Source organism: Lutra lutra, chromosome Y (genome assembly GCF_902655055.1).
Source record: "Lutra lutra chromosome Y, mLutLut1.2, whole genome shotgun sequence".
NCBI lineage: Eukaryota > Metazoa > Chordata > Mammalia > Carnivora > Mustelidae > Lutra > Lutra lutra.
This window is the reverse complement of record NC_062297.1, coordinates 1467671-1611849: the sequence shown is the minus strand read 5'-3', so window position 1 is coordinate 1611849 and position 144179 is coordinate 1467671. Positions and strand designations below refer to the sequence as shown.

Here is a 144179-nt window from a genome sequence, read left to right as displayed (position 1 = left end):
CTGCAAAACTGGCTAATATAAATTAATCCTAGAAATTCCCAAATTTGAAACCAATCCTGAACCCCAATTTAAATTTCATAAAATTAAAATTTATACCTACTGATTTAAACACAACCAATCCTAGACTAGGAGACACATTAAAAAGGTCAAAATCCAGCTTTTATGTTATTTAAATAACTATCTGATCTCTCCTCTCCCTTCCTCTTAAGGATATCCTAGTGTTCTATATAGGATTGCAGCTTGACAGCAGTACAGAAACAAAGACATGAGACTAAAGCTAGTACCCTCACCAAAATGCATGTAACTTTATTTCTGTGAAACTAAGTTCTTCCTCATTTCTTTTCCAACCTAGCACAAACATTAAATCTGCTTTGCCCCTTATTTCCAGGTACTTACTGGTACACCATGGGACATAAGGGTGTTGGGATTCATGAGGGTGACAAGTTGGTGGAGCAGGTCAGGCTGGCTCTCAAATAGCTCAGGTGTCAGCTTCTTCATCACCTCCTCCAACTGCTCTGCTGCCAATGAGGGTACCCCATACCAGGTTTTCGGTTCACCCCTGCTCAGGTAAAGAGGAGATATATAAAGTCTGGGCATATCTTTGTACATGAAAGAAGTCTTAACATCCATCCCAGCCATTTGGATCCCACTCACCAGTGCAGATAGTTAATAGAGTAACTCCAGTGATCCTCAATATGCCAACAAAATGCTGAGAATACCATGCCTACATACAGCCAGGGAACCTTCATGCCTGAGATGTCTGCATTGATGTGGCAGAGAACAGACTGATCCAGCACTGGCATTACATTCAGATTCCATCCACTGGTTGCATATTCCTGTTAAGTTCAAGATTTGCCAGCGTAAGTAGGAAGCAGGATGGGGTAAAGACAAACTAAACCAGGCATATGTAGAAGACAGTAGTTCTCAGAGCATGCTCTTTGCTTTAAGAATACAGACTCAGTACTCATGGTATTTTCATATTCATGATACCTCATGATACCCCAGTCATGACAATTTCTATTATTTCTGAAAGCACATCTTTCTTTTGGAGAGAAAGAGAAAACACTATAGCTCAAAATATTGATCCACAATCCACAATTCATCTGTCCTAAAACTAACAAGCACTGTTCATAGGTTTTCTCTAAAGTCAATTTTCCCATTATCAGCTAAATGCTATGCACTAGGTACAGCAATTAGGTCTATAATTAATCCTGAAGTAATTTACATTTTCTAAACATCATAATCCTATTTTTCTCTTATGTGCCTCTGTATTACGGATCCAAACAAAACAAAACAAAAAAATATGTTATGCTCTAAATCTTGCCCAAACCTTAACTACACTGAGTATTTTCTATAGGATATTTCAGACTCTCTCTCTCCCAAACTCTAAACTTACTATACTACTTATATAATCTCATCCATTTCTTTCTTTGTTCTGCATTGAAACGTGTAAGTTATTGATTCATTTTTTGGGGAGTATCAAAAATTGTCAGTGAGGGACGCCTGGGTGGCTCAGTTGGTTAAGCAGCTGCCTTCGGCTCAGGTCATGATCCCAGCATCCTGGGATCGAGTCCCACATCGGGCTCCTTGCTCAGCGGGGAGCCTGCTTCTCCCTCTGCCTCTGCCTGCCATTCTGTCTGCCTGTGCTCACTCGCTCTCCCTCTCTGACAAATTAAAAAAAAAAAAAAAAAAAAAATCTTTAAAAAAAAAATTGTCAGTGAAAAACAACATCCATGAAATGTCAAAGTAGGAAACTCTAAAGGCTGATCTCTATACAACCATAAAGAAACTAGCAAAAATTATTAAATTCATTTTTTTAAAGATTACTTATTTATTTGACAGAGAGATCACAAGTAGGCAGAGAGGCAGGCAAAGTAAGGGGGAAGCAGGCTCCCTGCTGAGCAGAGAGCCCAATATGGGGCTTGATCATAGGACCCTGAGATCATGACCTGAGCCAAAGCCAGAGGCTTAACCCACTGAGTCACCCAGGCGCCCCCTAAATTCACCTTTATGAGAACTCTGAGTAACAGTCAAAGGTTACTGCTAACTAAAAGACAATAATGAAAAAATAATTAAATATAGTAAAGCTCCATGATATTTTAACCTACTGTTGCCCATCCCCCACTCCATGGCTGTGATAATCTTGAAGACAGCAACCTACATTGGTCATGTGGTTTCCTTTTTCCAGAAGAATCAAAATGTATGTTTTGAAAAGATTTTGTCTGCCCTGTCATAAGCACAGCAAAGAGCTAATATAAAAGGCTTATCTTTACTCAGAATTTACTCAGCCTAACTCAGAATTACCTCAGAGTTCAGAAGTAGCTATAAAGAAAATTTCTTGAAAATACTGATAGGCAAATAAATCAATCAATCCTTCAGAGCAAAGGAGAGCAGCTGCATCAAACAACAGACATGACAAAAACCCTATGTGGAAAAGCTAAGAGTGAGATGCTTCAGGGATTAAGGGTTTTGAAAAGTTTCTATGTACTCTAAGAACCCAGAAGGCCTAAGGTACCCAGGTTAGGAAATAAGCTCAGAAAAGGTATCAAGATTGTCATCTCTGCCTGATCATCAAGCTCTATGCAAACAGGAAATAAAGAGTTATAGAAAGAGTTATATATGGCCTATATAAGCACTGAAGAGTTACAAACAGAGCCAATCTGGAAAGAATGGAAGAGTATTCAGAGACAATGTTACAAAAATACTGTCTGTGCAAAAATAGTTATGAAAACTCACTTTAAACAAACAAATACAACTCTAAGGAGACCAGCAATAAGAAAATGAGGGACAAGAAAACTTAATTTCCAGACTCACTATATTAAAACATTCAAAATGTTAACATTCAAAATGCTAACAAAAACTATGAGACATGCAATATCTAGACATAATTATAGACATAATCTCAGTTAAAAATACTCACTTTGGGGGCCCCTGGGTTGCTCAGTACTTAAGCATCTACTTTCGGCTCAGGTCATGATCCCAGAGTCCTGGGAACAAATCCTATCTGAGGCTCTCTGCTCAGGGAGAAGCCTGCTTCTCCCTCTCCCTCTGCTTCTCTCCCCAGCCCCCCAGCCCACTCGTGTTCCTCTCTCGCTCACTCTTTCTCAAATAAATAAACAAATAATCTTTAATAATAATTAGCTACTGTGGGGGTGCCTGGTTGGCTCAGTGGGTTAAAGCCTCTGCCTTCGGCTCAAGTCATGATCTCTGGGTCCCGGGATCAGGCCCCGCATCCAGCTCTGCTCATCAGGGAGACCTTTTCCCCTCTCTCTTTGCCTGCCTCTGCCTACTTGTGATCTCTATCTGTCAAATAAATAAATAAAATTTTTTAAAAAAAAATTAGCTGCTGTGATTGTTTTAAATTATTTAAAACAAATTACAAGAAGGCCAACAAGAAGATAAAGAAAAAAGTATGAAAGGGAGGTAAGTAATGGTCAAATTAGGGCGCCTGGGTGGCTCAGTGGGTTAAGCCGCTGCCTTCGGCTCAGGTCATGATCTTGGAGTCCTGGGATCGAGCCCCACATCGGGCTCTCTGCTCTCTCGGGGAGCCTGCTTCCTCCTCTCTCTCTGCCTGCCTCTCTGCCTGCTTGTGATCTCTCTGTCAAAAAAAAAAAAAAAAAATAATGGTCAAATTAAAATAAGAAGATTCAAAATATGGGAGTTTATGATAGAAACAGAGAACTGATCATAGAACAAGAAGGTCTAACAATTATAAATATTTATGCCCCCAATATGGGACCAGACAACTACAAAAGACAACTATTAATCAAGATAAAGAATCATATTGATATGAATACATTAACAGTAAGGGATCTTAACACACTACTCTCAGTAACAAAGAGATCATCCAAGCAGAAAATCAATAAAGAAACAAAGAGGAGTGAATGACACTGGAACAGATGGACCTCATAAATATATATACAGAACATTCCAGCCTAAAACAACAGAATATTCATTCTTCTCGAGTGCACATGGAACCTTCTCCAGAACAGACCACATACTGTGACACAAGTCAGGTCTCCACCGATATCAAAAGATTGAGATTATTCCCTGCATATTCTCAGACCACAATGCTTTGAAACTGGAACTAAACCACAAGAAAGAGTTTGGAAGAAATTCAAACCCTTGGAAGCTAAAGACCATCTTGCTCAAGAATGTTTGAGTCAACCAGGAAATTAAAGAAGAACTTAAAACAATTCATGGAAACCAATGAGAATGAGGACACATCGATCCAAAACCTATGGGATACGGCAAAGGCAGTCCTTAGAGGGAAAAACACAGCCATCCAAGCCTCACTAAAAAAAAAAAAAAAAAAGAAAAATCCCAAATACACAAACTCTCTTTACACTTTAAAGAAGTGGAGAATCAACAAATTAAGCAAACCCCATGCACAAGAAGAGAACCAATTAAGACTAGAGCAGAGATCAATCAGACAGAAATTAGAGATACTACAGAACACATCAACAAAAGCTGGTTTTGAGAAGCTGGTTCTCAGAAAGAATTTATGATACCAATAAACCACTGGCCAAAATTATCCAAAAAAAAAGGAGAGAGAGAGAAAGGACCCAAATTAATAAAATTATGAATGAAAGGGGGAGAGATCACGACTAACACCGACAAAATAGAAACAATTATCAGAAATTATTATCAACAACAGCTATATGCCAATAAGTTTAACACTGTAGAAGAAATGGGTGCATTCCTGGAAACCTATAAACTTCCAAGACCGAAACGGGAAGAAACTGACAACCTGAATAGACCAATACCTAGTAACAAGACTGAAGCAGTGATCAAAAACATCCCCAAAAAACAAGAGCTCAGGGACGCCTGGGTGGCTCAGTGGGTTAAGCCTCTGCCTTCGGCTCAGGTCATGGTCTCAAGGTCCTGGGATCGAGCCCCGCATCGGGCTCTCTGCTTCCCTCTCAAGCCTGCTTCCCTCTCTCTCTCTGACTGCCTCTCTGCCTACTTGTGATCTCTATCAAATAAATAAATAAAATCTTTAAAAAAAAAAAAAAAAAAAGAACAAAACAAGAGCTCGGGACCTGGTGGATTCCCTGGAGAATTCTATCAGATATTTAAAGAAGAAATAATAGCTATTCTACTGAAGCTGTTTCAAAAAATACAAACAGAAGGAAAACTGCCAGACTCTTTTTATGAAGCCAGCACTACCCTGACCCAAGCAAAGACCCATCAAAAAGGAGAACTTCAGACCAATATCTCTGATGAATAAAGATGCCAAAATTCTCAACAAGATCCTAGCTAATAGGATCCAACAGTATGTTAAAAAGATTATCCAACATGACCAGGCGGGATTCATCCCTGTGTTGCAAGTGTGGTTCAACATTCACAAATCAATCAATGTGATAGAACTAACTAATCAATAGGGGGAGAGAGAAGAACCACATGGTCCTCTCAACTGATGCAGAAAAAGCATCTGACAAAATACAGCATCCTTTCCTGATTAAAACTCTTCAGAGTATAGGGATAGAGGGAACATTCCTCAACTTCATAAAATCCATCTATGAAGAACCCACAGCAAATATCATTCTCAATGGGGAAAATTGACAGCCTTCCCGTTGAGATCAGGAACACAACAAGGGTGCCCACTCTTGCCACCATTGTTCAACATAGTACTAGAAGTCCTAGCAACAGCAATCAGACAACAAAAAGCAATAAAAGGTATTCAAATTGGCAAAGAAGAAGTCAATCTCTCTCTCTGCAGATGACATACTTTAAATGGAAAACCCAAAAGACTCCACCCCCAAACTACTAGAACTCATACAGCATTTCAGTAATGTGGCAGGATACAAAATCAATGTACAGAAATCAGTTGCTTTCTTACACACTAACAATGAAAATACCAAAAGGGAAATTAGAGAATCGATTCCATTTACTACAGCACCAAGAACTATAAGATACCTGGGAATAAACCTAACCGAAGAGGTAAAGGCTCTGTACTTGAAGAACTACAGAACACTCACAAAAGAAGTGGAAGAAGACACAAAGTGATGGAAAAACATTCCATGCTCATGGATCAGAGAAAAAAAAAAATGTTAAAATGTCTATGCTGCCCAGAGCAATCTATACTTTCAAAGTCAACACTATCAAAATACCAGCAGAATTTTTCAAAGTCCTGGAACAAACAATCCTAAGATTTGTAGGGAACCCGAAAACCCCAAATCGCCAAGGAAATATTAAAAAAGAAAAAACAAAGCCAGGGGCATCATATTGACTGATTTCCAGCTTTACTACAAAGCTGTGACCACCAAGACAACATGATACAGACATAAAAAGATACACATAGACCAGTGGAACAGAGCAGAGAGTCCAGATATGGATCCTCAACTCTACGGTCAACTAATCTCCCACAAACCAGGAAAAAATATCCTTTGGAAAAAAGTCTTCAATAAATGGTGCTGAGAAACCTGGACAGCTATGTATAGAAGAAAAAAATTTGACCATTCTCTTACACCATACACAAAAATAAACTCAAAAAAGATGAAAGACCTCAACTTGAGACAGGAATCCATGAAAATTCTAGAGGAGGACATAGGCAATAACCTCTTTGACATCCGCCACAGCAACTTCTTTCAAGACACGTCTCCAAAGGCAAAGGAAAAAAAAAAGCAAAAATGAACTTTTGGGACTTCGTCAAGATCAAAATCTTCTGCACACCAAAAGAAACAGTCAACAAAACAAAGAGGCAACACACAGAATGGGAGAAGATATTCACAAATGACACTGCAAATAAAGTGCTGATATCCAAGATCTATAAAAAACTTCTTAAACTCAACACTGAAAAAAACAAGATAATCATTCAAAAAATGGGCAGAGGATATGAAGACACTTCTCCAGTGAAGACATACAAACTGATGAAAACTTTTCATCATTAGCCATCAGGGAAATTCAAATCAAAACCACATTGAGATACCACCCTGCACCAGTTAGAAAGGCAAAAATTAAGGCAAACAACAAATGTTGGAGAGATTGTGGAGAAAGGGGAACCCTCTTGGCAAAAATTAAGAAGGCAAACAACAAATGTTGGAGAGATTGTGAAGAAAGGGGAACCCTCTTACACTGTTGGTGGGAATGCAAATTGGTGCAGTCACTTTGGGAAATGGTGTGGAGATTCCTCAAAAAACTAATAATAGAGCTACCCTATGACTTGGCAATTGTATTTACCCCAAAGATACAAATGGAGTGAAAAGTAAGGCCACATGTACCCCAATGTTCATGGCAGCAATGTCCACAATAGCCAAACTGTAGAAAGAGCTAAGATGTCCTTCATGGATGAAGAAGATGTGGTATATGTATACTCCATATACAATGAAATATTACTCAGCCATCAGAAAGGATGAATACCCAACTTTTGCACCAACATGGATGGGACTGAAGGAGACTATGCTGACTAAAATAAGTCAAGTAGACAAAGTCAATTATAATATGGTTTTACTTACTTGTGGAACATTAGGAATAACATAGAGGCCATTAGGAAAAGGAAAGGAAAAGTGAATTGGGGGAAATCAGAGGAGGAGACAAACCATGAGACTATGGACTCCGAGAAATAAACTGAGGGTTTCAGAAAGGAGGAGGATGGGGGGACGGGTAAGCCTGGTAGTGGTTACTAAGGAGGGCATGTATTGCATGGAGCACTGGATTTTATACATAAACAACACATCATGGAACACTGCATCAAAAACTAATGATGTATTAACATAACACAATTTTTTAAAAAAAGCACCCGCCTTCTGCTCAGGTCATGACCCCCAGGGTCCTGGATTTGAGTTCCACCTCAGTCCCTGCTTAGGGAGGAGTGTACTTCTACCTCCCCCGACCCCCACCAACTGTGTTTCTCTGTTTCTCTCAAATAAATAACCTTTTAAAAAATTAGTAATTATGGGGGCACCTGAGTGGCTCATTGGGTTAAAACCTCTGCCTTCGGCTCAGGTCACGATCTCAGGGTCCTGGGATCGAGCCCCACATCAGGCTCTCTGCTCAGCAGGGAGCCTGCTTCCTCCTCTCTCCCTGCCTGCCTATCTGCCTACTTGTGATCTCTGTAAAATAAATAAAATCTTTAAAAAAAAAAAAGTTATTGTGAAAACTGATTCATTTTGAAATTATTTAAAACAAATTATGAGAAAGCAAGAAAATAAAGAAAGAAGTATGATAGGGAGGTAAAGAATGGTGAAGTTAAAATAAGAAAATTCAGGATATGGGATTTTACGATAGAAACAGTGAAGCAGTAGTTATGGTAGAAGGGTTCACAGCTAGAATTGATGAAAGGTGAATTCTCAGATCTGAGAAACAAAATGAACCCCTGGTATTTTATTTTTATTTTTTTAAGATTTTATTTGTCAGAGAGAGAGAGAGAGAGAAAGAGAGCACAAGCAGGCAGAGGGGCAGGCAGAAGCAGAGAGAGAAGCAGGCTCACCGCTGAGCAAGGAGCCCAATGTGGGACTCAATCCCAGAACCCTGGGATCATGACCCGAGCCAAAGGCAGTGGCTTAACCAGCTGAGTCACACAGGCGACCCAATCCCTGGTATTTTAAATTACAAAATCACATCTCCTACCAAGAAAAACTGCCATAATCCAAAACAAAGAGATCTTATGGCAGAGAAGAAAAATAAATTAGATTACTTATAAATGTTAAGATTCAGAGTTGCTGTCTCATAAATCAATAATCCAAGAATATTTTAATGTATGGTGAAGAAAATAACTCCTGTACCAGATTTACACATATTCAGAGAAATAACTTTTTAAGAATAGGGTAAAGAAACATTTCTTTTTGACAAATAAAACAAATTAATGATTAAATACTTCTACTTTAAAATTTTTAAAGATTTCATTTCAAACAAAAAGAAAGTCTTTGAAGATCAGAATTTCAAGAGAAATGGTAAACCAAAAAGAGAAAGTATACACATGAATAGGTGTATATTAAGCTTGAAAATATAAAAGAATAAACATATCTATTTTATAGAGCAAAAAAAAATGTTTAAGCATAAATAAAAAAAAATTTTTTTTTAAGATTTTATTTATTTATTTGACAGAGCGAGATCACAAGTAGGCAGAGAGGCAGGCAGAGAGAGAGGAGGAAGTAGGCTCCCTGCTGAGCAGAGAGCCTGATGTGGGGCTCGATCCCAGGACCCTGAGATCATGACCTGACCCGAAGGCATAGGCCCCACCCACTGAGCCACCCAGGCACCCCAGCGTAAATAAAAATTTTACAAATGTTAGAAGGGAGGTGAACAGAACAGTAGAAATCTTACCTCACTTTGGATGGGGCAAAATTCCAATAAATTTAAACATTAAGTTGCATTTATTATCTTTTTTAAAATTTTATTTATTTGAGAGGGACAGAGAGGGAACACGAGCCACTCAGGTCTCCCTAAGCTGTAATTAAAGTATTAAGAATAACATACATAGGGGCACCTGGGTGGCTCAGTGGGTTAAAGCCTCTGCCGAGCAGGGAGCTCGATGCGGGGCTTGATCCCAGGACCCTGGATTGTTAGGGCCAATTTAATGTTAAAACCTGTTTACCTATTAGGGCCTGCTTAGCCAGAGTGACTCCATATTGCCTAGGTAGCCATATTGTTGTTTACATCCACAGACTTCATTCCGCGAATAAAAGTCCCAGTAGTTCCTGGTATCAATTCTGGGAGTAAACGCCTTAACAATAGAAGCCACATACCTTGGATCTACGGTTATGCCCTATAAAACCAGCCTGTGAGATCGTGAGGGGGTTGCTCTCTTTGGAGGCGGTCCTGGCCAGTCAGTCTGACTTCTAATGCTTGGCATAGAATAAAGCTTTGCATAACTTTCACTTTGTCTCAGGCTCGTTCCTTTGATAACGGACCCCAACATTCTGGGGGCTCGTCTGCAATCAAATAACGAGAACTAGGCCAGCATCAGAATTTCTGGGAAAAGCCTCCAGAGGTTAAGACCTCGAGATTTTATTCTGCAGGATCTGGTCTATCTGGTTGCAGAGCTCCAGGGGTATAGCCCACCGGGGAGAAGCTGGACACAGCACTGCTCCCCAGGGCTGGAGTGGATGCAGGGACGCCCCATCCCTCCACTGGTAAATCACCAGGGGGTTCGAGTCACCTTAGGTGGTCAGGGGACCTGCCTGGGGTTCAAGTCCCCCTAGTGGTCACCAGGGGTTCAAGTCCCCCTAGGCGGTCAGGGGACCGAGAAAATCCCCACCAGCGGCAGGTTGTATTTTTGAGTTGGGATTATATCTTGCACACCCTTAGACTTGATATCTGGTTGAGGAGGGCTGCTGGGTCTGGTCTGTGGTTGCCTTTGTCTTGTCTTTTTGTTGTCTGTTGTGTAGTTTGTTGTGTTTGAAGAAATGGGACAAGCAGAGGGTAAGGGACCTATGACACCCCTAAGTCTTGTTCTCCAGCATTTCAAGGATTTTCAAGGTTAAAGCCACCCAGTTGGGTGACAAGGTTTACCCAGGAAAACTCTCTAAAACTGGGAATCCTTTCTCTGCCTTCTGGCAGCACTCCCCCTTCTGTTTCTGCACCGACTTGGGTACGGCCTGCATAACTGGCCTCTAGACCGTCCTCGGTGCTTCCTGCACCATAGCTCCTTCCCTCTTCACTGTCAAGGAGCAAGAAGAGCAGCGCCTGGACCTAACACCCCCCAACTCCAGATCTTCCCACCCGTGTCTCAGGTAAACATTAAAAATGGAGTGGGTCCAGATGAAACGTAAATCAGTATTTGAACTAAGTTAAGTTTGTTGGATTAATTAAGATAGACATGTCTTTAAAGTTACAGCAGTAAATGTCAAATTTCAATCAAAGTTCACCAAAGGTCAAATAAGCTCATGCTATTTGTTAAAATCTGTCAGCAAAGAAATAACTGAACTGATGTTAATTGTCTGTCTCAAAGTTTTAATGGGTAATTATTAAAGTAGCTTTCAAAGTCTTTGGTAACCTAAAAGTTTAAAGTTTTGTTGGATGACAAATGGAATTAAATTATGAACATCTAGGTCTTAACCAAATCTAGGATAAAATGCTAAAGCATTGAGTACTTGATGTAGGTTTGTGCTTTTGACTTCTTACTGCAAAGAAACTAAGAATATTTAAATCTGTTGGTTAACATGTTTTATGCTTAACTGATATATAAATTTGCCATCTACAGAATTCTGTTTTAACTGTTCATAATTGGTTAATACTTAGCCATCACTAGAGACTGAAGTGTTTCTAAGAATAGAAAATTCTGCTAACTGTAACTAAGACTGATGGAAGTAAGGGAAACAACCCTATATGTAAAAAAGTAGGAGATACATAAGAAAGGTAAGGAATGGGAATACATTTTGTTAAAGATAAAAGGTAATTTTGTCCTAAATGAGATGGTTGTTTGAAAGGAAATGGCTTGGGACAAAACCTGGATGCAAAAGAAAGTTATAAAAGGTTTGTGAAGGGAAACACACACATAAAAAAGAGGGCCTAAGAGAATAAGCAGTTTTGTCTTAAAGTAAAAATGTCTGGAACATGAACCTCGAACATGAAATGAGATAATAAAAACTAAACTTGAAGGTATACAGTAAGTCGTCAAAGGCTTGGGGAAAGTGACTTTTATTTGCCTTGGTTTATAGGTTTGAAAGGAAACAATGAAATATGTTGAAAATTTGACCATATTAGATCTGTTTTGATGGATTTATTCACAAGAAGGAAAAAAAGACTAATAAATCTCTTCCTGTAAAATGTTTCTGTTCATATAGGCACAGTATTTAAGGAAGGAAGACTAAAGCTCTGTGTCATGGCAAATCTATATTGGTGATCCACTCAAGTAAATTTTACTATTTACTATTTACTATCAAGGAAAGTTTACTATTATGTAAACTAAAAGGACACTGGTATAAAAAATCTGCTTTCTCTCTGTTCAAAAAGACAAAGTTTTCTTAAATTAAATGATATACTGTTAAGAAGAGAATGTAAATGGTTTTCTCTTTGCCTGACCAGAGAAACCAGTTTCTATGTTTTATCAGATCTTAAACATCCATAATCCTATTTAAGCATGTGCTTTAAAACTTAGATTTTAACAACTGTCAACAAGATTTTTTTTTTTAAAGATTTTATTTATTTATTTGACAGAGAGATCACAAGCAGGCAGAGAGGCAGGCAGAGAGAGAGGAGGAAGCAGGCTCCCTGCTGAGCAGAGAGCCCGATGCGGGGCTTGATCCCAGGACTCTGAGATCATGACCTGAGCCGAAGGCAGCAGCTTAACCCACTGAGCCACCCAGGCGCCCCATCTGTCAACAAGATTTAAATTGTAAATGAGATCTCTTTGACTCATAAAGCTTTTCCTTGGTATGCTAAGTTACTCAGGAACTGTTCCTAAACCAAGATAAACCTTGGATTACATTTGGGTAAATGCTGTAACTACTCCAGAGGTTCTATACATTTCCTAAAGTTTTAATATTTTGATAAGGGTCACCACTCGATATTTAACCACATTTATTCTGAGTTTTTTTTTCATTTGTAATTGTTTTAATTCTCTTGTAAAATGAATTCCGCCTTAAAGGAAATTCATATGGGAGACTTACAGGACAAATACAGGTCTCTGATATGTTGAAATCCTGGAATTGAAATGGGTTAAAAATTTCCAGAAGTAAGAGCTACATTCAAACTAAACCAGAATTAGTAACATGGGACTCGATGAACTGAAAGATTGTAATGTTATGTCTCTTAATGTTTTGTCTTATTTTAAACAATTACTGGTTCTGTAATATTTAATCTTCCAGACTAGGAAAACTTTTTCTTAAGTTATCTGTAACTTACAGAAATGTAAAAGTTTCATTTGTAAGCAAATCAAGGCATTCAACTTTTCTCTCTCTCTGAACCTTCTGAAATTCAAAAGGTCTCAGTAAGTATTCTTTCATCCATGGCAATCAGTCATTTGCATAAGTTCCATTAAGAATCTGTTCTGCTTGTAACAGGACACCACTGAAAACACTGGTTATTATACCAAGGCATTGACTAGAATGTCATATTTTAAAAAGACTCAGATATGACCAGACAGCTTAAAGGAACTAAGTTTGACTTTATAAAACCTGGAGACACAAAGCCCCCTAAACTGCTGGCCTGATACCTTGCTTACGGAGTTCCCAGCAGCCTCATCAGGTGAGTAAAGGATGTCACTTCCTGGCAGGTGCAGGAACCTCAGGATACACTTGGGACCTCCAGAAGAGGAATTCACCCAAATCGACAGGTATTGCAGGCATGTCTGATGGCAAGTACCTGGCTTGGCTTCTGGCCTGGGGAGGCTATTACAAGTTCAACCTACAGATTCCTTATAAGAAGCTCCAGCAAAGCAGATTCTAAAAGATCTATATAATCACTCACTGTTCTTGCTGACCTTATGTAAATAATTAGGCCAAGTTTGTTAAAACTGGACTTGTTTCTCAAATAAATTAGTCCTGATTTAGCTATCTCTGGAAATGAGGGTTATTTTAGAGAGAAAAATTATGTTTTAATAACACACCTTTACGGATGTTAACTTCTAGATTTGGTTGTCTTTAAATATTTATCTAAGCTACACAACTTATGGTAAACTTCAGAGAAGTTGCACAACAGCTTGTTTAGATGATCTTGCCTAATATTCTGTAGGGATAATAACAGAACCCATTGGTCACAAATATATGTTAGTTTTTACGAAAACATTTTCAGGCTGGGTAGAGGCTTTTTCTGCCAAACAAGCGATGGCAGGAACAGTAACCAAAATGCTACTAGAAAAAATAATTCCTAGGTTTGTGTTGCCTCTCGCAATCGGGTCATACAACAGCCCTGCATTTATGAGTTCAGTCTCACAGGCACTGGCCAAGGCCATGGGCACTAATTAAAAACTACACTGTGCCGACCAGCCCCAGAGCTCCAGACAAGTAGAAAAAATGAATCGGACTCTTAAAGAAACCTTAACAAAGTTAATTCTGGAAACTGGCGGTGGATGGGTGCATCTCCTTCCCTTCGCCCTTCTTAGGGTGCAATGTACACCCTACTTAAACAAGGTGACCCCATTTAAAATAATGTTCGGGAGACCCTCTCTACTCTGCCCATGGCTACAAGAGGTTGCCCTAGCAGAAATGACTGATCAGTCTGTACTCCAGTCACTGCAGGCATTACAGTCTGTCTTAAAAAGAGCTCACAGAGGGATCCAAGCTGCCTACACTGAGACAGAGATGGAAGTGGAACCACATCCTTGCCAACCCAGAGACTTGGTTTGGATACGCTGCAACCAAGTGGGAAACTCGGAACCTCTTTAGAAGGGACCATTCACTGTCATCCTGACCAACCCCATGAAAGTACGCATGTCATGTCAACGAGCCGAAAACAAGAACGCCTCCCAGAAATGGGAGCCACTGCTGGCAGACCCCACCAACTGTGGACTAAAACAAAGACTCAAAAGGTTTTCATAACTTGGTCACTTTTAACCCTGTTCCTACTCAGCAGCAGCCAGAGGACACCTCATCAGCCTAAAACAGCCCAATGAAAAATCAAGAAGACAGCAGATAAAACAACACTCAAGGTTAACTGCAAAATAGAAAAGAGCTTGACAAACTATTCCTAGAAAAGGGGGGCTCTGCATAGCCCTGGGAGAAAAATACTGCTTCTGGGTAAATTATATTGGAGTCATCAAAAACAGTCTGGTAGCCATTAAAAAGAGCGTAGATGAATGCAAGCAACAATGCAGGAACTCCCAGGGATGATATAAAAGTTTGCTCAACTGGTCTCCATGGATAACTTCCCTAATATCAGCAATTATAGGCCCCCTGGTTTTACTATTACTAATGCTACTCTTTGGCCGTGCATTATTAATACCCTAATGTCATTTGTACAAAAAATTGGGGCAATAAAAATGTTAGTCCTGCAAACTCAATATAACCCATTACAACAGAAGAGATAAAACTGGCTGAAAAGTCAAAGAACTGACTAACCTCCAAAGAAAAGAGGGGAATGTTAGGGCCAATTTAATGTTAAAACCTGTTTACCTATTAGGGCCTACTTACTCAGAGTGACTCCATATTGCCTAGGTAGCCATATTGTTGTTTACATCCACGGACTTCATTTCGGGAATAAATGCCCCAGTAGTTCCTGGTATCAGTTCCAGGTATCGATTCTGGGAGTAAACACCTTAACAATAGAAGCCACGTACCTTGAAGTCTGTGGTTATGCCCTCTAAAACGAGCCTGTGAGATCGGGAGGGGGTCGCTCTCTCCAGAGGCAGCCCTGGCCAGTCAGTCTGACTTCTAATGCTTGGCATAGAATAAAGCTCTACATAACTTTCACTTTGTCTCAGTCTCGTTCCCCTGGCCGGTCAGTCAGACTTCTAATGCTTGGCATAGAATAAACCTTTGCATAACTTTCACTTTGTCTCAGTCTCGTTCCTTTGATAATGGACCTCAACAGGGATCATGACCTAAGCCGAAGGCAGATGCTTTACAACTGTGCCGGATGCCCCTAAAATTTCCCCTCTTAAACTGCTATTATTCTATCTGGAACAACTGTCTCATAAGGCTTTACATGAACTCAATGTATATACAAAGCTAAACACTATTTGTCTAGGCTGTGGCCATCATGATAAAACAGAAATCAGAAAATGAGTAACGGTTCAATACTACATAAGATGCACTTTTAGCTTCTTCCCAAGTAAGTTTTGCTCCACCCATATTGTCTGTCCCTAAGATATTTGTCATGTAATTAGTTAAATTTTCAGACATCCAAATGGGTCTGATTCATGACATGAGATCACCTTGGATAAAACTAGTAATTTCTGTATTACTCTATTTGTTCTACATGATGAAAACAAATTAAAAAGTCAATGAGGGCATTTCCCAATGCTTTCTTTCAGATTTATATATAAATATGAATAAACTGGTGATAGCAGTTGTTTGTCTACCATGCAGATAACCAAAGATGGTAGCTTTAAGTATTTACTTTCAGGGAAATCAGAAGGACCCCTGTAGCTCCTAATTGAAAAATCCAAGGTTTCATTCTATTCCTGGTTTTTTTTTGCCATCACAAATGCAGAATGGAAACAGTGATGGTTATGACGGTCATGCACACTCTGGGTTACTGAAAGATCAACCAATACCAGTAACCCTGATCTGTATTCCTACTACATGAAAAAAGCACAATATGGAGGGACTTATGAGAACAGATGGTTTCATAAGCTAATGACTTTCCCTATCTGTGCTGTTAATATGAGTTACAAATCACATTACCTCTTCCTCAGGGGACAGGCTGCCTTTGCTACTGCTGACAGGAAACCCACTACCAAATTCTTTGGAATGAATGTCTGCTCCATACTCAACCGTCACATCCTCCTCAATGCTGCTCACCAGTCTCCAGAATTCCTTCTCCACGAGTTCTGTAGGTACCATCTGCAACAAAAAGATGTAAAAGATGATCACAGTACACTATATTCTGGCCCCATACCTGTATGAGCGTAAGACTTATCAGACAGTAATCCCTATATCCCCACTCCACAATCACATACATGCACAGGCATGCTGAAGTAGTCAGCCTTGAAGGTATCAGCCATTTCACCAAAGCTCTGCAAAGTGTACTCCTGGGTGGCCTGCTCGAAGCCAAAGGCTTCAGGGGGCCTCTTACACTCCTAAAATAGAAAGTATTTCAGCAAGAAAGAGAAAACAGGCAAAGAACCCAAAAAGAATAACAGGAGTATATCTTATGTTCTACCCTCCCCCTTTTCTTGTTTCAAAGTAGGATGGTTTCTTCACTATCTACTAAACCTATTTCTTTTCCTTTGGTTATATGGTTCACATCCTTTGTATTTTGGTCCTTCCTATCCATGTTTTAAATGTGTACAATCTGTCCAACCATTCTTGCTTAATAACCTATAGGTGATCAAAACTGGACACAAACACTAAGAAAAGGGCAGCAACATCTACTCTAGTTTCCCTTAAAACCAGGAGGCTAGATTTTAAAAAACTACCAAGAACTGTGGGGCGCCTGGGTGGCTCAGTGGGTTAAGCTGCTCCCTTCGGCTCAGGTCATGATCTCAGGGTCCTGGGATCGAGCCCCACATCGGGCTCTCTGCTCAGCAGGGAGCCTGCTTCCCTCTCTCTCTCTCTGCCTGCCTCTCCGTCTACTTGTGATCTCTCTCTGTCAAATAAATAATAAATAAAATCTTTAAAAAAAAAAAAAAACTACCAAGAACTAAATTTAAAATATTTATATTCAACAGTCATACCGCCATGATACACTTCGGGCATCTCCAGACCCCTCTAGGGATTTCAGGAAGGGGTGGCATTAGGCAGAAGATGTGGTAATTGTCATCGCAGCCCTCGCACAGAAGTAACTTATCATCTTCATCCCCTCGGGAGCATATTCGACAGAGATATGAGTCAATCTACCAGGAAAAATAAAAATATAAGCTGCCTGCTCCATGATACCTTACCCGAGGTTTCCAAATCACTTATTTGAAAAACTAACACCAACCAACGACTATGTTATATTCATGAGTTCACTATATGGGGGAAAAATATGACAGAACATAAACAATAATGACATAATTTAATACATTAAGAAATAAACCATGCTTAAGGTGCTTAGAGAACAACAAAGTAGTTTTTTTTTTTAAGATTTATTTATTTATTTATTTGACAGAGAGAGTTCACAAGCAGGCAGAGAGGCAGGCAGACAGAGAGGAGGAAGCAGGCTCCCCGCCGAGCAAAGAGCCCGATGTGGGGCTCGATCCCAGGACCCTGAGATCATTACCTGAGCCCAAAGCAGCGGATTAACCCACTGAGTCACCCAGGCGCCCCAAAGTAGATTTTTTTAATGTAAGATTTAATGGTATAAACCTAAATGATAAAGGTATAAACTGCTATGGATCACTCAAAAAGTTACATATGGTTAATAATAAAATATGCTCAATGCAAATTGAACATAATAACCCCTACTGAACAAATATCCAGTAACACCTGTTATTGTATAAAATTTAATAGGTATCCATTTTTACTCTAAAATGTGTCTTCAATTTTCATAATGAACTGGTCACCAAAGTAGCATGCCATTAGAACAAAACACTAGGGGGCAAGGCCAAACAACTTAGATACTTAGATACCACTGAAATAATCTAGTATTAAGATAAAAAACAAAACACATCAAAACATTTTTAGCAGAATGAATACTAGAAAAACCACTTGGGCACCGGGGTGGCTCAGTGGGTTAAGCCTCTGCCTTCAGCTCAGGTAGTACTCTCAAGGTCCTGGGATAGAGGCCCGCATTGGGCTCTCTATTCAGCAGGAAGCAGCCTGCTTCCCTATCTTTCTCTGCCTGCCTTTCTGCCTACTTGTGATCTCTCTGTCAAATAAATAAACAAATAAATCTTTAAAAAAAGAAAGAAAGAACACACTTGAAGTAAGAATAGGCTACACTGGAAGAATCAAGAACTAAAATGATCACTAAAAAGAGGAAAGAGGGGACTCAGAGTAGGACAAAATATATGATGTCTGTATGAAGCTGGAGAGATACATAAATAAAAGCTTTCATATTAATATAGGAGACACACATATTTAAATGTACAAATATACACACATATGTGTATGTGTGTATGTATTTACACACAACCATACAATTAGCTTTCTTACATATACATGTGTAGCAATGACCTTTAGTCCCAGCAATTTCAATCCTTTCACATACACAATAAAAATGCCTACATATCCTTCCTAATGGCATGTATTTTAACAGTAGTATTATTCAATTTATCCCCAAACTGCAAACTACCAAAAATTCCATGAATAATAAAAGAAACTAAGAAATCATAGAAGTATTTTTAAGAAAGGTACTTAATAAAACACAATACAGTGAGAACTTACACAATATAAATAAAGTATATCAATGAACAAGGAATGCAACACAAGATTATGCACTGATATTATTTAAAAGTACAAAAATAAGGAAAGCTATTTTTACATATTAAACATTTTTTGAGGGCGCCTGGGTGGCGGCAGTGGGTTAAGCCTCTGCCTTCAGCTCAGGTCATGATCACGGGGTCCTGGGATCGAGCCCCACATTGGGCTCTCTGCTGAACAGGGAGCCTGTTTCCCCCTCTTTCTCTGCCTGCCTCTCTGCCTACTTGCGATCTCTGTCTGTTGAATAAATAAATAAAACCTTTTAAAAATATATATATATATATATTTTTTTTTTGAAAAAAACATTTTGTGTATGCATGCTATACTGTAACAAAAAAAGGCAATAGGGGCACCTGGGTGGCTCAGTGGGTTAAAGCCTCTGCCTTTGGCTCGAGTCATGATCCCAGGGTCCTGGGATCAAGCCCCACATCAGGCTCTCTCCTCAGCTGGAAGCCTGCTTTGCCCTCTCTCTCTGCTTACTTATGATCTCTGCCTGTCAAATAAATAAACAAAATCTTTAAAAAAAAGGGGGGGGGGGCAATAGAACTATGTGACCAACTAGATGTAAAGGTAAAAGAAAAGTCCTAAAAGACTCCAGACTTCAGGGCGCCTGGGTGGCTCAGTGGGTTAAGCCGCTGCCTTCGGCTCGGGTCATGATCTCAGGGTCCTGGGATCGAGTCCCACATCGGGCTCTCTGCTCAGCAGGAAGCCTGTTTCCCTCTCTCTCTCTCTCTGCCTGCCTCTCCGTCTACTTGTGATCTCTCTCTGTCAAATAAATAAATAAAATCTTAAAAAAAAAAAAAAAAAAAAAAAAAAAGACTCCAGACTTCACATTTGGATGACAAAATCTTGCTACAGTCCGTAACATAACAAACACAAGGTCAAATAGGGAAGTGATCATAATATATATAATCCCTAAGTGATGAGGAAGAGATAAGAGAAATACAGGAGCTGGAGTTTAAAATACAAGTCTTTCCAAAGACAAAATTTTTAGGGACGACTGGGTGGCTCAGTCAGTTACATGTGTGCCTTCAGCTCACGTCATGATCCCAGGGTCCTGGTGTCTAGTCCCACACTGAGCTCCCTACTTAGCAGGGAGTTTGCTTCTCCCTCTCCCTGCCGCTCCCCATGCTTCTGCTCACTGTCTCTCTCTGACAAATAAATAAATAAAATGTTTTTAAAAAGAGGTAAAATTTTTAGGAACATCAGTAATTACAGAGTAGGTGTAGTCAAATAAAAATTAGGAAAACATAAAGTACAATTTGCTAGAAAAAAAAAAAGAAAAACAAGAAAGGAAACTGACCATTCCATAAACCAATAGACTCCAAAATATTCAAGTGATTCTAAAAATCCTTCTAAGTAAGCAGTACAAAACGGGAAAAGAGAAATCACAAACATTAAAGACATAAGGCAAGATCTGCTATATGAGATCATATAGCATATGAAGCATTTGCCAAAAACAACCCGCTTTCAAATTATGTCCTAAAATATACAGGTGTTAATCAAGCTGAGAAAATACTTATTACGGGTATTGGAAAAGATTCAGCAGTATGGGAGAAATTTCAGATTTTAAAAATAGGAGATGCAAATTTCCCTCCTAAGTATAATACCTTGATTATGTTTCTACTCCTTCCTAAACATTTGTTTCTTTCATATACAAAACCCAGAAGCAAATGGAAGGGAGGAAAATGTAAGGTGGGTTAACTCCAGGTTCCACCGAGTTCTGAAAGTTCAAACATAAGTGGAGGAGAAAGATGGCAGAGGAGTGAGGGACCCCATTTCAACTGGTCCCTTGAATTTAGCTGGCTATCTACCAAGCCGTTCTGAACACCCATGAAATCAGCCTGAGATTTAAAATTGTACATCTGGATTGATATGGGGGCAGAGGATCTTCAGTCAAGAGGTACAAAGGATAGAGTTGTGATTGCGAGGGCAGATCTGGGAGGATAAACAGAAGGGAGAGGGAGCCACCAGAAGCTAGCCATTGGAAAGTAACATAATATCAAGGGCAAAAGTGTCCTGCACCTGAGGACCAGCGATACCTTGGAGACCAGGGGTGGCAGGTCAGAAAAAGACTGATAACAGCACTCAAACAGAACACAGGGGCTTAAGGGACAAATTCTGGGGCCAGGCAGCTAGAGGCCCCGACCTCAGCCTGCAGGCCTTGGGGACTGGCCACTGGCACCACAGGTGCGACCCGAGCCCGCCCAGATCCAGATTGTTCGCAGTTTTGCAGACACAGAGAGTAGAGACAACTATTTATTCATGATGTATTTTTACCTGTAGGTAAGATGTGGCCAGATAGGAGTTAATGAGAAATTTCAGTGATAACTACCTTTCTCAAATGTTTTCATGCTATGAACTAGATAATAAAATAATTCTGTGTTCGCAAGGCTAGTTAAGCTTAAGTAGCATAAAATATATAACTTATACTACAGAATTCACTAAATACAAAGGAGTCTTTCTACAGCTCAGTAAGACGCAAATGGGAAGTTAGGAGGATTCCAGTTTGAACTCGGAGCAACAGAAAAAACTTTCTTCTCACAATATAATCGGGGATCCTAGAAAACTGTAAACCCATTATCTGTCATAAATACACACACTAAATACCATTTTCAGTATATCTTTTTACTGCACATCACGAGGTCTCTTTTATCTGTGTTTGAGTCTACTTTCATTCTACTTTTAAAGCCCTACTTTTATTTAAAATTTGAGGTTTTTGTAGATTTTTTTTAAATCTCCCTTTTATTTAAAATTTGAGGTTTTTGTAGATTTTATTCTATACCTATATACAAATGCACATAATAACATATTTTCTGATTCTGATCTAGTCCCAAAGTAACTTATGTAGGAAATGACATATAATACACAACAATACCATGATAAACACAGGATCAACTGGGACACAATGGGGGTAGTAAAAATAATCTCCGAATGATCAGACACAAATCAAGAGAAACATAGGAGTCTGGAGCTCAAAACAGAGGTTTGTTCAGTCAAAACCACAGTGAGATACCAACTCACACCAGTAACAACAGCTAAAATTAACAAGTCAGGAAACAACAGATGTTGGCAAGAATGCAGAGAAAGACGAACCTTCTCACACTGTTGGTGGGAAAGCAACCTGGTGCAGCCACTCTGGAAAACAGGATAGAGGTTCCTCAAAAAATTGAAAATACCCTGCAATCCAGCAATCACACTACTGGGTATTTACCCCAAAGATACAAAAGAAGTATCTTACTACAAAGATACTACGAAAGTAGTATCTTTGGGGTAAATGAAATGAAGGGCCATGTGCACCTGAATGTTTACAGCAGCAATGTCCAAAACAGCCAAACTATGGAAAAAGCCTAGATGCCCATCAACAGATAAATGGATAAAGAAGTGGTGTATATGTATATATATCTATACACACACACACACACACACACACACACACACACACACACACAATGGAATACTATGCACCCATCAAAAGAAATGAATTTTTACCATTTGCAACAACGTGGATGGAACTAGAGGGTATTATGCTGAGTGACATAAGTCAATCAGAGAAAGACAATTATCATATGATCTCTCTAACAGGAGGAATCTGAGAGGCAGGGCAGGGGGTCATGGTAGGGAAGGAAGGGGAAAACAATGAAACAAGATGGGGACCAGGGAAGAGGACAAACCGTAAAGGCTCTTAATCTCAGGAAACAAACTGGGGAGTGGGGGAGGGAAGGACAGGATGGCTGGGTGATGGATACTGGGGAGGGTATGTGCTATGGTGGGTGCTGTGAATTGTGTAAGACATGATTCAAAAGACCCGTACCACGGAAACAAGTAATACATTGTGTGTTAATAAATAAAAAGAAAAACAAACAAAAAAAAAACAAAAACAGAGGTTCATTCAAGGATAAAATTTCTGGAACCATCAAAACATAGGTCTGAGGGCGCCTGGGTGGCTCAGTGGGTTGAGCCGCTGCCTTCGGCTCAGGTCATGATCCCAGGTCCTGGGTTCGAGCCCCACATCGGGCTTTCTGCTCAGCAGGGAGCCTGCTTCCTCCTCTCTCTCTGCCTGCCTCTCTGCTTACTTGTGATTTCTCTCTGTCAAATAAATAAATAAAATCTTTAAAAAAAAAAACATAGGTCTGTCCCACAGTTCATCATTGTATTATAATAGTATTCCACAGGTAACTTACACTTTTCTTATTATATATCATTAGTACTATTCTATTTTTTGATATTATAAACGATGATGTAATTAATTGTATTAACCACATTCTAATTTTCTGTTATTTTATATTCTGACGTCTTGTAGGAGACCTTGCTAGCCTAAGAAACTTGCACCTATAAGGGTTTGCTAATTCTTAAAGGTAGTGAATTTGTAGTTGAGTCCACCTTTCATATACACACCAAGCAGTATCAAATCTCAACATCCAACCACCTCCTTATCTAACCTTCACATACTAAAACATTATTTCACCTTCCCAAAATCAACCTATGGCCAGGTCCAAAACAACTACAGATAGTCTCTATGCTCCAGAGCCTAGCGGAATTACTCAAACTATTCAATCCTAAAATGTTTTATCCCACCCTGTCTCACCTGCCCCAAGGAAACTCGGATAAAGGCTACGGCCTATGCCCTCCTCTTGCTTCCTGATCCTTACTAAGATTAATGCTTTCTCCTGTGGCCCTGTATGATGTGCTTTGACTCTTGTTTCTAGAGAAACTATAACTTTAAAACCTTTTAGTGGCACTGAACTCTCCAGGCTGTCATCCAGTCACTTTTCTACATTAAGACCTGGACATAAATTACAAATACCCATATATTTGTTCTACACTATTGTCAAAGATTTATTAATAGAAGACATGCACCTTTGAAATTTTAGTAACTTAAAATTTTAACCTTAGTACAATCTTATGCTACCAGCAGTGCACAAAGATGCCTGGTTCCTCATTCTTCACACATTTTGATTTTACCAAATCAGTTATATAAAAACAAATACATCACTATTTTATGACCTCAATTTATAAGTTAGATTAAACCCTTCTGAGTTACCATTCTGTAGGGTTTAATAGAAGACTAACTTGAAAACAGGTTGTGAAAGATGATTCTATCAGCATAGTAGGCATAGGACTCTTAAGTGCCATATATATTACTTTACAATTTTACATTAAATATTCATTATATTACACACATTATACTTAACACCATATCCTGAAATATAATTCAAAGTACCTTTTAAAAGAGCTAATGCTTTTAAATATGAAATAACAGGTATGAGTGGAGGGAAGCAAGATGGCAGAGTAGGGGACCCCATTTCAACTGGTCTCCTGAATTAAGCTGGATATCTGCCAGACCACTCTGAACACCCATGAAATCAACCTGAGATATAAGAAGATATATCTGGATCAATATCAACAGAGCATCTCCAGTAGCCGGTTTCGAGGTATGAACCAGGGAGCTGTGACTCTGCGGGCAGATATCAGAAGATAAACGGAAGGGGAAGGAGCCATCATAAGGGCTGGCATTGGGAAGGAGAAGTAACACAATAGCACAAAAATGTCCCGAGCTGGGGCCTGGGCACAGACTCACAATAATAGCTATGTGAAAAGGACTATAGAGCAGAGCCCCAGATTGAAGGCTGGAGCTGTGGAAGCACACGTGTGAACCAGGGGTGGCTTGCGGTTTTAGAAGTACTAAGGGCAAAAATGAATGAATGAATGAATGAATGAATGATTGAATGAATGAATGATAGATAGATAGATAGATAGATAGAAGTACTAAGGGCAGAGATGTGCCAGGACCTGGAAGCGAGGGCTGGGAGTGCTGCCTGGGTTGTAGGGCACACAACCCAGGTGGCTGTGGTTTTTAGCAGACCGACAGAAATGGGGACAATGTGGCCTGGAGAGCCAACCGAGGGGCAGACTGCGATCTCTCTGTTCTGACACAGAGGTTTCAATGAGGTCACTTCTGCTCTTACTCTTAGGGGGGACGTGGAAAGCCACCAGAGAAAGCCGCAAAAGCCCTTCAAAACCAGTTTTCACTGAACCCATCCCACCTCCCCATAGGTGGCAGGGCAATTCTGCCCAAACGGGGTTGCATGAGTAACAGCATGGCAGACCCCTCTCCTCAGAAGACAGGCTGGAAAAACAAGAGGCTGACAACCCTAAGGTCCCTATAAAACAGTTGCATCTTGCTTCAGTTGCGGTCAATAATTTGGACTCTACTCACCCCCTCAGTCACCCCTCAACAGAATAACTAAGAGGTGGAACCACCAACATAGGAAAAACTCACGAGTCTGTGACCTCTGTCACAGAACTAACGGATATGGATAAAAGCAAGATGTCAGAAATAAACTTCAGGGTAACAGGTGTGCAGACAATAGCTAGGACGGAGAAAACCACGAATGGCAAAATAGAGTCTCTAAAGGCAGAAGTGAGAGCTGATCTGGCAGAACTTAAAATGCTATCAATGAGATCCAGTCTAATCTAGATACTCTAACAGCCAGGCTAAATGAATCAGAAGATTGATTAGTGACAGAAAAGAAGGATAAGGAGAAGGCCTGGAACAAAGAGCTTTTCTGTTTCCATGAAAACAGAATTAGAGAAATAAATGATGCCATGAAACATTCCAATGCCAGAATTACTGGGATCCCTGAGGGGGTGGGGAAAGAGAGAGAACTAGAAAATATAGTTGAACAAATCGCAGATGAGAATTTCCCTAATCTGGAAAAGGAAACAAGCATTCCTGTACTAGAAGCAGAGAGGACCCCTCCCAAGATCAAGGAGAACAGACCAACGCCCCAGCATGTTATAGTGAAACTCCTCAATCTTAGAACCAAGAAACCATCTTAAGGGCAGCTAGGGGGAAGAGACTCCTTAGGTACGAAGGGAAGAACATCAGAATATTATCAGGCCTGTCCATGAGACCCAGCAAGCCAGAAAGGGATGGCAAGACATAGTCAGGGTACTAAATGAGAAGAATATGCACCCAAGAATTCTTTATCTGGCAAAGAACAGATGGAGAGATAAAGAGCTTCCAAGCCTGGCACAAACTGAGAATATGTGAAGACCAAGCCAGTCCTGCAAGAAATATTAAAAGGGTTCTATAAAAGAGAAAGACCCCAAGAGTGATATAGAACTCAGATATATAGAGACAATCTATAGAAACAAGGACTTCACAGGCAACATGATGACAATAAAATCATATCTTTCAATAATCACTCTAACATGAATGGCCTAGAAGCTCCCATAAAAGGGCACAGGGTTGCAGATTGGATAAAATGACAGGACCCATCCATATGCTGCCTAAAAGAGACTCATTCTGAACCTAGATACATCCAGACTGAAAGTGAAGGGATAGAGAACCATTTTTCATGCCAATGGACCTCAAAAGAAAGCTGAGGTAGTAATTCTCAGATCAGACAAATTAGATCTTAAGCTAAAGACAGTAGTTAGAGATACAGGACACTACATCAATTTTAAAGGGTCTATCCAACAATAATATCTAATAACTGTAAATATTTATGCCCCCAACACGGAAGCAGCCAACTATATCAGCCAACTGTTAATCAAAATAAAGAGCTATACTGATAAGAATACGTTAATTGTAGGGGATCTTAATGCCGCTCTCAGCAACAGACAGATCATCTAAGCAGAAATTCAACAAAGAAACAGGAGCTTTGAATGACAAACTGGACCAGATGGACCTCATTAATATATACAGAACATTCCCCCCTAAAACAACAGAATACTCATTCTTCTCGAGTGTACATGGAACTTTCTTCAGAATATACCACATACTGGGTCACAAATCAGGACTCAACCATACCAAAAGACTGAGATTATTCCCTATATATTCTCAGATCACAATACTTTAAAACTGGAATTCAATCACAAGAAAAAGTTTTGGGGGCGCTTGGGTGGCTAAGTGGGTTAAACCCTCTGCCTTCGGCTCAGGTCATGATCCCAGGGTCCGGGGATCGAGCCCCGCATCAGGCTCTCTGCTCAGCGGGGAGCCTACTTCCCCCTCTCTCTCTGCCTGCCTCTCTGTCAAATAAATAAATAAATCTTTAAAAAAAAAAAAAAAAAGTTTTGAAAAATTTTTTTGGTGGTGGCTTCCAATTCTTCTGAATCTCTAAGAGTGCACCTTGCCTGGACTGTGGTTGATATTTTCGACTGTACATCCTCTCAACCACAACTCGAGAATAACTAGGAGGAGGAACTCCCAACAAAGAAAACACCCAGAGCCTCTCCCACAGACTTAATGGATATGGATATAAGCAAGATGTCAGAAACAGACTTCAGGGCAAGAATTATGAGACAATAGCTAGGCTTGAGAAAACCATTAACAGCAGCATAGACTCTCTAAGGGCAGAAATGAGAGTTAATCAGGCCAAACTTAAAAATGAAATGCAGTCTAAACCAGATACTCTAACAACTAGGGTAAATGAGGCAGAAGAATGAATTAGTGATCTAGAAGATAAACTGATAGGAAGGAAGAGGAGGAGGCCTGGAGTAAACAGTTTAAAATCCATGAGAACAAACTTAGAGAAATCAATGACACTAGGAAACATTCCAATGTCAGAATTCTTGGGATCACTGAGGCAGTAAGGCGAAAGAGAAGACTAGGAGATATATTTTCAACAATACCATGAAATGTTACAATGTCAGAATTACTGGGATCCCTGAGGGGGCAGACAGAGAGACTAAAAGATGTATTTGAGCAAACTAGAGCTGAGAACTTCCCTAGCCTGGGGAAGGAAACCAGCATTTGCATCCTAGAGGCAGAGAAGACCCCTCCCAAGATCAAAGAGAACAGAAAACTCACAAATCTTAGAACAAAGGACGCCATCCAAGGGCAGTTAGGGGGAAGAGATTCCTTACATACAGCGTAGGGACATCAGAATAACGTCAGACCTATCCACAGAGACCTGGCAAAACAAAAAGGGCTGGCAAGACATATTCAGGTTATTAAATGAGAAGACCATGCAGCCAAGAACTCTTTATCTGGCAAGGCTGTCATTCAGAATGGATGGAGAGAAAACGAGCTTACGAGACTGGCAAAAGATGAAAGAATATGTGACCACTAAACCAGCTCTACAAGAAATATTAAGGGGGGATTCTATAAAAGGACAAAGACGCTGAGAAGAATATGGACCAGAAATTTACAGAGACAATCCACAGAAATAGGAACTGCACAGACAAGAGGATGACAATAAATCTGTGCCTTTCATTAGTAACCCTCAACGTGAACAGCCTAAATGCTGCCACAAAACAGACTGCATACAAAGACAGGACCCAACCATATGTTATCTAAGAGACTCATTCTGAACCAAAGATACATCCAGACTGAAATGGGATGGAGAACCATTTGTCATGCCAATAGGACTCAAAAGAAAGCAGGGCAGCAATTCTTGTATCAGACAAACTAGAATTTAAACCAAACACTGTAATAACAGATCCAGAGGGTACTCTATCATTCGTTAAGGGACTAACCAACAAGAAGATCTAACAACTGTAAATATCTATGCCGCCAACATAGGAAGAGCCAACTACATAACCCAACTGTTAACCAAAATAAAGAATCAGATTGACAATAATACATTAATAGTAGGAAATTTTAACACTGCATTCTCAGCACTGGACAGATCACCTAAACAGAAGATCAACAAAAACATAACTTTGAATGACACACTGGACCAGATAAACTTAGAAATATGTACAGAATAATCCACTCTAAAACAACAGAATAATCATTCTTCTTGAATCCACATGGAACTTCCTCCAAAAGAGACCACATACTGGGTTACAAATCAGGTCTCAACCAATACCAAAAGACTGAGATTATTCCCTGCATATTAGACGACAGTGGCTTGAAACTGTAACTCAGTCACAAGAAAAAGTTTTGAAAAATTCAAACACTTGATGGGCGCCTGGGTGGCTCAGTGGGTTAAGCCGCTGCCTTCGGCTCAGGTCATGATCTCAGGGTCCTGGAATCAAGTGCCGCATCGGGCTCTCTGCTCAGCAGGAGCCTGCTTCTCTCTCTCTCTCTCTCTCTGCCTGCCTGCCTCTCTGTCTGCTTGTGATCTCTCTCTGTCAAATAAACAAATAAAATCTTTAAAAAAAAAAAAAAAGAAAGAAAGGAAGGAAGAAAGAAAGAAAAATTAAAACACTTGGAAGCTAAAGACCATCCTGCTTAAGAACATTTGGGTCAACCAGGAAATCAAAGAACAACTTAAACAACTCATGAAAACCAATGAGAACGAAAGCATATCGGTCCAAAACCTATGGGCTATGGCAAAGGTGGTCCTACAGAAAAATCCCGAATACACAAACTACCTTTATACTTTCAAAGAATTGGAGAATAAAAAATTTAAGCCCAACCAATGCACAAAAAGGGTAATAATTAAGATCAGAGCGGAGATCAATGAATTACAAACCAGAGATACAGCCGAACACATCGACAAAAACCAGAAGTTGGTCCTCTGAAAGAATTAATGACACTAATAAACCACTGGCCAGACTTAACCAAAAAAGAGAAAGGACTCAAATTAATAAAATCAGGAATGAAAGGGGAAAGATCATGACTAACACCAATAAAATAGAAACAATTAACAGAAATTATCATCAACAGCTATATGCCAGTAAGCTAAGCAACCTAGGAGAAATGGATGCATTCCTAGAAACCTATAAACTTCTAAGACTGAAACGGGACAACTGACAACCTGAACAGACCAATGACCAATAACAAAATTGAAACATTAATTAAAAACCTCCCAAAAAACAAGAGTTTAGGGTCAGATGGCTTCCCACGGAAATTCTACCAAACATTCAAAGAAGAAATCATACCTACTCTACTGAAGCTGTTCCAAAAAACAGAAACAGAAGGAAAACTTCCAGACTCTTTCTATGAAGCCACCACTACCTTGATCCCAAAACCAGGCAAAGACCCATCAAAAAGGAGAACTTCAGACCAAGATCCCTGATGAATATAGAAGCTAAGATTCTCAACAAGATCCTAGCTATCAGGATCCAACAGTACATTAAAAAGATTATTTACCAAGACCAGGTGGGATTTATCCCTGGGACGCAAGCGTGGTTCAACATTCGCAAATCAATCAATGTGACAGAACAAATCAGTAAGAGAAGACAGAAGAACCACATGGTCCTCTCAACCGATGCAGAAAAGGCATCTGACAAAATACAGCATCCTTTCCTGATTAAAACTCTTCAAACTACAGGGATAGAGGGAACATTCCTCAACTTCATAAAATCCATCTATGAAAAACCCACGGTGGGTATCATTCTCAACGGGGAAAAGCTGAGAGCCTTTCCCTTAAGATCAGGAACACGACAGAGATGCCCACTCTCACCACTACTGTTCAACACAGTACTAGAAGTCCTAGCAACAGCAACTGGACAACAAAAGGAAATAAAAGGTATTCAAACTGGCAAAGAAGAAGTCAATCTCTCTCTTCTCAGATTACATGACACTCTTAGGTGGAAAATCAAAATTCTCCACCCTAACCCTAACCCTAACCCTAACCCATACAGCAATTCAGCAACATGGCAGAACACAAAATCAATGCACAGAAATCAGCTGCTTTCTTATACTCTAACAATGTGACTGTAGAAAGAGAAACCAGAGAAGCGAGAACCATAGATACCTTGCATCTATGCAACACCAGCACCAAGAACCATAAGATACCTTGGAAAAAACCTAACCGAAGAGGTGAAGGATATGTACTCTAGGAACTACAGAACACTCATGAAAGAAACTGAAGAAGACAAAAAGATGGAAAAACATTCCATGCTCACAGATCAGAAGGATAAACACTGTCAAAATGTCTATCCTCCCCAGAGCTATCCGTACTTTCAACACCATCCCCATCAAAATACCAGGGCATTTTTCAAAAACAATCCTAAAACTCGTAGGGAACCAGAAAAGACCCCAAACTGCCAAGGAAATGTTGAAAAAGATAACCAAATCTGGGGCATCACATCGCCTGGCTTCAAGCTTTATTACAAAGCTGCGATCACCAAGACAGCATGGTAATGGCACAAAAACAGACACACAGATGAATCAAATGGAACAGAGAGCCCAGATATGGACCCTCAACTCTATGGTCAACTAATCTCCCACACACCAGGAAAAAATACCCTTTGGAAAAAAGACAGTCTCTTCAACAAATGGTGCTGGGAAAACTGGAGAGCTATGTACAGAAGAACGAAAGTCGACCATCCACTTACAACATACACAAAGATAAACTCAAAATGGATGAAAGAACTCAACGTGAGGCAGGAATCCATCAAAATCCCATAGGAGAACATAGGCAGTAACCTCTTCGACATCGGCCACAGCAACTTCTTTCGAGACGTGTCTCCAAAGGCAAGGGAAGCAAAAGCAAAAATGAGCTTTTGGGAAACTTCATCAAGACAAAAAGCTTCTGCACAGCAAAGGAAATGGTCAACAAAACACAGAGGCAATCCATGGAATGGGAGAAAATATTTGCAAATGACATACAGACAAAGGGCTGATATCCAAGATCTATAAAGAACTTCTCAAATACAATCTTAAAAAAAGAAAGGTGAGGGCACCTGGGTGGCTCACTTGGTTAAGCAACTGCCTTCGGCTCAGCACTTGATCCTGGAGACCTGGGACTGACTGCCACATCGGGCTCCCTGCTCATCAGGGCATCTGCTCTTCCCTCTAACCCCCTCCCTCTATGCAGTTTCTCTCTCTCAAGGAAATAAGTAAACTATTTTTAAAAAGAACTTCTCAAACCCAATAGCCAAAAAACTAATAACCCAGTCAAAAAATGGGCATAAGACATTAACAGCCACTTCTCAAAAAAAAAAAAGACATAAAAAATGCCTAACAGAGGGACACCTGGGTGGCTCTGCCTTTGGCTCAGGTCATGGTCCCAGCGTCCTGGGATCAAGTCCCATATCGGGTTCCTTGCTCGGCAGGGAACCTGCTTCTCCCTCTGTCTCTGCCTGCCTCTCTGCCTACTTGTGATCTCTCTCTCTCTGACAAATAAATAAAATCTTTAAAAAAAAATGGCTAACAGATACATGAAAAAATGCTCAACATCACTAGCCATCAGGGAAAGACAAATCAAAATGACAATGAGACACCACCACAACCAGTTAGAATGGCAAGAATTAACAAGAAAGGAAAAAACAAGTGTTGGAATGGATGTGAAGAAAGGGGAATCCTCTTACATGTTGGTGAGAATGTCAAGTTGGTGCAGCCACTCTGGGAAACAGTATGGAGGTTATTCAAGATGTTAAGAATAGAGCTATCCTGTGACTCAGCAACTGCACTAGTGGGTATTTATCCCAAAGATACAGAGGTAGTGAAAAGAAGGGGCACAGGCTACCCCAATGTTTATAGCAGCAATGGCCACAGTTGCCAAACTGTGGAAAGAGTCAAGATACTCTTCAAAGGATGAACAGATATAGATGATATGGTCCATATATACAATGGAATGTTACTCAGCCATCAAAAAGTATGAATACCTAGCATTTGCATAAACATAGATGTAACCAGAGGGTATTATGCTAAGTGAAATAAGTCAAACAGAAAAAGACAATTATCATTTGTTTTCACAAATATATGGGACATAAGCAATAACACAGGACTATAAGGGAAGGGAGGGAAATCTAAAGGGGGAGAGATCAGAGAGGAAGATGAACTATGAGAACCCACAGACCCCAAGAAACAAGCTGGCAGTTTCAGAAGGGAGGAGAGTAGGAGAAGGGGATAACAGGGTGATGGTATTAAGAAGGGCACATGTTGTGATGAGCACTGTGTGTTACACCTATATAATGGCTAACTAAGCATAATAAAAAATACATATATACATACAACATATACATACTTACATAGTTTCACTTGGGGAAAAAAAAGTGTTAGAAAATCATAGGTTGGGGAACCTGGGTGACTGGGCATCAGTGGGTTAAAGCCTCTACCTTGGGCTCAGGTCATGATCTCAGGCTCCTGGGATGGAGCCCTGAATCGGGTTCTCTGCTCAGTGGGTAGCCTGCTTCCTACTCTCTCTCTGCCTGCCTCTCTGCCTACTTGTGATCTTTGTCTATCAAAAAAATAAATAAAATCTTAAAAAAAAAATAAATCATAGGTTAAGTCCTTACAAACTGGGCACTACTGTGATTCCTCCTTAGTCGCATGGTCATCTTGGTACAGGGCTCTCCACTGTGATTCAGGTCCTCTCTTGGCAATGGTGACATCAATTTCCCATCCTCTCTTGGTTCCTCCTTCATCAGAACAGTGCGAGGGCATATGACACCTTCTTTATCTAGGGCAGTTAGAAACAAATCTGAAAACAAACAAATCTATTCTCCCATCAAAGTCACCAAACTAACTCTCCCACTTCTGTACTTTAACCCACACATTGTCTCGTGGCCCTATTAAGCTTCACCTTTCTTCCGTAAAGTCTTATCCCTGGCCATTAGCCCCAAGCCCATCATCTTGGGACCAGCCCCATAGATCTGCAGTTTCTTCAGTTCTGGATTCTTCTCGATATCTTCCTCTGTAGGTTCTGGCTATAAAAACAAGGTTCAAAGAAGGAAACAAGTTACATATGTGTATGTATACACACATACAAATACGTATTTCAGGCAAGATCTAAACTTCCATTATCTGCAAATTATCTTGGTAAGTATCCCAAAAGAGATCACAGAGACTAAGGTCAATCAACAGTATACACTTATCTTTAACTATTTTAAGATTTATTTATTTATTTATTTATTTATTTATTTAAGGAGAAAGCGAGAGAGTCAACACAAACAGAGTGAGTGGGAAAGGGAAGGCAGCCTCCCGCTGAGCAAGGACCCTGATGTGGAGGTCGATTCGAGGACCTGAGATCGTGACCAAAGCCAAAAGCAGATAACTGACTTAGCCATCCAGGTGCCTCTCTTTTTAACTATTTATTCATGATGTATTTTTACCTGTAGGTAAGATGTGGCCAGATAGGAGTTAATGAGAAATTTCAGTGATAACTACCTTTCTCAAATGTTTTCATGCTATGAACTAGATAATAAAATAATTCTGTGTTCGCAAGGCTAGTTAAGCTTAAGTAGCATAAAATATATAACTTATACTACAGAATTCACTAAATACAAAGGAGTCTTTCTACAGCTCAGTAAGACGCAAATGGGAAGTTAGGAGGATTCCAGTTTGAACTCGGAGCAACAGAAAAAACTTTCTTCTCACAATATAATCGGGGATCCTAGAAAACTGTAAACCCATTATCTGTCATAAATACACACACTAAATACCATTTTCAGTATATCTTTTTACTGCACATCACGAGGTCTCTTTTATCTGTGTTTGAGTCTACTTTCATTCTACTTTTAAAGCCCTACTTTTATTTAAAATTTGAGGTTTTTGTAGATTTTTTTTAAATCTCCCTTTTATTTAAAATTTGAGGTTTTTGTAGATTTTATTCTATACCTATATACAAATGCACATAATAACATATTTTCTGATTCTGATCTAGTCCCAAAGTAACTTATGTAGGAAATGACATATAATACACAACAATACCATGATAAACACAGGATCAACTGGGACACAATGGGGGTAGTAAAAATAATCTCCGAATGATCAGACACAAATCAAGAGAAACATAGGAGTCTGGAGCTCAAAACAGAGGTTTGTTCAGTCAAAACCACAGTGAGATACCAACTCACACCAGTAACAACAGCTAAAATTAACAAGTCAGGAAACAACAGATGTTGGCAAGAATGCAGAGAAAGACGAACCTTCTCACACTGTTGGTGGGAAAGCAACCTGGTGCAGCCACTCTGGAAAACAGGATAGAGGTTCCTCAAAAAATTGAAAATACCCTGCAATCCAGCAATCACACTACTGGGTATTTACCCCAAAGATACAAAAGAAGTATCTTACTACAAAGATACTACGAAAGTAGTATCTTTGGGGTAAATGAAATGAAGGGCCATGTGCACCTGAATGTTTACAGCAGCAATGTCCAAAACAGCCAAACTATGGAAAAAGCCTAGATGCCCATCAACAGATAAATGGATAAAGAAGTGGTGTATATGTATATATATCTATACACACACACACACACACACACACACACACACACACACACACAATGGAATACTATGCACCCATCAAAAGAAATGAATTTTTACCATTTGCAACAACGTGGATGGAACTAGAGGGTATTATGCTGAGTGACATAAGTCAATCAGAGAAAGACAATTATCATATGATCTCTCTAACAGGAGGAATCTGAGAGGCAGGGCAGGGGGTCATGGTAGGGAAGGAAGGGGAAAACAATGAAACAAGATGGGGACCAGGGAAGAGGACAAACCGTAAAGGCTCTTAATCTCAGGAAACAAACTGGGGAGTGGGGGAGGGAAGGACAGGATGGCTGGGTGATGGATACTGGGGAGGGTATGTGCTATGGTGGGTGCTGTGAATTGTGTAAGACATGATTCAAAAGACCCGTACCACGGAAACAAGTAATACATTGTGTGTTAATAAATAAAAAAGAAAAACAAACAAAAAAAAAACAAAAAACAGAGGTTCATTCAAGGATAAAATTTCTGGAACCATCAAAACATAGGTCTGAGGGCGCCTGGGTGGCTCAGTGGGTTGAGCCGCTGCCTTCGGCTCAGGTCATGATCCCAGGTCCTGGGTTCGAGCCCCACATCGGGCTTTCTGCTCAGCAGGGAGCCTGCTTCCTCCTCTCTCTCTGCCTGCCTCTCTGCTTACTTGTGATTTCTCTCTGTCAAATAAATAAATAAAATCTTTAAAAAAAAAAACATAGGTCTGTCCCACAGTTCATCATTGTATTATAATAGTATTCCACAGGTAACTTACACTTTTCTTATTATATATCATTAGTACTATTTCTATTTTTTGATATTATAAACGATGATGTAATTAATTGTATTAACCACATTCTAATTTTCTGTTATTTTATATTCTGACGTCTTGTAGGAGACCTTGCTAGCCTAAGAAACTTGCACCTATAAGGGTTTGCTAATTCTTAAAGGTAGTGAATTTGTAGTTGAGTCCACCTTTCATATACACACCAAGCAGTATCAAATCTCAACATCCAACCACCTCCTTATCTAACCTTCACATACTAAAACATTATTTCACCTTCCCAAAATCAACCTATGGCCAGGTCCAAAACAACTACAGATAGTCTCTATGCTCCAGAGCCTAGCGGAATTACTCAAACTATTCAATCCTAAAATGTTTTATCCCACCCTGTCTCACCTGCCCCAAGGAAACTCGGATAAAGGCTACGGCCTATGCCCTCCTCTTGCTTCCTGATCCTTACTAAGATTAATGCTTTCTCCTGTGGCCCTGTATGATGTGCTTTGACTCTTGTTTCTAGAGAAACTATAACTTTAAAACCTTTTAGTGGCACTGAACTCTCCAGGCTGTCATCCAGTCACTTTTCTACATTAAGACCTGGACATAAATTACAAATACCCATATATTTGTTCTACACTATTGTCAAAGATTTATTAATAGAAGACATGCACCTTTGAAATTTTAGTAACTTAAAATTTTAACCTTAGTACAATCTTATGCTACCAGCAGTGCACAAAGATGCCTGGTTCCTCATTCTTCACACATTTTGATTTTACCAAATCAGTTATATAAAAACAAATACATCACTATTTTATGACCTCAATTTATAAGTTAGATTAAACCCTTCTGAGTTACCATTCTGTAGGGTTTAATAGAAGACTAAACTTGAAAACAGGTTGTGAAAGATGATTCTATCAGCATAGTAGGCATAGGACTCTTAAGTGCCATATATATTACTTTACAATTTTACATTAAATATTCATTATATTACACACATTATACTTAACACCATATCCTGAAATATAATTCAAAGTACCTTTTAAAAGAGCTAATGCTTTTAAATATGAAATAACAGGTATGAGTGGAGGGAAGCAAGATGGCAGAGTAGGGGACCCCATTTCAACTGGTCTCCTGAATTAAGCTGGATATCTGCCAGACCACTCTGAACACCCATGAAATCAACCTGAGATATAAGAAGATATATCTGGATCAATATCAACAGAGCATCTCCAGTAGCCGGTTTCGAGGTATGAACCAGGGAGCTGTGACTCTGCGGGCAGATATCAGAAGATAAACGGAAGGGGAAGGAGCCATCATAAGGGCTGGCATTGGGAAGGAGAAGTAACACAATAGCACAAAAATGTCCCGAGCTGGGGCCTGGGCACAGACTCACAATAATAGCTATGTGAAAAGGACTATAGAGCAGAGCCCCAGATTGAAGGCTGGAGCTGTGGAAGCACACGTGTGAACCAGGGGTGGCTTGCGGTTTTAGAAGTACTAAGGGCAAAAATGAATGAATGAATGAATGAATGAATGATTGAATGAATGAATGATAGATAGATAGATAGATAGATAGATAGAAGTACTAAGGGCAGAGATGTGCCAGGACCTGGAAGCGAGGGCTGGGAGTGCTGCCTGGGTTGTAGGGCACACAACCCAGGTGGCTGTGGTTTTTAGCAGACCGACAGAAATGGGGACAATGTGGCCTGGAGAGCCAACCGAGGGGCAGACTGCGATCTCTCTGTTCTGACACAGAGGTTTCAATGAGGTCACTTCTGCTCTTACTCTTAGGGGGGACGTGGAAAGCCACCAGAGAAAGCCGCAAAAGCCCTTCAAAACCAGTTTTCACTGAACCCATCCCACCTCCCCATAGGTGGCAGGGCAATTCTGCCCAAACGGGGTTGCATGAGTAACAGCATGGCAGACCCCTCTCCTCAGAAGACAGGCTGGAAAAACAAGAGGCTGACAACCCTAAGGTCCCTATAAAACAGTTGCATCTTGCTTCAGTTGCGGTCAATAATTTGGACTCTACTCACCCCCTCAGTCACCCCTCAACAGAATAACTAAGAGGTGGAACCACCAACATAGGAAAAACTCACGAGTCTGTGACCTCTGTCACAGAACTAACGGATATGGATAAAAGCAAGATGTCAGAAATAAACTTCAGGGTAACAGGTGTGCAGACAATAGCTAGGACGGAGAAAACCACGAATGGCAAAATAGAGTCTCTAAAGGCAGAAGTGAGAGCTGATCTGGCAGAACTTAAAATGCTATCAATGAGATCCAGTCTAATCTAGATACTCTAACAGCCAGGCTAAATGAATCAGAAGATTGATTAGTGACAGAAAAGAAGGATAAGGAGAAGGCCTGGAACAAAGAGCTTTTCTGTTTCCATGAAAACAGAATTAGAGAAATAAATGATGCCATGAAACATTCCAATGCCAGAATTACTGGGATCCCTGAGGGGGTGGGGAAAGAGAGAGAACTAGAAAATATAGTTGAACAAATCGCAGATGAGAATTTCCCTAATCTGGAAAAGGAAACAAGCATTCCTGTACTAGAAGCAGAGAGGACCCCTCCCAAGATCAAGGAGAACAGACCAACGCCCCAGCATGTTATAGTGAAACTCCTCAATCTTAGAACCAAGAAACCATCTTAAGGGCAGCTAGGGGGAAGAGACTCCTTAGGTACGAAGGGAAGAACATCAGAATATTATCAGGCCTGTCCATGAGACCCAGCAAGCCAGAAAGGGATGGCAAGACATAGTCAGGGTACTAAATGAGAAGAATATGCACCCAAGAATTCTTTATCTGGCAAAGAACAGATGGAGAGATAAAGAGCTTCCAAGCCTGGCACAAACTGAGAATATGTGAAGACCAAGCCAGTCCTGCAAGAAATATTAAAAGGGTTCTATAAAAGAGAAAGACCCCAAGAGTGATATAGAACTCAGATATATAGAGACAATCTATAGAAACAAGGACTTCACAGGCAACATGATGACAATAAAATCATATCTTTCAATAATCACTCTAACATGAATGGCCTAGAAGCTCCCATAAAAGGGCACAGGGTTGCAGATTGGATAAAATGACAGGACCCATCCATATGCTGCCTAAAAGAGACTCATTCTGAACCTAGATACATCCAGACTGAAAGTGAAGGGATAGAGAACCATTTTTCATGCCAATGGACCTCAAAAGAAAGCTGAGGTAGTAATTCTCAGATCAGACAAATTAGATCTTAAGCTAAAGACAGTAGTTAGAGATACAGGACACTACATCAATTTTAAAGGGTCTATCCAACAATAATATCTAATAACTGTAAATATTTATGCCCCCAACACGGAAGCAGCCAACTATATCAGCCAACTGTTAATCAAAATAAAGAGCTATACTGATAAGAATACGTTAATTGTAGGGGATCTTAATGCCGCTCTCAGCAACAGACAGATCATCTAAGCAGAAATTCAACAAAGAAACAGGAGCTTTGAATGACAAACTGGACCAGATGGACCTCATTAATATATACAGAACATTCCCCCCTAAAACAACAGAATACTCATTCTTCTCGAGTGTACATGGAACTTTCTTCAGAATATACCACATACTGGGTCACAAATCAGGACTCAACCATACCAAAAGACTGAGATTATTCCCTATATATTCTCAGATCACAATACTTTAAAACTGGAATTCAATCACAAGAAAAAGTTTTGGGGGCGCTTGGGTGGCTAAGTGGGTTAAACCCTCTGCCTTCGGCTCAGGTCATGATCCCAGGGTCCGGGGATCGAGCCCCGCATCAGGCTCTCTGCTCAGCGGGGAGCCTACTTCCCCCTCTCTCTCTGCCTGCCTCTCTGTCAAATAAATAAATAAATCTTTAAAAAAAAAAAAAAAAGTTTTGAAAAATTTTTTTGGTGGTGGCTTCCAATTCTTCTGAATCTCTAAGAGTGCACCTTGCCTGGACTGTGGTTGATATTTTCGACTGTACATCCTCTCAACCACAACTCGAGAATAACTAGGAGGAGGAACTCCCAACAAAGAAAACACCCAGAGCCTCTCCCACAGACTTAATGGATATGGATATAAGCAAGATGTCAGAAACAGACTTCAGGGCAAGAATTATGAGACAATAGCTAGGCTTGAGAAAACCATTAACAGCAGCATAGACTCTCTAAGGGCAGAAATGAGAGTTAATCAGGCCAAACTTAAAAATGAAATGCAGTCTAAACCAGATACTCTAACAACTAGGGTAAATGAGGCAGAAGAATGAATTAGTGATCTAGAAGATAAACTGATAGGAAGGAAGAGGAGGAGGCCTGGAGTAAACAGTTTAAAATCCATGAGAACAAACTTAGAGAAATCAATGACACTAGGAAACATTCCAATGTCAGAATTCTTGGGATCACTGAGGCAGTAAGGCGAAAGAGAAGACTAGGAGATATATTTTCAACAATACCATGAAATGTTACAATGTCAGAATTACTGGGATCCCTGAGGGGGCAGACAGAGAGACTAAAAGATGTATTTGAGCAAACTAGAGCTGAGAACTTCCCTAGCCTGGGGAAGGAAACCAGCATTTGCATCCTAGAGGCAGAGAAGACCCCTCCCAAGATCAAAGAGAACAGAAAACTCACAAATCTTAGAACAAAGGACGCCATCCAAGGGCAGTTAGGGGGAAGAGATTCCTTACATACAGCGTAGGGACATCAGAATAACGTCAGACCTATCCACAGAGACCTGGCAAAACAAAAAGGGCTGGCAAGACATATTCAGGTTATTAAATGAGAAGACCATGCAGCCAAGAACTCTTTATCTGGCAAGGCTGTCATTCAGAATGGATGGAGAGAAAACGAGCTTACGAGACTGGCAAAAGATGAAAGAATATGTGACCACTAAACCAGCTCTACAAGAAATATTAAGGGGGGATTCTATAAAAGGACAAAGACGCTGAGAAGAATATGGACCAGAAATTTACAGAGACAATCCACAGAAATAGGAACTGCACAGACAAGAGGATGACAATAAATCTGTGCCTTTCATTAGTAACCCTCAACGTGAACAGCCTAAATGCTGCCACAAAACAGACTGCATACAAAGACAGGACCCAACCATATGTTATCTAAGAGACTCATTCTGAACCAAAGATACATCCAGACTGAAATGGGATGGAGAACCATTTGTCATGCCAATAGGACTCAAAAGAAAGCAGGGCAGCAATTCTTGTATCAGACAAACTAGAATTTAAACCAAACACTGTAATAACAGATCCAGAGGGTACTCTATCATTCGTTAAGGGACTAACCAACAAGAAGATCTAACAACTGTAAATATCTATGCCGCCAACATAGGAAGAGCCAACTACATAACCCAACTGTTAACCAAAATAAAGAATCAGATTGACAATAATACATTAATAGTAGGAAATTTTAACACTGCATTCTCAGCACTGGACAGATCACCTAAACAGAAGATCAACAAAAACATAACTTTGAATGACACACTGGACCAGATAAACTTAGAAATATGTACAGAATAATCCACTCTAAAACAACAGAATAATCATTCTTCTTGAATCCACATGGAACTTCCTCCAAAAGAGACCACATACTGGGTTACAAATCAGGTCTCAACCAATACCAAAAGACTGAGATTATTCCCTGCATATTAGACGACAGTGGCTTGAAACTGTAACTCAGTCACAAGAAAAAGTTTTGAAAAATTCAAACACTTGATGGGCGCCTGGGTGGCTCAGTGGGTTAAGCCGCTGCCTTCGGCTCAGGTCATGATCTCAGGGTCCTGGAATCAAGTGCCGCATCGGGCTCTCTGCTCAGCAGGAGCCTGCTTCTCTCTCTCTCTCTCTCTCTGCCTGCCTGCCTCTCTGTCTGCTTGTGATCTCTCTCTGTCAAATAAACAAATAAAATCTTTAAAAAAAAAAAAAAGAAAGAAAGGAAGGAAGAAAGAAAGAAAAATTAAAACACTTGGAAGCTAAAGACCATCCTGCTTAAGAACATTTGGGTCAACCAGGAAATCAAAGAACAACTTAAACAACTCATGAAAACCAATGAGAACGAAAGCATATCGGTCCAAAACCTATGGGCTATGGCAAAGGTGGTCCTACAGAAAAATCCCGAATACACAAACTACCTTTATACTTTCAAAGAATTGGAGAATAAAAATTTAAGCCCAACCAATGCACAAAAAGGGTAATAATTAAGATCAGAGCGGAGATCAATGAATTACAAACCAGAGATACAGCCGAACACATCGACAAAAACCAGAAGTTGGTCCTCTGAAAGAATTAATGACACTAATAAACCACTGGCCAGACTTAACCAAAAAGAGAAAGGACTCAAATTAATAAAATCAGGAATGAAAGGGGAAAGATCATGACTAACACCAATAAAATAGAAACAATTAACAGAAATTATCATCAACAGCTATATGCCAGTAAGCTAAGCAACCTAGGAGAAATGGATGCATTCCTAGAAACCTATAAACTTCTAAGACTGAAACGGGACAACTGACAACCTGAACAGACCAATGACCAATAACAAAATTGAAACATTAATTAAAAACCTCCCAAAAAACAAGAGTTTAGGGTCAGATGGCTTCCCACGGAAATTCTACCAAACATTCAAAGAAGAAATCATACCTACTCTACTGAAGCTGTTCCAAAAAACAGAAACAGAAGGAAAACTTCCAGACTCTTTCTATGAAGCCACCACTACCTTGATCCCAAAACCAGGCAAAGACCCATCAAAAAGGAGAACTTCAGACCAAGATCCCTGATGAATATAGAAGCTAAGATTCTCAACAAGATCCTAGCTATCAGGATCCAACAGTACATTAAAAAGATTATTTACCAAGACCAGGTGGGATTTATCCCTGGGACGCAAGCGTGGTTCAACATTCGCAAATCAATCAATGTGACAGAACAAATCAGTAAGAGAAGACAGAAGAACCACATGGTCCTCTCAACCGATGCAGAAAAGGCATCTGACAAAATACAGCATCCTTTCCTGATTAAAACTCTTCAAACTACAGGGATAGAGGGAACATTCCTCAACTTCATAAAATCCATCTATGAAAAACCCACGGTGGGTATCATTCTCAACGGGGAAAAGCTGAGAGCCTTTCCCTTAAGATCAGGAACACGACAGAGATGCCCACTCTCACCACTACTGTTCAACACAGTACTAGAAGTCCTAGCAACAGCAACTGGACAACAAAAGGAAATAAAAGGTATTCAAACTGGCAAAGAAGAAGTCAATCTCTCTCTTCTCAGATTACATGACACTCTTAGGTGGAAAATCAAAATTCTCCACCCTAACCCTAACCCTAACCCTAACCCATACAGCAATTCAGCAACATGGCAGAACACAAAATCAATGCACAGAAATCAGCTGCTTTCTTATACTCTAACAATGTGACTGTAGAAAGAGAAACCAGAGAAGCGAGAACCATAGATACCTTGCATCTATGCAACACCAGCACCAAGAACCATAAGATACCTTGGAAAAAACCTAACCGAAGAGGTGAAGGATATGTACTCTAGGAACTACAGAACACTCATGAAAGAAACTGAAGAAGACAAAAAGATGGAAAAACATTCCATGCTCACAGATCAGAAGGATAAACACTGTCAAAATGTCTATCCTCCCCAGAGCTATCCGTACTTTCAACACCATCCCCATCAAAATACCAGGGCATTTTTCAAAAACAATCCTAAAACTCGTAGGGAACCAGAAAAGACCCCAAACTGCCAAGGAAATGTTGAAAAAGATAACCAAATCTGGGGCATCACATCGCCTGGCTTCAAGCTTTATTACAAAGCTGCGATCACCAAGACAGCATGGTAATGGCACAAAAACAGACACACAGATGAATCAAATGGAACAGAGAGCCCAGATATGGACCCTCAACTCTATGGTCAACTAATCTCCCACACACCAGGAAAAAATACCCTTTGGAAAAAAGACAGTCTCTTCAACAAATGGTGCTGGGAAAACTGGAGAGCTATGTACAGAAGAACGAAAGTCGACCATCCACTTACAACATACACAAAGATAAACTCAAAATGGATGAAAGAACTCAACGTGAGGCAGGAATCCATCAAAATCCCATAGGAGAACATAGGCAGTAACCTCTTCGACATCGGCCACAGCAACTTCTTTCGAGACGTGTCTCCAAAGGCAAGGGAAGCAAAAGCAAAAATGAGCTTTTGGGAAACTTCATCAAGACAAAAAGCTTCTGCACAGCAAAGGAAATGGTCAACAAAACACAGAGGCAATCCATGGAATGGGAGAAAATATTTGCAAATGACATACAGACAAAGGGCTGATATCCAAGATCTATAAAGAACTCCTCAAACTCAACACCCAAAAAAGCAGATAGTCATGTTAAAAAATGGGCACAAGACATGAACAGATAATTCTCCAAAGAAGATATACAAATGGCCAACAGACACATGAAAAAATGTTCATCATTAGCCATCAGCAAGATGCAAATCAAAACCACAGCGATACCACCTTACACCAGTTAGAATGGCAAAAATTAACAAGACAAGAAACAAGTGTTGGAGAGAATGTGGAGAAGAGGGAACTCTCTTACACTGTTGGCGGACTGCAAGTTGGTGCAGCCACTTTGGAAACAATGTGGAGGTTCCTCAAAAAATTAAAAACTCTATCACCCTGCAATTGCACAACTGGGTATTTACCCCAAAGATACAAATGTAGTTAAAAGACCCCAATGTTTACAGCAGCAATGCCACAATAGCCAAACTGTGGAAAAAGCCAAGATGCCCTTCAACAGATGAATGGATAAAGAAGATGTGGTCCACATATACAATGGAATATTACTCAGACATCAGAAAGGATGAATAGCCAACTTCTGCATCAACATGGATGGGACTGGAGGAGAATATGCTAGTGAAATAAGTCAATTATCTGATGGTTTCACTTACTTGTGGAACATAAGGAATAGCACAGAGGACATGAGAAGGAAGCGAAAATGAAGGGGGAGGGAAATCAGAGGAGTAGATGAACCATGAGAGACTATGGACTCCTGGAAACTGAGGGTTTCAAAGGGGAGGGGCTGGGGGATGGGTGAGCCCAGTGATGGGTATTAAGGAGGGTGCATATTGCATGGAGAGGTGGGTGTTATACAAACAATGAATCATGGAACACTGCATCAAAAACTATGACATACTACATGACTAACTATATGGTGACTAACAACATAATAAAAATTTAAAAATTTTTTAAAAATGAAATAATAGGTATTATTCTTATCCTTTCAAAAATCTTACTATGCATTCTTCTATTACATATACCTAGCTCCAAATTGGAAAAAAAAAGATATCATTCCCAATTTGTCACTGCATTTACTTCTTTTGTGCTTCATGCAGAACTTATTTATAATTTTTTTTCCTCTTAATGTTCTGGAAGTACAATTTGTTTTGGTAACCATACAGTTTTAAGAATTTTTAAGACCTTTCCCACAAACTGGACAATCTCATTCTCAAGAAAAAGTATCTAAAGATTCCTTGATTTTGAAAAAATTTTGTACCCTTAACTGATAACTACTACTTTTGAAAAAATTTTACTGATTCCCAAATTATTAGCTCACTTTTCTTTAGATAATTATCAGATGCTTCCTTGTTTGAAGAACTAAAGTACTAATGCAGAATCTATCCAAATTGCAGTAATCTGAGCTAGATCACCATCTTTCTTCCTTCTACAGCCAATTATTAAAATATTTCAAAATTTAGTATTAATTTTACTCAGAAAGTATCTAAGAACAAACAGCATTATCCTTTTCTTTTTTAGTTAACATATAATGTATTACTTGCTTCAGGGGTACAGGTCTGTGAATCATCAGGCTTAAAGGATTCACACCACTCACCATAGCACATAGCTTCCCCCGTGTCCACCACCCAGCCACCCCATCTCTCTCCCCGCAAACTGCATTATCCTAATGCAATATATTTTAGAAGCACAAATATCCAAAATTTAATGAGAACATATGTGGACACACGAAACGGGGTTTTTTTGGTCATTGTTGTTGTTTTTTAAAGATTTTACTTATTTGAGAAAGTAAGCGCAAGCAGGGGATCGGCAGAGGGAAAAACAGACAACCCCGGGAGCAGGAAGCCCGATGAAGGACTTAATCCCAGGACCCTAAGATCATCACCTGAGCCAAAGGCAGATAACTGACTGAGACACACAGAGGTCCTCACAAAACAGGTTTAGCAAGATAGGAAATTAAGTCTCTCTTGTCTGTATTTTTAATTTTCTGATACTACATTGTTTGACACATGAAAACCCCTGTCTGGATGGGGAGAGACTGCTCCTCTGAGGCTAGCCAATTCTTTGAAATACCAAAGAACCCAGCAAAGAGTTTGCATTTCATACTCAAACCAACCAATCGAGGGCTATACCTTCAGTTAGGCTTTGGCACAAGAGGACGTAATATTCCTCTGCCTTAATCATCCCAGAGCCAGGTACCAGGCAGAAAGGAAACAGGAGTGTTCCAATAGATTAGAGTCCACCAAAACTGTTCAAACCAGTCAATCCTAAACCATTTCCCTACTGTGGAACCCCAGTAAGACATGATCTAGGCTTTCCCCTTACCCTGTTCCTACAACCTGACCCATGCTTTTGCTTTGTACTATGGCCCTCTGTGGCAAGTCTCCTGAGTATAACTTTTTCCCAAGCTTCCCTTGTGGCTGACTATCCATCTCGTAAAAGAACACAGAACAAAACTAACAATTAAAAAAAATAGACAATACAGAGTCTATGTGAATCAACCCAAGATTCAAGAAAACCCCTAAAACTGTATTAAAAAGAGGGGTGTCGGGGTGCCTGGGTGGCTCAGTGGGTTAAGCCGCTGCCTTCGGCTCAGGTCATGATCTCAGGGTCGTGGGATCGAGCCTCGCATCGGGCTCTCTGCTCAGCGGGGAGCCTGCTTCCTCCTGCCTCTCTGCCTGCTTGTGATCTCTCTCTGTCAAATAAATAAATAAAATCTTTAAAAAAAAAAAAAAAGAGGGGTGTCTGCATGGCTCAGTCAGTTAGGCCCTTGGTTTCAGTTCAAGTCCATGATCTCATGAGACCCATGTCAGGCCCTTTATCTCTGTCCCTCCCCCTGCTAATATGGTTTTTCTCAAAGAAATAATATCTTTTTTAAAAAAACTATATTAAAAGAATATGTTTTTAAAATGTGTAAAAACAAAACTAGCAGAACAAAAATATTACAAACAATACCCATAAAAATAAAATAACTCATTCATTTTCAAATAAATCCATCTTGAACCAACTATACATGAAAAAAAAAGAATGCCTTATAGATATGAACTGAACAAGTCCTAGATAAACTTTGAAGTTTTGGGGGAAAAAAAGGCACTCACATCAGGTTGTAGTCTTTTTGCCCGCCGACTATAGCTAGTAAACTTGGAAGGCTGCACAGACTGTCTAAAGGGAATGCTGTGGGGTTTGTATTCCTTGTCTTTTTCCTCATTGTCAAATGGGTGAGTGTTACACTGCTGGGAACATGAGAAAACCTAAGATCAGGAATTCAGTCACATTCATAATCAGCAAATAATGAAATGATTCCTTTATCTTAAATCTCTAACAATGAAAGCTGTACTTCCTTCTTAATTACACAAATTTACCCTTTATATTTTCTGTGATAAAAGCACACATACAATGAGAATTCTTCTACATATTTGCTTATGTATAAGCAGTAAAGCATAGTGAACTGTCTTTGGAAACAACTACCAGATTTGAACCTAGGCTTCTATTCTTATTTTGTTTGCCTTGTGCTGTTCTAATACCTTTGTCAGAAAAGTGGACAATATAAATATCAAATACAACAGAATTACACAGATTAAGTAAAAGAGCCATTTATAAATATTCACATATACACAGTTTTACAAAATGCCCTGAAAATAATAAAACTTAAAAACGTTATTTTAGATACCCAGCCAAATTAGTTCCCACTCAAGTTAAACCCAGTCTCAAAATATTATCCTTAAACTAACTCTCTTTTATCTGCACTACCCTTAAAAACCTTAGTAATTCCATAAGATAATTATCTTTATCACAGAGGATGCTTTTGTCTTATACTTTGATAGCCACTCCATAAAAATATCCTAGTAACCTTCAAGAGAGGAAGACAGAAAAAACAATCCTCCAATTCTCACATACCTGCTCTAGCAGATCTAAAACTTCTTCAAAATATACTTCATACTTCTCAAACTGAACAATATTTTCCAGAGCCAATTCCCAAAATTTCCATTAATGTACCTAAAGATTCTAAACCTTGACTGCTCAGGAAGAAGCTCAATCCAGAAAAAGAAGACAAGAGTAGAAAGCAAAATCATATTAGGCCCCAAATCAGCTAAGAGCCCTCACCACAAGGTTGGCTCCGGACTGAAACATTTCATAGGGATAAATGATGCGCTCATAATGAGATCGTAGCAGGGAGCCAATATTTTTGCCTGGCGGATAGTTGAGTCGTTGGGCAACTCGGGCCCAACGACGGTCTTTGCAAATGGCTTCATAGCCACCTTCCTCCATCACAATCTGCAAGGATAAGAAAGGTGTAAATTAACTGTAGCAAACTAAGAGACCTAAACAACAGCAGTGAGGGTTAAATATGAGGACTGTGCACTCCCACCTATATCAATTGTTCCAAGGTGAAAAGATTTTGTAAAGAAATATGGGCAAGCTCTGTGTTGTGTCCTTTCCTGCTTAGAGACACAAAATTTCAACCACAGGGTTTCCTACCCAGGGGTTTTTACTTCTTTTTCCTTTTTATTTATTTATTTTTTTTTTAGATTTTTTTTTTATTTATTTATTTGACAGAGAGAGATCACAAGTAGACAGAGAGGCAGGCAGAGAGAGGGAGGGAAGCAGGCTTCTTGCTGAGCAGAGAGCCCGATGCGGGACTCGATCCCAGGACCCTGAGATCATGACCCGAGCCGAAGGCAGTGGCTTAACCCACTGAGCCACCCAGGCGCCCCTCTTTTTCCTTTTTAAAGCAGAAGTACTCTCACCTTACTAAGGCTGTAGAGATCCAAGATCCGCCGTTCCACATTGGGAATTTTTAATGAGGAACCTTGGATTTCCCAGAATTTTGCAATCTGATCCAAATAGTTCAGTTTTACTCTGGTCTGAGCCTGGGAAAGAGAGAGTCCTATAAGACTGGTTTACTCCTTAACCTGACTGTGGTCCAATGTGACTTGAATGAACAAGTATTGTTGCGTACATTTACAGTGCCCTACTAGGCTAGAATCTACATTTCACTATCTTACCACTAGTGTCTAACAAAGGCTCAACTAAGCTGATTTTTCAATCTAAAAAGAGAGCTCAAAGATTGATGCCTCAAAGTCAAAATCTTTCATCCCTAAATCTAAAGCACCATCCTTAGGTTTAGTAAAGGAAAGGCTAAGCAAGACCATTTAGGCTTAATCTAATATCTTCCTTACAGCATGCTGTAGTCTATATACACTGAAAAAAATGAAGTATTTTTCTATGTTATGTCAAAAATTTCCATAATTTCTGAATTACTCTTCTCTTATGCTAAGTCATTTTGGAATTTCTAATTTTTAACTAAGGCCAAAACTCATAATAGCAAAAGAAAATACCACATCATTCATAAACTTTCCATACTACTACTACTACTAAGTACTACTTAGTAGTACTAAGTACTACTAAGCTGAATATGCAGGCTGTTGACTGCTTTAAAAAATAAAATTTGTCTTTCCTAATTACTCTGACCCATATCAAATACAATCCATCTTATTCAAGAACTTATATACTACCACCAGTCAAGTGGAAAATTTAGTTGACCATGTATCTGTCCTGAACTTTGCTCTTATGAAGAAATCAGGGAAATTCCACAATGATAAAATATGTTGGCACTGGCAGGAAAAAAATCTGTCTTCTTGCTATCCTAATTTTAGCCCATTCTATGGCAGAAAAATACGTCATTCAATTCTGAAAAAAAAAAACCTCTTCTTCATGTGCTGTCATTTTGCAGAAGACTTTATAAGAGATGAATATTCCGGGAAAAAATGGAACTGGGGTTAGAATCAAATATTATCTCCTTAAAAAACGTGTATGGTTAACTACAGTTACATAAGTATTAGTAAAGCATGATCAGAGCTCAAATTCCTGCAAAATCACATGACTTTCCATTTTACCTCCAGTTCATTTAGCCTCTGAATGCGAGGTGTGAATCTGAAGTTGTCAACTTCTACTGCAAAGGGAGGTTGCCAGTCCTAGAAGAAAATAAAAGATCTTATTATGGCATAGCAAAGGATAAAGATCGCAAGAACTAGAACCATTTGTTTTCAGTATAATATTCCTCCCTTTTAAGAGGTTGCTATTTTTTGCTATTTTTTGGTTGCTATTTTTTGCTCCTAAACGTTCAAATGGTTGCCACTTTAATATCAAATAAATGAAAAAGAAAAACAGCAACAACAACAATAAAAAAACACCTCTGAAACGCCTTGATACGTGTCCTCCAACAAAACAAGGGGAAAAAACAAAACAAATCCTGAGAAAGGGCCTAAAAGATTAATTTGAAAGTAATGAAGCACACCTCAATGTGGACTCACTTGTTTGGGTTCTTATTAAAGTGAAGAAAAATGTAACTTGGATCAGAAGTGATTCTGAAAGCTGGATCACTATTTATTCGCACTCCCAACAGTGTTTTAAGAAGAGAATCATAATTCGTAGTAGTGAGAAAAATATGTACAAATAGAAGAAAGAAATGTTGTAGTCAGGTTAAGCATCTAACAAATGAGTAATAACGTGTGCAGTAAGAGGACACGCTGAATTTTCATTTCCGTCATTTAAAGTGATAGCCTAGACGCAGTTAAGTTTTCATTCTTAATTCAGAAAAAGGTAACAGTTTCAGTTAGCAGTTTTGAGTAAAACAAATCCAGAAGAGAGACCTGTCCGTGAAAACCAAATTAAACAGAGGGAAGATTTCACATCCGCCCGCATTCTTAACTGAGTTTCTTACAACACGAGACCAAAGGCCCAGGGATTAATAAGAAAATCTATATAATTCTTTTTTTCTGCTTTCAGTTACATATCAAGACTTGTAAGTACATTTGAACGTTTTTCAATGTAAATATAAAAGACATAAATATTATTGTATTAGAAATGCGTGTGTTGTAGCACAGCATACAACCAATTTCAAATTCTATCTTATTTTCTTTGTAAAATAAATGTTCATAACCCCACGAGGTTCGACGGTTGGAAACCACCTCTCTGATTCCACCGTATCATGGTTATTTACAAAACAAGAAATTATACATACATACAGTATTTAACTAACAACAAGAACTAACGAACTGAGGCCTTGTAATACTATAGTTTCCAACCCGATTTCCAAATTTTGTTTTAGAGCCTTACCGTTGGTGGACGGATCTTGCAAATACCCGACTTTTCTGCAATGGGCCTGATTTTCGCGATGTAGCCCAGCGGGTCTCGGAATTCCGCCCACGTAGGTTCGAACACTGGGCACTCTGGCGGCGGTAGGAAGTCGTCGGACCCGGGATCCATCCCGTGTTCAGATGCTAATTTGAAAAATGGTTTCCTCTTTCTTCGGCGGCATATGAATCCTTTGTCGCCGAAACCTGGGCCCTAAAGGGCCTTTATTTTCCTTTAACTTTTACCGTTCTTTTAATTCATGCGATTGCTCACGACTCTTCAGTTCTACAACCACCATCTTAACCCTGCAGCTTTTCCGGTTGCTTTACACTTCGTGTCGCTCCGCGGATGGATTCTTCAGGCGCTAAAGCATTTCGAAAACGGAGCTGTTCTTTGTGGGCTAATAAAAGCTAGAGACACATAATGGAGTTCACTAAAACAAAACAAGTGCCATAAACCAGACATTCCAGTAACATTAAACAGTTCTTCAATGGAAGAGGCGAGCACAATCACTAATAAAACCGCCGGATCTTTTTTTTTTAAACACAACTGCGCATGTTACGCCTGCGCAGTAGACAGAAGATCATACAAATCCTGTGACTGGTCGATTGTTTACTTGTTTTTTACACAGAAAATTCCACATTTAGGAAAATTGCAAGCCCAGTCCGTTCCGTTCCTGTACCCTTCCAATCCACGACGACGTGACCGCTCATCCCATAGTCCTTGAAACAGTCTTCAGAAATTTACTGGCTTTTCAGTTACTCACCTGGCTTTATCGTAACAGAGTTACAACTCTTTTACAATCCTAGAACTATTTGTAAAATACGAATTGTTTTTATTAGTGTACACTATTTCACTTATATACGCAGTTGGCATGCATACATTTTCTTACTGCATTTGTACGAACTAAAGATCTCATTCATTTATATCTAAACAGTGGGAGGGGCACTAAAAGCTTTTATAAAAAATGTCAAGTAGGGCGCCTGGGTGGCTCAGTGGGTTAAGCCGCTGCCTTCGGCTCAGGTCATGATCTCAGGGTCCTGGGATCGAGTCCCTCAGCGGGAAGCCTGCCTCTTTGTCTACTTGTGATCTCTCTTTGTCAAATAAATAAATAAAATCTTTAAAAAAAAAGTCAAGTAAATGCATCCCCTAAAAATTAGAAACAATTCGATAAAAACTAAGTGCGTTACTACAAAGACCTACTCAAATAATTACGTAGTCTGTTTTGCAATTCCTAACTATCCATACAATCAACTAAAAGAACCAGGCTAGGAAAATAAGAAACAAAAAATCAAAAACCTAGTAGCCTTGTTGAAGAGCAGTCCCCTTATTGAACAGACACAAACACTATGACAGCTACCAAACAAAACGTCCCAAATACAAAGTATCAAATAGAAATAAAATACCTGGTCCTATTTCTCAGAGAAATACCATATTCGTAAAAAAGAGTAAATTGTTCTGATCACAACCCCCAGGAAACTCTAATTTGGAATGACTAGGCAAACTACACCTTATTCCTTGTTATTACTACATTGGTCTCTAAAAAGATGGAATCACTGCCCTGGTTATTTCTCAAATTACAATTAACTGTGAAGTGTTATCTCAAAAGCTGTTAGAGTTAGCTATGTACAATTTTTTTTTCCAATGTCTTACTTCTATGTTTATATGAGAAATTTGCTATAATTTCTTGTCTTCCAATTACTAAGATTAAGTTTTACACTGTGAAATCCATTTTGCAGTATCTTCTTAATCTATGCGCTTGAAGGATTGCAAAGTAAGAAAGTACCCATTTGTTCCTTAAAATTTACTGTTGGGGTGGAGGAGGGAAGTTACTCTTGGGGGTGCATGGGTGGCTCAGTGGGTTAAGCCTCTGCCTTTGGCTCAGGTCATGGTCTCAGGGTCCTGGGATCCCCGTCCTAGGTTCAGGTTCCTGGGATCCAGCCCTGCATTTGGCTCTCTGCTCAGTTGCTGGGAGCCTGCTTCCCCCTCTCTTCTCTGCCTGCCTCTCTGCCTACTTGTGATATCTATCTATCTCTCTCTCTCTCTCTCTAATAAATAAATAAATAAAATCTTAAAAAAAAAAAAAGTTACCCTTGAGTACCTGATGGCTCAGTAGTTAAGCTTCTGCCTTTGGCTCAGCTCAATGGGCTCTGCTCAGTGAGGACTCAGCTTCTCCCTCTCACTCTTTCTCTGTTCTCTCTCTCTAATAAATGGTAAGATTTTAATTAATTAATTAATTAATAATAAGAATTACTCTTAAAAATTAACTGTTATGCCCCATTTTGACAGTGGAAGAGAAATTTTTGCTTTTAGGTTTCTTGATGTGACTGAAATACTGTTTCATTTAACACTATTCTTGGTTATTTCTTTTTTCCAAAAGCTTATCCACTTGACCTAGGTTATCAGCATTATTAATTTATTAGGTTAAGTATATTATGTTTAAATGTTTATTTTATCATTTTCATCTTGTTTTTACCTTCTAGCATTTCATGTACATTTTTCTTTTATATTTCATAAAATCAGATTTGCCATGGATTACCTTATACTATTAATCTTTCATAGGCTTAGATCTACTCCCCCCCCCCCCATAATCCTAGAATCACTTTTTATTAAACAGGTTTATTGAGATAGAATTCACAAAGCATAATATTCTCATAATATTCTCCATCTTAAAGTATACAATTTTGTTTATTTACACAGTTGTTTAACTCTGACCACTGTCAAATTCCAGAACATTTTATTACTTCAGCAAGAAGCACCATATACATAAGCAGTCACATCCCACTCCCTCACAAGCACTAATCAATTTTCTGTTACTATAGATTTCAATATTGGATATTTCCTAAAAATGGAATCATGAAGTATGTACCTGGCTTTTTCCTTTGTGTCTGGCTTCCTTACTTTCGCATAATGGTTTAAGATTCACCCATGCTGTAATATTTTTCAAAATTCCACAGGATTGGCTATGTTAAGCATTTGTAAGTGAGTGTAAACATTTCATTTGAGGTGTGCAAATCATAATTTTATATTTAATGACAGGATAATATTCCATTGTATAAATATACCACATTTTTTTATTCTTCAGTTTGTGAACATTTGAGTTGTTTCTACTTTTAACTATGAGTAATGTTATTATAAACATTTGTGTACAGATTTTTTACATGTGTATGTTTTATAATTGCTGGGTTATTTGGTAATTCTGTGTTAAACTTCTCAGAAACTTCCAGTCTATTCTCCAAATTAACTCTATGAACCTAATTCACACCAGATGTGTAAAACATTCTGATTTTCACTTCTTTACAACACAATTGTTGTCTTACTGGTATGTTCATCTTACTGTTAATGTAGTATCTCATGCACTTTTGATTTGCATTTTCTGAATTACTAAAAATTATGAAAAATTTCATGTGCTTGTTGACCATTTGTAAGTCTTCTTTAGAGAAATATTTTTTCAAGCTGTTTGATCATTTTAAAATTGGATTGTTTGCCTTTTTGTTGTTTAGTGGTGTTTTTTTTTAATCTAAATATTTTCTGCTGTAAGAGTATGAGTGATCTAGGGGTGCCTGGGTGGCTCAGTGTCTTAAGCCTCTGCCTTCCGCTTAAGTCATGGTCTTAGGGTCCTGGAATTGAGCCCTACATCGGGCTCTCTGCTCAGTGGGGAGCCTGCTTCCCTCTCTCTTTGTCTGTCTCTCTGCCTACTTGTGATCTCTATCTGTCAAATAAATAAATAAAATCTTTAAAAAAGAAAAGAGTGGGACACCTGGGTGACTCAGTTGGTTAAGCTGCTGCCTTCGACTCAGGTCATGATCAGCATCCTGGGATCGAGTCCCACGTCCGGCTCCTTGCTCAGCAGGAGCCTGCTTCTCCCTCTGCCTCTGCCTGCCTATGCCTGTGCCTCTGCCTGTGCTCACTCTGACAAATAAATAAATAAAATCTTAAAAAAAAAAAAAAAAAAGGAGTATGAGTGATCTACAAAAAAACAAAAAACAAAAAGCTTTTTCCAATTCTGTTGTCTTTTTGCCTCTCCAGTCATGGCCTTTGAAGTATAAATGTTTAATGTGATTACTGTCTGCTGTATTTTGTTTTTGTCACTTGGATTGTCAGTGATTTAAAAGGGAGAGGCTTTACTAACCCAGAGTCACATATATTCCCTTGTACTCTCTTCTGAAAGTTTTATAATTTCAGATTTTACATGAGAAGTCACCTTTATGTGTACTGTATTTTAGTGGTCCAACTGTATACCTTTTTGTGTGGGTATCCAGTTGTGCCAACACAATTTCATGAAGATATAATTATGTCTTGATGGATCTTGGCACCTTTGATGAAAGTTGATTTGCCTTCCATACATTTTTTCCCCAAATTAGTAATTCTATTTCATTAATTTATATGTATGTCCTAATACCAATACCACATTGTTTTGGTAACTGTAGTTTTGTTGTATGTTTTTAATTGGGAAAAGGGAGTTTTTCTTTTTTTTTTTTCCATTGTTTTTTTTAAAGATTTTTATTTATTTTATTTGTCAGAGAGAGAGAGCATGCACAAGCAGGGAAGAGGCAGACAGAGGAAGAAGCAAGCTCCCCAGCGAGCAAAGGGCCTGATACAGGGCTTGATCCCAGGACCCTGGGATCATGACCTGAGCTGAATACAGATACTTAACCAACTGAGCCACTCAGGCATCCCAGGAAAGGTGAGTTTTTCAGTATTCATTTAGCTATTGTATGTCTATTGCATTTCCATATGAATTTTTGTATCAACTTGTATATTTCTCCAAAGAAGTCAGCTAAAGTTTAGATAGGAAATGTGTTGAATCTGTAGAGAAGTTTTGGGCATATTGCCCTTTTAACAATATTAAAGTTTTCTAATTCATGAGCAAAGGATGTCTTCTGATTTACTTAGACCTTCTTTAGTTTGTTTCAAAAAAGTTTTGTAATTTTAGGGGCTCTTAAGTGGCTTAGTCATTAAGCTTCTTCCTTCAGCTCCAGTCATGATCCCAAGGTCCTGCTCAGTGGGGAGCCTACTTCTCCTTATCCCACTCCCCCTGCTTGTGTTCTCTCTCTCTCTTCCTGTCAAATAAGTAAAAATTGTTAAAAGATTATCATTTTTAATGTACACATTTTATACTTCTTTTATTAATTTATTCCACATCATTTTATTTTATATGCTATTGTTAGTGGAATTTAAAACATTTCATTTTTTTGTTGTTTATTGCTAGTGTATGGTAATTGATTTTTCTGTGGGCACCTGGGTAGCTCAGTTGTTAAGCGTCTGCCTTCTTCTCAGGTCATGATTCCAGGTCCTGGGATCAAGTCCTGCATCAGGCTCCTTGCTCAGTAAAGAGCCTGCTTCTCCCTCTTGCTCTGCCTACTTGTGCTCTCTATCTCTCTGTCAAATGAACAAATAAAATCTTTAAAAAAAAAAAAAAAAGGAAGAAGAAGAAGAAGAAATATATTTGATTTTTTTGTATTGATCTTGTGCCTTGCTAACTTCAGTTAGTGTCCTACTAATTCAGTTATTCTAATAATGTGTTTTCTTTTAAGATTTTACTTATTTATTTATTTGACAGAGATCACAAGTAGGCAGAGAGGCAGATGGGGAGATGGGAGAAATGGCTCCCCACTCAGCAGAGAGCCCCATGCCAGACTCAATCCCAGGACCCTGAGACCATGACCCGAGCTGAAGGCAGAGGCTTAACCCTCTGAGCTACCCAGGTGCCCCTGTTTTGTTTTGTTTAGTTTTGTGGATATTGTCATCTGTTTACAAGAACAACCTTAAAGACAAGGTAAGTGATAACAGCCAGCAAAACAGAATTTATTCAGGAATATCAGAGGAAATTGCAATTTGGGAACAACCAAACTCGTAGCCAAGTCCAGAGGATGAACAAAAAGAACATCCTACTACACACAGAAAAGGAGGAAGCTGAGAGAGCTTGTTCAGAACAAAAGGTTTTTGGAGGAAAACCAGAGTTTGATGTGGTGACAGCTTCTTTGATTGCAGACAACTAAAGTGGTGAAGGCTTCTAATTGACTGTTAATGGCCTTCATCCATTTAATCCAATGCCCAGTCCAACTCCCCCCAGCCACCCTCAGGTTATTCTCTAGTGTTAGGAGTCCACTTAATCATTTGCCTCTCTTTTTAGTTATTTCCCCGTACTTCATCTCTTTTGTTTCTTAAATTCCACATATGACTGAAATCATATGGTATTTGTCTTTCTCTGAGTAACTATTTTTGTTGAGCAAAGTACTCTCTAACTTTATCCACATCATTGCAAATGGCAAGATTTCGTTCTTTTTTATACTTAAGTAATATTCCATACAAAGAATATTACATCTTCTTTATCCATTCATCCGTAGGTGGACACTGAGCTGCTTCTATAATTAGGCTATCATCAATAATGCTGCTATAAACATTGAGGTACAGGTATCCATTTGAATTCATATTTCTATATCCCTTGGGTAAGTAGTCATTCAATTGCTGGGTCATAGGGTAGCTCTATTTTCAACTTTTTGAGGAATCTCCATGCTGTTTTCTAGAGTGGCTGCACCAGCTTGCATTCCCACCAACAGTGTAGGAGGGTTCCCCTTTCTCCACATCCTCTCCAACACATGTTGTTTACTCTTTTGTTAATTTTGTCCATTCTAACTGGTGTAAGGTGGTATCTCACTGTGGTTTTGATTTGTATTTCCCTGATGTCAAGTGATGTGGAGTATCTTCTTATGTGTCTGTTGGCCATCTGGATGTCTTCTTTGCAGAAATGTCCATTCATGTCTTTTGCCCATTTCTTGATTGGATTACTTGTTTTGGGGGTGTTGAGTTTGATAAGTTCTTTATAGGTCTTAGATACCAGCACTTTATCGAATATGTCATTTGCAAATATCTTCTCCGGTTCCATAGGTTCTCTTTTAGTTTTCTCAACTATTGCCTTTGTTGTGCATAAACATTTTATCTTGATGAAGTCCCAGCAGTTCATTTTTGCTTTTGTTTCCACTGCCTTTAGAGATGTGTCTAGCAAGAAGTTGCTGTGACCAAGATAGAAGAGGTTGCTGCCTGTACACCCCTATAGGATTTTGATGGATTCATGTTTCACATTTCAGTCTTTCATCCCTTTGAATTTGTTTTTGTGTGTAGTAGGTAAGTAGTCCAGTTATTACTTCCTATTTCTTAAGGAGTATTCTATTTTTTTTTGTATAATATATTTCACCTATGGTCTATCTACAAACACAGGGAAGATATTATTAGAAAGTGATTTCTATTAAAATCAAAATTAAGGGGCGCCTGGGTGGCTCAGTGGGTTAAGCCGCTGCCTTCGGCTCAGGTCATGATCTCAGGGTCCTGGGATCGAGTCCCACATCGGGCTCTCTGCTCAGCAAGAAGCCTGCTTCCCTCTCTCTCTCTGCCTGCCTCTCCATCTACTTGTGATCTCTCTCTGTCAAATAAATAAATAAAAAATCTTAAAAAAAAAATCAAAATTAAGATACTATTTAAAAATATTATGTGACATATAATCTTAGCAAAAACTAAAAAAAAATCTTAGTAAAAACTAAAAGAAAAATAATGCTGCTAACTGGAGCTATAAACAAGAAGATTCTGTTCTTACCACTTCCTTTTTGCAGCTATAAACTGCTTTAGCAAAGTTGCAGGATATAAAATCAATGACTAATAACAGTTGTGTTTTTATGCCATTGACATAAACAATCTGAATATAAAATTAAGAAAATAATTTAATTCCTGGCATTTCTATACACTAACGATCACATAGCAGAAAGAGAAATTAAGAAACCCCATTTTCAGTTGCATCAAAGGGAATAAAATAGCAAGGAATAAACTTAACCAAAGAGGTGAAAGACCTATACGTTGAAATCTGTAAAACACTGATAAAAGAAATTGAAGATGACACAAAGAAAAATATTCCATGTTCATGGATTGGGAGAATAAATGTTAAAATGCCTAAGCGACCTCAGGGAAATACAAATCAAAACCACAGTGAGATACCACCTCACACCAGTCAGAATGGACAAAATTAACAAGTCAGGAAATGACAGATGCTGGTGAGGATGCGGAGAAAGGGGAACCCTCCTACACTGTTGGTGGAAATGCAAGCTGGTGTAGCCATTCTGGAAAACATCATAGAGGTTCCTCAAAAAGTTGAAAATAGAGTTACCCTACCCCAGCAATCGCATTATTGGATATTTACCATAAGATACAAATGTAGTGATCCAAAGGGGCATGTGCACCCCAATGTTTAGAGCAGCAATGTCCACCATAGCCAAACTATGGAAAGAACCTAGATGTCCATCAGCAGATGAATGGATAAAGATATGGTGTATATACACAATGGAATACTATGCAGCCATCAAAAGATATAACATCTTGCTATTTGCAACAACACGGATGGAAGTGGGTATTATAGTATTATGCTTAGAGGTATTATGCTGAGTGAAATAAGTCAATCAGAGAAAGACGATTATCATATGATCTCTCTGATATGAGGAATTAGAGAGGCAGTGCAGGGGCATTATGGGGAGGTAGATGGGGAGAAAAATGAAACAAGATAGGATCAGGAGGGAGGCAAACCATAAGAGACTCTTAATCTCAGGAAAGAAACTGAGGGTTGCTGGGGACTGGGGTTTAGGGATAGGATGACTGAGTGATGGACACTGAGGAGGGTGTGTGCTATGGTGAGTGATGTGAAGTGTGTAAGCCTGATGATTCACAGATCTGTACCCCTGGGGCAAATAACACAGTATATGTTTAAAAATAATGCTACTTAGAGCAACCTAAATACTTAATGAAATTGCTATCAAAATACCGCCAGCATTTTCACAAACTAGATAAAAAGTTCTAAAATTTGAATTGAATACAATAGTTGCTAAATAGCCAGAGAAATAGTAAGCAAGATGAACAATGCTGGAGGTATCATAATCTCAGATATTAAGATAGAGCAGAAAGTTGTGACTAAAGTAGTATGGTACTGGCACAAAAATAGACATAAATCAATGCAACAGAATACATAGCCTAGCAATAAACCTACAATTATATGGCCAATTAATCTGTGTCAAAGGAGGTAAAAAAAAATGCAATGGGAAAAAGATAGTCTTTCCAAGAAATAGTGTTAGGAAAACTGGACAGCTACATGCAAAAGAATGAGCCTGGACCACTTTTTTTGTTTTTTTTTTGTTTGTTTTTTGTTTGTTTTTTGTTTGTTTTTTTATTTGACAGATAGAGATCACAGGTAGGCAGCGAGGCAGGCAGAGAGAGAGAGGAGGAAGCGGGCTCCCTGCCGAGCAGAGAGCCCGATGTGGGGCTCGATCCCAGGACCCTGGAATCATGACCTGAGCCGAAGGCAGAGGCTTTAACCCACTGAGCCACCCAGGCGCCCCTGTTTGTTTGTTTTTACAATATATAAAATATAGGGTCGCCTGGGTGGCTCAGTCAGGTAAGCATCTACATTTGGCTCAGGTCATGATCTCAAAGTCCTGGAATCCAGCCCCGAGTCTCACTCCCTGCTCCGTCTCCCTCTGCCTGCCACTCCTTCTGCTTCTGCTATCTCTCTCTGTCTGTGTCAAATAAACAAACAAACAAACAAATAAACTCTTTAGTATATGTCTACATATCTATATTACATACTCAAAATGGGTTTAAATAGCTAAATGTGCGGGGCACCTGGGTGGCTCAGTTGGTGAAGTGTCTGCCTTTAGCTCAGGTTATGATGCTGGAATTCTCATAGTGATCCTCACATCAGGCTCCCTGCTCAATGGGGAGTTTGCCTCTTCCTTTACCCCTGCCCCCTTGGGCTTGCTTGCTCTTTCATTAAGTCAATCAATCAATCAAAAAAATTTAAAAAAAAAAGAAGACTTAAATGTGAGACCTGTAACCATAAAACCCTTAAAAGAAAACATAGCTTCCCTATATGATGCACCAATTCTAGTTATAAGTAAATATCCAAAAAAAAAATCAAAATATTCCAAAAAATAATCAAACACAAGTTTCACATAAATGTTTAAAAAGCATCAGTATCCATAATGGTTATAAGATAGAAACAATGCAATTTTCCACTAACATAATATATTAATGGATTTTTAAAAGTGTGGTGGAATATTATTAACCATAATATATATTAACCATATATATAAAATATTATATAACCATAAAATGAAGTCATGATACATGTTACAACACTAATAAATGTCAAAAACATTAAGTGAAAGAAGTCAGACACAAATTGTCACATTCTGTATAATTCTTTGTATGTGAATATGTACATATCCAGAATATGTAAATTTTTTGAAACAGAAAGCAGATGAGTGTTTTCAGGAATGAGAAGTAAAGAATAGGAAGATTGCTTAATGCGTTGTGTGTCTTTTTAGAAGATAATAAAGAAGTGTTTGGAAATAGATGTGCACAACATAGTGAACATTCAAAATGCCACTGTTTTGAACACTTTAAAATAGTTGATTTCACACATGAGTGGAATTGAAGAAACAAAATGTATGAGTAAGGGGAGAAAGAACAACAAAAAGAGAAAAGAAGGAGAAATAGAGAAACTGAGAGAGACGAGAAAGACAAACCAAGAAACAGACTCTTAACTATAGAACTATAGAGAACAAACTGATAGCTACGTGAGGGGAGCTGGGTGGGGAATGGGTGAGACAGGTGATGGGGATTGAGGAGTGCTTTTGTGATGAGCACCAGGTAGTGTATAGAAGTGCTGAAACACTATATTATACACTGAAACACTAATATAATATTGTATGCTAACTGGAATTTAAATGAAAACTAAAAAATAAAATGGCTGATGATTTATTCCATGAATTTCATTTAACAAAAAGAGTAATAGTGTTTTGTTCTCTGTCAAAAATATTTTAGCCACTTCAAAATTACATTGTTTTAAATTCATTTTTATATAACTTGGTTTGCTCTTTATTTTCCAAAGAAATTGAATTTTAATCTTAAAGTATAAAATACAATTTTGTGATATATGAGTTGAATAATAGCTGTGGAGACCTATTTCATTTTACATGAAAAGAAGCTCCAAGGTTTGCTTGTAAATGGTCTAGGCAATGGCAACTTTTCTTCTCCTTTGTGTTTTACAGAAAGGAGAAGAGGGCTTGTGTGTATCAAAGTCTCCTAGGGTAGGCACCAATACTATATTAATTGTCTTACATATTAAGAAAGCACTCGTGAAGGGCGCCTGGGGGGCTCAGTGGGTTAGTGGCTACTTTCGGCTCAGGTCATGATCCTGGAGTTCCAGGATGGAGTCTCACATCAGGGCTCCCTGTTCAGCAGGAAGTCTGCTTCTCTCTCTGACCTCTCCCCTCTCATGTTCTCTCTCTCATTTTCTCTCTCTCTCTCAAAGAAACAAATAAAAACTTAAAAAAAATAAAGAACATATGAAGCATTTTAAATGTTTGTTTAAATTAATAGGAAATTATATGGATTTAAGAAAAAACCACATAAATAGCTTTTATTTTTAAATGTGCTTGAAAACATGTTTAACAGTAGAGAAAGGTATATAACCAGCTCCTGAGACCCAGAGTTAGGTCAGAAAAATAATAATTCAGTTTAAGTCTATGAAGTCAACAGAATGATATCTCAGAAACAGGCTTAGGTTAGCATTTTCTTTATGATAGTCATAAAATGACCTAGATATTTTATTATTTTTCTTCATCATCCTTTTCATCTTTCCTCTTCTTTATTATGGATAGTAAAAGAAGCCCATTCGTGTTATGGATTTTCTTTTAAATTTATAAACTGTAGCATGGAAAAGAGACCCAGATAAAGTAGATGGTAATATTAATTATTTATATGTAGTTCCTTGGGTAATAGCAACAAAAGAAGATTTTGAATGCTAAGAACTGTTTAATTCTGAGAAAACAAAAATGATAAATTGTAAGTACATAAAAGATTCTTTTTTGGGTAATCAATTTTAAATGGACATTTCACTAATTCAGTGAAAAAAAAATTTACTTTTTCAAGGGAAAGAAACTTCTTGAGTATCATGAAATAAGTTTATAGAAGTTATATACAAAACTAATTGTAATAAAAGCTCTATGAAGTTTTAGGGTATATAAAAATGAATGAAATTATTTATTAATTAAATATTTAAGTGTTTAAGTAACTATAATTATAGAAAGAAAAGGACAATGAAAGGAAAATTGTGGGGCACCTGGCTGGCTCAGTGGGTTAAGCCTCTGACCAGCTCAGATCATGATCTTAGGGTCTTGGGATTGAGCCCCATATCAGGCTCTCTGCTCAGCAGGGACCCTGCTTCCCCCGACTCTTTCTACCTGCTTCTATGCCTGTTTGTGATCTCTCTCTCTCTCTCTCTGTCAAATAAAAAAAAAAAAAAAAAAAAGAAAGGAGGGGTGCCTGGGTGGCTCAGTGGATTAAGCCACTGCCTTCAGCTTGGGTCATGATCCCAGGGTCCTGGCATCATAGAGAGAGACATTGAGAGTGGGAACACAAGTAGGGCAGTGGGAGAGGGAGAAGCAGGCTTCCCGCCAAGGAGGAAGCCCCTTGTGGGGCTCAACCCCAGGACCCTAGAATCACCACCTGAACCGAAAGCAGAGGCTTAACTGACTGAGCCAGCCAGGTGCCCCATAATTAGTTTTTATCAGGATGCTAAATTACAAGACCAGTTATAAAAAAACAAATGAGCAAAACTTTTACTGTCTGATTTTCCTTTTTAAAATGTAAAAATTTGGGTGCCTGAGTGAGCCTCCTGAGCCTTTGCAGGATTAGAAGCAGCAGAGCTCAAATGGGGCACAAAAAGGCCTGGCTTATAGGTGCTCCAATGGGAGCAGACAGCCAGCTGTGATAGCATGGTTGAGGCTTCCCAGGGATGCCAGAAGAAGCCCTGCACTATTCCCAGGCATAGGTGTGTGGAAACCCACTGTGGACAGTGAGACTAGGTGCTAGCCTTATGTTCTCTGTGTAGCTATAAAGTGGAAAGTGCCACTTTGTCCTGTGACCACTTCCGTGAGTTGAGTCCAACCAAAAATAGAAGTGAGGAGAGAGGAAAGTGGTGGTCTGCCCACAGGAGTCCCTAAAAATTTGACTTTGGAAACTTCGTCATGGGTATAAGAAAAAACAAAGCAAATGGCATTGAACGAACGAATGAATTAATACTAAATAATAAATCAAAATAAATAAATAAGGACCCAAACACAAAACTGCTCAGACTCAGGCAACATGTGAATACAGAGTTCTTACAGAAACAGGGGACAAAGTGTGCTTGACTGGTCTTCCAAGAGGGCTCACTCAAGAGTGGAGAGCTGGGAATTTTCAGCCCTGGGACAAGGAGAGGGGAAGCAGAGTCTGCTTCATCCCACCCATCATTGCTGAAAAACTTTAGGAAGGAAACCAGCGCCACCTGCTAGAGTCTGGAAATTCACAAGAAAGTCCTGCATCCCCATGCCCTGGACCAGCCTTTCCCCTAGGGCAAGTCCAGCAGGCAATCCACACCACAGGCACCTTTCCCAGGAGACCAGCACACACCACAGTTCCTACCAAGTTTCTTGAGCAGAAAGAACTGCAATGCTTCAGCTCTAGAGGAGAAGGTGTATCTAGTATCCTTTCTACTTGAGGTCTTTGTTGGTTTGTGATTTTTTTCTTCAGTTATTCTGTGGTCCTTTCAATTCCTTCTCTTGATTCCTGGTATATTTTTATCTCTACTTTATACATAATCGCTTTCTTAGTTTTAGTTCTGTTTTATTGTGCTTTTTTTTTCTTCAGTTATTTTTGTGTATTCTCTTCAGTTTTGATGGTCATGGGGACTTTCCTTTATACATATAGGTACGTAAGTTTCAGAATTGTTTCATCAAGTTGTATTTATTTTCCTTTGCTCTTAATCATACTATCTAGATTCTTCAGAAAAGCAGGGCAAAATGCATTCAGGTTCTACTTTTGTTCTTGTTGTTTTGTTGTAGTGGTAGGGGTGCCTGGTGCTTCTGTTGTTTTCCTGTTTGTTTGTTTTGCTTTTCTTTTCTGTTCTCCTCTCTTGTTTTCAGGACAACAGGACTCTATGGAGAAATTCGAAAAGAAAGGACAGTAAGTTGTCCTCACAGCAAGGGATTCAGTCAATATGGATAGAAGTCAGATGTCTGAAATAGAATTTGAAACCATAAGCATAGTCACTGGGCTTGCAAAAAAATAAGAAAACAACTAACTAATTAACTAAATCAACAAAAGACCCTACAAAACCCCTCATTCTAGAGACCAAAACACTCCACTGTAGTTTGGCCAGAATGGAACATGCTCGATCTGAGAGGCAAGACCAAGTGGAGATGATCAAACTAAGGACAGGCAAAGAAGCTTGTATCAGTATTGTAGAAGAGAAAATATGGGAGAATAGGAAACTGCAAAGAGCAACAGAACTCTACTAGATCATAAAAGTTGTCTTAGGGAATTTGCTCATCACTTTAAGGAAATGAAGATTCCTATTGTAGGAGATCCCGAAGAAGATGAGCATGGAAAGAGTACAGAAGAGTTATTGGAAGAAGTGATAGCTGAGAATTTCCCTAATACCGGGAAAAACACGAGCACTGGAGTCGATGAAGCACAGACAATGCCCCTTCAGTCCACAAAAATAGGGCAGTCTTACAACCAATCAGACAGAAACTTACCAGTGACAGGGAGAAAGAGAACAGACTGCAGAAAGAAAGCAGCTGGGGAGAACAGGTCCTGCACTAACAAAGTAGACACAGAATGCTTACAGCAGACCTGTACACAGACACCTGGTAGGCTGGGAAAGGACTGATATTTTATATTCAGTGTTCTAAATGGGAAACTTCTCTACCAAGGACCCTTGATCCAGCAAAACTGTCATTCTGAAGAGGTCCAGAATTGCCAATACAAAGGAATTTGGGAACACTAAGGCAGCTCTGCAAGAAATAGTAAAGGGGACCCATGGAGAGCAAGAAGACACCAAAAGTTCCAAAGTCCAGAAAGCAATAGAGACAATCTACAGACACCAAGACCTTATAGGTTATATATACAATAGCACTGAAATCATGTCTGGTCATCATTACTCTAAATGTAAATGGACAGAACGCTCCAGTCAAGAGAAAGGCACACCACACCAAATCACACCAAATGGCAATGCAACAAGACCCATGGATAGCTGTCATGCAAAAGCCTCACGTCAGGCCCCAAGAACCTCCTCATGGACAGAGACAGGGTGGAGAAGCATTTGTCAGGCCAATAAACATCTAAAGGAAGGTAGAGTAGCCACACCTCTCTGAGACCAAAGAGATGTTGAGCCTCAGTCCATGAGAAGACATGAAGAAGGACACTATATCCTATGAATGGGGCCTACCCAATAAGAAGGTCTAACAAGTGTACATATTCATGCTCCTGTGATGATGGGTGCAGCCATGTAGAACAAGCAATTAATTACCACCTTAAAGCTACCCATTCATGACAAGCCAATAATCCTAGTAGGAGATGTGAACAACCCACTCCTAGCCAAGGGCAGATCGTCGAAGGAGAAAATGAACAAGGAAACAAGGAAACATGCTGGACCAGGTGACCTTCACACATCTATTCAGGGCATTTCTGACTAAAGCAGCAGAAAACGCTTTCAGTTCCAGTTCCAGACAAGCCAGTGGCTCAGCTGGTCAAGTGCCTGACTCAATTTTGGCTCAGGCCTTGATTACAAGGTCATGAGATGGAGCCCCTCATTGGGCTCTAAGTTCAGCAGGTGTCTGCTTGAGATTCTCTGTTCTTGCTCTGCCCCTCCCCCTGCTCACCCATACTCTCTTTCTCTCTCTTGCTCTCTCTCAAATAAATAAATCTAAAAAAACAAACAAAAGAACAAAACAAAACAGAACAAAAAACCAGTGGGTCAAAGAAAAAAATAAATCACAAGTGAAATTAGGAAAAGACCTTGAGTAAAATGAAAATGAATATAAGAAAGCAAAATTACAAAAGCAGTTAAAACAGTTCTCAGAGGGAAATTAGAAACACATATCAAAGGAGAAATTTTGAAAAAGTAATCATTTAAACCCTAAATGCAGGAAGTGTAAGAATTTTTTCTTTTTTTTTTTTTTAAGGATTTTTATTTATTTATTTGACAGAGAGAGAGATCACAAGTAGGCAGAGAGAGAGAGAGAAGCAGGTCCCCCACTGAGCAAAGAGCCCGATGCGGGGCTCGATCCCAGGACACTGAGATCATGACCTGAGCCGAAGCCAGCGGCTTAATCCACTGAGCCACCCAGGTGCCCCAAGAATTTTTTTTTTCTTAAAGACTATTTATAGTACACCTGGGTGGTTCAGTCAGTTAATCCGATTCCTTTGGCTCAGATCAGGATCTCAGGGTCCTGGGATCAAGCCTTGCATCATGTTCCCTGCTCACCAAGGATCCCACTCTCCCTCTGCCTGCCACTTCCCCTGCTTGTGCAACCCTTTCTGTCAAATAAAGTCTTTAACAAAAAAATAAAGATTTTATTGGAGAGAGAGCAGAGGGGAAGGGAGAAACAGAGGAGAGTGAGAAGCAGGCTTCCCGCTGAGCAGGAAGCCCGACTCAGAAATAGATCCCAAGACCCTGGGATCATGACCTGAGCTGAAGGCAGATGCTTAAACAACTGAGCCATTCAGGTGCCCCTAGAGCAATCTTTCCTAAACTGTTTAAACTGTAAAGTACTACAAAAAGTAGAGCAAGAAAACTCTATGCAAGAAAGAAAAAAAAAATTACTGCATAGACAAATGTAATAGAGAACAGAAAGAGAATTAACAAACCAAAAGTTCATGCTTTGACAAAACTGGTAAAATATTAGCTAGACTAAAAAAAAAAAAAAAAAAAAAAAGTCAGTCAGAAAACTACCTAGAAAAAAAAGTCAAATTACTTAAATCAACATGAAGGTAGGGATATTACTACTAAACCTATATAAGAAAAAAAAAGTTAACACCATGGATAATTAAAAACCAGCAATCTACATAAGTAGACAAAATGAACACATCTTTAGAAATGCACAAAATATTAAGTCATGAAGAGTATCTTCATACCTATAACAAGTATAAAATAGTTAATTCATCACACACACAAATTCCACCAAAAAAGCTCAGAACAAGAAGAATTTGGGGCAGCTGGGTAGCTCAGTGGGTTAAGCTTCTGCCTTCGGCTCAGGTAATGATCTCAGGGTCCTGGGATTAGGCCCACATCAGGCTATTTTGTGGGGAATCTGTTTCTCCCTCTGCTCCTCCCTTTCTTTGTTCTCTCTCAAATAAAATCTTTAAAAAAAAAAATAAAAAGGCTTCATTAGTGAAATTTAACATTAAGGAAGAATTAATACCAACCACTGAAGTCTTCTGGAAACAGTACTTCCTCTTTTATGAAGCAGCATTATCTGATATCAAAGCCAGAGAAAGACATTACAGACTAATTACAAAAAATTAGACTATATTCCTGATGAATGTTGATACAATATCCTTAATATTAGCAAACCTAATGAAGTAGCATACTGAAAGGACTATAAAGGATGATGTATAATTGTCCTTGTAATATACCAAATTAACAGGATAAAGGACAAAGTATCATTATCATCTCAACTGATTCAGAAAAACACCAGACATAATTCAGTACCCTTTTATGCTCAAAACAACAAACCAGGAATACATGAATTACCTCACCATAATAAAGAATATATATAAAAAGTTCATTGCTAACTTCGTACTTAATGGGGAAACTTGAAAACTAAGGTCAGGATCAAATAGAGATTGCGGTGAATAAGCCAATCACACACAAAACCAAATACTGTACAAATCTAGCTCTGAGATAAAGTGAAGTCCTCTTCTACAAAAAGTAGAGAGGTGGTTATCAGGGAACTGGTGGGAGTGAGGAAAGGGGAGTGGTTTAATGAGTACATATCTTTAGAATTTGCAAGATGAAACAATTGTGGAGATCTGTTTTACAACAGTATGAATATATATATATGTATATATACATATATATATATATATTTTTTAAGATTTTATTTATTTATTTATTTGACAGATATCACAAGGAAGCTGAGAGGCAGGCAGAGAGAGAGGAGGAAGCAGGCTCCCTGCTTAGCAGAGAGCCCGATGCGGGGTTGATCCCAGGAACCTGGGATCATGACCTGTGCCGAAGGCAGAGGCTTAACCAACTGAGCCACCCAGGAGCCCCAATAGTATGAATATATTTAACCTAGTATATTTTACACTTAAAAGTGGTTAAGATAAGTTTTTTTTAACTTTTAAGATTTTTATTTGACAGACAAAATATCACAAGTAGGCAGAGAGGCAGGCAAAGAGAGAGGGAGAAGCAGGCTCCCTGCCAAGTACCGAGCTCGAAGCAGGGCTCGATCCCAGCATCCCAAGATCATGACTGTAGTCAAAGGCAGAGGCCCAACCCACTGAGCCACCCAAGCACCTGAGTTTTGTTTTATTTTTTACTATGACACAACAACACATTGTTGAGTCCAATGCAATTTTGATATAATAGGTATAGAGTGCACCCAACGTTTTGCATTTATAACCAATTTCCAAGTAACGTTGATGATGGCAGCCCTGGTTAAAGTTCAAAAGCCAATGCTCTGAAATATTACACCCTTAAGATACTGACTGATTATGCTTTTCCTTATACAAACCCTAGAATACGTGGGAAATAGAGGAAATTATAAAATTGTGATTCCAAAGAATAGGGCAATAAATTATTGGACTAGCTGGGGGCACAGGTCTGGTTAGCTGTTTTTGCTGTGTTAGCATAGCTATTTAGTTGCTGTGGTCTTGTCTTAGTTATAACTCTGGCCAGTGACATTTATATTCCCTTTAATAGTTAACTCCGATTTTTACTTTTTGAACTATCAAGCAAACACATATTTCTCTCTTAAAGGACTGAAGAAACTTTAAAATCAAAGATATTCTGGAAACTAACAAGTAATTGTTGCACAACATTGTCAGTGTACTAAAGACAACTAACTGTACACTTTAACACAGCTTTAACATGTTCTGTGCATTTTATGTCAATAAAAACTGTTTTATGTCACAAAAAAATGTGATCTTTTTAAAAAATTTCTACTGTAGACTGAATGTTTAGTCCCCCCTAAAATTCTTATGTTGAAATGTAATCCCAATGTGATGGTATTAGGAGGGGAGGCCTCTGAGACAAAAGAGATCTTGAAGAAATCTTTTGCTCCTTCTACCATAAAAATGAAGAAACACAGCCATCTCTCAATTAGGAAATGGACCATCACCAGACACTGAATCTGTCTGCGTCCTGATTTTGTTCCAGCCTCCAGAGCTCTAAGAAATAAATTTCTATTATTCATAAGCCACCCAGTCTGTGATATTTTATTACAGCAGTGCCAAGTAACTCATAACTTTTATACAGCTTCAGATTTTTACTATGACAATAACCCAACTAAAAAATGTGTCAGTGTCCACTACAGCCCTCCAAACTAGGCACAAAAAACAAATGTACATGGGGCGCCTGGGTGGCTCAGTGGATTAAGCTGCTGCCTTCAGCTCAGGTCATGATCTCAGGGTCCTGGGATTGAGTCCCGCATCAGGCGCTCTGCTCTGCTCAGCAGGGTGCCTGCTTCTCTCTCTCTCTCTCTCTCTGCCTGCCTCTCCATCTACTTGTGATCTCTCTCTGTCAAATAAATAAATAAAATCTTAAAAAAACAAAAACAAAAACAAATATACAGCAGATGTTTTTCTGTGGATATAATAGTAATAATCTTCACTAACTGCTATAAGTTATACTAAAATGAACTTTAAATGCTCTAAACATCACTTCATGTATGGATTTTCTAAGACCTCGAGAAATGAAGATGGTAAAATAATAAAATTTTTTATGGAAGTAAAAGAAAAAAAAATGAGTTTCATCAATATATACTGATCAAAAAACTCACCAACTTGCTCTTTACAATTCTAAAATACTACTTGTAAACTCATAGGTTTAACATCTGCATCCAAGTCACAAAATCAAATGCAATTGTGCATTTTGCATTCCATTTTAAGAATTGCAGAACTGAAAATAGTACAGCTTTGTTTATTAAATTTAACAAAACTGCATTTTTATGAAAAAGTGTTTACCTTAATACTAATATCAAATAGACTAAACACCAATTAACAAGAAAATATTGATTTTTATTTTTGCATGTTATTCTCAAGTACACATTTACAATAGTGTCACACCTTCCTATATGAATTTCTTATCAAGTATTTTAAGTTTTTTACAATGTGTACAGAGGAAGAGATATATAATATTTAATAGGCTATTTCAACAAAACAATAACTTAAATTCTTGTAAAAATCTGTACCTCTTTAAAACATTAAACTGAAACATCCAAACTTATTAGCTTTGCTAATCAAATTTTTTTAAAGAACCAAAACAGCTTGCAACTAATATCAGTATATAGCAGTAAGTACAATTTCATATTTTCTTTATAAAAACAAATGTTTTATCATATTCACTTGACCAAATCCTAGTAATTACCTTTTAAAGGTTTCAACATTGTGCTTAAAAAACAAAACAATTGTGTAAGACTCCAGACTATGAGAGAAATACAAAGTATTTAAGTGTTCTGTTCTTTATCTTTCAGTTTCTTTTTAAATATAATTAAATAGCTATTTATCTGGATTAATTTTAAAGAATGTTTTAAAATTCTTCAATGTAAAATTTTATTTAAACATTTCCTTTTGTATTACTCCAAGGAAAAACCAAATGGAAGAAAAACTGAAAAAATTATCACACACAAAAAAGAGTTTTAAGAACAGGACAATGGATACTAAAAATGGGTAAAACATATATGGGAGTAAAAAAGGCTTAAGAGGTTCCAAATCCATCCTGTTGCTTGGCTGGCATTAGATTTAAGTTCTTATGTGCCTAAAGCACTTGATATAAAAAGATTAAATTAATCCAAACTTCAAAACTCCCAATATTTAGATTCCTAACCCTATAAATACAACTTCTGAATATGAATATTAGTGGCACAGAGAAAAGGCAGAAGACAAAAACTTTATAGTAAGAGTAGAAGGCAGCACCACAATGAAGTTGCAAGGGAGCTAGCTATCAAGTGGGAAGAGAAAATTCTATTCTTGAATAATGTGCCAGTATGTATGTGCCAATACCCAGTTTAAGTAAACAAAAAGTGTTTCCTATATTTTTGAAAATTCATATAACACAAACCAAATTCTAATTAACTGTTTAAATTCATTTTATATCTATTATGACTCACTCACTGCTTAAAATATGCCAACTCTGGGAAAAAAAAAAAATCAAAGACTTGGTAATATTCCAAATGAAGTCTCACGTTTTCATAATGTACTTTAAACATATCTTCTAATCAAAGCTAACTTAAATGTTTAATCTTCTTCAAATCTGCTAAGAAATTAAAAAATGGGCTGAACTTGCCAATTTTAATTAGCACCCATCCTCTGCAGCCATTTGTTTTTTTAATCCAAATCTTTACTTTGTGAGAAGACATTTCCTTTTCATGCTTCGCAGTGACTACTGATAGATTTATGGTTAGATATTCACTAGCTTTTCCAAAAAATTTAAGGTATGAAGCTAAAATTTTATATAAAAATATTCTATCTAGAAATACCTTGTCTTTTCCAACTCCTAAAGATATTTAAGGAAAATATCTTCGCTCTTTAAAAATACACTATCCTTATATTCTAATTTTCCCCTCACGTTTAACTTAATCCTTATGAATACTAAGTTTGCAAAATGTTCTTTCATATATCTCTGGATCTTTCATTTTGTTGTACAGTTAATACTTTTCATTATAGACTTAAATTTGGGATTGTGTGTGTAAATATGTAAAACAAGTAACACACAGGCACCTATAAAACCTGGGGTAGACTTACAGATCCAGTTGCAAAGCAGCCTATGAGCCACCATTTAACTCTAATATTCCAAAACTCAATTCACAGTTAAGTCTCATCTGTAGAACGCAAGTATTCCTAAACAAAACTACATGGACAGAAAAACAACAAACAGGAATAAGCAAAACCTTTCAGTAACTTTCTAAAAGTGTGTTATGCTGACAAAAGATGTACTACACGGAAAGTCATAATAAAGCTTATTTTGTCTGTTGAATAAAATGAAAATTAAACAGAACAGCAATGTTCTGCATTTAGCAATACTAGAGACTCAAATGGAAAAAAGTGTCATTGTCACACAGTCTGAAAATATTAAGGAAGATAAGAAAATTACTTTCATATAATGATTAGACCCAACAGTAAAATCTGTTTACCATTAGCAGATGTTCCTATTTAATATGAAAGATTTATGAGGGAAAAATGACTCAAAGTAAATACTTTTAGAGTTACCAATCCTATGTTGTTTCTTTTTTATCTTTAAGTGGTCTTAGAAGTACCATCAATGTATATAAAGTGAATACTTAAATAAATAGTAAAACTTCTAAGACTGAAAAATTCAGTACAGAATCAGGGATTCCTTTTTAAAAGCAATTTGACTGTCGCTACTTTTTGCCACTGAACAAACTGAATAGGATCCAGAACACTCTATTAAGTAAAATGTAAAGAAAAGTTGACTAGAAGCAGTAATTCTATTTGTACACAGCATAAATCGATATACAGTATTGCATGTGAATGAGCCTGGCTTTAAAATGAAATTCCTGCTTCAAGGCCAACATCTCCACAAATGTCCGTAGTGGCATCATTAGGGCAGGCCCACTTCTTTATGATGTCGCATTATGTGCTGGTTCTTTTCGGAAGGTCTGCGGAAGCCTTTCTTGCAGTACTCGCACCGGTGAGGATAGTCTTTCGTGTGGATGGAGATGACGTGCCGTTTAAAGCCTGAGGCGTCTGTAGTGCTATACTCACAGTACTCACACTGGTACACTTTCCTGCCACTGTGTGTCTTCATATGCTTTTTAAGCTCATTCTGTTGCCGAAATCCCTTTCTACATCTCTTACACCTAAATGGAAGATCTTTTGTGTGAACTGAGAGAATATGGCGACTTAGGACAAATGGATCTGCAATCTTAAAGTCACAATGTCTACACTGGTGCATTTTTTTACCCTTGTGGGCAGCCACGTGTTTCTTGAGTTCAGAAGGCCTGTGAAAGCCTTTATCACACATGTCACACTTATGGGGGTAGTCCTTCGTGTGAACCGAAATTATGTGTCGTTTCAAATCACTTGAGTTCGAGCTTTTGTGGTCACAGTGCAAACACTGGTGTGTTTTGCTTTCTTGGTGGATAAGAGCATGTTGCTGCACCTCTTTGGTATCTGAGAAAGTCAGAAGGCAGATGTCACACTTGAATGGCATCTCTTTACTATGCTTCGTTTTTACATGTGTTTTCAAGTTAGAAGAGTCTGCGGACCTATACTCACAGTACTGGCACTGGTACGGCTTCTCCCCGGTATGGATGCGCATGTGCTTTTTGAGCTCTGACGGGTGACGGAAACCTTTCCCACACTCCACACAAATATGAGGAAAGTTCTTGCTGTGGACCGCCAAAAGGTGGCGATTCAACAACCCTTGTTCAGCTGTCTCATATTCACAGAATTTACACTTGTGCATTTTGTTGGCTCCTTTCTCCTTATGCACCATTTTGTGAGTAAACAAAGCCCCAGCATGAGAGAAATGCTTCCCACACTCATCACATTCGATGGCCTTCTCTGCCTTGCTGGTCAGCTTGTGGCTCTCCAGGTGGTTGTGTAAACTTATCTTCTTGTTGGTAGTGTACTCACAGTCAGTACAGCGGTACTTTTTCTTGGTAAGGTGTTCAGGATGGTTTTTCAAGTGCCTTTTCAAAAAACCTCTCGACTTAAATTTTTTCCCACAAATCATGCAAGGATAGACAGTCAAGGGATGTCCATCAGGGCCAATAATTATTGCTACAAAAGGAAAAGAAAAGACCATGAGTGATCGAGCCAAGTTCCATTCTGTTTTCTTCAACCACTTAAAAGTGAATGTTCTGAATATTATCAGACAAATACTCCTCAAGTTAACATTCTTTTCACTGTTCTTCAACGAAAGAGATAATAGCAAAACCCAGTGATGAACAGAATCTTGTCCAGAAACTTCATTCAATGTAACCACCCATAACACTCCCAATCTAAAACGAACAGACGGGAGTGCCTGGGTAGCTCAGTCATTAAGCCTCTGACTTTGGCTTCCGTCATGATTCCAGGGTCCTGGGAGAAGAGTCCTGCATTGGGCTCCCTGCTCACCAGGAAGCCTGCTTTTCCCTTTCCCACTCCCCCTGCTTGTGATTCCTCTGTCACTGTGTCTCTCTCTGTCAAATAAATAAATAAATAGACATTTAAAGCCACATGTATTTGGATATCTATAAAACATGATTCATAAAAACAAAGTTCACCTTTCAGTTTTATTACTACAAGCCAAATTTATGGTAACTTAAAGTTTAACCACTTACTAAAAAACTGTAATATGCAAAATAGTATACAAGATTATACTGGAAAGGAATTATTCAATGGACAACAGAAGTATTTGTCTTGCTCCTCAGTAAATGCCTGCTTCATGCTGACAAAATATTTAAATTTGTTCATTAGAGTTAAATAATGTAATTTTAGCAATTTTATTTCCACTAAAATATCCTCAGATTTTACTGTCCTAAATGTCTGACTCAAAACCTATTTCTTTTTATTCCAGGAAATCATTCATGAATATTACTGAATTCTTAAAATTATTTTTCACTTCAATACACAAAAGCTACATATGATCTAGCAGCTAAATTGCTATCATTAATACCTCTATGGGTACATACTGGTTTAATCTCAGAGCCTGCAGAGCACACTGCACTGTGGAACTTGTGCATCCTTACCTGTTTGGTACTGCCTGGAATCGGGTCTTCTCCTTTTCTTTGGTTTTTGTTTAGCCAGTCTGCTGAACCCAGCAGACTCATCTATGTGCAAGAGGGCACTTGCAGTGCCATTCCGGTTTTCAATGCCATCAGAATTATTACCTAACAACATGTATTAAGAAACAAAATTACACAGTGTTCTTTATAAAGAATTACGGATTCTTTATTAAGTAGAACAACAAAATGCCACGATACTCATGAATGACAAATTCCCCATCCAGGTAATGAGCTTTAAGGGTAAATTTATGTACCAGACAACAGAAAAAGCCCAGCTTCCAAATTTAACAGCATTTTGCACCACAAAGTCCCACGATGACACTCAAATGGTAAAGTCATGATCCAGATATATTCAAGATAAAAAATTTCTATTTATCTCTTCCATAATATAGGCAAAGAAAATTCCTATTAAAATTAAGGCAAAAGGCAGACTATAAATAATCATCCTTTACATCTTTACATCACTATACTGGTACTTCCTATGTCTGAAATCTGAAGCTATAGAAATCATTTTTAATAATGAATTCTTGTTCCAGAACCATGCAATCCTTTGAGCCACTATGTATGTGACTTACCATAAGCCGCTGCCCATGCTATTGGCATGAAGGTTTTAATTTCATTGTCGTCCATTTGTTGTTCATGCACAGCAGCTGCTGCAGCTGCTGCCACTGCAGCATCCTCCTCTCCTACTATAACTTCCATATAAACTTCATCAGCAATTTCAGCAACATCTAATTAGAAAATCAGTAGAATTCTTTAAGACCAGGTTTACAAAGACCAGACAGAAAAAATGCTTGCATGAATTCAGACAAAGAAACAGAAATTTCAAATGTTACATACCTATTAAATTATTTTCACACAGTAAATACTCCATATATATTTGTTGAGTGAACCATTCCTTTCTTGACTTTCACCACTGTTTTTAAAGTAACATCCTAAGCATACTTTAAGAGTCACTAATGTTCCTCTTCGGTATATGACAGTACAATAGTATCTACAATAGTACTGTTTACTTTCTTCAATTAGTTGCATTTAAAAAAATTAACTGTATACAGAAACAGAATTTTCTCCCACAAAAAGGGCACCTACTTAAATCTTCATCTTCTTGCTGAGAGTCGTTGACAGTCATATAAACCATCTTTTCTCTTGGTACTCGAATACTGCTATTCTGGTCAAGTAATTCAACTCCATGGTCATTCTCAGGCTCACTCTCCACAATGTCTACAGTGCCACCTATCAGGGAAGATGACAGCTCCAAGAATTTATCTGAAAACATCATTTCCACCTGTCTCACTTATTATATTTAATATACTTTTATACTGCTACATGGAAATCCTTGTTTAAAAGTCATCTTCAGTGACTCCTGGGTGGCTCAGTCAGTTAAGCATCTGCCTTCAGCTCAGGTCATGATCCCAAGGTACTGGGATCAAGTACTGCCTTGGGCTCCCTGCTCAGTGGGAAGCATGCCTCTCCCTCTGCCCTTCCCTACCCCACCCTCCAGCCCGCTTGTGCTTGCTCTCTCAAATAAAATCTTCAAAAAAAATTTTTTTAAGTTATCTTCAGAAAATATTTCAAATGTTCTCAATCTAAACCACCCAAAAGAAATCAGGTTCAAGTGGCTGATCAGGATGAATAATATCCTGAAGCTTTCCTCTTACCTAAGTCATCCTCTCCAGGGTCAGCTTTAAAAATATACACCTTGATTACTTCAGGGCAAGTGCCATCCACCTTACAAGGATCTATTTCTGACTCTGTGTTCATGGTCATTCCAGAGGAGCCACCGTGTTCTATTTTGCCAGCATCATCCACTGAAAAGCGAAGAAATACATCATAAATAACAGTAACAGAAACTTAAATAAAATACTACCTTTTTTAAAGTGTTTTACAAATACAATCTCTAATTTGACTCATATAAAATTGAATGATTTCATATCTTAAAAAGTAGCAAATTCAACAAATACGTTTTGCAAATATTCTAAAAGTGGGATGAGATATTCAGGTAAAAAATATTTTACTTAAAGCAAATTCATGGTAGCCTTAAAAACTAACAAAAGTAATGAGATTATATTCTATATCTTTGCATATACTATTAACCATAAGATGAAAGGATTATTATATTGTTAAAGATCTTGGGAAGAATGTCCTACAATAAAATAACCAAATCCTGGTCTTAATACATTTTCTTAGCACTGTCTTGTTAGTGTTTTGACCATTATGTGGTCTTATCTGTCTCTTAGTAGAATTTTTTTTTTTAATCAAAATACAATTTTCAGAAACATATACTGCAATGGTCAATGTAAATTCTACTATCAAAATATTTAAAGTTAAAGCTGCACACAAACACAAACATGGTATATACTTGAATGAGGCACACACTTGAGTTCATAAAACTGAGTCTGGGTCATTGCTGGCAAATGCAGCAAATGTATACTTAAATATACAGTATTCTCAAATAACTTAATGAACGTAGCCTTTATTATGTTTTTGACAAAAAAAAAAAAAAAGATACCAATATAGACACACATGGCTCATGACAGTGGAGATTCAGGGGATACAGAACAAACATTTCATAATTTTTTTTTAAACATTTCATGATTTAATCTTTATAAAAGAGGCTAATGAAATACAGTATTATGCTTAGTATTGGGAAACCAAAAAATAATGTCCCAAAGAAGCAGACTTGGATTGGAATAAATACCAAAAGCATAATTCCTATGAAATGTAATCTTTTATCCACTGCTACCCACAATGGCCATCCAATGATATCTCTGGCACAGATGAAAGTGAGGAAAAGACTAATGAATGAAAACTTGGCCAATATGATCTAACTTCTCACAAAGTTGGATTTATTGATGTTGAATATATTAGAGAAAAAGCGCAGAAATATTCTCTCTGCTCCAGATAAAATTGGCTTGGCTGCTGTAACTGAAGACAAAGCAGAGAAGAAACCAAAGCCCAGAAAAAAAAAAATTTGTCTTCCATTCACCTAGCAAAACTTCTCATTTCCCTTTTAGTTACCTTTCTGGTGTTCCCCTGCTAGATGTGATAAAAATACATGAATTTTATCTTTATGGTTGGACATTAATGTTTTACTCAATTCAGCAATGCATCATAGAGTAATTAGACTGTGGGCTAGGTAAGTACTGGAAGTAAAAATATGAAAAAGTTATGGACTCAAAGTTTATAATCTAACAGGTGTAGGGGTAACAGAAACGGGTGATGAGTATCAAGGACTCAATGTATGTAAGTTTTGAATCACCACACTGTACATCTGAAACTAATATTATACTGTGTTACCTAACGGGAATTTAAATAAAAACTTTTAAAAAACCTTAAAAAAAGATAAAGTGATAAAATAAGGGGTGCCTCAGTGGCTCAGTATGTTAAAGCCTCTGCCTTTGGCTCAGGTCATGATCCCAGGGTCTTTGGATCAAGCCCCACATTGGGCTCTCGGCTCAGCTGCGAGCCTGCTTCCCGCCCCTTCTCTCTGCCTGCCTCTCTGCCTACTTGTGATCTCTGTCAAATAAATAAATAAAATCTTTACCAAAAAAAAAAAAAAGTGCACTAATAAGATAGCTAGCATTTATTAATATACACACTGCAAAATACTTATACTAAGTCGTAAAGGAGGTGTTAAAAACATCACTAACATTTTAAAATAGAGCAAACTGCAGTTTAGAAAAGTTGAACGTTTAGGGTAAGATACCACAACAAGTAAATCCAGTGATTCTAGTCAGAATTCAAAAGAAATCCATGAGTCATAAAGTAACCTTAATGAATATCTGAAGTTTTCAGAATGTATTCAATGATATTTCTTAGAGGCAATTTTTATTTTTGTAAAAGTCAATATATGATATAATAGCTAGATGGTTTCTATTAGTATCTATAAACATGACTCAAGCACAATTCATCTAAGGTTGTGGTGATAGTTATGATCACTTAAATTTTACATGAAAAATTCTTTTTTTTTTTAAAGTAAATTCTATGCAGTGGGTTTAAACCAACTACCCTAAGACCAAGGATCATATACTCTACTAAGACTAAGCCAGCTAGGCAGACCTATCTGTAATTCTTAACAGTGACTTATAAAGATAGAAGTTAGATTTTGACATCTTTGAAAGAGTTCTATAAATTCCCCATCAAATTTTTTAAAAGATTCAAAAATTCCATTTGCCTAGTCAAAATTCTTTCACAGAATAACAAAGAATATTCTTACATAGAATATTAAGATGAATTTAGTCTTTCAAAAGCCAACACTGAAAAGTAAAAATACACCAACACTTAATCTTAGTTTCTTACTTAGAAATCAAGACCACCCCATGTCAATATATCATGTGCACAAAAATGCTTTCAAACAGCATCCTAAAATCTTACAAATATAGAAAATCCTAAGACAAGTACAAAGTGAAGGAGGAACATCTGCAGTGGCTCGTACTAACCTGGAAGTCACTCATACTCTTGGTTAAAATATTTTAGTGAATACTATATAGAGTCAAACTCAAGTAGGTTGAGGATTCTATGGAACATGGATGTTAATATCTTTACAAAGTTTAATGCAGGCATGCCTGCATGGCTCATTCAGTTAAGAATCTACCTTCAGAGGTGCCTGGGTGCCTCAGTGGGTTGGGCCTCTGCCTCTGGCTCAGGTCATGATCTTGGGGTCCTAGGATCAAGCCCTGTGTCAGGCTCTCTGCTCAGCAGGGAGCCTGCTAACCTCTCTCTCTCTGCCTGCCTCTCTGCCTACTTGCGATCTCTGTCTGTCAAATAAATAAATAAAATCTTAAAAAAAAAAAAAAAAAAAAAAAAAAAAAGAAAACAGAATCTACCTTCAGTTCAGGTCATGATCCCAGGGTCCTGAGATCTAGCGCCATGTTGGTCTCCCTGCTCACTGGGAAGCCTGCTTCACCCTCTCCCTCTGCCTTTGCTCCCCCTGCATGTGCTCTATCGAATAAATAATTAGTATCTTTAAAAAAATCCTTTAAGAAGTTTACTGCAAAAAAAGGAGAACAAAGGAGTAGTCAGAATGGATTGCAGGATCAAAGAGGTAACTCCATCAATGATAAAAATACTTAAGTATGCTCATAATCTGGGAAATAAAGAAAGTAAGAGGCCGGAGGTCAGGGACATGGTAAATTATAGAATCAAGATCTTAGAGGGAAAGGGAGAAGACAAAACAAGAAGCAAAGATGAAGAAAGTTTCCTTAAAAACTAAAGAAGAAAAATACTCTTCCTTTTGAGACTCAAGGGCAAATCAACAGACCTAATAGTTACCTTGTTAGGGAAAAGAGGGTAGAACTGGAGGTTATTCCAGTAAAACATTCTGACTGGTATCTTCAGTCATATACAAAGTGAAGGAGGCAAGGATATTTACCTATGTTTTATATAGTTTGTTGGTAAAACAACTATCATGTCCTTAATTCTGACCTTATGTTCACTTAGTCTTGTTTTCAAAGCTAAATACATGTTTTCTGACCTATCCAGCAGACTGAGCTAAGTCATTTTCCTAAAGGTAGCAAACAGGTAGGATTAGAGGACAAAGATCTCAGCATTCAGGCAAGAGAGTTCTGAATAAATCTAAAACTTCTTTAAAGTTTTAAACTCCTTTAAACTCCTCATCTTTGAGTTTGAGACTACAGTTAAGCCGGCCTCTTTTGGAAACTTTATAATAGTGACTCTAAGTAGGTACTGAAAAATCTTAGTATCTTGTGTTTACAAGGTCACACAAGATGCTCATAGAAATGTTAGTTTGTGGGTAATCATAAAAAAAAAAACTCCTGAAGACCTCACTACCTAATGATGATGGAACTTGGAAAATGTTACATATTTTCCTACAGCTTATAAAAGATGTTTCTTGTGCTCCTGAATAATAAAAAGTTATGTTAGAAAAACACATTCACATGTCAGGTCTACCTGAGAACAGCAAAGTTAATCCTTTTCTAGAGAAAATTAGAATTCACCTTGAAAATTTCACCTTGGAAAGGTATCCCACTAATTAAACTACTAAAATTATCTCAATGAAATATTATAAAAGCAACTTAAAAAAAAAAACACCCAAATCTTAAATGTCGTTTTACCATGTAAATCTCACTATGGCTTTAAAACTGCCATTAAAAATTAAAGTCTGAAGCACCTGGGGGGCTCAGTTAATTAAGCGGCTGCCTTCAGCTCAGATCATGATCTCAGGGTCCTGGGATTAAGCCCCTCATAGTGCTCCCTGCTCAGCAGAGAGCCTCTTCTCTCTCTCCCTCTGCATGCTGCTCTGCTTACTTGTGCGCTCTGTCAAAGAGATAAATAAAATCTTACCAAAAAGAAGAAATTAAAGTCTAGGGGTGCCTGGGTGGCTCAATCATTAAGTATCTGCCTTGGCTTGGGCCATGATCCTGGCGTCCTGGGATCAAGCCTCACCACCGGGCTCCTTGCTCAGCAGGAAGCCTGCTTCTCCCTCTCTTACCCAACCTGCTTGTGCTCCCTCTCTCACTGTGTCTCTATCAAACAAATAAAATCTTTTAAAATAATAATAATAATAATAATAATAAAAATAAATAAATAAAATTAAAATTAAAGTCTAAAAATAAACAAATTCTGGATAATAAATATCTTGAGACATCAGGAAGTGATTTCTACACAATTGCCTTTTTAAAAAATGTAGTATCTTCAGGCTCCCTGCTCAGTGTCAAGGCTGCTTCTCCTCCTCATTCTGCCTATTGCTCTCCCTGCTTGTGCTCTCTCCGGCAAAAAAATAAATAAAATCTTAAAAAAAAAAAATGTAGTAATAAAGAACTAAAGCTTCACTAGTTTTCAGTAAATTCACATACTTTGAAACCATCATTACCAACTAATTACAGATTATATCCATCACCCCCTAAAAATACTTCTAACATTCTTTGGCTAACTCCCTTTCCAAAACTTATTCCACAATTAGACTAGGTAAACACTCCTCAACTCTTTGTCTTTATAGATATACCTCTTTCAGACTTGCCAAATACCCTTCTTTCTTTCTTTAAGTATTTTATTTATTTATTTGACAGAGATCACAAGTAGGCAGAGAGGCAGACAGAGAAAGAGGGGGAAGCAGGCTCCCTCCCGAGCAGAGAGTCCGATGAGGGACTTGATCCCAGATCCTGAGATCATGACCTGAGCTGAAGGCAGAGTCTTAACCCTCTGAGCCACCCAGGCACCCCATACCTGTTACTTCCAAAGTTCACCTGTTTTGTAGCATGTATCAGTGCTTCATTTCTTTTTATGATCAAATAATATTCCACTGGATGATGACATCACATTTTAAATATCAATTCATCAATTGAAGATGTTAGGGCTATTCCCATTTTTGTTTGGCTATTGGGATGCTGCCATAAATGGGAAGCCTGGGTGCCTCAGTTAACCATCTGCCTTCAGGTCATGCTCAGGTCATGATCCCAGAGTCCTGGGATGAAGTCCAGCATAAGGCTCCTTGTTCAGGGGGAAGTCTGCTTCTCCCTCTGCTTCCACCTGCCTCTGCTTGTTTTCTCTGACAAATAAATTAAAAAAAAAAAAAAAAAAAAAAAAAAAAAAAAAAATCTTAGGGCCCCTCAGTGGCTCAAAGCCTCTGCCTTCGGCTCAGGTCAGGATCCTGGGGCCCTGGGATCAAGCCCCACATTGGGTTCTCTGCTTAGCGGGGAGCCTGCTTCCCCTTCTCTCTCTGCCTGCTTGTAATCTCTGTCAAATAAATAAATAAATAAAAATCTTTATTAAAATAAAATCTTAAAAAAAATAATGCTGCTATGAATATTTGTATAACAACTATTTTATGGTATGTTTTTAATTCTCCTGGGTCTATGCTTAGGAGCAATAACTGAGTCATACTGTAATTCAATGTTTAACTTTTCAAAGAACTACAAAATCTTCACTAAGTGGGTAAACAATTTCATATTACCAATCCCACTTTGAGGCTTCTAAAATATCCCCATTCTTACAAAACTTATTTCCCATTTTTAAAAATACCCATCTGAGAGAATGTGAAGAGGTTAACTCATTCTGGTTTTGATTTGCATCCCCCAAATGACTAATGAGGATAAGCATCTTTCATGTTCTTATTTTCTTCTTTGGAGAAATGTGTATTCAAGGTTTTTTCCATTTCTAATTGGGTTGCTTTTTTATTACTGAGTTGCAGAGATTCTTTATATGTTCCAGTTCCTAAACACTTAGATATAAGCTTTACAAATATTTCCTTCCATTCTGTTATCACTTCACTTCTTCACAGTATTTTTGGAAATAGAAGTATTTTCAAACATGATAAATACAGATATCTCTGATTGGTTTTAAGTTTTTTATGTATCTCAAGGTAGCAGCCCAACATTGTTCATTCATGTATGAACATGCGGTTATCCCAACACCATTTGTTGAAGATAGGCTATTCCTCTTTAAACTGTGAAAAGTTCAAGTTGTGAAAACTCAACTGGCTCTAAGATGTATGTGTTTATTTCTCAACTCTCAATTCTATTTCACTGGCTTTTATGTCTGTCCTTATGCCATGTTTCATTTGGGTTACCACAGTTTTTTTGTTTACCTAGGAATATTTTAGTTTCACCTTCATTTTTAAAGCTTTAGCTAGATACTTCTTAGTTGAGTATATAGCATATAATATGTAAATGTATTAGACTTATTTCCTTCAACCTGCGGAACAGATCATCTGAATATATCACCTCAATGCCTTTTAAGTCTACATGTTTTTAAGAAGAAAAGAGCTCTTACCTCTTTGAGGAAGGAGCATTTGAGAACATGATGAGTCAATTCTGTCTTGCTTTCAAGAATGCTTCGTAAACTTTTGATAATTTAAAGTTTGCCAAACTTCTTAGCTTATAATTATAGATTAATATTTTTCATCTTATAATTATAGATTAATATTTTTCATCACATTTCAGAAATTTTCACCTACTACTTCTTGAGATATTCTTTCAATCCATTTCCATTTTTCCTCTCCTTCTTTCCTCTCCTTTTGGGGATTGTCTATGCTAGTATGCATACATACAGGTCTAAGAAGCTACATTAATTTTTCTTCATTCTTTTTTTTCCTTCTTCTCAGAGTGGATTAATACCTCCTGATACACATCCAAGTATGCCAATTCTTTCTTTACCTTTAAAGTTTGAGCCCTCTGGTTAAATCTGCATTTTAGTCTATTTATTTTAGGTCCAGAATTTCTATTTAGTTTTTTTTAAGTTTCTCCTTATTGATATCCTCTGTTTGGTGAGACATAATTTTCATACTTCCTTTAGTTCTTTACAATGGTTTTCTTTAGCTCTCTGAACAAATTTAAAATAGCTGATTTAAAATCTTTATTAAGTTCACTATCTAGGATTCCTCACGAGTTTCTACTTACTGTACTTTTTCCTGTGTTTCTGTCAGGATTATTGTTTCTTTGCATATCTTATGACTTTTGTCCAAAATTAAGTGTTTTAAATAATATAATTTGACAATTCTTGATATCAAATTGTCCCTAATAATTTAATGGCTTACCTTCTTTTAGTGCCTGGTAATATCTCCTTTAAAATATTAAAACTGCTTAAATATATTCTAAATACATTTTAGAGTCCTTATATAAAAAGGCATCAATTCTAGTCTAATAAACAAAAACCTTTCTTAATTTTTATGAAAACAAATTTAAAAAACCTAATCAAGACATTTTTCCTAATCCTTATTCATGTTTCAAAAATATTTTCTTGTGTATATTTACTTTTAGAATTCCAAAATTTTAGTCTGTGTTCTATTAGATTTTAAAAAATTATGAACAAAACAAAACACTTGATACGGAGTTTACAGTGATTTTACATATATATCCAGTTAATTAGCGACAGAATAAGAGAATGCCTTAAACATGTATAAAAAAATACAAGTGCAATATTTTAGCATCCCTTCTATTCCAGTAACTACTAAACCAATATACAAACCATAAATTCTATTGATCCTCAGATTTTGTACATTAGATATTAAAGTTAAGATTTCATTTATTCATTTAATACAAAACTGGTAACTAATTAGAAACTAATACCAGGTAAAATGAGGAAAACACCTAAACTAGATGGCATGATATCCACATGATTTCAACTGTAAAGTTAATAAATATGTTCATTCAATGAATAATTCACATGTAATATGTACAAGGTTTGGTGCAGGATATATCTAAGTGGTAAGATTCATAAGTTTTGTTCTAACGACAGACAAAACCAATTTAAAAGAAAGAGTATGATCTAGACTACAAAATGATACATAGCAGATAGGCTGTAATAATGAGCATCTGTGTCTAGATACACTATGACACAACAAAAAATGGAATTCTTTCATTGTTAAAAAAGTGAGAACTGCAGAAGGAAGAAACTTGATGAGATGGACTCTAAACACTTTATGAAAACACTTTATCAGCCATGTAGAGCCCATAACTCACTGAAATTTCTAAAGAGAAGAGTAGACATCTGTTTAAACTCTTAAGGTGTACATGTTGAATAAAAATATTAAAGGACTGAAAATGTTTGTTTCATGCAATGAAAATCATTAATATTGACAGATAATTACAACATCTCAGTTTTCTCTATTATGCAAAATACAGATCAGGCTACAATTCCTCTTCACACTAAACCAAAAACCTGTCAATCCTAAATAGTTACCCTCTAACCCTGCCTCCCCCAAATAGGGTTTTAAAATTATAATGTAGCATTTGAGGAAGTATCTTTCCTAGAAGGCAGAAAAAAAGATATCAAGAAAACTGAAATGTCTGGACAAATTTATCTTATAAAAATCTTATATTCTAAATTTGTATTAACATTAAATCCTAAATTACTTATGATAAATTCTATCCCCATCTCCGCCTCTTTCAAAGTACCAAACCAAAGTATGAACTCAAAGTCAAAAAGTAAATTATTGTTAGCTACTTCAACACTACTTGGAAGAAGGTTTTATAAAGAGAATGAATTTACTGGACATTTATTAAACAAGACTCTTGACATTATCAAGTTAAGCTGGATGTAAAAAAATTATCATTAATAAATAGCATAAGATCACATATAGGGTAAATAAATACTTACTCTATTCCTAAACTTACCCAATCTCTGTGCTATGCTCAAAGACACAAGGGAAAAGGACTTGTATGTAGTGCTGATAAGAACACACTGAACTCTGTCTATATATGATAAACTTGATTCCAAATACCATAATGATCCCATGAGCAGGTGAATTGGAATAACCAAGTTATTTAAACAAGCAGGTAGATGATGGGTCTATCTAACAAAGTAAAACTTCACTGATGTACAGAATGTATCTAAAAAAGAAAGATCAGATCTCCCTGATATGAGGGAGAGGAGATGCAACATGGGGGGTTGAGGGGGTAGGAGAAGAGTAAATGAAACAAGATGGGATTGGGAGGGAGACAAACCATAAGTGACTCTTAATCTCACAAAACAAACTGAGGGTTGATGGGGGGAGGGGGTTGGGAGAGGGGGGTGGGGTTATGGATATTGGGGAGGGTATGTGCTATGGTGAGTGCTGTGAAGTGTGTAAACCTGGCGATTCGCAGACCTGTACCCCTGGGGATAAAAATATATGTTTATAAAGCTGTAAAAAAAAAAAAAGAAAAGAAAAAAGAAAGGATGAATACCCAAGTTTTGTAGCAACATGGACGGGACTGGAAGAGATTATGCTGAGTGAAATAAGTCAAGCAGAGAGAGTCAATTATCATATGGTTTCACTTATTTGTGGAGCATAACAAATAGCATGGAGGACAAGGGGAGATGGAGAGGAGAAGGGAGTTGAGGGAAATTGGAAGGGGAGGTGAACCATGAGAGACTATGGACTCTGAAAAACGATCTGAGAATTTTGAATGGGTGGGGGGTGGGAGGTTGGGGGCACCAGGTGGTGGGTATTGTAGAGGGCACGGATTGCATGGAGCACTGGGTGTGGTGCAAAAATAATGAATACTGTTATGCTGAAAAAAATTTAAAAATTAAAAATAAAAAAAAGAAAGATCAGAGACACCTACCCAGAGAATCCACTAAAAGAATTATCAGGACATCTACTATATAACTAAAACTATGTCTAATTATGTGCTAAATGGTAAGAAGGTAAATACCATCTAGAAAGCCAATATCCTGTAAAAGTATAAAACCAATGATATTAAGTCTCTAATCATTCTAGAAGTCCACATAAATTAGTGTTTATGGTTATGTATATGACCACTTTATTTCAAGACACTACAGTAACAAAGTTCCAAAGCCAATTATGAATTTGTTTTAAAAAATATTTTCATTATTTTGCAGGCAAAAGAGGAGTGGTATGGAAGAAAATAAGGACAGAAGTCACTGCACAATAAAAGACAAAAGATTTTTTTTAAGTTGAAATTCTTTCTAGGTTCAGTGGTTATTCTGATAAGGTAACACCTAATCACATCATCACATTATTTCTGATTTCTAATAGTTTATTCTTTCCAGCCTCCCTCATCACTTTTTTATTTTATTTTATTTTATTTTTTAAGATTTTATTTATTTATTTGAGAGAGAGACAGTGAGAGAGAGCATGAGCTAGGAGAAGGTCAGAGAGAGAAGCAGACTCCCCGTGGAGCTGGGAGCCCGATGCGGAACTCGATCCCGGGACTCCAGGATCATGACCTGAGCTGAAGGCAGTCGTCCAACCAACTGAGCCACCCAGGCGTCCCTTTTTTATTTTATTTTTTAAAGTAGGCTCTAGGCTGGGATGGAGCCCAATGCAAGGCCTGATCTCACAACCCTGAGATGAAGACTTGAGCTGAGATCACGAGTCAGATGCTTTACCAACTGAGGCACCCAGGTCGCCCTCATATTAGATAATACTTTAGGGGCACCTGGGTGGCTCAGTGGATTGAGTCTCTGCCTTTGGCTCAGGTCATGATCCCAGGGTTCTGGGATGGAGCCTCGCATCGGGCTCTCTGCTCAGCAGGGAGCCTGCTTCCCCCCACTCTCTGCCTGCCTCTCTACCTACCTGTGATCTCTCTCTGTCATACAAATAAATAAAAATCTAAAAAAAAAAAAAGTTACAAAAGGAATGGTGATTAAAAAAAAAAAGGAAATAACTCTTTACTTTTACCACTTCAGTTTTCTTAATTATGGCTTACCTTAACAAGATCCAAACTAGGACAATAATGCACATAGGCCTGTGACATTTATCTTAATTTAGTTAAGTTTAAGTAAAGAAAATGTCATCTTGATATATGATAAAAGATAGCCCTCAAAAATACCTTTGACAATCACTAGACCCCAAAGACTTACAGGAAATCATAAGGTAGTCCTCACAGTTGCTTTTGTCATCATCTTGTTGGTCCACAGGGATCCCATTGGCATCTATGACTGCTTCAGAGGCACAATCTGCTACCAATACTTCTTCTGAAACGACGTCTGCTGTCAGAGGGTCAGTAATGATTTCTGCTTCTACTACACTATCATGAACCATGTGTTCAACATGTCCAACATCAGACACATGTAAAGAATCACTTGTTAATACATGTTCTGGCACAGACATTGAGGCTGAAGTAATGTCAGAAGCTAAAACATCATCTGGGACCGTGCAGTGTGCTAAAGAAACTTCTTCAGTTACATCTGAGTCAAGCACTTGCTCAGGAATAATGACATTTTCAGATACATCTGCTTCTTCTAAGATATCTGAGCAGTGAACATCCTCAATCACAACATCCTCTATAACATCTTGGATTACAACTGAATCTGGGTCATCAGGAACAAAGTTATGTACAGTTATATCTGAATCCACAACATCTGAAACAAAAACAGTTTCTTGAACTTCCACAACAATCTGATCACCATCCATGTGCGTAGCATCAGTTCCTTCAAAAAACAAAAAATTAAAATGACAAATTTCAGGTAGGCATGCATGACTGTCTTCAATGATATAAATGATATTTAATTTCTACCAGAAAACAGAATATATCCTGTTTTCTCAAACACTGAAATAGATTAAGAAAATAAAAAGAGAATCTATTTTTGATTCATATAACAGATAAAAATTAACACAAGAACTGCTTCTACTCAACCCTCTCAACAGATTAAGAAATACTAGGAAACAGAAAATTTGAGGCAGTCGCAGAAGTATTTTTTGGACATCAACATTAAAATCTCCAGGAAAATAAAATCCTACGGGATAATTATAAATGTTAAGGAAGTAAGATAAATTCAGAAAACAAACCATTTTCCTTCATATCTGTTCCATTTTACCTTTTTTTACATTTCTTATATATGTCAGTTTTTCTTCTTTTCAACACTATTACTTACTTCTTTTCATTCCTTCCATTTCTTTCTTTCCCTCTTTAAAATCAACCCACTCTATGCTGGTGTAATGTTCCAAAAGTATCCACCATATATGACTGGATATTTAGAAATTAAATTGTGAATTTAGGCAATCAAAGAATTGGGGCACAAATGAAAACAGAGCTAGGAAGGCTATAGAGGAGGAACAATAACTGATTAAAGACTTCTATGGATAGATAAAAGTGAAACTGCTCTGGAGCACTGGAGGTGGAGGTAAGTGGAAGTGGGTCATGCCAACTTCATTAGAATACTCAGCCCCCATCTATCCTCCTCCCATCACCCACACTCCAATCCCAAGGCAGCTTCACCAATTTTAAGAAATCCTATTTCTAGTCCCCTCCACAACTAAAGAATAAAGCTATAGGAGTGAAACAATCGCAGCCCAGTGAGATTAAATGACTTCACCAAGATCACACAATTGTTTGCACAGCACATGGTACTCAGTAAATAACACTCTGAATGAATGAGATGAATGGGAACAGAAACAAGATTATTCTTACAAAAATTGTAACATAAAACAAAACAAATCTGCTATCTTGGCTCCTGGTCCATAAAACTAACAAATATGAAGTCTTATCTAAAAAAAAGCTACTCAATTAAGCTATTGGTCCTGGTTGTGACTTAGAAAAGTTGACCTAAAGCAGGTGCCTAACTCAGTGACTGTGTCTCACTGCCTAGGCCATCAGAGAAACACAGATAATTCAACTAACACAAAGGATCAACAAAAGCCAAAGAATGATAAAAGTTGTAAAGTCCTTAAAGTAAGTTAATGCCCACTTGATTAGATATAGAAATAATAATAAGATGTTTTCTTTCATTTCTACAGAATTATTATTAAATGGTTTCAATCATCTGTCTTTATGTTTCATATTTAGTAGTTCACATCAAGCAATACATCACTTTAATCTCCATCTTCAAGACATAAATGTAGAACCATTTAAAGGCAAGAGCACTGCTTAAGAAGTTGTAAGACAGAGAGAAGCATTTAGAACTTATTCATTTTGTGACCTTGGGCAAGTCATTTAACCTCTGAGTTTCAGTTTCCTGTCAGTAAAATGAGGACAGTATTTTCTGCCATGCATACCTCACAGGACTGTTGGTGATGATCAAATGGGAATATATGGGAAGTGTTCTGAAAAACTGTAATGAGAGGTTTCATTACTATTAGGACATATGAAAAAGGAAGCCCTAGCAGATTAAGTGATTTGCTCAAAGATGAATGAACACCATTAAGTGTCAATAATGAGGGCTAAAATGCAAACAGCTCATGACCCAAGACTGCTGTGGCAAAATTAAGCTAATAAATACCTTGAGTTTTTCTCCAAAGAACTTATAAGTCTCTCTGAAGCACATTTTTATACTTCATTATGTTCAAGTGAAGACAGAATTAACTTTGCATGTACCACCATCAAAATGACACCACCAAATATGAGTCAAAATACCACCCGAAACTGTTTAAGAAACAAAAATGTATGCACACACACGGCATTTAGAAAGATATTAAAATCCTCATGTTTTTTGGTAGAATCAGTATCTACTGCTTTAATATATGGCAAATATCACATAAAATTCAGTGAGTAAAATTTTAATTACCAAGGGTAGCTATATAACAGTAAATAATTTTATATTATAAAATCTAGTACAATCCTTTTCAATATTAATCTACTTAGAACCTTGGGTAATCTGGTTGCCCATTTTTTCCATTTTACAACTTCATAAATAAAGTTTTCCTTGTGTAGTTGGGAAAACAAACAACATTCTATGTGGCTGATGCAGAAGGCTCCCTGAGAAGCCTCTTGAGAAACAGGGTTGTGAAAGGAGGAAACTGTCAAAATGTAGAGGAGCTTTACAACTTATCTTCTGGACAATAAAAAAAAAAAGTGAAATGACATGCTCCAGGTGTTACATTAGGATTAGTATGCTACTGGTGTAGTAGATAAAAGAAGAAAACTGGGAGCCTGGAAAACAGTTCTAGTATTACAGGTTTAGAATGAGATAACAGTGCTTAGGCCCAAGTGGTAAGAAATGCTACAAGCAGTGGTGATAGGTAGATCTCCTTACCCACCCACTCGACCCTATCCACCCTGCAAGATGTCCACACTCCCATCACTGGAACTGTGAATATGTCACATTATGGTTTATGCCAGAAGGTTTTTGCAGATATAATTAAAGTCATAAATCTTATACTGAAAATTTGAGTAAGTCCAATCAGATTACACAAACTCTTAAAGCAAAACTTTCCCAGGTGGTATCAGAGTTGAAGCAGAATTTTAAGTTTGAGAGACTTAATTCATTGTTGCTGTAGGAACTACATGGAAAGCATGAGAAGGAACAAATCAGTGGCAAGGAGCCAAGACAGCCCCTCAGCTGACCGCTATCAATGAAATGGGGACTTCAGTCCTACAGTTTAAGGAAGTGAATTCAGCTAATCACCTCAATTATTTTAGAAGCAGAATCATAGCCCAAGTCCCAGAAAGGAACAATACCCTGTTCACATCTTTAATATAGCCATACGAAATCCAAAACAGATAGCCATCATAGACTTTTAACCCAAAGAAACTGTGAGACAATTTTATTGATTTAAAATACTAAACTTGTTGAACTTTCAGTGTTGTAACAGAAATAAATCAGGTTTTGGTACCAGAGAATGGACAGCTCCTATACAAATGCCAAAAAATGCAAAGTGACTTTAGAATGGAATATTCCCTTGAATAGACCCCTAGTAGAAATATGGATGTTAACAACTCAAGCTAGTAAGAACTCAGAAGAAATGACCAAAATAGAGAAATCCTACACAAACTCAAAGAACATCAAAGTCACCATGCACAGACTGTTAATAGAAATCCAGACTAAAAACTCTGCTATTAAGGGCTCAAAAAGAAGAAACATGTTAATGGAAGAAAGGAGTATCTTAGTTACAGGTTTTGACAGATATACTACCTATATACTATAGGTTTTGACTGTATACTATAGTTATGTGAAAAGTCTAACTTAACGATGAACTCAGTCAAGGAGATTTCAGCAGTGTTGAAGTTGTGGCCTTGTTTCTTCTTGATGCTTATAGTAAAAATCAAGAAAAATAAAGTTAGGGGCGCCTGGGTGGCTCAGTGGGTTAAGCCGCTGCCTTCGGTACAGGTCATGATCCCAGGTCCTGGGTTCAAGCCCCACATCGGGTTTTCTGCTCAGCGGGGAGCCTGCTTCCTCCTCTCTCTCTGCCTGCCTCTCTGCCTACTTGTGATTTCTCTCTGTCAAATAAATAAATAAAATCTTAAAAAAAAAAAAAAAGAAAAAGAAAGTTAAATTGAAACAAAAAAGTAGAGGACTTGAAACCTGTACAAAGTTTTAGCCTGTACAAATGGCAAAAGGGAAAAAAAATTAAAATTTCAGGTAAGAAAATTCTAGAACAAAAGTATGCTATGTATGGCTCTATGACTCTTCCCTGAAGATCAGTAGGTCTGAAAATGCACTCATTTAATGTCTCTTTTAAGTCATTCAAAGTGTGCCTCACAGATACCTTCAATCAAACTATAGTACTTAGCCTAAGAGCACCATGCCTCACCCATCTCCAAGAAGAAATGCTTTATCTCTAAAAGGTATATAGATGAGAGTCTTGTCTAATGAAGTAAATTCTCACGACCTAGGAGATACACAAAATTCTTTAAAAAATTTTTACCATCAGAAACAATGCTATCATGATTTGAGAGTATTGACTGAAAGGGATAGAGAAAGTATCTCATATGAACAGCTGGACTTCCAAATTCTAGGCGCAGAGCAAGTTAATAAAACTACAGACCCATTTATCTTCCTTTTCAACCTGTTGTAACCAGAATATTCAAAACTGCACTACCACTCACAATGGGAACAGATACCTTCTCTGGCTCTGTAAATCTACGAGGAAGAAGAATTATGCTCCAGAACTAGTACTTAATGGACTACACCCAGAATGTTATGGGTCCCTAATTTAGATGCTATGAGATTTCTAAGTTGCTTCATTTCTCTTCTTTTTGGCAAATATTATTTAGTATGTGAATGTTAAAAACATACTACTATACAAGCAATGGGCCAAATAAATCAAATAGCAAATCAAAATATGTCTTAAAACAAAAGGAAAAGAGGAGCGCTTGGGTGGCTCAGTCATTAAGCCTGTGCCTTCAGCTCAGGTCATGCATGATCCCAGGGTCCTGGGATCGTGTCCCACATTGGACTCCCTACTTCATAGGAAGCCTGCTTCTCCCTCTCCCATTTCCCTGCCTGTGTTCCCACTCTCACTGCCAATAAATAAAAACAAAAACAAAAAACAAAAAACAAAAAAAAAACAAAAATGGAAAAGAAAACACAATATTCTATAACCTATAGGATGCAGCTGGGCTGCTTAATTTTACATGAGAATTTTGGATATTAAGTGAAAACCTCAAAAGAGTGAATTTTACCATGGGAGGAACATAAATGTTTGGGGACAGAATGTAGACAGTGGTAGGCAGAATGGTCTCCCAAAGATATCCAAACCCTAATCTCTGGATTTTTTCTTAAAAGACATTATTTATTTATTTGACAGAGAGAGAGATCACAAGTAGGCAGAGAGGCAGGTTGGGGGGGGGGGGTGTAGCAGGCTCCTTGCTGAGCGAGAGCCCGATATGGGGCTCGATCCCAGGACCCTGAGATCATGACCTGAGCCAAAGGCAGAGGCTTAACCCACTGAGCCACCAAAGCACCCCCTAATTTCTGGACCTTGAAATATATTATGTGACATAGTTAAAAAGTCTTGGACATCTAATTAAAGTTATGGATATAAGAGCAGATAAAATGTAGATTACTCTGGATAAGCTTCTGGCTAGAGTCAGATGTGTTGTGAATGGGAATGTGGGAAAGATTTAAAGATGACAGAGACTCAACTCTCCGTTGCTAGAGGAAATGACATGTAAAACAAGAAAGGGAATGTGGGCAGCCTCAAGAAACAAAAAGTGGTCCTGGCTAACAGTCCATAAGAAGAAAAACACAGGGAACTAAGTCTGGCCAAAGTTTGAATGTTTACGAAAGAACTAAGAGGATTTAGTAGTATAACTGGGGAAAATGAGAACAAGACAACAGTAATTTTTTTGATACTGATGCAGTTACTGACAAGATTATGAGCTGCCTATGGGATTTTGAAAGGATAACAAGATACCTAAGTATGAATCAGTGTAAGATCTAGCAATTCATCCTCTTAATAACCAAACTCCAAATCTGGCAGATGGGAAGTGGAATAACCCAATAATTATCTATAGATATACCTATTCCATCAAAAAAGGAGTTTGGCTCTTGTGGTTGCAATTCAAGTTCATCTTCATCCATGGCCTTTGATTCTCATTAGTCACAGCTCCTAAGCCAGGAAATAAAGTATACCAAATATTAATTATATTAGGTCACATACTTAAAATGTCATCATGATCTTTACATTTCTGAAATGCTTGAATTTCTTAGTTTACCAAAAAGTTATCAATGTAAAATAAAGGGGAACATACTGATTTCCAGTGATGTATGTGCAGTTCTATCATTTAATGTATGAAAGTGCAGTTAAACAGGTTGACAGTGTTTGGGGATTTTTGTTTGTTTAATTACAGTTTAAGTTATATAAAGTGAACAAATCTTAATTGTTCTGCTTAATAATTTACATATATAAATATGTATACAAATAAATGTATATTTAAAATTATATTAGCATTTTTCAGACTGAGATACAGAACACTGCTCATACCCCAGATGACTCCCTCTTACCTCCTCTCTACCAGCAATCCAACGACTCTTTGAGGTTCACCTTAACATATTTTGTTTAGGGGGAATTTCAGCAAGATTTTATTGTACTTTTAAATTTAATGTAGTCTGTAATCTTTCTACCAGTAAATTACAAAATCGTAAAAATGCAAAATCTGTAACAATTTTTGATACTCTTTGGAGATTTCTATGTAGCTTACAATGACCTATCTTAACTGACCTTCTGACTGCAGAAATAACTCTCACAGTATATTTAGATTCTCCAGGCCACAGGTGAATTGGTACCAGCTACAAAAGGTAAAAAATAAATTTATCTTTGAACAAAGTAAAATGAAAGTACCATCTATATGATACCTAAAACTATAAGCAGGACTTGTGTGCACATGCTGTTTCCTTCTTACTCCTTTTCTCTCTTTCCCTCCTCCCTGTTCTCCCTTTTTCTTTCCCTCTCTGTTTCAAACTATAGTAAATAAAGAAGAGTTGAGCTTCATATACCGAATTTGCCTTAGGGCAGGCAGGAGAAATAACCAGTTTGCAAAAAAAAAAAAAAAGTTAAAACACAAATAAATACAGGGTGCCTGGATGGCTCAGTGGGTTAAGCATCTGCCTTTGGCTCAGGTCATAAGCTTCCCATCAGGGCTCCCTCCTCAGTGGGAAACCTGCTTCTCCCTCTCTCACTCCCCCCTGCTTGGGTTCCCTCTCTTGCTGTGTCTCTGTCAAATAAATAAATAAAATCTTAAAAAAAAAACCCCACAAAAAAACAAAAAAAAACAAATATATGCCAAATCAAGTGAGCAAGTAAGTACATAGAAGAAACAAAAAGGAAGACATCAGGGACCATGATTTACTTATGTTAGGAGTATTAGCTAAGCTTCCTAATAGGTTTTCTTTTTCTTTTATTTTTTTTTAAAGATTTTATTTATTTATTCGACAGAGAGAGAGATCACTAGTAGGGAGAGAGGCAGGCAGAGAGAGAGAGAGAGGAGGGGAAGCAGGCTTCCTGCTGAGCAGAGAGCCCGATGCGGGGCTCAATCCCAGAACTGTGGGATCATGACCTGAGCCGAAGGCACAGGCTTAACCCACTGAGCCACCCAGGCGCCCCCCTAATAGGTTTTCTTAACTCCACTTTCTCACTTTCTAACTCACCTTCAAAAGGGCTATTAGTTTATAATCTTTATAAACTTTTTTTTTTTAGATTTTCTTTATTTATTTGACAGAGATCACAAGCAGGCAGAGAGGCAGGCAGAGAGAGAGGAGGAAGCAGGCTCCCCGCTGAGCAGAGAGCCTGATGTGGGACTCGATCCCAGGACCCTGAGATCATGACCTGAGCCGAAGGCAGCAGCTTAACCCACTGAGCCACCCAGGCGCCCCAATCTTTATAACTTTTGCTAATGACACACAAAATGTACATGTGTTAAAATTTCAAGTAATGCAGTGTACTGACAATAACTTCTTATTTTCTGTATTCTTCTTGCTTTGTCATTTGAGGCTTTGATCTGGAAGAGACACAGCTATTTCTAGGGCTTGTTAAATCCTAGAGACAGCAAATGTTTCCCCATAAGTGCACCATCACAATACTAATCAACCAATCAGAGCCACATGCTCAAACACCAACTTTACATACCAAGTCAATATTCCTCCTACCATAAAATAATATTGGAAATTATTTAAACTATCCAATCTTAAATTTAGCATATCTACCATACCTTGCCTTATTCCTTCCTAATAAATGTCCCTGGGCCATGCTTCTCCCCTCTCCTCCTGCCTAATGACAGTCCTTCCCTTTTGCTCCTTCACCGTGTGACATTCCTCACTCTTTCTCTTCTCATGGTTGTGAGTATAAGCAAAAAAAAAAAAAAAAAAGTTTTATTTATTTATTTATTTATTTGAGAAAGAGAGCACATGCAAAAGTGGGGTAATAGGCAGAGAGAGAAGTAGGCTCCCCACTGAGCAGGGAGCCCAATGTGGGGTTCGAGACACTGCTTTTACCAACTCAGCCACGCAGATGCCCCATAAACCTCTTTCTTCAAGACAATCACTTTCATATCTGATACTCTACTGTATCGAATTAAAACAAAATGGGTACGTTTTAACACATGTAAAAATGAATTTTCTATAAGTCAATCAGAAAGACAGTTATCATATGATCTCTCTGATATGAGAAATTTGAGAGGCAGGGGAAGGGGTTGGGGTAGTAGAGAGGGAAAAAATGAAACAGGATGGGATAGGCAGGGAGACAAACCACAAGATACTCTTTATCTCAGGAAACAAACTGAGGGCTGCTGAGGGAGTAGGGGCGAGGGAAAGGGTGGCTGGGTTATGGACATTGGGAGGGTTTGTACTATGGTGGGTACTCTGATTGGTTAAGACTAATGATTGACAGACCTGAACCCCTGAAGCAAACAATACATTATTTGTTAATTTTTCAAAAAGCCTTTAAAAAAAGGGGCGCCTGGTGGGGCGCCTGGGTGGCTCAGTGGGTTAAGCCGCTGCCTTCGGCTCAGGTCATGATCTCGGGGTTCTGGGATCGAGTCCCGCATCGGGCTCTCTGCTCAGCAGGGAGCCTGCTTCCCTCTCTCTCTCTCTCTCTCTCTCTGCCTGCCTCTCTGTCTACTTGTGATCTCTCTCTGTCAAATAAATAAATAAAATATTTAAAAAAAAAAAAAAAAAAAAGGGGGCGCCTGGGTGGCTCAGTGGGTTAAGCCGCTGCCTTCGGCTCAGGTCATGATCTCAGGGTCCTGGGATCGAGTCCCACATCGGGCTCTCTGCTCAGCAAGAAGCCTGCTTCCCTCTCTCTCTCTCTCTGCCTTCCTCTCCGTCTACTTGTGATCTCTGTCAAATAAATAAATAAAATCTTTAAAAAAAAAAAAAAAAGCCTTTAAAAAAAAAGTGATTTCATTTTGGCTCATACCAAAAAAAAAAAAAAAAAAGAAGAAGAAGAATTTTCTAAAGCATAATTTAAATGTTGTCAAGTCTATATTAATGTTTTAACAGCTTCCTGTTCATTCCAAATAAAATTCAAGCTCCTTAGTTGACAGTTCTCTAAAATCTGGTCCTAACTACTCTTGGCATTATCCTCATATTTTCCCTTTAGTCATCTTCACCTCCTCTCCACCACCACCCCAAATCTATTTCTGTCTCTTTCTTCATTCACCCAAACATATACCTAACATAGATTTGGGGGTCCATAAGAGACCCAACTCTTTACTTGGTTTTGGTTTTCTTCTACCTGATTTAAGTTTATAATTTCCAAAGTATGTCATCTCTCAGACCTATCCAATTCATTTCAAGAAATACTACTGTTTGGGGTGCCTGGGTGGCTCAGTGGGTTAAGCCTCTGCCTTCGACTTAGGTCATGATCTCTGATCCTAGAATCGAGCCCCTTATCAGGCTCTCTGCTCAAGAAGGAGCCTGCTTCTCCCTCTCCCTCTGCCTGCCTCTCTGCCTACTTGTGATCTCTCTCTCTGTCAAATAAATAATCTTAAAAAAAAAAAAAAGTATGTTTTATGGTATTTATTCAAAATACCTCAAATAAGAAGGCCATTAAGATTACATTAGTAAGTATTTTTAACCACAAAAAAAATGGAAAATATTATTGGTCTAAATAAGTTGTCACTTTTCTCTCCCCAAACTCTCTGGCTTTTTACTTCTTTTCCCATATTCAAAAAATACCATTATGAAAGGACAAACTTTAATAATTCTATAAACAAAATTAAGTAAAATGACATGAAATTATACCAGTTAAGGATGGAATAAAAATGACTTAGTACTTAAGTATCTTCAAGTTTCCCTAGAATCAACCTCATTAGCTCAGTAAAATTCAAACTGGATTGTCATGCTGTAGTAAGATTTTTCTACTGTCCTTGCCCTCAAAAACACCAAGAGATCAGAGTGGAGTCTAAGAGTCCAGTGGAAAAGTTAGAGCAATCCCATAGGGGAAAAAAAAGAAAATGGAGACTGAATGAAATGGGACGAGTAAGAGGAATAGTTTCACTTCACTCAAATCACCCCTCCTCTAAGGCAGCACAACTCAGCAAGAAGAAAGCCCTGCCAGGCCTGTGTCTCCTCCTTCGGGAGAAAATAAAAGCCTGTGAGTGCCTGGATTCCCTAACTGTGCTGGACACCACCAGTGGCACATTTCTCTTATCCTATCCAGACTACTGAGCTGTGCTTCATGACTGGGAGCAAAAAGCATGTTACTAAGAACAGGCGGGCTCTTGGAAGGAGGGTACAAATGGGATGCAATCTGCTAACTGCTCCACAATTCCATCAGGGAACTTACCCACAAAATGCTGGAGACGCCTTGCCTATGGATTCTACCAACTAGCCCAAGGACACCCCCAAGTCTATGTGGCTTACCTGCATACGCCCCCATCCCATGGCTACCTGTGTGTGTACTGCTCTAAGAGCAGGCTTGACTAGTAACACTGGGAGAAACCAAACAAACTTGAGGATTCAGCACCTCCTTTCCTAGGAAAAGCAAACCTGAGACCATCAGTACCCAGCCTCACTTTGCAGGACTGAGAGAAGCACAAAATTAAGATTTCGGGGGGGGGGGGGGGGCAGTAATAATTATGGAGCAGGCATATCCACTGAAAAGAAATGAAAACAGCGGGAATTCCTAACAGGGCTAAAGAAGGTACTTCTCTACCAAGGCCACCAAGAAGTAAAGACTAGAGATGACATTCTTCAAATGTGAAGACAACAATACAAGACTTCAAGGAATAGGAAAAATCAAGGATACAGAACCCCATCAAGGGAACACAATAATTTTCTATTAACTCCAAAGTCATGAAGATCTGCAATTTATCATAAAGTAATTAAAACAGTTATTTTAAGAAAATTCAGTAAGCTACAAGAAAACACGAAGTTGGGGTGTCTGGGTGGCTCAGTGGGTTAAAGCCTCTGCCTTCGGCTCATGTCACGATCTCAGGGTCCTGGGACCCACCTGCGTAGGGCTCTCTGCTCAGCCAGGAGCCTGCTTCCCCCTACCCCCACTCCCTGCCTGCCTCTCTGCCTATTTGTGATCTGTCAAATAAATAAATAAAATCTTAAAAAAAAAAAATGAATGAAAGAAAGAAAGAAAACACAAAGTCAACAAAATCAGAAAAATAATACATGCGAGTGCCTGAGTGGCTCAGTTGGTTGAGCGACTGCCTTTAGTTCAGGTCATGATCCTGTAGTCCTGGGATTGAGTCCCCCAGAAGGCTCCCTGCTCAGCAAGGGGTCTGCTTATTCTCTGACCTCCCCCTCTCATTCTCACTCGCTCTCAAATAAATAAATAAAATATTAAAAAGAAAAATAATACATGAACAAAATGAGAAGTTTAAAAGAAAGGAATCATAAAAAAGAACTACATATACTGGAGCTGAAGAATACAGCTGACCCTTGAATAATAGGGTTTAAACTATACAGGTCCACTAATATGCAAATTTTTTTACAGTACTGTATTTTCTCTTATGAATTTCTTAACAACATCTTTCTTCTATAGTTTACTTTACTATAAGAATCCAGTATGTAACACATATAACCTACAAAATATGTTAATTGACTCTATTATTGGTAAGGTTTCTGGTCAATAGTAGGCTATCAGCAGCTGACTTTTTTGAGGAGACAGAAGTTATACACAGATTCTGACAGTACCCACAACCTCCCAGTTGTTCCAGGGTCAACTGTACAATGAATGAAATGAAAAATAACATAGGAAGCATTAAGAACAAACTGGATCAAAGGGCGCCTGGATGGCTCAGTCAGTTAAGTTCCTGACTCGATCTCAGCTCAGGTCTTGATTACAGGGTCCTGTTCAAGCCCTGCATTGGGCCCCACACTGGATGTGGAGCCTACATAAAAACAAAAAGAACAAACAAGATTAAGTATAAGAAGTATATGGAACAGGGGCACCTGGGTGGCTCAGTGGGTTAAGGCCTCTGCCTTCAGCTTGGGTCATGATCCCGGAGTCCTGGGATCGAGCCCCGTGTCGGGCTCTCTGCTCAGCAGGGAGCCTGCTTCCCCCTCTCTCTCTTTCTCTCTGTCTGCCTGCCTCTCTGCCTAATTGTGATCTCTGTCAAATAAATAAATAAAATCTTTTTTTTTTTTTTTTAAAGATTTTATTTATTTCTTTGACACAGAGAGAGACAGATCACAAGTAGGCAGAGAGAGAGGGAGAAGCAGGCTCCCCGCTGAGCAGAGAGCCCGACGTGGGGCTCAATCCCAGGACCCCGAGATCTCGACCTGAGCTGAAGGCAGAGGCTTAAACCACTGAGCCACCCAGGCGCCCCTAAATAAATAAAATCTTAAAAAAAAAAAAAAAAAAGAAGTATATGGAACAGAAGACCACTCTTTGAAATTATCTACTCAGGAAAAAACAAAAAATAAAAAAGGGTGAAGACAGCCTACATATTTGAGGGAAATAACCTATATATTACTGGAGCTCTAGAAAAGACAGAGAAAGAAAAGGGAGGGAGAAGCTGATTTAAGCTGGTTTAGTATCTTAAACTGTGGAGCTTCGGATACCCAAATTTAAGAAGGTCATAAAAACCCACATTAGGGCACCTGGGTGGCTCAGTGGGTTAAAGCCTCTGCCTTCAGCTCAGGTCATGAACCCAGGGTCCTGGGATCGAGACCTGCGTCGGGCTCTCCACTCAGCCGGCAACCTGCTTCCTCCTCTCTCTTTGCCTGCCTCTCTATCTACTTGTGATCTCTGTCAAATAAACAAATAAAATGTTAAAAAAAGGGGCACCTGGGTGGCTCAGTGGGTTAAGCCTCTGCCTTCGGCTCAGGTCATGATCCCAGGTCCTGGGTTCGAGCCCCACATCGGGCTTTCTGCTCAGCAGGGAGCCTGCTTCCTCCTCTCTCTCTGCCTGCCTCTCTGCCTACTTGTGATTTCTCTCTGTCAGATGAATAAATAAAATCTTAAAAAAAAAAAAGTTAAAAAAAAAAACACATTAATTTCAACCCCAATCTTCTCCAAGACATAATATAATTGTCTAAAATTAAAGAGAAAGGATTGTAAAAGCAGCAACAGAAAAAAAAAATTCACTTACACAATAGAACCTCAAATAGGCCTTTAGTGGACTTTTTTTTTTTTAATCAGCAGAAATACTGCAAGTTAGAGAGGTCACAATACTACACTCATAGTGCTAAAAGAAAAATTACCAACCAAGAATACATAACTAGCCAAACTGTCCTTTAGAAATGAAAGAAAGATAAAGGCTTGCCCTAATAAATAAAAACTTAGGGAGTTCAATGCCCTCCAGATCTGTCTCACAAGAAATGCTAAAAGGAATTCTTTAGGCCAAAATGAAAGTAATCAATAGGTCATTAGCAATAGGCAATTAATACTACAAAAGCATTAATATACAATGTAGTTCGGTAAAATGCTCAAAATCTGAAAAATCAAATGTAAAAATATTAATTCTAATAGAAGTTAAAGGACAAAGTATTAAAAATAACTACAGCTAGGGGCACCTGGGTGGCTCAGTGGATTTAGCCACTGCCTTCGGCTCAGGTCATGATCTCAGGGTCCTGGGATCGAGTCCTGCATCCAGCTCCCTGCTCGGCAGGGTGCCTGCTTCCCTCTCTTTCTCTCTCTGCCTGCCTCTCCGTCTACTTGTGATCTCTGTCAAATAAATAAATAAAATCTTAAAAAAAAAAATAACTACAGCTACAATCTGTTACTCAATACACAATATGAAAAAGGTAAAAGTGACAACAAAGAAATAAAATTTTAGAAGGGGGTAAAAGGATAGTTTCCATAAGCCATCAGTGTAAGTTTTTATCAGTTTATTGACATTATATCAACTGAGCTTTGAGGTGTCCCTTTAGCAGTTTAAAATAGACTATCAGATCTTAAAAATGATGTCAAGTCTCAGGGTAACACAAAGCAAAAACCTACAATAGATACAAAAGATTAACAGAATGAAAGCTTACCAATATTGAAAAGAATCAGCTGCCAGAGGAAAGCCACAAGACAGGAAAAAAGTAACAAGGAACTACAAAATATCCAGAAAACAAAACCTGCAAGAAAGGTATACAGTCCTAGACGCACACATACATATATACACTTTCCTAAGATTAAAGCCTGAAATCTAAAAGGACCAAGTACGACTAGGGAGACTGATCCAGTAAAACATGGACCAATAATGAGTAAGGAAACAGATCCAGTAAATAAAGCCTCCTAACAGAGTGAAGTCCAGGACCAGATGGTTTGGGTAGACAAATTCTACTGAGCATTTAAAGAAAAATTAACATCAGTCCTCAAACTCTTCCAAAGAGCTTAACATTCCCAAACTCATTTTGCAAGGCCACTGTCACCCTCATGTTAAGCTAAATAAGGACAAAACAAGAAAGGGAAAACTATAGACCTTTCTTTATCCCTGATGTATATTCAAATGAGAAATTTCTCAATAAAATTCTAGCAAACTGAATTCAACAGCACATTAAAAGGATTATAAACCATAAAAGTGTTATCTAATCCTTGGGATCCAAGGATGGCTCAACATAAAAAAGTCAATAAATATGATATACCACATTAAAAATTGGAGGATAAAAATCATACACACCAAGTCCACAACTAGCATCTTCAGTGGTGGAATACTAAAAAGACTCTTCTCAATGATCAGGCACAAAAATGGCAACAATTAACGCTCCATTCAACATAGTACTAGAATTCCTAGCTAAACCAAATTGGTAAGATGAAAAAAATAAAAAGTATCAGAATTGTAATAAAAGGGGCATTTGGATGGCTGAGCAGCGAAGCATCTGCCTTTGGCTCAGGTCATGATCCCAGGGTCCTGGGATGAAGTCCGACATCTGGCTCCCTGTTCAGCAAGGTGTCTCTTTTCCCTCTGTCCCTCCCTCATTCTCATGCACTCCCTCAAATAAATAATTTTTTAAAAAAAGAGGAGAATTGGAATTATAGAAAAGTAAACTATTTCTATTGCAGAAGATACAATTTTATGTATATTATAAAAACTAAAAAAAAAAAAAAACCATTAGATCTAATCAGCATGTGAAACAGAATACAAAATCAAAGTACAAAAATCAGTTAGGTTTCTATTCATTAATAATGTGCTATCTGAAAAATGAATAGCAAAAACAATGACATTTATAACAGAATAAAAAAAAATAGGAAAAAATTTAGCCAATGAAGTGAAGATCAATCAGTAGACTGCAAAGTACAAGTACACAGTACAAGTTTGATAAGAGAAGCTGAAGACAAAATAAATGAAAGATATGGGATGCCTGGGTGGCTTAGCTGGTTAAGCATTTGACCTCAGCTCACGTCATGATCTCAGGGTCTGGGATCAGGGATCAAGCCTCAAGTCCAGGCCCGAGTCAGGCTGCACGCTGGGCACGAAGTGTGCTTCTCCCTCTCCCAGTGGCCCTCCTCCTGGCTCACGTTCTCTCTCTCAAATGATTAAATAAAATCTTTATTTAAAAAAAGCGCAAAGAGGGGCGCCTGGGTGGCTCAGTGGGTTAAAGCCTCTGCCTTCGGCTCAGGTCATGATTCCAGGATCCTGGGATCGAGCCCCGCATAGGGCTCTCTGCTCAGCAGGGAGCTTGCTTCCTCCTCTCTCTCTGCTTCTCTGCCTACTTGCGATCTCGGTCTGTCAAAATAAATAAATAAAATCTTAAAAAAAAAAAAGCACAAAGAATTAGCATTTTTATAAGTAAAAAAAGAAGCAAAGATACGTGTTAATGTACAAGAATTACATTGCAAAATGTCTATATGGCCCAAAGCCACCTTCAGGTTCAATGAAATTCATATTAAAATTCCAATGGTAACTGTCACAGTAACAGAAAAAACAATACTGAAATTTCTGTGGAATCACTAAAGAATCAAGAGCCCAGAAAGCAACTCATGCACTCAAGTAACAATGTAGAAGGGAGCCAGCAATACTCAGGGTAAGGACGTCTCTTCAACAAATACTGTTGAGGGGCGCCTGGGTGGCTCAGTGGGTTAAAGCCTCTGCCTTTGGCTCAGGTCATGATCCCAGGGTCCTGGGATCGAGCCCCGCGTTGGGCTCTCTGCTCAGCAGGTAGCCTGCTTCCTCCTCTCTCTCTGCCTGCCTCTCTGCCTCCTTGTAATCTCTGTCAAATAAATAAATAAAATCTTAAAAAAAAAACACAAAAAAAAACCCACAAAAAAAACAAATACTGTTGAAAAAACTAGATGATCACATGTGAGGAGTGAAATAGGACTCCTATCTTATACCATTCCCCAAAATTAACTTGAAATGGACTGAAGACTTAAATAGAAGCCCTGAAATCCTAAAACTTCTAGAGCAAAAAAGGACACTGACATTGGTCTTTGACACTGGACTTAAAAATGATATTACAAAAAAAAAAGGGGGGGGGAGGGGCATAAACAAAAAAAGCAAAAATAAACAAATGGGATATATGAAACTAAAAAGCTTCTGCACCAGTCTTTTTTTTTTTTTTTTTAAAGATTTTATTTATTTATTTGAGAGAGAAACAGTGAGAGAGAGCATGAGCGAGGAGAAGGTCAGAGAGAAGCGGACTCCCCTCGGAGCCGGGAGCCCGTCGTGGGACTCGATCCTGGGACGCCAGGATCATGACCTGAGCCGAAGGCAGTCGTCCAACCAACTGAGCCACCCAGGCATCCCTTCTGCACCAGTCTTTTAACATGAAACATAAACGGCAACCTATTGAACTCAAGAAAATGCTTGCAAATAAAAATCTGATAAGGAGCTAATATCCAAATACACACAACACACACACACACACAAAATACTGTATATAAAGAACTCATACTATTCAAAAGTAAAAAAATGCCCACATAATACAATCTAACTGAAAAACAGGCAAAGAACTGACATTTTGTCAAAGACATACAATTGGTACATGAAAATATGTACAGTATCACTAGTGAGGCAAATGGAAATAAAAACCACAATAAGATCAATCCTGTCGTATCTGTTAGAATGGCTATTCTCAAAAAAATAAAATAAAGAAAAAAAAGAATGGCTATTATCAAGAAGAACAGAGATGATTGGTGTTGACAGGAAATGGAGGAAAGGAAACACTTTCTTGTATACTGTGTTAGGAATGTAAACTGGTATAACCACTATGGTAAACAGTATGGGGACCCCTCAAAAATTAAAATTACCATATGATCCAACAATCCCAGTGTGGCTTTATATATTCAAAAGAAATGAGATCATTATACCAAAGAGATATCTGCTGTCCTTTTTACATTAAACCGTTAGATACAATAGCCCAGATACGTAAGTGTCCATCAATAGATGAACTGGCAAAATGTGCAGTATATATATTCAACAGTATGTCATTCAGTTATGAAAAGGGAAGAAATCCTGCCAATTGTGACATAGATGGACTCCAAGGAAGGTTGTGGAGAGTAAATATTAATGTTTTCTCATCACAAATTTAAAAATCACATATTCAAGTGAGGAACATAGAAGTGTTAACTAAGCTTACTAAGGTGATAATTTCACAACATAAACACATTATCAAGTTATCTCACCATACACCTTAAACTGACTTAATTTTATGTCAATCATATCTCAATAAACCCAGAAGGCGGAGGGAGGGTTAAACGTGAAGAATAACATTTTTCTCACTCATCCTCCTTGGCATTTCTACTAAAGTTTGGGAGCTAATTTCCTCAATTTTGAATTCTCTCCTTCCTCAGTTTTTTTTTAAGCGACACTAGTTTTCTTTCCACCTTCTCATCCATTTGCTACTCTGTCTCCTCCCATCGTTTACAGCAGCTTAGGTTGTGCAATCAGCTCTGTTTTCTTCTGCTTGGTCTTTATTCCCACAGTTTCAACTATTAGTGGCAGAGATGATTCCTCAAACCTACATACTCAAGTAGGGCCTAATACTAGACTGTCAGCTGAATATTTTCATTTGGATAAAACCCAGCTTCTTCTTGACCACAGCAAGATGGCCTCTTCTTTCTTCCCTATCATTTGAGATGTCTGACCTTGTCCATTCCTTTTCCCACAACTTCTCGATTCTATGTCCCTTTCTTGTATTTGTATGATTGCTATTTAATCACAGATCCTTATTTCCTGATTCCTGGGGATGAAAACAGCCTCTCAAATGGCTTTGCTTGTTTCTGTCATTCACACCAAAAACCGAAACAAAACAAAACAACTAGAAATCTTATTACAAGAAAGAGTGAAGGGTGAAGGCCAAACACTGAAACATTCCTGTGATATGGAGGAAGACTAAACCTCCAAAAGTACTATTTCCATCATGACATACCCTGCTCAGAAAAATTCATCAGTTCTCCAAAACTCAGAATGTTCTACAGTATTAACACAAACTAAGAGACAAATATGCTGTCATTCAATTTTGCAGCATAACTTGACAGGATTTCATTCTTTAAATTAGTTTTTTGTGCTTCCTTACCACTTCTACTTTGACATTCGAGATCCTGGATTCTCTGGGAGGTGAGGTCTGATAAGGTGCTTTGCCTAGTCAACTATGATCAACAGAGTAAATTAATGCACAAATATTTACATAAAGAAGATACTAATGCCAGTGACTTAAGGGTTCAGTAACAGTAACTGGTTCATATAACCAGCCATATATGCCACACAAAACTGAATTAAAACCATAAAAAGGAAGAAATGAGAGTTCACACAGTGAAAACTACCATTAACTAATGGGTTGCGCTAGAGTTCTATTCTATAAAGGCAACTACTAATTTAAACCCTTCCAACTATAAGAGTCAACAAAAATTTTATATCATATGCCTTTACTAATATATAGTTTACACTGAGAAGAGCTGCCTACTTGAACTGTTTTTACTAATTTGACCATTTCATTGTGCAACAATGCACTTGACTGGTAATTTCCCCCTGAACCCTCAAAGCCTCCCCTCTGTTTGTGCTCTCACTCTCTCTTATGCTCTTTCTCAGGCTCTCACTCACAAATAAATCTTTAAAAAAAAAAAAAAAAAGGCAGGAAAAAAAATTTTTTATACTTCAAAAATTATACCTTACTTTAGTAACCTTTCTTGAGTTAGAACTGCCACTTCCCTCCAACAATCAAGAATAAAAACATGTTCTTAAAAGAACATACAAATGGTACACATATGTTCTACAACGGTATATTCCAAAGAGGTCCCACAATTGGAGAAATAAATGTACAAGAATTTGGTCTGATGATTTAAGTGAAATTACCAAAGTCTTTATAGAAATAAAACCTAGATAGCAGGTGAACCTGAAGACAAGCAGAACAAAACAGAAAACCAAGAGTCTAAAACTTAGATGACCAAACCCAAATATTTAGTATGATTATCAAACACCTGAAAATATTTTACCTTAAACTTAATATTTACTGCACATTCAATGTAGGACTGCATTCCTCCAGTGGCAAAGATCATGATCTTGAAAATTCTGACACAGACTATAAATATTAAGATCAAGAGCTTCCTGAGAAGAATTCACAGTTGAAAATTACAAACTGAAGGAAAATTAAGAGAGAAAATCCAGGAAATACACAAAAACAAACAAAACACACCATGCAAAGTCAAGAGTTTAGCAAGATTTCTTCTATGTCATGGATAAAGAAGATGTGGTATATTTATATATACAATGCAATATTCAGCCAGTCATCAAAAAGTTGAAATCTTACCATTTACAAAGACGTGGATGGAACTAGAGGGTATTATGCTGAGTGACACAAGTCAATCAGAGAAAGACAATTACATGATTTCACTCACATGGAATTTAAGAAACAGAAGAGACAATCATAGCAATCATAGCAGGAGAGAAAAAGTAAAGAAGATGAAATCAGAGAAGGGGGAAAAACCCTAACAGACTATTAGCAATAGGAAGCAAACTAAGGGTAGCTGAGTGATGGGATGGGGTACCTGGGTGATGGGCATTACGGACTGCATGTGATGTGATGAGTACCGTGTATTATACTCAACTAGTAAAGTACTGAGAACTAATCTGAAACTAATGACACACTGTATGTTAACTAACTAAATTCAAATACGTTAATAAAAAAGATTTCTTCTATGTTAATTATGTAAATGGCTAAACTTATTTATATTTATAGCTCATGATTCCTAGATATTTTTATGTTCTTTCTTCTGGGCAAGTTTCAATGTGAATTTTTTAACACATTGCTTTTTACAAACCATATGCTTTTGTAACACATACACAAAAGTCATTTTTCTGATGGTCTCCCAAATGAATCCCTTTTAATATAATTTAATCTAACTTTAATCCTTGTTCAGAACACAAAAAAACTATACAAGTCACCTAATTTGCTGAATTTACAGAGAAGTAAAATTGCCCATGACAGAATTTTTCACTGGAGAAAGTATAAATGGTAAAAAGCTGAGCCAAGTAACAGCAAGTATTTTTTTTTTTTTAAATGACAGTAATAATTCTCCTTAGCAAAGCTTAGGAAGCAGGTAAATATATTGTTCTTGTTAAATCCAAACTTCATTTTTTTCTGGCATGGGGTACAAAGAGACACAAGAAACTAACAGATAGTAAACTAAAGGGGGAATTAAACTGGAAAGCACAAACACGAATTTTAAAGTAAAAAAGAAAAATAATCATAATTTTTTTAATTGTTTATAAGATATTATTTATTACATGCTAATATGAGAAAATGAATTTAAAATCTATTGGGAAATGCAAGTTACTCGTATTTTTTTTTTTAAGATTTTATTTATTTATTTGACAGATCACAAGCAGGCTGAGAGGCAGGCAGAAAGAGAGAGAGGAGGAAGCAGGCTCCCTGCTGAGCAGAAAGCCCGATGCGGGGCTCGATCCCAGGATCCTGGGACCATGACCCTAGCAGGAGGCAGAGGCTTTAACCCACTGAGCCACCTAGGTGCCCCGCAAGTTACTAGTATTAACCTGAGGAAAGACAGAAAATTAAGCACTCATTTAAAAAAAAAGGAAGGGTACCTGGGTGGCTCAGTGGGTTAAGCTGCTGCCTTCGGCTCAGGTCATGATCTCGGGGTCCTGGGATCGAGTCCCACATCGGGCTCTCAGCTCAGCAGGGAGCCTGCTTTCTTCTGTCTCTCTCTCTCTTTGCCTGCCTCTCTGCCTACTTGTGATCTCTCTCTGTCAAGTAAATAAATAAAATCTTAAAAATAAATAAATAAACAAATAAAAGGGAAAAAAGTTAAATTGCTACTGTTAGTATTTCAAACACCTTGAAACCACATGGTTTCAATTAAAAAATTAAGGAATTTTTTTGCACAAGTTCCAAAAACACATAATTCTAAAACTATAGGATGTATTCTCCAGCATGAGAAAAAGTCTTCCACAATACCCTTTGCAAAACTAGTAAATCACCAAAATCAAAACCTAACAAAATAATCCAAACCAATCTCAAACTCCATTACTAATGACACAGGTCCAGTATTTGCAAATGTGATTCATCACATGAAAGAGTAACACATATATATACACTCCGTAACAAAGTAAGGTTATTCAAGAAATGGAGCCAAAGAGACTACATTAACAACTGAAAAAGAAAAGCTCTGATATTCTGAATAAATACTGAAAAGTTAAAATTCAACTATTTTTTCAATTAAAAAAAGCCAAAATATGCATTCCAATGGACTAAAAGATAACAGTAAAAATGTGAGTATGTATCTTTGCAAATATGTAGAATTTCAAAACCAATCTACCACAGAAGTGTTTCTATAATACAGATCAGCCCACATCAATGAAGAATAATGTTAGTATTCAGAAGTAGAACATCATGTGTTAAACTTTAGGAGAAAATACTAAGTTTTCACAATGCAGTCAGAAATAAAACAGAAGCCCTTAACACTACTACATTTTAAGACTGGAAACTGCTAACCAATGGAATAGGTAAGATAAACAAATGCATGATTATAGTCAAACTTCTAATTTAGGTATGATGTAGCCAGGAATTCAGAACAATCAATAGAAGAACTATCACAGGTTCATAAAAGCATGTGTGTATGTGAGTACACTAATACAAAATTAATTACAGCCACATCCACAAAATATGTATTATTATGGCAATCCATTTAAAGTTCACAAATTAGCAATGGTGATAAAAGTCAGAACAGTGGTTCCTTCTTGGAAAAAGTGAAATAACTGACTGTGAAGGGGACTTCTGAGAGGCTTCTGTATTACTGGTAACATCTGTTTAGAAATCAGGCTAATAGGATAGGGGTTCCTGGTTGGCTCAGTTGGTAAAGCATGCAAGTCTTGATCACAGGGTTATGAGTTCAGTCCCAAGTTGGATGCAGAGATAACTTAAAAAAAAAAAAAAAAAATTAGGATAATGGTTAGTCACATGAGTGTATGTGTGTGTTACTGAATGTAAATACCAAAGAAATCCCTTAAAATGATGTTACTACCTTAACATGCCAACCAAATGAAGCCCTCAAGTTAAGTAAGTCTGCATTTTATGTAACTACCTCTTTATCTTACCAACATTAACATTAATGTTTCTTGGAAGGGTTACTTATTTCTAGTAAACAGAAATCATTAAGAGACATTAATATCCCATTAAATTTTTGAAAAATAAAATAACTTCTATAATTTGCTCTTTAGGTAGAGGTAGTTTGTAATGGAAAAGGTATTATTTAGCTAAGTTCAATGAAAGACAGAAATTTTGCTTACATTTTTCTCAATATTTTATTACACAATGCTGTAATAAACTCAGCACATTCAGTGTTTTCTTATTGTTGCTTACATGTTGGCAGATATTTCCACAAGAAAATATGAGTAATGTAATGTGAATCAGAATATTATGTACATGTAAAAACTTCCTATTGTTAATAGTTGCTCTCTACAAAAGGCTGTTAATTTATATGCTTTATACACTTTTACCCATAAGAGTACCTATTTCCCTAACACCTAATAAGCACTGGACATTATTACTACTTTAAAATTTTCCAATCTTACTGAAAAAATAAAAGAGCATTTCTATCCCTCTTCTGATTAATAGTTTGCTTAGTTGTTTTATTTATCTATTGAGTTTTAGCTCACTTTTTATTTTTTTAAGATTTTATTTATTTATCTGACAGAGAGAGATCACAAGCAGGAAAAGAGGCTGGAAGAGGGGGATGAGCAATAAGGCTCCCTGCTAAATCAGAGAACCATGCAGGGCTCGATCCCAGGACCCTAAATCATGACCCAAGCTGAAGGCAAAGGCTTAACCTACTGAGCCACCTAGGCACCCCCTTCCTAGTATCTTCTGAAGCCTATTTTAAGTTATTTGAACTTTCATGATCTGAGTCTCAGCAGTTTTAATGGCTACAAAAGAAAGCAGAAGTCTTAAAATGATGTATTTATTGTGTCATTAGTTTCTAAAGTGATATGTGTGCATGTCATGGGGATGTAGAAAGACAAAAAGCAGACCTGTTGTTTACATTTTTTTTTTTTTAAGATTTATTCTTTTTTTTTTTTTTTTTAAAGATTTTTATTTATTTATTTGACAGACAGAGATCACAAGCAGGCAGAGAGGCAGGCAGAGAGAGAGGAGGAAGCAGGCTCCTTGCTGAGCAGGGAGCCCGATGTGGGGCTCGATCCCAGGACCCTGAGATCATGACCTGAGCCGAAGGCAGCGGCTTAACCCACTGAGCCACCCAGGCGCCCTTAAGATTTATTCTTAAGTAATCTCTACAGCCAACATAGGGCTAAAACTCATAACCCTGATGTCAGGAGTCTCATGCTCCACAGAATGAGCCAGCCATGTACCCCAAAACTGTTTATATATAATTTTTAAATCTCATCCGTTAAAATGTCTCTATTTGCACATATTTTAAAAAATTAATGGCTTAGCAATACAGGTGAACAAGAAAAGGTGCTTAAAGTTCATTCAAGCTAATGATCATTAACATTTCTCCCTGATAAACTATACACTCTGTTCCATTCAAAAAATGTCTTTGTTAAATCAGTCTTACTGATTAATTCTTAAACATAGTAACAATACAAAATAAATACCAGGCAATTACATTTAAAGGCGAAAATGTAAATGCACAAATGATGGGAAAAGTTGGTAAAAGTGAGAAAGAAATGTTCATTTTCATTGGTTGTGGCCAATGACTTGCTAAGAAAAATCTTCAACAAATAACAATAAAAGAAAAAATCCACAAGAATGAGATTTTTTCAAGAGAATTATGTGATATTAAGCCTAGCAAAAGGTCTTAGAAACTTGATAATATTGTGAATATAGTCTCCTTACGATCATGCTGTGGAATTACAGTATTAAGTGAAAATATATAATATGTGATATTATACAATTATGTGAGAAAATCTTGCCAAAATACAACCCATCACTTAATCCATTTTCTTCAGATTTATTTCAACTCTTAGAATTATAACTAAGCTTGGATTTTATTTATTTATAAAAAATTTTTTTTAAAGATTTTATTTATTTCTTTGACAGAGATCACAAGTAGGCAGAGCAGCAGGCAGATAGAGAGGGGGAAGCAGGCTCCCTGCTGAGCAGAGGGCCCGATGTGGGGCTCGATCCCAGAACCCTGGGATCATTACCTGAGCTGAAGGCAGAGGCTTTAACCCACTGAGCCACCCAGGCGCCCCTAAACCTGGATTTTAAAAAATGAAAGTGTAATAAAAATTTTATACTGGTAGCCTGAGTGGCTTAGTTGGTTGAGCTACTGCCTTCGGCTCAGGTCATGATCCTGGAGTTCTGGGATCGGGTCCCACATCAGGCTCCCTGCTTGGTGAGGAGTCTGCTTCTTCCTCTAACCCTCTCCCCTCTCATGCTCTCCCTCTCTCTCATTCTCTTTCAGATAAATAAATAAATTCTTTAAAAAAAAATAAGAAAATAAAACTTTTATATGATTCACAGATAAGATACCAAGCTATTTTGTCCCTATATATTGCAAAATCTTCATCCCAGTTTTTCATACTCCAGCCTTATTCCATACAATATAACCCCAGAAACCATTCAATAATATAACTTTTATGTTACATTTAGCTTCTATTTATCTATAAATAAGACAATTATCCTATAATATTTATCTAATTTTAATACTCTTCATCTTAAGTCTTAGTCAATTTCTTATTCATTCCTGATCTGATCTTTTCACCAACAATTAGTTTTTTTTATAATTTTTTTAAAGAGTTTATTTATTTTGAGAGAGAGAGAGAGCATGCACACAGTAGGGGTATGAGCAGAGGGCAAGAAAAAAATCTCAGACTCCATGCTTCCTGTGGAGCCTGATGTGCGGCTTGATCTCACAAGCATGAGATCATGACCTAAAATGAAATCAAAGAATCATATGTGTAACCAACTGAGTCAGCCAGGTGCCCCACAATACCCTATCTTTAAATGGAAGGTTAAAGACCTTCCACTGCCTGAAATGAAATTAAGTATGTTTAATATTTAAGCATAATAACTAAATGAACAGAAGTAGAAATGAATAATTCATAAGCCAGTGTTTAAAAAGAAGGTGATAATTCAGTAAAACAAATCAGTAAAAGAGATGGAAACAAAAGTAAAATGTAAGGCAAGTAAAAAATACAAAATATAACAGTGTCAAGAGATTTAAAATCTAAACAGATAAGAGATTAAACACATCTGTTAAATGATAATCTCCCCTTGGATTATATAAAAAGGCTCCTTCCACACTATTTGTAATAGAATTAAACGGAAACTTTCTGTGCTATTTATTTTAGAATTGTCTATGCTCTTTTATAAGAAATAATTGAAACAACACAGGAAACAAAGAGGAAAGAAGGAGGAGGGGCAAATTAGTAACAAAAAAGTCAAGTAGTTACATTATTAGACAAAACATATTTATGACTAGGAGGATCAACCAGTACTGAAATATATTCATTTCTTAATGTTGTAAGAGAAACATTATCACTAAAAGGTAAAAGTCCTGGTATGCATGTAGCTGGCTCAGTCAGTAGAGCATGATTCTTAAATCTTGGGGTTATGAGTTCAAGCCCCACTTTGGGTGTAGTTCCTTTAAAAAAAAAAAAAAGTTTACGGTTAAATAGGTTAAAAGAGGTGTGAACCCATATACCCAACAATACAGCTTAAAAAGTAAATTTGTATAGAGGGCAATAAAACCCCTTCTGGATCACGCAAGGGTAATACGGAAAATTACTATGGAAATCATACATTTAAATTGAGCAATAACAAAATCCCATCTCACATAAAAAATCAGAGTATTCAGCTACAATTTAGGGGAAATTTTACTTTTAAATGAAGCTACTGTAAAAATAAATAACAAATACTAAAGAGCTAAGCCTAAAATACACACATACACAACATTTAAAAAGGAATCACAGAATAAACTCAAATAATCCAAAAGGAAAAAAATATAATACATGCAGCGAGTTTCAACAAACACATTATTTGCAAAGTCCAATCAAATAAGGGGATTACAAGCAACACTTTTTAAATTAAAAAACCCTAATTAACAGTATTAAAATTTTTTTAAATCGTTAAGACAAACTTATAAATTCTTATTCTTGTAAACACACATTTTCCCCCAAAAAGCTTAAATTCTGAGTAACAAAAACAGATTCAATAAGAAAAGCCAGACTTATCACCAAGAAACTACTACAGAATGAACTGTCAAAAATCTACTCAACAAGGACATGAGGCACAGACATTTTCACAAGTGAATTCTAAGTTCCAATAAAGAGCTAACCTGTTACTAAATAACTTGTTTTAGGATAAATAACCCAATTAATTTATGAGTTTAAAGTAATTTATCAAAATAAATGAATAAAAAGAACTGACTGAGAAAAGAATGTTTTAGGACAATAAGAAGGTGATATAAATGCTAAATATCTAGGGTATTCAGGGAGTATTTTAATCGAGAAAAGAGGGGTTCCTGGGTGACTCATTGGGTTAACCTTCTGCCTTTGGCTCAGGTTACGATCTCAGGGTTCTGGGATCGAGCCCCACACTGGGCTCTCTGCTCGGCGGGTGGGGTGGGGGAGCCTTCTTCCCCCTCTCTCTCTGCCTGCCTCTCTGTCTACTTGTGATTTCTGTCAAATAAATATAATAATAATAATGAGTTTTTTATTATAAAATCACAGTTTATAAAACAGGGAATACAAATTGGCAACAGACCAACTGAAACAAAATATAAAAGAAAAACTATACTTGTACATACAGGAATTAGATATACCTCATGAACTGCATTATAAATCAGTGAGGAAAAGGATAAATTAGTCAATGAAATTACATGAAAAGATAAAAATTAGATCTGTACCTCAAAAACAGAAAAAAAAAATAATTCCAGGTACCTCTCTCTCTCTAAGCCTGCCTCTCTGCCTACTTGTGATCTCTGTCAAATAAATACATAAAATCTTAAAAAAAAAATTCTGGGTAGATTAATAACCTAACTATAAAATAGCAAATTCTAAAACATGAATTTAAAAAAGTACAGGGGTGTGTAGCTGGCTCAATCAGTACAGCATGTGACTCCTGATTTAGGAGTTTTAAGGTCCAGCCCCACACTGGATGTAGAGATTACTAAAAAAAATAACACCAAAAAGCAGAGAGAAAAAGGAGGAAGGAAGGAAAGAAAGAAAGAAAGAAGGGAGGGAAGGAAGGAAGGAGGGAAAAGTAGAGGAGCATGGGAAAGGGAGGGGGAAGGGAAGCAAAAGGGAAGATAAAGAAAGAAAAATACAGAATGACTTTGTGGCAGAGGGTGAATTTCTTTTTTTTCTTTTTTTTTTTTTTAAAGATTTTTTATTCATTTATTTGACAGAGAGAGATCACAAGCAGGCAGAGAGGCAGGCAGAGAGAGAGGAGGAAGCAGGCTCCCTGCTGAGCAGAGAGCCGGATGCGGGGCTCCATCCCAGGACCCTGAGATCATGACCTGAGCTGAAGGGAGTGGCTTAACCCACTGAGCCACCCAGGCGCCCCCAGAGGGTGAATTTCTTAAAGATACAAAAAACACAAGCCATGTATGAAAAGATTTAAAAATTACCTCATATTAAGAACTTAAGTCCCATTCAATAAAATATGCTATACATAAATCCAAGACAAGTCGAAAACTGGAAAATGCATTTATAGGCTAAGCAATCAGCAAACCATTTTTAAGCAGAACATAAAAACAACACCTGCACGTCAATAAAAACAACAACCCAACAACAACAACAAATGGGTCTAAAATAGGAACAAGAAAATTACCGAGAAAGACTAATCAGCAATTAATTTATGGGGGGAGGGAGATATTCAATCTCTACCAGAACCTAATCAATGCAAAATTAAAACAGCAATGGGAAAACATTTAATTCCCCAAAGACAGAAAGAAATTGAACCAGTGGGTTCCCTGGGTGAACTCAAGTGTCTGCCTTTGGCTCGGGTCCTGATCCTAGAGTCCTGGGATTGAGCCCCAAGCCCCATTTCGGTCTGTCTCCCTGCTCAGCAGGGAGCCTGCTTCTCCCTCTCCCCTCTGCTCGTGCTCTCTCTCTCTCAAATAAATAAATAAAATCTTAAAAAAAAAAAAAAAGAGAAGAAATTAAACTTTTAAATCTTTGGCAATGATGTGCAGAAACAGAGGCTAACAGACATCTTAATGTAAACTAAGTTATAACTGCAGAAGGAAGAACTTGAGAATTCTAATAAAATTGTCAATGCATATACATTTCAATATACCAATTCCATTTTATAAACCCAAGAGAGAAAAATTATGTGCAAAGATGTTCACAGCCCCAGTGTTCTGAATTTCAAACTGAAGACATTAAGTGTACCTAGAATAAATAAACCAGAGAATATTTATTTAATAAAATACAAGGAAAATGAATAATTTGTTTAATTATTACTCAAACTTTCACGTCAGGGCTCCCTGATGAAATAAAATTCAAGAACTTCAAAGAGACTTTGTTTGCATAAATTATGCTGTCAATATTTTAAAAAATTATCTGTAGACAAGAATTGTGTACTGTCCTGGAGAGGGTCTAACTTTTTCTGATCCTGACCTATAGAAAGAAATATATTTTACATCATGGCTCAGAATATATAGAAGTATAAATACAAAAATACAGATAACATGCTTGTCTGTATATATACGTCTGTATAAATATCACTGAATACATGTTTAAAATTAAAGACTAATACATATAACAACTAAATAATTTCAAGAACATTGCTTATTAACTTCAACTAGTAAGTCATTATCAACATAATGCAAAGTATTTGCTTCAAGAATTTGCCAAATTAAAAATTAAATCTCTTATATAGAGGGGAAGATGGGGGTAGAACAGAAGGACTCTAGCCTCATCTAGTCCTGTAAACAACCAGATAACCATCAAATCTCCTAAATACCCAGAAATTGATTTGAAGACTCCACAACTAAAGGCAAAGAAGAGGCCACACTGAAAGAGGTAGTTCTTCAGATGTGGTATAGGGAAGAGGGTATCATGGCACTAGTAATTGACTTGAAAAACAAGAGACTGAATTTCATGAGTTCCTGCAAACAACTTAAAGTCTGGGGCATACAGTAGGGGAGTTAGTTGCTCATCTCAGACATGTCCCAAGGAGGCAGCTTTCACAGGGAAACCCTCCCCTAGAACAAAGGCTCTAGCAAGCACCATATTTCCCTTGCCTGCCCCTCAGAATACAAACAGGGCCACCTGTGGTAAACAGCACAGCACAGACACTCACTACCTAACAAGCCTACAACAAACCCAGCCCTAAGCATGCCACAGTCCAGAAGAACCACCCTTCCCAGTCTCTCTTGCCTCGGTATCAGTGTGGCAGCTCTTCCCCAGAAGACCAGCCCAAACCACAGCATCTCGCCACCTGGAGTTTTGTAAGGCTTAGGCTCTCGCAGCAGTGGTAAGGGTCTCATTTCACAGGCAGACCAGAGCACACCTAGTTAAAACTCACCACATTCATGCCAGGGACCAAACACTACCCAATGCAGGCAAGGACAGTCCCTGCAGGCAACTGGTCTGAAGGATAGAGCAGCTAAGACAAAATAGCAGAACGTACACAGCATTAATTAGGCAGAGACAATACTTAAAGTGACAGGCCCTGGGAAAGAAGGAACAATACCTGGGAAACAGAGACACTATAGTGCCTCTTCTTTATAAAACCCTTACCTTCAAGAACAAGAGACAACGGATGACTTTTACAATATAGAAACAGGTACGGAGACTTAGACAAAACAAGTCACAGGAATCTGTCCCAAATAAAAGATGAGGTCAAAGCTGCTACCAGAGATCTAAGTGAAACAGATATAAGTAACATGACTGATAGAAAATACAAACCCGGGACGCCTGGGTGGCTCAGTTGGTTAAGTGGCTGCCTTCGGCTCAGGTCATGATCCCAGCGTCCTGGGATGGAGTCCCACATCGGGCTCCTTGCTCGGCAGGGAACCTGCTTCTCCCTCTGCCTCTGCCTGCCTCTCTGTCTGCCTGTGCTCGCTCGCTCTCTCTCCCTCTGTCCCTGACAAATAAATAAATAAATAAATAAATAAATAAATAAATAAATCTTTAAAAAAAAAAAAAAAAAAAAAAGGAAAGAAAATACAAACCCAATGATGAAAAGGATACTCACTGGATTTGAGAAGAGTGGAGGGCATCAGTGAGACCATTAACACAGAAATAAGGAGTAACACAGCAAAAATAAAAGACTCAAAAAAAAAATGAGAAGCACATCTAATGGAATAAGAAGACAGAGTAATGGAAAGTAGTCAAACTGAACAAAAGAGAAAAAAGAGAATTATGCAAAGTGAGAGGAGACCTAGGGAACACAGTGACTCCATCAAATATACTGATATTTGTCTTACAGGAGTCCCAAAAGAGGAAACAAAAAATGGGGCTGAGAATTTTTTTTTTAAGATTTTATTTATTCATTTGACAGAGAAAGACAGTGAGAAAAGGAACACAAGCAGGGAGAGTGGCAGAGAGAGAAGCAGGCTTATCACTGAGCAGGGAGCCAGATGAGGGGTTCTATCCCAGGACCCTGGGATCATGACCTGAGCTGAAGGCAGAGGGCTGATGCTTAACGAATCAGCCACCCAGGCACCCCAAGGGTCAGAGAATTTACGTTAAGAAAGAATAGCTAAAAATTTCCCTACTCTAGGGAAGGAAACATATACAGAGCTAAGAGGCAATGAGATATCGAAACAAAATCAAGAAAAGCAGATCCACACCAAGACATATGTGACTGGGGCACCAGGGTGCCTAAGTGGGTTAAGCCTCTGCCTTCAGCTCAGGTCATGGTCTCAGGGCCCTGGGATCGAGCCCCACATCAGGCTCTCTGCTCAGCAGGGAGTCTGCTTCTCCCTCTCTCTCTGCCTGCCTCTCTGCCTACTTGTGATCTCTGTCAAATAAATAAATAAAACCTTAAAAAAAAAAGACATATGTGATTAAAATGACAAAATATGGTAATAAAAAATATTAAAAGCAGCAAAAGAAGACAATTACATACAAAGGAAACCCTGTGAGAGTACCAGCAGATTTTTAAGCAGAAATTTTCCAAGCCAGGAGAGAGCTGCATGATATATTGAAACGGCTGATTGGAAAAACTTATAGCCAAAAATACTCTATGCAGCAAAGACATCATTCAGAATAGAAAGAGTTTCCCAGACAAACAACAACTAAAGGAAGTTTGTGACCAGTAAACCAGCCCTGAAAACAATATTAAATGACACTCTTTGAGTGGAAAAAAAGACTAAAAATGACATAATAAGGGTACAAAACTTAAAAACAGTAAAAATGAAGATTTCTATTAAAAAAAAATCAGTGAAGGAACTCACAAAAGAATGTAAAATATGACAGCATATACCTAAAACATGAGGTGTAAAAAATGGGTTCAAACTTAAATGATCATCAACTTCTTAATATAGACTGCCATATGCACAAGAGGCAAATACAAACCTAATGGTAACCACAAATCAAAAACCACTAATACTGAAAGAATAAAGAGGGAAAAAAGCTATATCACTAAACAAAAGCAGCAAACCATTAAAGAGAGACAAAATCAGAGAAAACTTTCAGAAACAACCAAAAAATAAATAATAAAATGGCAACACATATCTATCAACAATTATTTTGAATGTAAAACTACTAAAAACACATATCTAAAGAATGGGTTAAAAAACAAGACCAGGGGTGCCTGGGAGGCTCAGCGGGTTCAGCATCTGATCTCAGCTCAGGTCTTGATAGCAGGATCATGAGTTTAAGACCTGTGTTGAGCTCCACACTGCTCATGGCAGCGGGAAAAGAGGAGAGACTCACCTAAAAAAAGACTGCCACACTGCCTATAAAAACCTCCTTTCTGACCAAAAGACACCTGCAGATTGAAAGTGAGGGCAAGAAGGGGTGCCACTTACTCTTGATTTCAGCTCAGGTTATGTCTGCTGTGAGATCAAACCCTGTAATGGGGTCCATGCTAAGAATGAAGCCTGCTTAAGATTCTCTCTCTCCCTCTCCTTCTGTCCCACTCCTACTCCCATGTTCTCTCTCTCTCAAAAAAAAAAAAAAAAAAAAAAAAAAGAACCAGTGTAGAGGCACCTGGATGGCTCAGTCAGTGAAGCATCCATTCTTGGTTTTGGCTCAGATCTGAGATTCATCCCCAATTCACTGGGCTCCTTGCTTAGTGCTAATTAATTCTCTCCCAATGACACACACACTCTCTCTCTCACAAATAAATAAAATCTCCCCTTGCCCAAAAAAGCTAGTGTAGCAATACTCATATCTGAGAAGCCAGACTTTAAAACAAAGGCTGTAACAAGAGATGAAGAACGGTACTATATAATCAAAGTAGACATTCCATCAAGATGATGTAACAACGGTAAATATTTATGCACCCAACATGGAAGGACCCAAATATATAAACAGTTAATAACAAACATAAAGGGGTTCATCAATAATAAAATAGTAACAGAAGACTTTAATACGCCCCTAGATCAAAGGACACATCACCTAAACAGAAAATCAACAAAGAACCAATGCCTTTGAATGATATACTGGACCAAATGGACTTAATGGATATACTCAGAACATTTCAGCAGAACAAACACTGTTCTCAAGTGCATACAGACATTCTCCAGAATGGATCACATATTAGGTCACAATACAAACCTCAACAAAAAAATAAAAAAGATCAAAGACATACATCTTTTCTGACCACAACAATATGAAACTGACATGAAAGCTTAATATAATGCTGCTTAAAAAATGAATGGGTCAACAAGGAAATCAAAGAAGAAATTAGACAAACCATGAGAGACTGCGGACTCTGAGAAACAAACATGGTTTTGGAGGTGGTAGTGGAAGGTTGGGTGAGCCTGGTAGTGGGTATTAAGGAGGGCACGTATTGCATGGAGTACTGGGTGAGGTGCATAAACAATGACTTTTGGAACACTGAAAAGAAAAAGAATTTTTTTAAAAAGTACATGGAAACAAAGGAAAGTGAAAACACAACGTTCAAAACCTCTGGGATTCAGCAACAGCAGTTCTAAGAAACAAGTTGATAGGTGCACCTCAAGAACCCAAGAAAAATCCCAATATACAACCTAATCTTACACCTAAAAGAGACAGAAAAAGAAAAACAAAATCTAAAACCATCAGAAAGAAGGAAATAAACTTTAGAGCAGAAATAAATGATACAGAAACTAAAAAACAAACAAAAAACCACCCTCACACACACGAAAACAGAGCAGTGAAACCAGGAGCAGGTTCTTTGAACAAAACTAATAAAACTTATGAACCTCTAGCAGGATTTATCAAGACAGAAAGAGAAACCACTAAGGACATGGGGCTGGCTCAGTCACTGGAGCATGCAACTCTTGATCTCAGGGTTTAAATTTGAGTCCCACACTGGATGTAGAGATTACTTAAAAATGAAATCTTTAGGGGCGACTGGGTGACTCAGTGGGTTAAAGCCTCTGCCTTCGGCTCAGGTCATGATCCCAGTGTCCTGGGATCGAGCCCCCCATCGGGCTCTCTGCTCTGCAGGGAGCCTGCTTCCTCCTCTCTCTCTCTCTGCCTGCCTCTCTGACTACTTGTGATCTCTGTCTGTCAAATAAATAAATAAAATCTTAAAAAAAAAAAAAAAGAAATCTTTAAAGAAAAAAGAGAGACAGAGAGAGAGATTAAGAAAGCACCCCAAATAAATAAAATCACAAATGAGAGAGGAGAAATAAAGCAAACACCAAGATATACAATTATAAGGGAGAATTATGAAAAACTATACACCAACAAATTGGACAACAGAAAAAACAGAGAAATACAGAGTAACATACAGCCAGGAAACTGAAACAGAAATAGAAAATTTAACAGACATTATCAGCAAAGAAAATGAATCTTTTTTTTTTAAACAATTTTATAGGGAGCCTGCTCCCCCCTCTCTCTCTGCCTACCTCTCTGTCTACTTGTGAACTCTGTCAAAAAAATAAATAAAATCTTAAAAAAAAAAAAATAAGCATCTGACTTTAGCTCAGATTGTAATCTCGGGGTCCTAGGATCAAAATCTGCTTTAGGCTCTGCCCTAAGTAGGGAGTTGTCTTCTTCCTCTTTCTCCCTCTACTCCTTCCTCTGCTCATACTCCCTCTTAAATAAATAATATCCTAAAAAACAAAACAAAACAAAAAAATTATTCCAAGAACTGAAAGGAAGGAAAAGTTTCAAATTCATTCAATGAGTCAAGCAAAACCAGATAAAGATACCACTAAAAAACAACTACAAGACAAAATCTCTGATAAACACAGATGCAAAAATTCTTAACAAAATACTATCAAAACAGATGCCTGGGTGGCTCCAACAGTTTAGCATCTGCTTTCGGCTCAGGTCATGATCCCAGGGTCCTCAGATCCAGTCCACAATTGGGGTCCTTGCTTCTCCAACTACTTCCCCCTCTGCCTGCTACAACCTCCGCTTGGGCTCTCTCTGATAAATACGTAATTTTAAAAAACTTTTAAAAAATACTATCAAAATAAATCCAACAATACATTAAAAAAACCATCCACCACAATCAAGTGGGATTTATTCCTGGGTTTCAATGGTAGTTCTATATTTGCAAATCGATCAACATTATACATTACATCAGTAAAAGAAAAAAAACTATATGATCATTTCAATAGGCACAAAAAAATCTACTTAAAAAGCACAACATTCATTCATGATAAAAACCATCAGCAAGGAGCGCCTGGGTGGCTCAGTGGGTTAAAGCCTCTGCCTTCGGTTCAGGTCATGATCTCAGGGTCCTGGGATCCAGCCCCACATAGGGCTCTCTGCTCAGCGGGGAGCTTGCTTCCTACTGTCTCTGACTGCCTCTCTGCCTGCTTGTGATCTCTGTCTGTCAAATAAATAATATCTTAAAAAACAAACAACAACAAAAAAAACCCATCAACAAAGTGGGTTAAAAGGGAACATACTTCAACCCCCTAGAGGCCATATGAATGATCCACAGCTAATATCATCCTCCATAAGGAAAAACTGAGAGCCTTTTCCTTAAGGTTAGGAACAAGATAGGGATGTCCATCTTACCACTGTTATTCAACATAATCAACATAATACTCTATCCTAGCCTCAGCCGACAACAAAAGAAAGGAAAGGAATCAAAATCAGTAAGGAAGAATTAAAACTTCATTATTTGCAAATGACAGGATACTCTACACAGAATACCCTAAAGACCAAGGACAGCAAAAAAATTGCTAGAACCGATAAACAAATGCAGTAAAGTAGCAGGATAAAAATCTATGTTCAGAAATCTGTTATAGTTGTATACACTAATAACAAAGCAGCAGAAAGAGAAATCAAGCAATCAATCCCATTTATAACTGCACCTAGGAATAAAGCTCACCTATATTCCTTGGCACCTATAAATGCCTAAGAATAAACGTCACCCAAGAGGTAAACAACCAGCATTCTGAAAACTACAGAACAATGATGAAGATGAATGCAACTGAAGATGACACAAAGAAATGAAAACACATGGAATGCTCATGAGGTGCAAGAACAAGTATTATTAATATTGTCTATGCAACCCATTTAATGCACATTTAATGAGATCTACACATTTAATGCAATCCCTATCAAAATTACACCAGCATTTTTCACAGAGTTAGAACAAACAATTCTAAAATTTATATGAAATCAGAAAAGATCCCATATAAACAAAGCCTTGAAAAAAAAAAAAAAGCTGGAGGCATCACAACTCCAGATTTTAAATTATATTACAAAGCTGAAGTGATCAAAACAGTATGGTACCAGCACAAAAATAGACCCATAGACCAATGGGACAGAATAGAAATAGAAAACCCCAAAATAACCCACAACTCTCAGCCAATTAATCTTCAAAAAGCAGAAAAGAATATCCAATGGAAAAAAGTCTCTTCAACAAATGGTGTTGGGTAACCTGGACAGCAAGATGCAGAAGAATGACACTGTATGACTTTTTTTTTAAAGATTTTATTTATTTATTTGACAGAGAGATATCACAAGTAGGCAGAGAGGCAAGCAGAGAGAGAGAGGAAGGGAAGCAGGCTCCCTGCTGAATAGAGAGCCCGATGTAGGGCTCGATCCCAGGACCCTGGGATCATGACCTGGGCCAAAGGCAGAGGCTTTAACCCACTGAGCCACCCAGGCCCCCACTGCATCACTTTCTTACACCAAACACAAAAATAAACTCAAAATGGATAAAAGACATAAATGTGAGGCAGGAATCCATCAAAACTCTAGAACAGAGCACAGACAGTAATTTCTTTAACATCAGCTGTAACAACAGTGTTCTGTGTCTCATGAGGCAAGGGAAAACAAAAGCAAAAAATAAACTAATGGGACTACATCAAAATTAAAAGCTTCTGTGCAGTGAAGGAAATAACTAGGCAATATATGGAATGGAAGAAGATATTTGTAAATGACATATCCAATAAAGAGTAATTACCCAAAGTATTTAAGGAACTTTTAAAACTCAACATCCTGGGGCGCCTGGGTGGCTCAGTGGGTTAAAGCCTCTGCTTTCGCCTCAGGTCATGATCTCAGGGTCCTGGGATCAAGCCCTACATCAGGCTCTCTGCTCAGCAGGGAGCCTGCCTCCCCATCTCTCTGCCTGCCTCTCTGCCTACTTGTGATCTCTCTCTGTCAAATAAGTAAATAAAATCTTAAAAAACAAAAACAAAAACCTCAACATCCCAAAATGAATAATCTAAAAAAAAAAAAAAAAAAAAGGGTAGCATGGGGAAGCAGGGGGGGAAAAAAGTCATGGGCAGAGATACAAACTAACATTCCTCTAAAGAAGACATCCAAGGGAGGCTGGCTGGCTCCGTCAATGGGGTGGACAACTCTTGATCTTGGCGTCCTAAGGTTGAGCCCTATGTTGGGCACAGAGCTTAATTTAAAAAAAAATTTTATTTTTGCTTAATTAAAATTAAAAAAAAAAAGAAAGAAAGAAGGAAAGAAAGAAAGAAAGAAAGAAAGAAAGACAGACTTTTTTTTTTTTTAAGATTTTATTTATTTATTTGACAGAGAGATCACAAGTATGCAGAGAGGCAGGCAGAGAGAGAGGAAGGGAAGCAGGCTCCCCGCTGTGCAGAGAGCCTAATGCAGGGCTCGATCCCAGGACCCTGGGATCATGACCTGAGCCGAAGGCAGCGGCTTAACCCACTGAGCCACCCAGGTGCCCCAAGAGAAAGACTTTCAAATGGCCAATACGCACATAAAAGTTGCTCAGCATCACTTACAGGGAACTACAAATCAAAGCCACAATGAGATACCACCTTACAATTTTCAGAATGGCTACAATCAACCACAGGAGAAATAAATGTTGGGAAGAAATGACAAATGAAAGGGACCGCTTTTACATTGTTGGTGGGAATGCAAACTGGAGTAGCCAGTTTGGAAAACAGTAAAGGGGGTGCCTCAAAAAGTTAAAAATAGAACTACTCTATGATCCAGCATCACACTATTGGGTGTTTATCCCCCAAATACAAGAACACTAATTCAAAGGGATACATGTACCCCTCTGTTTATAGCAGCTAAATTATTTACAACAGCCGAACTATGGAAATAGCCCAAGTGTCCATCTACAGATGAATAGACAAAAATGTGATATGTATATATACACAACGGACTATTATTCAATCATAAAATGAAATCTTGCTATTTGTAATGACATATGGAGCTACAGAGTATTAACCAAGTGAAATAAGTCAGCCAGAGAAAGACGAATACCATTATGATCTCTCTCAGAAATAAAATTCAAAGCACAAAACAAATGATCACATGGGAAAAAAGAGACAGACAAACCAAGAAACAAACTTAACTATTGAGAACAAACTAATGGTTAGCAGAGAGGAGGTTAGGGAGGGTTGAGGACTAGGAGGTGAGGATTAAAGAGTGCACCTGTGTTGAGGACTGGGTGATTAAAACAAACACTAAAAAAGAAAAAAGAAGGCAAATAAGACTATTCAGTCTACATTCCCTTAAAAAAAAAAATTAAAATCTTTTGCACATCTCTCTAATGTTTAGTTTAAGACAGCTGACTCCCCACCTATCTGTTCCCTCATTCCATTTTGCATCAGGCTACATTAGTGTCTGGAAAACCCAGTACACTACATTTATGGCAAGATGGGAGTAAAAAAGGTAAATACTTCTTAGTGTTGGTTTTTTGTTTTTTTTTTAAGATTTATTTATTTGACAGAGAGAGAGACAGTGAGAGAGGAAATACAAGCAGGGGGAGTAGGAGAGGGAGAAGCAGGCCTCTTGCTGAGCAGAGAGCCTGATGCAGGGGCTCGATCCCAAGACTCTGGGCGAAGGCCCGAGGTGAAGGCAGACACTTAACCCACTGAACCACCCAGGTGTCCCAAGTAATACTTTTTATATAATAACAAGTTAATAACAAGTTAATAACAAGTAATACTTGTTAGTATTACTATAAAAATAATCTTTCCCTCACAGGCACTCTACAAAGGTATCAGCAATCTCCACAGGTTCCAGGTCATTTTAAGAACTAGTAACCTAGAACCAGATGTTAAACATATGTTAAATGACATACTTAACCTAACCTTCCCTATAATGGTAAATCACTCAAAGATTATTTCAGTACCTATTGTGAGGATACCAATGACTTCTGGGAAAAAAAGAAAGCTGGGATGAAGTGAGGAAAACCCTTTAACTGAATTTGCAGGCAAGATTTCTTTAAATAAAGAAAGAAATACAAATAAAGAAAATGTTATCACTTAATTTATTTTATCTAAGTGACCCTTTTCAGCACTTTTGGAGCATTTTATCATTTATATCTTTAACATGTTAATATTAATTACATTTTTAAAAGACCTTCAAGAGTTCAGATTCCTCCCCTCCCCCATCAAGATTTATTTATTTATTTTAGAGACAGGGAGAGAAGCACAAGAGGCAAAGGAGAGGGAAAAAGAACCTCAACCAGACTCCCCAGTGAGCATGGAGCCCGACAACCCCAAGATCACCACCTGAGCCATTATCAAGAGTGGGATGCTCAACCAACTGAGCCACCCAGACCCCTAAAGACCACAGATTCCTTGATGTACATCTCTCCACAAAAAATCCTCTTGTAAAAAAAGCAGTAAAGGGCATCAGACTGGCTCAGTTGGTAGAGCACAGGACTCAATCTCATGGTTGAGTTTAAGCCCCAAGTTGGGCTTGGAGACTGCTTAAAAAAAACAAAAAAAAGTGACTTCTTTATGTTACACTCTGTAAGTAATTAGACACCTTTATAAATCATTCTTTTGAAAAATAATTTGGTAAGAATAAAGGGCTGCACACATTCCAAATTGGAGTTATTCCTGAGTGTCCATTTTGACCTGGTGCTTTCGTAACATGGATATAGTGTACTAAAGAATGTCTTTTGTGGGAATACAGTATCTATTTAGCTAGTTAATTTCAAATGGAAAGCTACTCAACTCCATAAAAATCTCAGTAGTAAATCATTAAAATAATGTATGTGTGAATATACATTAATGAGATGATGTTTATGTGCCAGATCATTCTGATGGGGGACAAAACAAAATGAGAAATTATCTCTACAATTAGGATCTTCAAAATTTGTGGAGACAAAATGTCATCTAGTTAGGATATAACAGATTTATTGCTAAATTAAATATGTCTACATTGCTCCATGTGGCACAGAAGAGCAAGCCTCAGAAAGTAATGGAGTCACAAATAGAAAGAAATGAAGCAGAAGCTTTTAGGAACTCCATGGATTAACAGATTTTCAATAAACATTCTCAGGCGCTTACTATGTGTCTGTCAAATTTTACTTCAGTCATATTAACTATGGAATATCAGCAAGCTAGCTGGATACAGTAGACACCTGGAAATCCTAGGTAAGAAACTTGGACAACAAGGTGAGCATAATAAAGGACAGCGAGGACAAGAAGAAAAAGGATAGAAGAAGAAATTCATGGGATAGCTCCCATATACATTTTAAAAATAACTCCAGAGGTGCCTTGCTGGCTCAGTTGGTAGAGCTTGTGACATTTCATCTGCAGGTTGTATATATGAGCCTCACACTGGGTACAGGGACTACTTAAAAATAAAATCTTTAAAAGTGAAAAAAGGAGAACCATAGCAGAGAATGTAGAGAACACTTTTTTGTTTTTGTTTTGTTTTGTTTTGTTTGTGGAGTCTATCAGGGAACTTGAACTCATGACCCTGAGATCAAGACGAGCTGAGATCAAGAGACAGACTGATGTTAAATGACTACGCCACTGAGATGCCCCACAGAAACACTTTTATGTGACACCCCAATTAACATGGTGCAGAAGAGTTTGGTAAATACTGATTTATAAATAAGTGGATTAAAATGAAATAAAAGGACTGTTGCAAAGAAACACAGTATAAGTGAGATGTTTATAGAATTATCAAACCTAGTCATATTTATGAGAGAGAAAAGTCATCGAGATTGTCAGGGATAGGCAGAATAGCTGCGCATGGAAGAAAGAGATTTTTTCCTGCAGCGAAAGAAAAAGGAAGAAAGCCTAGATAAAAATAAAAGAGTAGCATGAAGTTGAAGAAATTAAATATTTATAACAGATGGCGATCTACCTTTCTTAGTTAAGTTAAAACAAAAAAAGTAATTTATGGGGTTGATGGATTTTAAAGACTGGGATATAAAGTTTAAAAAGAAAATAAGTTTGTTATTGACAATATGCAGAAAAAAAGTAAAACCAAGATTAATTAGTAAAAATGCAAATGTAAACAATCAGAAAGTAAGCATTTACAGAAAGCACTCTATATTTTTAAAAATTAGAGAAGTTGTGAAAAATATATATAAATTAAAAATTAATACCTGATTTATTCACGATAGCTGGCTAATTAATAATCTACCAATCAGTTTTCCAGATCATCATCATGTCTACCTCTTCAAGCAAAAAACATTTACAGTTAAACATTTTTTTAAAGAAAATTTTTAGAGTTACACACTTACCTGTCTTCTTAATTATACATTCGACTCTAAATTAATCTTAATCTCGAACATCCATTGTTGCTGCACTGGAACATCTGCTGCTGCTGCATGTACTGTGCAGCAAATAATTCTATCTTCTTTAGAGCTCTTCTATGTCTTTCCCAGCTGTCAAGATATAAAGCAACTACTTCTACAGTTTACGTTTTTCCTTAACACCTCTACAACTAGACTGCTTTAACAACTTGTTTCTAGTCTGTCTCCTGTAACCCAGTTTCTCAAACTTTCCTAAGTGTGGACCTTCATGAAAAACATGAGAATCCCTCTCACCAGGGCTTGACCAGTTGCTAGGCAAGTAGGAGGGTTGCTTTGTGTATTACAAAATTCAGGAAACAAGTGCTCCATGTATTTCCTTAAACTTTCTAATCTAGGACATTTATATATATAAATCAAAATACGACTTTTGGCTTAGTGGAGAGTAAAAAAGAGTATATTTTCTGGAAGGAATTACTTCAGGGAGGGAGGGGAGTTTGCATGAGGCCATTTGAAATTTTAGGAATTAAGTCTTCTAACCTACTCTTCAAAATGCCTTGGTAAAATACTGTTATTAATACTGAGTATATAGAAAGTGTAACACTTCTGGGCAATAGATTATTGGAATGAGAATTCAGGGCAGAAAAGAACGGCTGTCAAGGAGAGATGAATCACGTGAAAAGTAGGAACACTATAATTTTTCTAGTAATGAAAAGAGTGATTTACTTACTACTTGCTGTCATTATTTCTCAACTTTGAAACTTTTCCAATGACTGGATCCAAAACTGCTAAATAAATGAAGTACAACTGAGGTGTTTGATCACTCTGCTAGAAATCAGTCTCCAGATATCATTATTTACCATTTTCCAGGATATCATTATCTCCAGATATCATTATTTACCAGGCAGAATTTCCAGGACTTTCCTACCTATCCTACGCACTCTAGGAAACTGTAAATTTACTGTCGCCTTAAGAATGCCCTTCGCTCACTCACACCTCCACCTAACAAAGTCCCACCATTCTCTTTTAGTATATAACGTTTCCAAAATGCCACCGATTTCAGGAACACTTTTCTGATGCTGGAAATAGAGACTTATGCGTCCTAAAGTAATCTACCAGGTGAAGTTACTGCAACCATCACGTGCATTTTAAGAACTTTCATAATCTTTCCTACACCGTGCATCGGTTGCACTGAGCTCACCATCAAAGTCCAATTGTAAGCAATCTAAAGTACCGTAAGGTATGGAACTGCACCTTAAAACTCCAACAGAGTACCTAAATAGCTCCAGGTATGTAAACCGTACACAGCACATCAAATTTTGTTGTGATTCCACAGAAACTCATTTTCTACTCAATAACTATTATAAAGTGATCAATAACCATTTAAACAGAGATCTCAAAGTTTTTCCAAATAAGTAAGAAGCCTTCTAACTTATTTCTCCGATTTCAGGTTTGCAAAATGCAGCTTTTCACACCTACTGTATAAAGGAGTGGTGAGAACTTTTTCCTCCCTATCAAATTCAATTTTTATTATTGAGATTCTCCGGGAGACAACGGTAGAAAACCTCACTGTGGGCGTCTAGAAGCCACAAATGAATCTGCTTAAGTAAAAAATGTTTTATAGACTACCAACCGACCGGAGGACCGAAAGCGATGCAGCATAAATGGGAGGAAAACAGGAAGCCAAGGATGACTGTCACAAAGGGTAGGGCTACTCCCCAACGCCGGTAGCACGAGGGCCCGTCATGGCGGCAAGGCTAATAGCAGCCATGAGAACGGAGCACGCCCCCTCCGCGCGCACCCGCCGCTGTGCGGGGCCTCGGGGCCGGTCACCCGAGCTGCCGCAGTCGCTGCAGCCGGTGGCGGCTCTCCAACACCCCCTCACGGACTGTAGCGGAATTTTATCCCCAAACACCACCTTCAAGATGGCGACTCCCCCTCCCGACAACCCCTTCAACAGTCCAAGCAGCAGCCGTAAATTCGCCACCATCTTGTTCCCCCTCCCTCCCTACTCCCCCTCCAATATTTACATAGCAGAAAATCTTTCCGGCCTGCCTGCGGCCTTCACCTCACGCCCGCAACCTTCGCCTCTTAGTTAGGCCTCGGCATCGCGAGGAGCCGCAGGCGGGCCTCGACGCCGTCTCTCCCTCCACCGGGTATCCCCCAGCCTCCCTTACCCCCCCCACCCCACCCCCGTCAACGGAACGCACCTCCGCCTCAGCTCAGGGCGGTCAGGCTCCTCCCCGGCCTAACTGCGGCCTCCTCCGGGGCTGCTCTAAGCCCTCCGCCTTACCACCCGGTGTGGGCGGAAGGGCGTCTCCCGGGCCCCGGACTAGGCCACCCCAGTAGCGTTAGGCCCCACGGCAGCAGCAGAGCCCGGAACTCACCGGATGCGCGTGCGGACAGTCGGCAACCAGGCCGAGCGCTGCAGGCCGGCCTTCCTTTCGAGCACTGGGCCGGGCTCCGGCTGGTGGGGCGGGCGGAGGGAGGGAGGAGGGGCCGAGCTCGGAGCTGACAAAAAGCGGCCCAGCTACCCGGCTAGGTCCCACCGTCAGCACGTCACGTCACCGCCGGGGAGAGATACCCAGGAAAATGCGGAAGGGTTCACAGGATCCCGCCGAAGTGCGGATACCCCAGTATCTGGTATTGGCGCCACTCAGGCCCCGCAAGCGGGGAGCCCAGTGGCCTCCCAAGCGGCGGGGTCTCAGTCGGCCGAAGTCTCTTACAACGTTCTTTCCTCCTCCGCGCACCCGCCAGTCGCCGCCGCACACGCGCTGCTGCTGCTGCGGCTTCGGCCGTAAAGCCGCCGCGAAGCCGTGGTCTGGCCACCCGGCGGCAAAGCTGGCGAGGGGTCCAGCGCCGGACCGGCTCTGGTCGCCCCCCGCCCCCGTCTCTTTGGGCCTCATTCACCCCTGGGCCCTCCCTGGAGACCATCCGCCTCTTCGCCTGGAACTGCCTTCTCGAGGTGTTTGCAAGTCCTCAAACTCCCGCGCGCAGAAAATGTGTTTTCCTCATTGCTGTGACTGCAGGAAAAATTAGCAACCATCGCCGTTTTTTATCTTCGCTTAAAAAAGAAAATTCTTTTAAGTAAAATGAAAATTCGCTTGCCAGCGTAACTGAGTACATCGACAAGGAAAGAGGAAGAAGGGTTATCCTGGAGCAACTACTAAACCGCTTAATAAAAAAATAAAAAAAAAAAAATCAGAGAACCTGCTTTCAAAGTGTGTGCAAAAGGATTATACTCTGGAAATGGTTTCGCACATTTCAATAAAGATGTATTGATAAAGTATATTGTCTTTTCCATGAACCTTTTTTCAGAATATGGGAGCCTCTGAAATGTAAGTCTTGTGTAGTAGCTTCATAAAAAATGAACTTTCATATTTACATATTATTTAATAGGTAGAGTACTTGAATTATATATGCATTTTTCTACAAATTGCCTAACAGCCCTTTAAAAAGAATTAAAGAAAACGAAAAATATATTTGATTAAACACTCACTTATTAACTCCAAAAACATGTATTTTGAATTTTCATTACTTTAAATTTTAATGCTATCTTTTCATACAGAACTTTGGACCCAAACTATGTTTCAAAGTTACTAATAAGCGGAGCCCAGCTAGCTCGCTGGTGGAACAAAGAACTCCGATCTTGTGAATTTGACTCCCAAGTTGGGCGCATTGCTTACTTAAATATAGTAAAAAATAAATAAGTTACTAGTAAAAAGTTAAATAATATTGTATTCCTGTACTGTAATATGGAATCTGACATCCCACAGTTTCTCTGCGGGGACCTAAATGATACAGAAAATCTTTCAAACAACAAACTGTAAAAATTACAAAGCAAATACTATACTGTTGGAAATATCTTTAAATGTATAGGCTATATATACTACTTTTTGTCATACATAGTGTCAAATTCCCCAAATGCCATTTGTCCTTCATATATCTTAAAACCACGAAATGCTTTAAAAACGGGAAAAACAATGGCACAGAAGAAATCTATTAGAAAGTTCTGGATAATAATTTTCCTTTCAAGGACCTTACCTCCCCCCCACAGCTTAATTTTTTTTTAAGATTTTATTTATTTATTTGACAGAGAGAAAGATCACAAGTAGGCGGGGGTGTGGAGGATGGGAGGGGGGGCAGGCTCCCTGCTGAGCAGAGAAAGTGATTGGGGTGGGGGGGCATGATCCCAGGACCCTGGAAGATAACCTGAGCCAAAGGCAAGCTTAACCCTCTGAGCCACTCAGGGAACCCTTAAATTTTCTTTTTAGAAAATGTAAAAGATAACATGTTTTTATGTTTATATAAAATTACAACAAACTGTGGGGCACCTGGGTGGCTCAGTGGGTTAAGTGCCTGCCCTCAGTTTAGGTCTTGATCCTCCACTCCTGGTATTGAATGGGCGTGGGGCTTCCTACTCAGTGGAGAGCTTCTCTGCCTCTGCCCCTCCCCCTGTGTATGCTCTCTCTTTCTCTCTCAAATAAAATCTTTTAAAAATATATACATAGGGGCACCTAGGTGGCTCAGTGGGTTAAAGCCTCTGCCTTCGGCTCAGGTCATGATCCCAGGGTCCTGGGATCAAGCACCACATCGGTCTTCCTCCTGACTCTGCCTCTCTGCCTACTTGTAATCTCTGTCAAATAAATAAATAAAATCTCTAAAAAAAAATAAATAAAAATATATACACATAATTAATGAAAGTAGTTACATTAAGAGTTCGAGTACACCTAAGATCACTGAAACCTCTGGGTCATTAGGTATCTTACACATTGCATTTAAAGGATCTGCCATACTTACCTTGCTTTAAAATTGATTACTGGCGACACCTGAGTAGCTCAGTAGGTTAAAACATCTGCCTTCCGGCTCAGGTCATGATCTCAGGGACGTGGGATCAAGTCCCACATCGGTCTTCTTGCTCAGCCAGGAGCCTGCTTCTCCCTCTTTCTCTGTTCTTCTCAGTGGAAAAACCATGTTAATAAAAATGAGATTCTTGGGCCCAACTCCTAGGGCCAATAATCAAAACTAACAAGCCCAGGTGATACAAGAAAATATTTTCACCCCCAAAAATATTAGCACATATTTGCAAATGCATCTTTGTCCACATTTACAAGACTTTCACTTCGAGCACAAAGAGGTGAAATTGCTGGATTTGGTACGGGGTGATTTTCTGACCATATTCATGCTCATTCACTCCTCTAGTCAAATAAGACAGTTCTGAATTCATTACTCTTTGGCCAATTTCTTTTTTCTTTTTTGGGTGGGTATTGGTTTTTCACATTTTTATTGAGGGTCACAGTAGCAGGGATGCAGTGGAGGTGAGAGGGGGCTATTTTCTGTCAGTGGAGGGGCTCCCAGTTTCTTCAGCCACTCCAAACTTGGGCCCTGGGAATGTTTGGGGTAGCTGAGCTTTTTCCAAGCTTTAGGTATGCCCTCGTTGATCTTGATGGCATGTTTCTTGCAGGGCCTGAGGTGAGGACAGAAGTATAGTAGAAGCCATTTTATTTTCCATGGTGGCATCCTTGGCTAATCTTTGATGTGCGCATTCTTTAAAACAACGTTTTAAAAAAGATTTTTATTTAAAAAAAAGATATTTATTTATTCATTTGACAGAGAGAGACACAGCGAGGAGGGAATACAAGCAGCGGGAGTGGAAGAGGGAGAAGCAGGCTTCCAGCTGAGCAGGGAGCCAGATGCTTTGGGGCTTGGGGTTCCATCCCAGTTCCCTGGGATCGTGACCTGAGCTGAAGGCAGATGCTTAATGACTGAGCCATCTAGGTGCTCCTGAAACAATTTTTAAAAACTTAGAGTTGACATGCAATATTAAGTTCAAGACTATAACACAGTGATTTAACAATTATATACATTACAAAATATCACATTAAGTGTAGTTACCATCTGTTACTAAAGTTATCACAATATTATGGAATATATCCCCTATGCTGTCCTTTTCATTCCCATGATTGATTTATAACTAGAACTTTGTCCATCTTAATCATCGTGACCTTTTATGCCCATCCAACTACTTTTTTTCCCTCTGGAAACCACTAGTTTATTTTCTGTATTTCTGTATTTATAAACACTAGTTTACTTTTTGTATTTATTTTCTGTATTGTGTTATATTCTGTATTTATGAGTTGTTATTGTTTTTTGCTTGTTCATTTATTTTTTAGGTTCCACATACAAATAAAATCCAGTGGTATTTATTTTTTTCTGACTTATTTCAGTCAACATGATGCCCTTTACGTCAAGCCATTTTGTCAAAAATAGCAAGATCTTTTTTTTTTTTTTTTAAGATTTTATTTATTTATTTGACAGACAGTGATCACAGGTAGGTGGAGAGACAGTCAGAGAGAGAGGAAGCAGGCTCCCCGTGGAGCAGAGGCCAATGCGGGGCTTGATCCCAGGACCCCAAGATCTTAACCCAAGCTGAAGGCAGAGGCTTTAACCCACTGAGTTGCCTCAAGATCTTTTTTTATATGAGTAATATCATGTATATATTTATATATATTCAATATATAAAAATCACAGCTTCTTTATCCGTCAACACTCAGTTACTTTTGTAACTTTGCTATTATAAATAATATAGAGTGCATATATATTTTGAATTAGTGTTACTATTTTATTTTGGTAAATACTCAGCAGTGCAATTGCTGGGTCATATGGTAATTCTGTTTTTAACTTTTTGAGGAAGCTCCATATTGTTTTCCAAAGTGGCTGTCCCAGTTTGCTTTCCCATCAACAGCATAGGAGGGTTCCCCTTTCTCCACATCCTCAGTAGCACTTGGTCCTGTTAATTTTAGTCATTCTGATAGGTGTAAACTGGTATCTTATTGAGGTTTTGACTTCTATTTCCCTGATGAGTGATGTTTAGATTATTTTTAAGTGTCTGTTGGTAATATGGATGTGTTCTTCTTTGGAGATAGTGTCCATTCTGCCCATTCTTTGATTGAATTATTTGTTTTTTTTTAGTGTTGAATTATAAGAGTTATTTATGCATTTTACTTACTAATCTTTTATTGGAGCCATTATTTACAGATACCTTCTCCCATTCAGTAAGTTGTCTTTCCTGTGTAAAGGCTTTTTATTTTGAGGTGGATCCAATTGTTTATTTTTGGTTTAGTTACCCTTGGCTTAGGAGACAGATTCAGAAAAATATTCTTCAGACTGATGTCCAAGAGTCACTTCCTATTTTTCCTTTCCCTTCCTTCCTTTAAAATACGGAATGCTTTGCAACTTTGTTGTCATTCTTGTACAGGGGCTATGCTGTTTCTCTGTATCATTACAATTTCAGTGGATGTGCTACCTTTCTCAAAGGCATTAGAAGTGCCTGACAGATCAGATCTATGGTTAAGAAACAGCAAAAGCCTATTTCAATTTTTCCCCTGCCCAGCAAGAGGTACATAATCAGCGGTCTCCTGAGGAATGCCTACTTTATTCGGACAATTACCAGGAAATAGATTCCATGCATTTCCCTGCTTCTAAGGTAAACATTGCCTATATTTTCCTTTCTTTGTCCTTTGAATGCTAATTTAAAATTTTAATTCTATTATATTTAACATGCACTGCAATATTAGTTTCTGGGTACTATATAGTGATTCCAAACTTCCACACAATACTCACTACTCATCACGAGTGCACTCTTTCATCCCCATCAGTGTGTTCTCTAGAGTTAAGAGTCTGTTTCTTTGGGGTGCTCAATAGGTTAAGCGTCTGCCTTCAGCCGAAGTCATCATGATCTCAGGGTCATAGGACCCAGTCTCAAATCAGGCTCCTTGCTAAGCTGTAGTCTTCTTCCTATCCCTGCTTGCTTGTGTTGTCTCTCCGTCAAGTTAAAAAAAAAAAAAAAAAAGTCTGTTTCTTGGTTTGCTTCTTTTATTCCCCATATTCCTTTGTTTCTTAAATTCCACATATGAGGGGTGCCTGGGTGGCTCAGTGGGTTAAGCCGCTGCCTTAGGCTCAGGTCATGATCCCAGGTCCTGGGTTCGAGCCCCACATCGGGCTTTCTGCTCAGCAGGGAGCCTGCTTCCTTCTCTCTCTCTGCCTGCCTCTCTGCCTACTTGTGATTTCTCTCTGTCAAATAAATAAATAAAATCTTTAAAAAAAAAATTCCACATATGAGTGAAATCATATGGCATTTATATTTCTAACCTATTTTGCTTACCATAATGCTGTCTAGCTCCATGCACATTATTGCAAATGGCAAGATTTCATTGTATAGCTGAGTAATTTTCTGCTTTGTACACATACCACTTATTTATCAATCATCGTTGATAAGACATTTGGGCTCTTTCCATAATTTGGCTATCACAGATAGTGCTGAAATAAACACAAGGATGCATACATCTTTTTGTCCCCAAAACACTGAAACTAAAGTGAAGATCTGATTCCCTTCCAAACACAAAAGATTATAGTCAGGACAATTAATAGATATAGTGAAACCCTAGAAAGAAAACCTGGGAAAGAGTTTAATTTCAGGAATAGGGCTTTGGAAAGCTCCTTAATACAAAAAGAAATCCAGAGGTGCTTGGGTGGCTCAGTCGTTAGGCATCTGCCTTCAGTTTGGGTCATGATCCAAGGGTCCTGGGATCTAGCCTCTCATTGGGCTCTCTGCTCCAAGGAAGCCTCTTCCTCTCACTCCCACTCCCCCTGCTTGTTATCCCTCTCTTGCCAGCCATCTCCCTCTCTGTCAAATAAATAAATAAAATCTTAAAAAATAATCCATGAGCATGTTCATAAAGGAACCAGAAGTCCGCAGGCTTTCATTTCTGTTTTAAACTTCAGATTTAGCACAAATAAGGAGGAAGGCTAAGATTTAGTTTATATAGGTTGCTGACTGTCCAAAACAGAGCCAAACTACAAATCTGGGAGAATATTTTCTTTTTGTTCATTTTATTGTCCATTTCATTCATTCATTAGATTCCAGGTGTTTAAGGAACTTGCAGTCAAATCACTATAAAGGCAAAAAATAAACATTCAGGAACTATACAAAAAAAAAATATATATAGTCTTTTAAAATAGTATTAAAAAGTCACTGTATAGGGGCGCCTGGGTGGCTCAGTGGGTTAAGCCGCTGCCTTCGGCTCAGGTCATGATCTCAGGGTCCTGGGATCGAGTCCTGCATCGGGCTCTCTGCTCAGCGGGGAGCCTGCTTCCCTCTCTCTCTCTGCCTGCCTCTCTGTCTACTTGTGATCTCTGTCTGTCAAATAAATAAATAAAATCTTTAAAAAAAAAAGTCACTGTATAGGGACGCCTGGGTGGCTCAGTTGGTTAAGCAGCTGCCTTCGGCTCAGGTCATGATCCCAGCGTCCTGGGATCGAGTCCCACATTGGGCTCCTTGCTCATCAGGGAGCCTGCTTCTCCCTCTGCCTCTGCCTGCCATTCTGTCTGCCTGTGCTTGCTCTCTCTCCCTCTCTCTCTCTGACAAATAAATAAATAAAATCTTTAAAAAAAAAAGTCACTGTATAAAGTATATTAACAAAAAAAAAACTAGAGAGAAGGAAAAAACTGATTTTCAGATTACCACATTACAATGTTCAAAATATCCAGTTTTCAACAAAGAAAATACAAGGCATGCTAAGAAACAATAAAGTACAAAAAACATAAATTAGTGGAAATTATGTGTGGACAAGAACAGAATATTGGAATTACTAGATGAAGACTTTTAATCCAATGTGTTAAAAGTGTTGAAATAATTATAGAAAATCATGAACAAAGAACTTAAGAAATGCAGGGAGCATGGACCCTCACCATGTAGAAAACATTTTAAAAAGAACAAATAAGAATAAACAAACATTTTAGAGGTGAAGAGTGTATTACAAGACAATCAAAAAACTGACATTATCAAGCTTCAGGACTTATTATAATACTACAAGAATCATAACTGTGTGATATCTGTTAAAGAACAGACAAATAGATCAATGAAACAGAATAGAGTCCAGAAATAGACTCATTCATTTGGGTCAATTCATCTTTTGACAAGGAAGCAAATAACACAATGGAGGAAAGATAATATTCAACAAATGGTGTTGCAACAATGGTGCATCCACATACAAAAACAACAAAAAATAGACACAGGCCTTTTAGTTAGCACAGAAATTAACTAAAATATGGGTCACAGGGGCGCCTGGGTGGCTCAGTGGGTTAAAGCCTCTGCCTTCGGCTCAGGTCATGATCTCGGAGTCCTGGGATCGAGTCCCGCATCGGGCTCTCTGCTCTCTCGGGGAGCCTGCTTCCTCCTCTCTCTCTGCCTGCTTGTGATTTCTCTGTCCAAAAAAAGAAAAAAAAAAAAAAAAAAAAAAAGGGTCACAAACCAAAATATAAAATGAAAATCTATTAACTTAAGATAAGAGAAAAACTAGAAGATCCTGGGTATGATGATGTCTTTTATATATGCCATGACTTATGAAAGAATTGATAGGCCAGACTTTAAATTTTTATTTTTTTATTTTTTATTTGATAGAGGTAGGCAGAGGTAGGCACAGGTAGGCAGAGAGGCAGGCAGAGAGAGAGGAAGGAAAGCAGGCTCCTTGCTGAGCAGAGAACCCGATGCAGGGCTCGATCCTAGGACCCTGGGATCATGACCTGAGCCAAAAGCAGAGGCTTTAACCACTGAGCCATTCAGGGGCCCCATAGGCAAGACTTTAAAAACCGTATCAAAAGAACTAAAGACAAGCCATGGATGAAAGAAAATATGTCCTAAAGACATATATGAAAAAATACTATTATCCAAAATACACAAAGAAACATTTAAAATTTACAAGTAAGAAGCCCTGGATGGATCAGTTGGTTGATTATCTGACTCTTGATTTCTACTCGGCTCAGGTTATGAGATCAAGCCCCACATAGGGCTTTGTGTTTGGCATGAAGCCTACTTAAGATTCTCTGTCTCCTTCCATCCCCACTCTCTGCTTGTGCTCCTTCTCTCTAAAAGAAATAAATACAATCTTTAAAAAAAGCCTTAAGAATTATTTAAAAAGTGATTAAAAAACAAGTGAAAGACCTAGGTAGATTTCTTACCAAAAAGATATACCATAGGTAAATAATATGTGAGAAGATAATCCACATCATAGATCACTGGAGAAATGCAAATAAAAAATAAAGGAAATGGGTTGCCTGGGTGGTTCAGTTGGTTAAGTGTCTGACTTTCGATTTCAGCTCATGGTTGTGAGTTCAAGCCCTGGGCCCCACACTAGACATGACCCTATTTAAAAAAAAAAAAAAAAATTGCTCTATCAGTTTGTCTGTTAATCTATCTAGGTCCAGAAGACTGCCAACACTAAATTTTGGTGAGCAACAGAGGTTTCATTCACTGCTTATGGGAATGCAAAATAATAGTGCAGCCACTTTGCTAGACAGCTTGGCAGGTTCTTATAAAACTAACATACACTCTTACCAAACAATCCTTCAACTGTGTTCCTTAGTAGTACTGGAAATAACCTGAAACTTATTTACGTTAAAACATGCATGCCAATGTGCACAGCAACTTTTTTATAATTGCCAAAACTGGAAAGCAAACAAAATGTTTCCAGTAAGTGAAAGGATAAATAAACTGTGATCCAACCAGACAATGGAATATCATTCAGGGTAAAGTGAAATACACAATCAAGTCATGAAAAGCCATGGAAGCAGGCATGTAGAGCATATGACTCTTGATGTTAGGGTATTGAGTTCAAGCCCCATGCTGGGTATAAAGGAAAAAAAAAAGGAAAGACATGAAGGATTTTTAAGGGCATATTACTAAATGAATGAAGCCAATTTGTAAAACTACATACTACAAAATCTTAACTATATGACATTTTGGGAAAGGTAAATCTATGGAGACGGTGAAAAAATCAGGGGTTGTCAGGGGTTTCAGGAAGAAAAGCTGGATCACAGATGATTTTTAGGGAGTGAAACTACTCTCTCTGATACTACTAATGATGGACACAGGTCATTATATTTTGTAAAACTCATAGAATGTACAACCAAGGGTGAATTCTGCTGTAAAACATACACTTTGGTTGATAATGATGTGTCAAGGTGGAATCATCAATTGTAACAAAAATATCATTCCAGTGCAGAGATTTTGATAAGAGAAAAGGGTATGTATCTGTATACATCAGAGGAATATGGAAAATCCCCACACCTTCTTTTCAATTTTGCTGTAAGTGTAAAAACTGTTACAAAAAATAATCTAACAGAAGAAAAACCATATTAACTAAAGTGAAAAATTAGAAAATTCAACAGAAGAGTAACCAAATTGTAGGATGAACCAATTGAAATTATCCAGTTTCAGAAGAAAAAAATTAATAAACGTATACCTAAGAAACCTGTGAAAAACATCAACCAGATAGGGACACCTGGGTGGCTCAGTAGATTAAGCCTCTGCTTTCAGCTCAGGTCATGATCTCAGAGTCCTGGGATCGAGTCCCAAATCAGGCTCTCTGCTCAGCAGGGAGCCTGATTCCCCTCTCTCTCTGACCTCTCTCTGTCAAATATATAAATAAAATCTTAAACCAAAACAAAAAAACCCCACGTCAACCTCATCAATTACATGTAATAGAAGGAAAGAGGGGTGCCTGAGAGGCTCAGTCATTAAGCATCTGCCTTTAGCCCAGGTCATGATCCCAGGGTCCTGAGGCTAAGCCCTGCATTGGGCTCCCTGCTTAGTGGAAAGCCTGCTTCTCCTAATATTCTGCCTGATGTTCCCTCTGCTTGTGTTCTCACTCTCCCTC

At 38.2% G+C, this 144179-nt stretch overlaps 2 protein-coding genes and 1 non-coding gene across 27 annotated transcripts in view; all 3 read right to left on the bottom strand.

Moving 5' to 3' along the window:
* LOC125092604 (lysine-specific demethylase 5D) overlaps positions 1-51720 on the bottom strand; it is a 63514-nt gene extending 11794 nt beyond the window's left edge. For 2 of the 15 annotated variants that reach the window (XM_047716991.1, XM_047716992.1), the window contains exons 1-12: positions 51188-51719; positions 49966-50043; positions 48817-48939; positions 48173-48343; positions 47167-47301; positions 33323-33446; positions 33036-33220; positions 17222-17380; positions 16505-16624; positions 16230-16388; positions 655-836; positions 397-559 (exon numbers count right to left, since the gene is read on the bottom strand). In XM_047716991.1, coding sequence (XP_047572947.1) covers positions 397-559; positions 655-836; positions 16230-16388; positions 16505-16624; positions 17222-17380; positions 33036-33220; positions 33323-33446; positions 47167-47301; positions 48173-48343; positions 48817-48939; positions 49966-50043; positions 51188-51337 — 1749 coding nt within the window. In that variant the 5' untranslated portion in view covers positions 51338-51719. Of the gene's footprint in view, positions 1-396; positions 560-654; positions 837-16229; positions 16389-16504; positions 16625-17221; positions 17381-33035; positions 33221-33322; positions 33447-34667; positions 34689-46200; positions 46233-47166; positions 47302-48172; positions 48344-48816; positions 48940-49965; positions 50044-51187 lie in introns of those variants that run through there. The other 13 variants (XM_047716994.1, XM_047716996.1, XM_047716998.1 and 10 more) reach the window with 11 other exon arrangements.
* Positions 51721-71291: 19571 nt separating this feature from the next.
* Positions 71292-133980, bottom strand: LOC125092602 (zinc finger X-chromosomal protein-like). 11 transcript variants are annotated; one of them, XM_047716982.1, is made up of 10 exons: positions 133851-133940; positions 131455-131598; positions 96314-96381; positions 95613-95701; positions 89293-89862; positions 77685-77834; positions 77116-77259; positions 76602-76757; positions 75991-76131; positions 71292-75040 (listed from the first exon to the last, which is right to left on the bottom strand). In XM_047716982.1, the coding sequence occupies exons 4-10, from the start codon at positions 95671-95673 to the stop codon at positions 73857-73859; spliced, it is 2406 nt and encodes an 801-aa protein (XP_047572938.1). In that variant the 5' UTR covers positions 95674-95701; positions 96314-96381; positions 131455-131598; positions 133851-133940; the 3' UTR covers positions 71292-73856. The 11 variants fall into 11 exon arrangements, with proteins under 11 accessions (XP_047572938.1, XP_047572940.1, XP_047572939.1 ...); XM_047716984.1 differs by lacking the exon at positions 133851-133940 and adding an exon at positions 133674-133785; XM_047716983.1 differs by lacking the exon at positions 133851-133940 and adding an exon at positions 133494-133605 and having other exon boundaries at positions 131455-131617.
* A 4697-nt stretch (positions 133981-138677) lies between these two features.
* On the bottom strand, positions 138678-138784 carry LOC125092639 (U6 spliceosomal RNA). The gene has a single exon (XR_007125026.1). It is a non-coding gene; the product is annotated as a U6 spliceosomal RNA (small nuclear RNA).
* Positions 138785-144179: the final 5395 nt, after the last annotated feature.

Bases quoted from the DNA above. Each gene is read 5' to 3' on its own strand.
- LOC125092602 (XM_047716986.1), bottom strand. From the start codon at position 95,673: ATGGATGAAGATGAACTTGAATTGCAACCACAAGAGCCAAACTCCTTT. The intron at 76,758-77,115 runs GTAGGTGCCCTT...TTTTCTAATTAG, and splicing joins GCAAGAAGATGAAGATTTAA to ATGTTGCTGAAATTGCTGAT. The intron at 76,132-76,601 runs GTAAGTCACATA...ACATGTTGTTAG, and splicing joins AGCATGGGCAGCGGCTTATG to GTAATAATTCTGATGGCATT.